General features: G+C 52.7%; 5 protein-coding genes and 1 pseudogene across 16 annotated transcripts; 2 read left to right on the top strand and 4 right to left on the bottom strand.

Moving 5' to 3' along the window:
* Positions 1-5,392: 5,392 nt before the first annotated feature.
* On the top strand, positions 5,393-8,257 carry LOC136319156 (RNA-binding protein 25 pseudogene; annotated as a pseudogene).
* A 6,234-nt stretch (positions 8,258-14,491) lies between these two features.
* Positions 14,492-17,375, bottom strand: ZBTB9 (zinc finger and BTB domain containing 9). 3 transcript variants are annotated; one of them, XM_066277632.1, is made up of 3 exons: positions 17,168-17,375; positions 16,512-16,990; positions 14,492-16,292 (listed from the first exon to the last, which is right to left on the bottom strand). In XM_066277632.1, exons 2-3 carry the CDS (start codon positions 16,896-16,898, stop codon positions 15,462-15,464), a joined length of 1,218 nt encoding a protein of 405 aa, XP_066133729.1. In that variant the 5' UTR covers positions 16,899-16,990; positions 17,168-17,375; the 3' UTR covers positions 14,492-15,461. The 3 variants fall into 3 exon arrangements, with proteins under 3 accessions (XP_066133729.1, XP_066133644.1, XP_066133561.1); XM_066277547.1 differs by having other exon boundaries at positions 14,492-16,990; positions 17,162-17,375; XM_066277464.1 differs by having other exon boundaries at positions 14,492-16,990.
* Positions 17,376-18,447: 1,072 nt separating this feature from the next.
* SYNGAP1 (synaptic Ras GTPase activating protein 1) lies at positions 18,448-50,948 on the bottom strand. Of its 6 annotated transcripts, XR_010731320.1 has the most exons (21): positions 50,882-50,948; positions 47,626-47,747; positions 45,339-45,444; positions 39,189-39,280; positions 38,490-38,611; positions 36,558-36,711; positions 36,247-36,345; positions 32,953-33,579; positions 32,692-32,836; positions 32,325-32,469; positions 30,648-30,884; positions 30,319-30,520; positions 29,937-30,115; positions 29,251-29,292; positions 27,837-28,902; positions 27,261-27,434; positions 25,563-25,774; positions 24,530-24,620; positions 23,635-23,714; positions 21,015-21,131; positions 20,263-20,373 (listed from the first exon to the last, which is right to left on the bottom strand). XR_010731320.1 is itself a non-coding variant. In XM_066276831.1 (19 exons), exons 1-19 carry the CDS (start codon positions 50,946-50,948, stop codon positions 20,227-20,229), a joined length of 4,029 nt encoding a protein of 1,342 aa, XP_066132928.1. In that variant the 3' UTR covers positions 18,448-20,226. The 6 variants fall into 6 exon arrangements, 3 of the variants coding, with proteins under 3 accessions (XP_066132928.1, XP_066132979.1, XP_066133061.1); XR_010731325.1 differs by lacking the exon at positions 23,635-23,714; XR_010731323.1 differs by lacking the exon at positions 21,015-21,131 and having other exon boundaries at positions 20,336-20,373.
* Positions 50,949-53,117: 2,169 nt separating this feature from the next.
* On the top strand, positions 53,118-54,666 carry CUTA (cutA divalent cation tolerance homolog). 3 transcript variants are annotated; one of them, XM_066277352.1, is made up of 6 exons: positions 53,118-53,194; positions 53,593-53,801; positions 53,978-54,037; positions 54,142-54,187; positions 54,310-54,359; positions 54,449-54,666. In XM_066277352.1, exons 2-6 carry the CDS (start codon positions 53,620-53,622, stop codon positions 54,573-54,575), a joined length of 465 nt encoding a protein of 154 aa, XP_066133449.1. In that variant the 5' UTR covers positions 53,118-53,194; positions 53,593-53,619; the 3' UTR covers positions 54,576-54,666. The 3 variants fall into 3 exon arrangements, with proteins under 3 accessions (XP_066133449.1, XP_066133365.1, XP_066133288.1); XM_066277268.1 differs by having other exon boundaries at positions 53,185-53,324; positions 53,465-53,801; XM_066277191.1 differs by having other exon boundaries at positions 53,186-53,324.
* Positions 54,667-54,767: 101 nt separating this feature from the next.
* Positions 54,768-60,377, bottom strand: PHF1 (PHD finger protein 1). Of its 2 annotated transcripts, XM_066276737.1 has the most exons (16): positions 60,182-60,377; positions 59,848-59,999; positions 58,930-59,103; positions 58,756-58,837; positions 58,549-58,644; positions 58,020-58,120; positions 57,775-57,923; positions 57,496-57,591; positions 57,246-57,314; positions 56,992-57,115; positions 56,592-56,659; positions 56,324-56,428; positions 56,018-56,204; positions 55,838-55,932; positions 55,501-55,578; positions 54,768-55,399 (listed from the first exon to the last, which is right to left on the bottom strand). In XM_066276737.1, the coding sequence occupies exons 1-16, from the start codon at positions 60,360-60,362 to the stop codon at positions 55,114-55,116; spliced, it is 2,043 nt and encodes a 680-aa protein (XP_066132834.1). In that variant the 5' UTR covers positions 60,363-60,377; the 3' UTR covers positions 54,768-55,113. The 2 variants fall into 2 exon arrangements, with proteins under 2 accessions (XP_066132834.1, XP_066132887.1); XM_066276790.1 differs by lacking the exon at positions 60,182-60,377 and having other exon boundaries at positions 55,501-55,581; positions 59,848-60,084.
* A 694-nt stretch (positions 60,378-61,071) lies between these two features.
* KIFC1 (kinesin family member C1) lies at positions 61,072-76,591 on the bottom strand. 2 transcript variants are annotated; one of them, XM_066276659.1, is made up of 11 exons: positions 76,437-76,591; positions 70,484-70,624; positions 70,263-70,362; positions 69,731-69,781; positions 69,567-69,617; positions 68,962-69,362; positions 66,496-67,275; positions 65,583-65,873; positions 65,420-65,493; positions 65,205-65,280; positions 61,072-61,260 (listed from the first exon to the last, which is right to left on the bottom strand). In XM_066276659.1, the coding sequence occupies exons 1-11, from the start codon at positions 76,446-76,448 to the stop codon at positions 61,216-61,218; spliced, it is 2,022 nt and encodes a 673-aa protein (XP_066132756.1). In that variant the 5' UTR covers positions 76,449-76,591; the 3' UTR covers positions 61,072-61,215. The 2 variants fall into 2 exon arrangements, with proteins under 2 accessions (XP_066132756.1, XP_066132784.1); XM_066276687.1 differs by having other exon boundaries at positions 70,484-70,621.
* Positions 76,592-119,173: the final 42,582 nt, after the last annotated feature.

Below are 119,173 nucleotides of genomic sequence, written 5' to 3'. Positions count from 1 at the left end.
CGGGTTCAGTCCTGGGGTCAGCGCACATAACAAGAGTCAACCAATGAATGCAAAAATAAGTGCAACAACAAATCAATGTTTCTCTCTCTCTCTCAAATCAATAAATACAAATTTAAAATAAAAATTCATTCCTGGTTGACTGCCTATCCCAAACAGGGCTCCAAAGAGACGATCCATGAGGCAGTTTTCTGTAAAATCAAAAGCACTGTGAAAGAGGGCAAGTTATCGTTTCTATTCCTTTTTTTTTTTTTTTTTGTATTTTTCTGAAGCTGGAAATGGGGAGGCAGTCAGACAGACTCCCGCATGCGCCTGACCGGGATCCACCCGGCATGCCCACCAGGGGGCGATGCTATGCCCATCTGGGGCGTCGCTCTGCCGCAATCAGAGCCATTCTAGCACCTGAGGCAAAGGCCACAGAGCCATCCTCAGCGCCCGGGCCAACTTTGCTCCAATGGAGCCTTGGCTGTAGAAGGGGAAGAGAGAGACAGAGAGGAAGGAGAGGGGGAGGGGTGGAGAAGCAGATGGGCGCTTCTCCTGTGTGCCCTGGCCGGGAATCGAACCCGGGACTCCTGCACGCCAGGCCGATGCTCTACCACTGAGCCAACCCGCCAGGGCCCTCTATCCCTATTTAATTGCACCTGTCCCCTCCACTCGAAGGTGCACCCTCTGCGGGTGGAGAACTCGTTTCATTTTGCCACCTCTGTCTGCCCAGCACGGAGCAGAGGCTCGGCCCCGCGGTGCTGCTCAAGCCCTCTGGGCGGGACGTCGTCACAGATCAGTCCGCATCTGTCTGAAAGAGGGCTCCAGCCAGGACGCCATCCTGGGTTCTGGCCTCAGTCTTTTCGTGCCCCACATTTTACCAGTTACTTGGACAGAGGAACGGATGACATACTTATCAAAGTTGCAGGTGGCAAAAAACTGGGACAGCCAAAGCGCTGGGTGACAGAATCAGTGTCCAAAAATAACTGAGCGGCGGCCATGGCATGGCGAGCGAAGCCAGATGAAGAGGAACGGATCTGCGCTCTGCCCCGCAGGGCGAAAACAACCTCATAAGGACAGGGCGGGGCAGGGGGTACATGTTTAACCGGACACACGGTGCGGGGGGAGGGGGGCTCGTGGTTTTCATTTGGAGCTGATAAATGAAGCAGCTGTGAAAACTCAACCCAGTGAACAACAGAGTCAGGTCAGGGTCCCTCTGCTGTGAGCAGGTCAAACGACGCAGCGTTGTCCCGACCTTTATCAAGGACTATCTCGACACATTTCAAACCTTCCAGGGGAGAACAATATGTTGAACTTGTCTGCGTCAAAACTGAGGATTTCTGTTCAGTAAAGGACACCATAAAGGTCCTGACTGGATGGATAACAGACTAGGAAAAGATGTATAAAATTAACACAGAATGAGTAGCTAGAGTATTCAAGAAATGCCTGTAAACCCAGAGAAAAGCAGGAAACCGGGAAGAGGGCACAGGAGGAGGATGCCTAGGCATCTCACGGAAGAGGGAACTTGAGCTGCTACCTGTGTAAGAAGGGAGGCTGGGATCACACTGATCAAAGGAAGGCCGCCTGACCGGCGGTGGCGCAGTGAAGAGACTATGGAGCTGGGAGGCTGAGGTTCCAGGCTCAAAACCCCGAAGTTGGCAGCTTGAGCTTGGGGTCACCAGCTTGAGTGTGGGGTCATCAAAATGATCCCATGATCACTGGCTCGAGCCCACAGTCGCTGGCTTGAGGCCAAGGTCGCTGGCTTGAGCAAGGGGTCACTGGTTCAGTTGGAGCCCCCCCATCAAGGCACGTATGAGAAACAATCAATGAACAACTAAAGTGATGCAACTACAACCTGATGCTTCTCATCTCCCTTCCTGTCTCCCTTCCTGTCTCTGTCGTTCTTTCTCTATCTCAGTAAAAGAAATGCAAATTAAAACAAGGGGCTTCTCTTCCTTGTGATAGCAGGAACACTCTCTCCAGCAACTGTTCTGCTGAAAACTATGAGATTAGTTTGGTAAATGTTGACAAAAGCCTCTGTAAAGAACTGACCGGAGCCCTGGCCAGATTGCTCAGTTGGTAGAGCATCTTCCTGATACACCAAGGTTGCAGGTTCAATCCCCAGTCATGGCACACATGAGAATTATCCAATGAATGCATAAATAGGTGGAACAACAAGTCAATGTTTTTCTCTCTCTCCCTTTCTCTCTCTCTTTCTAAAAATCAATAAATAGCCTGACCTGCAGTGGCGCAGTGGATAAAGCATCAATCTAGAACTCTGAGGTCACTGGTTCAAAACCCTGGACTTGCCTGGTCAAGGCACATATGGGAGTTGATGCTTCCTGCTCCTCCTCCCCTTCTCTCTCTCTAAAATGAATCAATAAAATCTTTTAAACTATAAAAATCAATCAATAAATTAAAAACAAACAGAAGATGGGACAACATCACTCTGTAGGGTCGCAGGAACAAGGATGGAGGAAAGAGGACCTCTGCCCACCAGAGAAGGGTGAGCTCCCCTTTCCACAGTCTCTTCACATGACTAGGTCTCTTCACAACCCAGGGCCTGCCCCAAGGGGAAGGCAAAGGGGAAGCCTACCACCAATAAGCAAGGATGAGGGTAAGCTAGAAGCGGACTGACCCACCGGCATTGCAGCCTGCTCCTGTCTGCCTGGGCGGCCCAGGCATTCCCAAGCCTTCCCTTGACTTTAGTAGCTTGGCACTGACACTGCTCCCCGCTCCGGGGAGAAGCCAACGCAACTCTCTGTGGAGGGAAGTACCTTCGTCCTGGGCTGGGCCTCGCGTACTGCTCACAAAAAGTAGGGGGGATTTCAAAATGAATATGAGGGGATTAAAAAGAGAAGCATTTGATTTTTTTAAATTAAACAAGAACATCAGAAAAGCTAACAACAAGTCAAAGAAAGTTGTCCAATTAGGCAAATGAGATGTAAATCTAACTTTTATCTCATTGGTGGAAACGCGCTGTACAAAAGGCTGAAAGTACTGGAGCATCTGCACGTTCCCTGATCCCCTCATTTTTGTGAGCAGGGTATTATTCCTATAATTTTTTTTTCAAATATAATGACCAATTAGGCTACCACCCACTGTCTAAGAAGCCTAATTTCAGTGGCTCCCGGACTCCAACTCTGACACTTGGGGGCAGGGATGGCACAGAGTGTGGCCATCAGCAGCATGTCCCAGCCCCCAGGGATCATGTGAGTAGGGGACAGTGCGGGTAAATGCAGAGTGCCACCAATATGCTGGAAATTTCTTCCTGGCAGTGCCAGTCAAGTTTTGTGATACTATTCTAAGTTTTCAAAAAACGTGCTTGAAGAAAGGCCACTTTTTCCAATTTGTGTAACAGTGCCCTGTGGCCTCGGGGCAACCCCACCTAAAGACTTCAGATATTGGAGCCATCTGATACAGATTATAAAATAAATAAGTTTATTATTTTATAGAATAAGAAATAGGTTGAATATTTCTGCAGGAAATAAGGAACTAGAAAAAGTGGTATGACAGATTTAATTTTTTTTATTTTAATTTTTTGGAGAGAGATGAGAAGCATCAACTCATAGTTGTGGCACTGTAGTTGTTCATAGATTGTTTCTCATACGTGCCTTCATGGGGGCCCATACTATTTTATTTATTTACTTATTTATTTTTTAACAGAGACAGAGAGAGGGACAGATAGGGACAGACAGGAAGGGAGAGAGATGAGAAGCGTCAATTCTTTGTTGCGGCACCTTAGTTGTTCACTGATTGCTTTCTCATATGTGCCTCGGTCGGGAGGCTACAGCAGACCGAGTGACCCCTTGCTCAAGCCAGCGACCTTGGGCTCAAGCTGGTGAGCCTTGCTCAAACCAGATGAGCTCACACACAAGCTGGCGACCTCGGGGCCTCGAACTTGGCTTCTCCACGTCAGAGTCTGATGCTTTATCCACTGCGCCACCGCCTGGTCGGGCTCATACCATATTTTAAATAGTGAATTGAATCTAACTTATTAAAACCAAGTCCCCTAACTCTAAATACTAGGTGTGATTTATGCTGATAATATTTAAAACAGTTGGCAATTTCTGAACAGCCCTGGTTGGTGGTCCCTGGAAGCTCATCCTCAGAAGTGCTTAGCAGCCCAGACCCTAACATTCTAGTGGGCACACCCTGGCGGCCTGCCTGCGTCTGCATAACGGACTGACTCCCGAAACGTGTTGCCGCCAATCAGCCTTAATGTTTCCAGTGTGTTGAGTAAGATTTCTTGTGCAGAGGCCACCTAGACGAGCTCCTCCTTCAGGGGTGGAATTTACGCTGCTTTGCGCGCTGCATTTGGAAGGCTCGGCTCAGATACATTTTTATTAGGCTCTGGGAACTCTAGGGGCTTCCTCTTAGTAAGCATCTTGTTAATTGCCCTTTTTTGTACACAAACAAAATCCCAAATCAGGAAAAGAAAATTAAAAACTAAAATTTCACTACTTAAAATGCAATATTTTATAGTTTTATGCATTCTTTTTCCTTTTTCATTAATTATTTAACACAATTTTATGATCCAAAGAGGTAACTGGCCTGAATAAGAACTGAAACTGGGCCCCAGCTGGCTGGTTCAGTGGTAGAGCGTCAGCCCTGCGTGCAGAAGTCCTGGGTTCAATTCCCGGCCAGGGCACACAGGAGAAGCGCCCATCTGCTTCTCCACCCCTCCACCTCTCCTTCCTCTCTGTCTCTCTCTTCCCCTCTAGCAGCCAAGGCTCCACTGGAGCAAAGTTGGCCCCGGGCGCTGAGGATGGCTCCATGGCCTCCACCTCAGGTGCTAGAATGGCTCCAGTTGTAACTGGGCAACGCCCCAGATGGGCAGGGCATCGCCCCCTGGTGGGCATGCCAGGTGGATCCCGTTGGGTGCATGCAGGAATCTGTCTGTCTGCCTCCCCGCTTCTCAATCAGAAAAATACAAAAACAAACAAACAAACAAAATCTGAAACTGGAAAAAAAAATACATATATAGTCCAAATTATGCTGTTCCCCCCCCCAATAATAGTTCTGAGGGACAACAGGGAGAATTTGAAAGAGCATGAACTTTACGGTCATTCAGACCTGCGTCTGAATTGGGGTCCCCCAATTAACTGTAAACTAATGACGCTGTTGCAGTTTTCCTGTGTGAAATGGGACTGTCACTTCCCTTGCAGTTGTTAGTACTATTTATTTTTATTCAGTGAGAGGAGGGGAGGCAGAGAGACAGGCTCCCGCATGTTCAGTCAGTGGTTGAGACCCCAGTTGTCTCATAAAAGTCATACATGTTTAAATTTTTTTTAAAAAAGGTGTTTGCGTTGCGGCCTGTGCAAGTAGTCGCTTCGGAACCAGTCTCCCCGTGAGCGGCGCGGAGAAACCTCGAAGCGGTGGATCCCTGTGGTAACCTGGAGCGCAGAGAGCCATGAAGACGGTTCCGTTTCCTCAGTGGCAGACTGCTGCAGTAAGAATGTCTTTCCCCTCCTCTGGGAATCCCAGCACTCCCTCCAGGGATCCCACCCCCACAGTTTCCTGGCTTTCCTCCACCTGTACCTCCAGGAACCCCAGTGATTCCTGTACCAATGAGCACTATGGCTCCTGCTCCAACTGTCTGAGTATCCACTGTGTCTATGGTTGGAAAGCATTTGGGAGCAAGAGAGGATCATCCAGGCTTAAAGGTGAAGGAAAATGATGAAAATTGTGGTCCCACTACTACAGTTTTTGTGGGCAACATTTCTGAGAAGACCTCAGACATGCTCATAAGACAGCTCCTTGCTAAGTGCGGCTTGGTTTTAAGCTGGAAGAGAGTACAAGGTGCATCTGGGAAACTTCAAGTCTTCGGATTCTGTGAGTATAAGGAGCCTGAATCTACCCTCCGTGCGCTAAGGTTATTGCATGACCTGCAGATTGGAGAGAAGAAGCTACTTGTTAGGGTTGATGCAAAGACAAAGGCACAGCTGGATGAATGGAAAGCAAAGAAGAAAGCTTCTAATGGGACTGCTAGGCCAGAAACTGTCACTAATGATGACAAAGAAGCCTTAGATGAAGAAACAAAAAGAAGAGATCAGATGATCAAAGGGGCCATTGAAGTTTTAATACGGGAATACTCCAGTGAGCTCAATGCCCCTTCACAGGAATCTGACTCTCACCCCAGGAAGAAGAAGAAGGAAAAGCAGGAGGACATTTTCCACAGATTTCCAGTGGCACCTCTGAGCCCTTATCCACTCATCACTAAGGAAAACATAAATGCTATAGAAATGGAAGAAGACAAAAGAGACCTGATATCTCGAGAGATCAGCAAATTCAGAGACACACACACAAGAAACTGGAAGAAGAGAAAGGCAAAAAAGAAAAAGAAAGACAGGAAATTGAGAAAGAACGGAGAGAAAGAGAGAGGGAGCGTGAAAGGGAACGAGAAAGGGAAAGAGAACGTGAACAAGAAAAAGAAAAGGAACGGGAGCGGGAACGAGAACGGGATAGGGATCGTGACCGGACAAAGGAGAGAGACCGAGACGGAGATCGAGACCGAGATCGCGGCCGTGATCGGGAAAGGAGTTCAGACCAGAATAAGAATCGGAGTCGGTCAAGAGAAAAGAGCCAAGATCGTGAAAGGGAATGGGAGCGGGAAAGAGAGAAAGACAAGAAGAGGGACCGAGAAGAGGATGAAGACGGTGCATATGAACGAAGAAAACTCCGAGGGAAAGAACCTGCTCATCAAGAGCGCCTTAAGAATTGGGAGATTAGAGAACGAAAGAAAACCCGGGAGTATGAGAAAGAGGCTGAAAGAGAAGAAGAAAGAAGGAGAGAAATGGCAAAGGAAGCTAAACGACTGAAAGAATTCTTAGAAGATTATGATGATGACAGAGATGATCCCAAATACTACAGAGGAAGTGCGCGTCAGAAAAGGTCACGTGACAGGAAGAAGGAGATGGAAGCAGATGAACGGGATAGGAAAAGACAGGAGGAGGAGCTAGAGGAAATCAGGCAGCGACTTCTGGCAGAAGGCATCCAGGTACAGATGCAGAGCTACAGAGGATGCAACTAGAGGCTGAGAGGCGCAGGCAGCCACAAATAAAACAAGAACCAGAATCGGAGGAAGAGGAAGAAGAAAAGCAAGAAAAAGAAGAAAAACGAGGCCCTGGCCGGTTGGCTCAGTGGTAGAGCGTCGGCCTGGCGTGCAGAGGTCCCAGGTTCGATTCCCGGCCAGGGCACACAGGAGAGGTGCCCATCTTTTTTGCTTCTCCACCCCTCCCCCTCTCCTTCCTCTCTGTCTCTCTCTTCCCCTCCCGCAGCCGAGGCTCCATTGGAGCAAAGGTGGCCCGGGCGCTGGGGATGGCTCCTTGGCCTCTGCCCCAGGCGCTAGAGTGGCTCTGGTCGTGGCAGAGCGACGCCCCGGAGGGGCAGAGCAACGCCCCCTGGTGGGCAGAGCGTCGCCCCTGGTGGGCGTGCCAGGTGGATCCCGGTCGGGCGCATGCGGGAGTCTGTCTGACTGTCTCTCCCTGTTTCTAGCTTCAGAAAACAAAAAAAAAAAGAAGAAAAAAAAAAGAAAAACGAGAGGAACCCGTAGACGAGGAGGAAGAGCCTGAGCAGAAGCCCTGTCTCAAACCAACCCTGAGACCTATCAGTTCCGCCCCATCTGTTTCCTCTGCCAGCGGCAACGCAACCCCCACCACTCCTGGCGGTGAGTCTCCCTGTGGTACCATTATTCCTCACGGAAACTCGCCAATCAACAGCAACCTGAAGAGCATAGGCCCAAAATAGGACTAAGTCTTAAATTGGAGGCTTCCAATAGTCCTGGGCAACCTAATTCTGTGAAGAGAAAGAAGCTCCCTGTAGATAGTGTCTTTAACAAATTTGAGGATGAAGACAGTGATGATGTACCCCGAAAAAGGAAACTAGTTCCCTTGGATTATGAAGATGATAAAAATGCTGCCAAAGGCACTGTAAACACCAAAGAAAAGCGCAAACACATTAAGAGTCTCACTGAGAAAATTCCTACAGCCAAACCTGAGCTCTTTGCCTATCCCCTGGATTGGTCTACTTGTGAATTCTATATTGATGGAACGACGAATTAGACCATGATTAATAAGAAAATTATAGAATACATAGGTGAAGAAGAAGCCACATTAGTCAATTTTGTTTGTTCTAAGTTTATGGCTCATAGTTCACCTCAGAGCATTTTAGATGATGTTGCTATGATACTTGATGAAGAAGCAGAAGTTTTTATTGTCAAATGTGGAGATTATTGTTATATGAAACAGAAGCCAAGAAAATTGGTCTTGTGAAGTAAAACTCTTTTTTTTTGTATTTTTCTGAAGCTGGAAACGGAGAGAGACAGTCAGACAGACTCCCATATGCACCCGACCGGGATCTACCTGGCATGCCCACCAGGGGCGACGCTCTGCCCACCAGGGGGTGATGCTCTGCCCCTCTGGGGCGTCGCTCTGCTGCAACCAGAGCCACTCTAGCACCTGGGGCCGAGGCCAAGGAGCCATCCCCAGCGCCCGGGCCATCTTTGCTCCAATGGAGTCTTGGCTGCGGGAGGGGAAGAGAGAGACAGAGAGGAAGGAGGGGGGGTGGAGAAGCAAATGGGCGCTTCTCCTATGTGCCCTGGCCAGGAATCGAACCCGGGCCAGGCCGACGCTCTACCGCTGAGTCAACCGGCCAGGGCTTGTACACAGACTATTTTATATAATCTTGTTCTGCTGATTTGTTCCTTGTAAATATTAAAATGACTCCCCAATTCTTTTGCAGAAAAAATTAGTTGAAAAAAATTTAAATAAAGAAACACACCAAAACTATGATCCAAAAAAAGAAAACTATGATACAAATAAGTTATAATTGGTTGTTCTAAAATTGTTCAAACTATAGGTTTCCCTCTATCCCTTTTTACCCATTGCAATTGATTTTAATTAAGTAATTTATTTTATTTTTAATTTTTGCATTTTTCTGAAGTGAAAAGTGGGGAGGCAGAGAGACAGACTCCCACATGCATCCAACTGGGATCCACCCAGCATGCCCAGTAAGGGGTGATGCTCTGCCCATGTGGGTGGGGCCTTTTCTCTGTTGCTCAGCAACTGAGCTCTTCTTAGGGCCTAAGGCAGAGGCCATGGAGCCATCCTCAGTGCGGGGAGGGGAGGGCAAATTCACTCCAATTGAGCCATGACTGCAGGAGAGGAAGAAAGAGAAAGAAAGAGTGAGAAAGGGGAGGGGTGGAGAAGCAGATGGGCACTTCACCTGTGTGCCCTGGCCAGGAATTGAACCCAGGACTTCTGCACGCCAGGCTGATGCTCTACCACTGAGCCAACCAGCAAGGACACCACCATTCTACTTTCTATCTCTGTGAAACATGACTACTCTTAGGTCCCTCCAATAAACAGAATCATAAAGCACTTGTCATAAAATACGTGTCTTTCTGTGGCTGGCTCCTTCCTCTTAGCATGATGTCTTCAAGATTCATTCCCGGAATAGCATGTGTCAGAATTTCTTTCCTTTTTAAAGGCTGAATAACACTCCACTGTGTGTGTGTCTCACACTTTGTCTATCCACTCATCTGTCACTGGACACTGCTGATGTCGTAATGTTTCTTATCAAATTTAACCTCAAATTACAAGGCAAATAAATAAAAATAAAATAAAATTACAAGACAAAAGAGTGCTTATATGTGAAACGTATATTGCAGCCAAATCACTAGAGTTGTCTAAATCGCAAGCAATGTCAAGCTGTTATGCACACTTCCTGTGCTATCCAAACTTAAAACAGCCTGACCTGTGGTGGCGCAGTGGATAAAGCGTCAACCTTTGGAATGCTGAGGTCCCAGGTTTGAAACCCTGGGCTTGCCTGGTCAAGGCTCATATGGGAGTTGATGCTTCCTGCTCCTCCTCCTCTCTCTCTCTCTCCCTCTCCCTCTCCCCTCTATCTCTAAAAACAATGAATAAAAATTAAAAATAGTTGTAAAAAGTATTTTTTAAAAAACCTTAAATCAGAAAGATCTCCATTCCCACACAAATTTGCAGCAGATAGATTTTTCGGAGCTCAAACGATAGTCCCAGCAGTGTATTTTGGACCTCGCTGCAAGTGCAAAAAACAATTTCTGTATTTAATTTAAGTTTGCAATTGAGGAGTTTCCACCTCGTCGTCAATTGGAGGTGATTAATCTACAAGTAATGACACGATAAAAGGCAAGTATCGAGAGAACATAACGGAGTTCTATAAACGCCTGTCAAGTGATGGATGTGCTCAATTGCAGTCACGTACTCCTGGGTGGATATCAGTATCTGGCAGTGTTATCTGTGTGAAGACATTTTCTAAGATGAAATATGTACACTCTCATTTACGGATCAGCATTAACAGATAAACATCTGCAATTAATTTGAGGACAGAGAACGCTAACTTTGCATCCCAATTAAGCGACAGACTTGTAGTACAAGAAAACTTTACTCAATTATCATATTTCAAATTCTGTCAAAAAATGTGTGATTTGCCTGACCAGGTGGTAGCACAGTGGATAGAGCACCGGACTGGGATGCAGAGGACCCAGGTTCAAAATACTGAGGTCTCTGGCTTGAGCGTGGGGTCACTTGGTCTGCTGTAGTCCCCTCCCCCCCCCCCAAGTCAAGGCACATATGAGAAATCAATCATTGAACAAGTAAGGTGCTGCAATGAAGAATTGATGCTTCTCATCTCTCTCCCTTCCTGTCTGCCCCTATCTGTCCCTCCCTCTGTCTCTTTCTGTCTCTGTCTCACACACACACACACACACACACACAGTATGATTTGTTTTCATTTTTATGTGCTTGTATAGTATCCTTGATGTTGCTCCTTGGCCTGCAAAGCCTCATGTTTACTATCCGGTCCCTTACAGAATAAGTTTGCCAACCCCTGGTCTAGAAGAGCCCTGGACAAGTACCTCAGGCTGCCCATTGGCTACTTCTAGTCACTCAAACTAAACTCACGTTCTTCTATTCCTGCCTTCCACTCGTGAAATGGCCACTAGTTCAACTGCTCAAGCCAAAACTAGAGGTCTTCCTTGATTTTTCCCTTTCCCACAATCTCTCTACAATAATCTGCTAGAATGTCCTGTGTCGGTCCTGCCTCCAAATACAAGAGCTTCAGTCCACTCGCATCTCTCCATATCCGCTTTCCCCGCATCTTTACGCCGCTGGGTCTAACTGGTCTCCCTGCTTCCAGTCAGACCCTTAATGACCTAACATTCACTCTGTACCTACAGGAATCTCCAAAACATTACTCCTCTACTTCCAACTCTATTGCCTTCCCATTGCATTTAGAATGAAAATGCAACTTCCTGACCACAGTCTGGAGGGCTTTGAATAGCCCCGCGCAGCCTACCTCTTCAGTCGCATCTGCAATGGACTTAATGTTTTTGTATCCCCCCCCCCCCCGCCACCCCCCCATTGATATGTTGAATTCCTACCCCCCATTGTGATGTAGGAGGAGGAGGTGAGGACTTTGGGAAATGATCTGGGTCATGACGGTGGAGTCCTCATGAATGGGCTTAGTGTCCTCACGAAAGGGACCCTGGGGGAGCTCCCTTTCTCTTTTGGCCACGTGAGGACACAGCCAGGAGCTGATGGTCTATGAGCCAGGAGGCAGGTCAGGGGAGCTCCCTTTCTCTTTTGGCCACGTGAGGACACAGCCAGGAGCTGATGGTCTATGAGCCAGGACGCAGGTCCTCAGGAGGCGGAATCGGCCAGTGCTTGATCTTGGGCTTCCCGGCTCCAGAACTGTGATAGAGATTTCTGTTGTTGAGAAAGCCAGTCTCTGGGGTTCTGTTACTGCAGCCCAGACAGGCTAAGACAACATCTCAGTGCTCTCCGGCCCCACCAGTCTCCTCGGCAGACGCACCGACCCCTTACTCTTTCCTGGCCTTTGCATCTGCTCAACACCTGACTGAAAACCGTCTTTCTTGCCCTGCTTTGCATCTCTGGGTCTGCTTTTCCTTTGGATACCGGATCACTATGCACAGTCCTTTTCTGTCACTCTTCCCCTTATTACTTGGTTTATTTCCCTTACAGCACTCTGGAATGGGGGCCAGCAATGTCCCCTTTTCTGTCACTCTTCCCCTCATTACCTGGTTTATTTCCCTTACAGCACTCTGGTATGGGGGCCAGCAATGTCCACCATGCCTCAAACACCACCAACAGTAGGTGACCAATCGTCCTCCTTAGGGCGGACAGTCCTTCTTTTGTAAGTTCCGTCCTCCCTCGAAAAGTGTCCTCCTACATGTCCTCCTTTTTGGTATTGGAAGACTAATCTGTAAATGTCCGTATTTGATCAATGCAGAGTCGATCCATTGCGTGTTATGTGACATATTTGTATCTGAATGAGTACTTTTTTCTTACAATTATTATTAAAAACTAATAGGCATGTAAGCATAGTGACAATATAAAATATTACAAATGTCTTTATTGTGCATTTATCATATTATAGTGTATTATTTTTGCAATAATAAAATGTTTCTTTTATTTACGATATTGTTTTCTTCTATTTATTTTTGTCTTCCTTTTCACTGTAAAAAAGTTGGTCACCTCACCACATGTAACAGGTGAGAGTGGAGAGCAGGGCAAATACTAACTGAATAAAGGAAACTCCAAGAAAGCCTTTGATTTGGGAAAATAAGAGCTTAGTAGTATAGAGCACATGGTGGAGGTCCTGAGGATCGAGGAGGTGTCTGGAGGAAGTGGCGTTGGAGCTGGTATCTAAGGAGTAGGATTTCTCTCTCCCAGGATGGCTATTTCCAGGGAGGGAATGGCTCCAGATAGAGAGGTGAGCATGTTAGGGTTAGGGCAGAGGCCCAGGGGAGACAGTCATGAGGGAGTCTGTTATCCCGGAACTTCAATTTCCCCTTAAGGACTCCATGCCCTCTTTGTTACTTAGACAGAACACCGAGCAAGGGGCTCTGGCCAGAGGGTGGACCTGAGGGCCAGAGCTCTCATCTAGGAAATTTCATCCTGAGTGACAGAAGAGATAAGAATGATCCGGTTATCATCCCAAAACATATGACTCGAAGAGCTTCCCAGGGGTTCCTGCTCCCCAGGTCTTGTCCCTCCTCCCTTCCGTTTCAGGAACCACCCCACACCCTCCTACGGACTCCCGGACTCCCGTTTCGGTAAGGCTAGCGACAGCCAGCTGCCGTTGTTTGCAAGGTGGGGACAGCCACCTACAAAGCGGGTACCCAAAGACCGGCCAGGGGGCGGGCCTGCTCTGGACCGCGGCCTGGAGCCTACTCCCTGCTCCCTTCCCCAGCGCGTCCCAGCCCTCAGGGTACCACGCACGGCCCCTTCAGAGGCTGGCAGGTATCAACCACGAGGACACATCTTTTAGCCCCTTCTGGGTGCCACACGTGGCATCTCTCAAGGAACACGCTTTGGGGAAGAGAATTTGTGGCTTCAAGTCCTGTTCACTATTTCCACATCAGTTCAGCCACCCACACCCACTTGGCTGCTCCGGCAGGTGGAGTCCTGGGAAACCTCTGCTGACCTACCACACATCTCACCTAAGCTCCCTTTGTGCTGCTCCCGCAGCCTGTACTGCCCGCTGGCGTGGACTCCTCACACTCCACTGTCAATTATTTGTCTAGTGTCAGCAGCCGCTGTGAACTCGAGGGCACAGTATACACCAGGGTCTGGCACAGTGCACTGCACGGCACGTGTGTAGAGCACACCAAACATTATACGTAACACATGAAGCCGGACAGCAGTATAGGTAAAGATCATGTGAGCCAAGCCCTTTAATAAAAAACCCGTTAGGAGATACACACCTGTCCACCAAAATAAAATAAAATAAACAACCGTTCAGACTCGGAACTTACCAGAGGTTCTTTAGTGGCAGGTCCAGGCCGAAAACCTAGCCCCCTGAAGTCCAAAGCCGTTTTCTCTGCGTCACTGTGAGACTATCCCATCCGCTCCCCGTCAGCACAGCCAGCTGCAGAACACACCAAGCCTTGGCAACCGTTTTCATGCTCTCCCCCCACATAAGTCAGTCTTGTCCACTGTCCGCTCTAGATTTCAGGGCAAAGCTTATTTGAAGAAATTAAGTAACCTGCGACAATGTCCCCATTCCAAAATCTGTCGTCCTGCTTCTCAACCAAGGGGCTGTCATGTGCAGGGGGAGAGACGGGGGGGGGGGTGTGGTCCCACTATGCAATTACTCTCTAGCCTTCAGCACTTGTTGTCTCAGCTCTGAAACCCTCTCACCAAAGCCACTCTCGTTCAGGCCCTGGCTGGATAGCTTGACTGGTTAGAGCTTCATCCCAAAGCACAGAGGTTGCCGGTTCAATCACTGGTCAGGGCACATGCAGGAACAGATCGATGTTCCTATCTCTCTCTCCTTCTCTCTCTAAAATCAATAAACTTTTTTTTTTAAGCCACTGGTTCAGAGCAGCAGTGCTACATTGAGAGCATTTTAGGTCAGTGGCCATGTCCTGAGTTCACTGGTCACATTGTAGTCACTGTGATCAATATATGTGATTAGTGAGGGTCAAAAGTAGACAAGAAGCATAGGCTATTGAGGGCATACTCTTTATTAAAGAGGGTTCTAGGACTTACACTCGGAATGCTCAGTTTGTTAGTGACCAACTACAACAGGGGTCGGGAACCTTTTTGGCTGAGAGAGCCATGAACGCCACATATTTTAAAATGTAATTCCGTGAGAGCCATACAACGACCCGTGTACGTTACACATTATCTAATAAAAATTTGGTGTTGTCCCGGAGGACAGCTGTGATTGGCTCCAGCCACCTGCAACCATGAACATGAGCAGTAGGAAATGGATTGTAATACATGAGAATGTTTTATATTTTTAATATTATTATTTTTTTTAATTAAAGATTTGTCTGTGAGCCAGATGCAGCCATCAAAAGAGCCACATCTGGCTTGCGAACCATAGGTTCCCGACCCCTGAACTACAATATAAAAATAAAGATGTTGGGAAAATATCTACTGGTGAGAAAGCAAGTTATGATCTGAGGGGGTCCTGGAAAGACATAACAAGGAATGTACATTAAAAAGTCCGCTCACATGTCAGCAATGAGGAGGAGAAGAAAAGCTTAGAGCTTAGTCTCTCAGTCATTAAACTCTGAAACATATCCCTAGATGGAGACCAGCTCCTTTCATTCCTTACGGAGACTGAATGAAACATTCATCATAGCTTTTTGCTCTAACTCTTCTCTCTTCAAATAACTTCTAATCTGAAACCTGGTTGCCTGTATCTATTATGCTCAAGTGACCAATTTACATAAGGCCTGTAAACGACTTTTCTGTAAAGTGACTGGTAGAAACCTGGAGCGAGATGAGAAATCTGAAGTTTCCATATCTGCCTGGTTGATGTCCACACCCAAGAACAAGAGGCCCATAATTTCTCTCTCCTCTTGGCATGGTTACATGATCCATGAGTGGGGTGCCGTGGCAGTGAGGGGTCAGTGTCCAGCAGCAGCAGTGGCTCTTTTCCTAGAAGTCAGTGTATGGCCTCAGCAGTCACTTGTAAGTCCAGTGAGCAGTGGCCCAGCCCTGGCCTTTGCACAGGTCCTGGTGGCGAAGGAAACAGGCGTGGACTCGGAACCGACGGCCACAGTGGGGACAGGCGTGCAGGGCACCTGCGTGGGTCTTCATATGCTCTGTCAGGTGGTGCTTCAGCTTGAAGCGCTTGTTGCAGATGCCGCAGCCAAAGGGCCGAAGGCTGAAGGTCAGCATAATGTGCCGGTCACGCTTTGGTTTCACCGCAAAGCGCTTCCCACACAAGCAGCCAAAGCATTTTCCATCAGCAGGGGGTGTCCCCCCTAGCTTCACAGGCCCGTGGACAGCCTGCCCTGCTCCCCCAGGCCCTCCACCCCCAGACAGGATTTCATTCCCATGGAGATCCACTGGCTTCCAGGACGGACCTCCGCCTCCTCCTCCTCCTCCTCCTCCTCCAGATGTTGCCCCTGCGCCTGATGGGGGCAAGAGCCCTAGCTCTCCATTCCCTTCGGTGTCCCCTCCGGGAAATGCCGTGCTCTCCTCCTTGACCCCGCCAGACTGAGTTCCACCTCCTGATATCTCCTCCTTCGGCTCAAAGGGTTCTTGCTTAACGTAGAAGACTTTGGAGGGCAGCGCAGAAGTAGTGGCTGGAGGGTCCAGGGGAGGAGCACTCCCAGACTCCGGAAGCCTACGGGAAGTGGCCGTTTTGGGCAGGGAGCGGGATCCGCGGGTGTGGGAAACCCCTGATACCCTTGCACGCTGAGGAGTCTGAGAGACTGCGGCCGACGCCTGGTCTTCATCATCGTAGTCTTCTTCCTCCTCCTCCTCCTCCTCTTCCTCCTCTACTTGGATCTGTAACACATCCCCCATATCACTCGCCTCCCCGCCAGCAGGGCTCTGCGTAGAAGCAGCAGACTGCGCAGGAGTCGGGAAAGGAGAAGAGCGAACACACCAACCTCCTGCTGAGGATGTGGTAGAAAGCAGCGTGTGATAAGGGGTCGCCCCTCGGGTTGAAATCCCACTACCTGAGGTCTCTAATTCTCTAAGAATCTCCGAGCACTGATCGACTACCTGCCACATCTGGAGGCCACTGGCCACAAGCAGGTGGGCCGGGAGTGCATCCAGAGGCAAGCGGAGGCGCCCCGAATAAATAAGCTGGAGCAGCCCCTCGAAGGCATCCGCTTCGATGACGCTGGGCAGGGTGAGACGCGGTGCATCGCCCAGAAGAAGTTTGTCGTGGAAGTAAGGCGAGGCGGCGGCCAACACGGCTTTGTGAGCCCGCAGCTCCCGGCCCTGCACCAGGAGGGACACATCACAGAACTTCCCCTCGAGCCTGTGACGGTTCAGGGCTTCCAGCAGCAAGGAGCTATGTTGGGGGAACTCGATCTGAATGGTCCGCGGGGTGGGGTTGCAGTTCGGAGGCGGGGGCACGGCAGGCAGAGGGGTCGCGGTCTCCATGGCCTCCTCCACCAGGAGGCCCCAGAGAGGATGGAGAACAGGAGACGAGATGCACGGGAGACCGCCCCCACCCCCCCCACGTCGGAGGAAGGCTGCGGAGAAAAAGAGAAAGGGGGTCACAGCAGCTCTGAATAAGGGGACCAAGTCGTCGCCTCCAACACCACCTGCCTCCCCCCTCCGCCCCGACACGCGGAAACTTGGCCGGCGGATCAGTCCTCAGTCCCGCGCACCCCCGACCCACCCACTCAGGAGAAACAACGCACACCAACCGAGGCTGTAACTTCCAGGGGCTGTGGAAGAAGATTAAGGCTGTAACTTCCTGGGCCGCGAGCCGCACTGCCCCGCCGGCCCAGGACTGCTCCCGCCGCCGACCGTCCCCCCTACGTCGCCCACCGGGTCCAGGTCCTAGGAAGGTGCGGCCGCCGCGTCGCCAGGACTCCCTCTGTAGCTACCGCGCCGCCCCGGGCGGAAGTCACCGCCTCCCTCCCCCAGACACCCGCGCCGGATGCGGTGGACGGGGCTAGGGAGAGCCAATTGGAGGCCTACATGCCTCGTGTTGATTGGCTGCGCGGGGGAGTGGGCGGTGCTGTGAGACAGTGCTGGCCTCCCGAGAGGACTGAGCGGGCGGAGGGGCGAGCACACGCGCCCCGGTGGGTGCTAAGAGACCGAGATTAACTGGGCGCCTAGCTGTGTGAGCTAGGCATTGTCCGTACCACCCTCAGTCCTACCCCCGCCTGGCGAGGTTAGGTGTTGCCATCCTGTTTTCTCCAGCTGGCATGTGGTGGGTCTAGGCCTGGAACCCAATTTGCTTAGGAATCGTGTTCTATTTCACATGGAAGCATTTAAACCTTATTTCTAGGTAACTTTTCTTTAGAAAAGTACGTATATAGGTAGATACTTGCGATCTTTTTTATCACATATGCTGTTCCTTGACCTCTTTATCCTTGGGGTTCAGTGGGGCAATGGGAGAGCTGGACTGGGTGTTTGTCAATGCAAACCTGTTAAAAAGCAGACAACAGGTCCAAAATGGAGTCACTTGTGCCAAGCCACGTTAAGGCTTACTTAACCTAATTGCAGTTTCACTCTCCCTGTAATGTAACCTTGACCCATCAACCTGGAATTCTCTGCAGTACTATTGCGGTAATCCACCTGCTAGACTCCTTTGGTGCCCCTTAGGAGGGTGACCTTGCCTAAAACAACGCATTCTTTGCTAATAATTCCCTTTTCTCACCCCTTGCCGCCTTCAAAATGTTTTCCTTTCCTGCAGCTGGGCTGAGCGCTCCTATTTGTTAGACGGGACGCTGCCCAATTCATGAATCAGTGAATAAAATCAATTAGATCTTTACATTTACTCAGTCCAATTTTTTTTTTTAACACCCTTGCTCTAAAACAGAATCGCCTGAGTGGGAATGATATTCTAGGGGGAAGACTATGGCAACACACAGGGATAAAGAGTTTCTCCTAGATTGTCAACCTCTTCTCAAAAAGCAGATGTCGTCGCCCTGCTGGTCCTTCCGCAGGTCCCAGCCTAGGAAAGTCAGCATGGTGATAAAAGAACAATGTCCGTTTATTAAACATGATTTTCCTGTTTCACCACACACTCCAGAAAAAAAGGAATTGGGGCTGGGAGTCGAGAAAAAAGGGACAGTGGTGGGGGACAGGAAAGGCAGGGAGTGGGGCTGGGTGGGGAAGGAGAACGAGAAAACAAAATAAAACGGGTAAGAAGAGTATCTCCTTACCCTTCCGGTGGTGGGCGGGGAGGGCAGCGTCAGGGGAGGGGCCAGGAAGCACTGTACACAGGGGTTGCCCCCAGCCCCCACACACACACCCCAGATATGTACAGTACAAACCCCAGATAATTACAACAGCCAAATAAGAGAGGAGGATAGGGGGTCCTGGGAGGGTCTGAGGTTGGGAAAGCAAGGAAAAGGGACAGGGATAAAATTTCACATATTTACAACTTTTATATAAGTATAAATTTGGCCCCGGCTGGGTGTATGTGGTTAGGGGTAGGGACTGAAAGGGAACTGTCCGTACAAAAGAAAGAAAGGTGGAGTCTGTGGAGAGTCTCAATACCAAACGCAAGAAAGGAGGAGGGGGCAAGGCTGGGGAGGGGACAGCAGTCCAGGAAGAGGGGGTTTCAAGGAGGCGCTTCTCCCCTCCCATGACCTATCCATCCCAAACCCCAACCATCCTACCTCCCTTATCCCGCCAGAGCTATATGTACAGAGAAACACGGAAAAATTGTCGAGCTGGCGGAAGAGAAGGAGGTAGAGGGAGGCTGGGGTGGGCGTGGGGGGGCAGGAGGGGGAGGATGTGAGTAGCCCAGCCCTGTCCTACCTCCCCCAGGGGACAGAGTCATGGAAAGGGACCCCAACACCCCTCTCCCACACAGGTCCCCCCACCCTAGGGGAGAGAGACATGGCTTTTCCTAGAGTAAGTTCCCCCCTCCCCCTGGGAGTAGAGACCAAGAAGAGAGGGACGGGCAAGGGGGGCTGTGTGTCACGGCAGGGCAGATCAATGAGTCCGTCCTCCCTAACACACCCCCTCCTAAACCTTGACCCCTCACCCTCACCTCAATTCCACCCCACCCAACACACTGGGGGAGGGGGGGGCATCAGTCCCCTCACCCCGCTCTGGGACCAGCCAAGAGCAGATCAGGTGTGGGAGGAAGGGGAGACGAGTCCCTTTCCCCCCTCGCCGCCCCCACCCTGCCCCGGTGGCCCCTCCACCCCATCTGGGTCCTGGGTGGGGAGGGAATCCATTTAAGAGTGGTAGGAGGAGAAGGAGTTTGTGCGTGCTGAGCCCCCCCAGACGCTCCTGAGAAATCAAGGGGTAATAGGGCCCCCTCACCTGGGGTCCCCTCCCCATAACAAGGGGGACAGGGGAGGCCAAAATGGGGCGGTGGAGGGGAGTTAGATTGTCAGCTCTGGTTACTGCTAAAAAAATCACCCTGAAGTTGAAAGTTTGGAGGTGCCACACCCCCAGGCTGGGGGCAAGGGCCTGTCCCCCAGTGCTCAGGGGAACGATGAGGCAGAGGATGGGGATAGCACCCCGGAGTGAAGGGGTCAGTGTGGGGGTAGGTCGTGTCCTGGGGCAAGGGTCCCTGGGGGTTCCAGGGGGCAGCACCCCAACAGGAAGGAAAAAGGGGCAGCTGAGGGTCCCCACTCTCCCTCCTGGAAACGGTGCAGAGGGGGTGGGGGGCTGGTGCCCCCAAGGAGGCGTTCAGGGAGGCAGTCCCGCTGTCCTTCGGCGATGTCCAGTTCTGGTGGTTGGTGCTGTTCCGGGGTGGGGTGCATGGGCAGGGAGGTCTGTGATGCTGGGTGGGCTAGTGGTCTGCGGTGTTTCGGAACTCGCCGTTCTCGGTGATCTGCAGCCGGGGTGGAGGGGGCGGGGCTGGGGGGGCCAGGCCGTTCCAAGGTGGGGCCAGTGTCACACGCGGGTTTGTTGGACCCAAGGGGGGAAGCTGCCTCTCCTGCAAGACACCAAAGAGGAGAGCGCGGACTTATTGAGACGCTTCGCAGGGCGCTGGCTGTCAGCCCCCTAGCAGCAGCCTCCCCCTAGCCAGCCCAGGCCTAAGCCACGCCCCATCCCACTCCCGGTTCGGATCCCAGCCCCTCCTGTTTGGTTTCTCACCTTCAGTAGAAGTTACATCTTCTGGGATCAGGGAGAAGAGAATCTTAGCCCAGAGAGTCACACCAAGACACCAGTTCCAAAGACGCAAGTCCCTACCTCCTCCCCGCCACCGCCCAAACCTAACCCTGTATGTCCCTCGGCCCAGCCCACCCTCCTCCTCTTGGAGCCCCTCCCAGCACACCCCCAGTCCCAGGTAGGAACTCCGTGTTGAGGGGACGCGGGGAGGCAGTACAGCAAAACCTCATTAATCCAAACCCCCCATGGATTTGGAATTTTTTTTCATAATTTGAATAAAAACTGGGCTTGAGTTTTCCTTTGTGAAAAAAAGGGTGTGCTAAGCAAATTAATAGTGGAAATGTGTACGTAGGAGGAAGATTTAACCTATACCAGAAAACAGACTTTTCAATCCTGTGTATTCATTCACGCATGCTCCCTGAGGGCCTTGAGCGGAAAAGCCTTGATTCATTGAGGTTTACTTACTGTATATATTTTGAAGACATGCATTTCATTAAATAGACACTGTCATTCAGATTGTCACTTATTCAGAGTGGCCATCTTCTCAAATATAACATTCCAAATTAGAGAGGTTTAACTGTACTGGGGGGAAAGGAAGGGGATTCAGGGAAGTGATGTGGGAGGGCTGCCTCTCTCGCTCCGGCTAACTAGACGTTCAGGGGGTCTGCTGCAGGGACACAGCGTACCCCAAACTCTGCCTCCACAGGAGGCAGAGAGGCTCGCTCCTTCCCACCCCGTGTCCCTCTTGGCCCCTCTCCCTGGGCTCCCACTGAACGCCCCTGCTCCTACTGTGTCACCCTGTTCCGGGCACAGCTCCTGGCCCCGCCCTCTGCTCTGGCTTCCTGCTCCGAGAGGAGCAGAGTACCTTCCGTACTCAACTTCCGGTCACTCAGGTGGCTTAAAATACAGGCACAAAATTAATTTTTAAATGAGCGACTGGGTTGTTAAGGGACCAATACCCTAAAAGCGGTTTAGCAAAAGCTTCAAAATTAGGTCTTGGGCCACAGGGAATTTAGGCTTGGCAACCTAGTTATGCCCGACCTTATCCCTACAGGACACGAAGACCATCCAGGTGGAAGCGCCCAGATGAGCTCGCCCTTCCAGATCCGCGAGCGCACCTCTCAGAAGGCGATCAAAACCCCAGCCACAAGCAGAGCTGCCTCCTAGGCCTGCTGAGCGTCTCCCATTTTTCATCCGGCAGCGAGAGAGAAGATGGCGTGGGGTAGGGGACCGTGAGTATGGTGGGAGCGGAGAGTCCCTTCCCTCTGTGTTTGCTGGTGACAGCACACAGGCCTGCCCACTACACCCCCACGGGCCCAGATTTAGAAAGCAGATAAATTAGGGTGCCATTATTCATTTTATAAAAGAATTCACTGCAGGAGTCCTTTAAATGGTGAGACCCCCCGGTGCCTCGTGGCATCTGTTTACAGATCACCAACTCCTCTGACAGACTCTGGGCAGGCAGAGTTAAAATGACAGTGTGCGGAGCCACTGCCCACTGCAGACTGATGTCACAGAAAATGAAGCATCTCAGCAATGATGTCTGTGGCTGACAGGTCTCCCTTCAGCTGCTCTTTAGGTAGGGCTGTGTCTGACGGGGCCATCGGGTGGTGGGACGGGAATGAGTGGCACGTGTGGCCCAGAGGTGTGAGCTCCCACAGGAAGGAGAGAGGTCATTAGCATGCTGCCCCGGGGTCTGCGCCTGGGAATCAGCGTGGCTGTGGCCCAGGGGTGTGAGCTCCCACAGGAAAGAGAGAGGTCATTAGCATGCTGCCCCGGGGTCTGCGCCTGGGAATCGGCGTGGCTGTGGCCCAGGGGTGTGAGCTCCCACAGGAAGAAGAGAGGTCATTAGCATGCTGCCCCGGGGTCTGCGCCTGGGAATCAGCGTGGCTGTGGCCCAGGGGTGTGAGCTCCCACAGGAAGAAGAGAGGTCATTAGCATGCTGCCCCGGGGTCTGCGCCTGGGAATCAGCGTGGCTGTGGCCCAGGGGTGTGAGCTCCCACAGGAAGAAGAGAGGTCATTAGCATGCTGCCCCGGGGTCTGCGCCTGGGAATCAGCATGGCTGTGGCCCAGGGGTGTGAGCTCCCACAGGAAAGAGAGGTCATTAGCATGCTGCCCCGGGGTCTGCGCCTGGGAATCGGAGTGGCTGTGGCCCAGAGGTGTGAGCTCCCACAGGAAAGAGAGAGGTCATTAGCATGCTGCCCCGGGGTCTGCGCCTGGGAATCGGCATGGCTGTGGCCCAGGGGTGTGAGCTCCCACAGGAAGGAGAGAGGTCATTAGCATGCTGCCCCGGTGTCTGCGCCTGGGAATCGGCGTGGCTGCGGAGCCCACGGTCTTCCCGAGGAAGGCGTGTCAGCCCGGGCCCAGCTAGCACACCGCACGGCCAGTCCACGTCCTAACATCTGTCATGGCTCCTCTCTTGCTCCTCCTCACTCCACCCACCCTGCCTGCGGCCCTGACATCTCAACAGCAGTCTTCCCAGGCTCCCGAGAGCCTCCCTAGTTAAGCTAACGGGTTCCTCCTGCTTCCACCTGGTGGGGCGGCACAGGACCCCGGGCACGCTCGACCTCACAGATGGAAGGAGAGAAGCGGGGAGAGGTGGAAGGAAGGGGGTAAAGAATAGAGGTTCAGGAAGGAAGACGAAACCCCAACCTACCTGCTGTGGTCAGAACAGCCCCTCTAGGCAGGGTCCCCACCCCATCACCACTGCCATCCCTTAACAACCCCCCCCAGCCCAACCCCCAAGAACACCAGTGAAATGGGGGATGACAGACGTACACTGGAGAGGGAGAGGGAGGAGGGGGGGGGAGGACCAGGGTCAGGAGGAGGCTGGGGGCATTGTGTTGGAAGGGCAGTGTGATCTGGGGATGCGCGGGGCCTGTCCGGGTGGACACCTGGCATTGGTAAGGGGCACCAAAACGATGGGAGGCAGACGAAATGCTCTCTCTCTGGGCAGTGCCGGGGGGGGGGTCTGTGCAGGATGTGTCAGCAGGGCGCAGGGTCACGGAGGTCTCTCAGGTGTGGAGGGCAGTAGTGAGGGGGAGAGGCTGTGGAGAGTCAGAGGGCAGCGGGCTTCACGACCAACCTGCAGTGGTCCGGAGTCACCTCCCCCTGTGTCCTCCGCCCGTGGTCAAAGCGGAACCAGGAGAATTACCTGATGAGGAGCTGCAGGGGGAGAGAGCGGGGTCACGGGGTCAGGAGCCTGGGAAGGGGGGAAGCCGGGCCATCAGAGCAAGAGGAGGGGTGTGGGTGGGAGTGTGGGGGCAGGGGGGCAGGAGTGGGGCCCGCAGAGCAGGCTGGTGACGAGCGAGGGAGCAGCAGGGAGGTGCAGAGCTGACAGGTGTGAGGACCAGAGCCAGTGCCAGGCTGGAGGAGGCTGGACCTAACTGCTGCAGGCGGGGCGCTTACAGAGAGGGGGCCATGACCTGAAGATTCAGGAGAACTTTGTGGGGGCTGCCCAGGAGTCAGGAAAACTGGGGAGCTAAGAGAACAGGGGACGGGAACCCCAAGTCCCCAGGGCGCCATCCAGAGCCTGGGGGAAGGAGAACTCAGCCGCCCGTGCTCTATTTCCATGAAAGGCGGCTCCTGGCCCTCCTGGGCTACGGAGAGCGGAGAGCGCAGAGGAAGCTAGCTCCCTGGCAGAGCAGGGGCCGGCACTGAGGGCAGGGCGCCAGGGCTGGGTGCAGCCAGTCGGGGATAGGGGGAAGGTTCTGGTAGGTCCTGTGGTGCGGAGGGGAGTGGGAGAGACGGTGGGAAGGCACAGGGTGGGGGCTGACACTGCCAGGGGTGACCAAGGCACAGACGACGGGATGAAGATGGGGTCGCAGAGGGGCTGCTGGCGGACAGACAGACGGACGGACAGAGGACAGCGGGAGAGACGGCGATGGGCCTGGCTGGGTGCCGGTGCCGTGAGTGCACAGAGGACCGTGGGATGGATGGGGATGGGACACGGAGAAGATAAATGACATTGTAATTTCCACCTGAGCGTCGAGCAGCCTCTTCTTGGGCTCTGGCAGCGGCTCAGCCATGGTGGGGTGGTCCCTGCGCAGCTCCTCCTCCACCAGCATCAGCCTGAAGGGACGGGCTTCAGTGGGGTTAGTGGCGGGCACCGACCTGCCCGCGAGCTCACCCCAGGGCACCTGCGCAGCTCTCCGGGAAAGCCTCTGCCTCCTCTCCCCGCCCTGTCCTCTGTCCGTGTTCACCTCTCTCATGGGGGCCCTCACAGAACGCTGCCGGCCAGACGCCCCCGGCCCTGCGTCCTCCCACTGGGGACAGTGCCCTTCCACGGATCCTCCATGCCTGAAGACCTGGCCTCTCTGTTCCCCACTCCACCTCCTGGGCGCCCTGCTGTGAGGGGGACCTACAACCGTTCCTGTCCCAGCATCTCCTGCCTCTGCAGCAATTTCAAGGTGATTGCTCATGAAGGGTGACAATCAAAGGAGTTTTCAAAGAAAGTTTCACATGAAGCCTTGTTCTTACTCAAAAACATTTAGAATGAATACAATGGAGCTGGCTCTAATGGGAGTGGGGCCGGAGGGTCCCACCCAGTTCTTAGGATAACTGAGGCCCTTGCTGGGACACGTCCTTCAGTGCCCAGAGCTCTGCAGAGCAGCTGAGAACATGCACAGACTTTGTAAAACACAGGGCATGCCTTTTCTAACGGAACAACCTTGGACGGCTGGATGGGATGGTCAGAGGCTGCACTGGCCAGGGACCCTGCCTAGATTCGAGCTGAGTATCATGGGCTGGGCTGAAAGTGACCAGAGGGGAGTCCCAACCTAGGCTGGGTCACTCAGACATATAGTGACGGTTGCAGAGTCACAGGCACCTTTGCAAGGACTTCAGAAGTGACTCTCTCAAGAGAAAAGTCGGGATGTGGCACAGGGACACCTATGGTGCTAAGCCAGAGGGGCCGCCCTCGGGGTGCCGGGGGAGTGGGAGTAGGGGCGGGAGCTCACTAGCTCTCTGCGACCTCAGGTCTGCCTGGCGGCCCCTCCCCGGGCCGCCCCTCACCTGCCAATGATGCTCTTGATCTGCGAATCCTTTTCTACCTGCTGCTGCCTTAGCCTCTTCTCGCTCTGCTCGAGCCGGGCCTGATACTGCATCAGGATTTTGCTGGTCTGCTCCTCCTGGGACAGGAGCCGCCGCTCGTACTCCTCCAGCTTCCGGTTGGACATGTGCAGCCGCTCCTTCAGCGAGTGGATCTCCTCCTCGTACTCCTTCACCTGCCCGCCGGGCACAGGACCCCGCGCCGTGAGGGGCGCCCTGTCCCCTGCCCCCCGCCCCCCGCCAACCTCCCCGCCCCCGCCCGCCTGCTGATCGCACCTCCGCATACACCCCCACTTTTCTGAAGGCCCTTCCAGGAGCCGAGGGTCCCCAAAATGGAGCGAGGTCACAGACTCCCACACCCTGAGAGGTACAGACAGGTCCTCACACGTACCCTCGGACCCATGAGGACCCACATGGGAAGCTATGCAGACTCACTGACACAACCTGAATGACTGTACCCAGGAATTAAAGCTAAGGTGACACCTCGGCCCCAACCCAGGCCGCAGAGCAGCCGGGGAGACCAGGAAGGAGAGGCGTTGGCTGGGGAGAGGGATGGGACAGGGCTCTGGGCTTCGGTGAGTCCGGGCCCAGAATGGACCGATGCCTCTCCGCGGGTGACCCCGGAACGCTGAGGCTGGAAGAGCTCGGGAGAGCCATTTCATCTAACCTGTGCCTCTCAAGTCCGGAGCTGTGCTATCTGATACAGCAGCTACCAGCCACGTGTGGCAGTTTAGAAATCAAATTAAACTAAACTGGTTCCCCAGTTGCACTGGCCACACATGGCCGCCAGCTATCGTATTGGACAGTGGAGATTACTGAACACTTCCCTCAATGCAGAAAGTTCTAGACAATACTAGTCTAGTGGCTTCCTCCACAAAGATTCTTCATCTGAACTAGAAAACGGAAAAGGTGATTGAGAGACTATTGTCCCTCTCGGACGAGCATACCCACATAACCAGCCCGCCGCAGAGGCCACGGGAGAGGAACTCCCCTGCGGGCTGGGCCTCGCTCTCCCGAGGCGTTTGCTGAACCAAGGCCCTCTGAATCAGTCCCCATATCACCACAGCTCCCCCAGGAAACCGCTCTCAGCGCCCCGGGCCGCACACAGCCTCATCCTGCAGCCGGCTCTTCATCTGTTCGGGCTCCTGACGCAACGGCGTTCCCCAGGGAACTTCCAGTTGAGCTGAGTGCCCCGAGCTCTCCTGTCTGCTTGCGGCCACCACCAGCTGCGAGTCTGCACGGTCTTGCCGCACACGGCTGATACGCACCACGCTGCCACGCCAACCCTGTCACCCATGCCCACAGGGCAGCGCCTGAGTCAGGCAGTCACCACTTGTAGTTACAACGCAACCCTGGGCCGTCCGTGGAGCCGGGGCTCGTGTTCCCCCAAGGAAGGACACGAAGGCAGGCCTAGCACGGGGCGAGCTTCTCCCCAGATAACCCGCGACGTGTGTGCCGCACAAAACAAAGCTGGGACTCAGTGGTCATGGGCTGGCAGTGTCTGGTGCCCCCACCCCCGACAGACTGACGGCTTCTCCAGGGAGGGGCCACGTGTTTCTCTCCTTCCCACCCTAACTACCTGACCCTGGCTGGTCTCCTGGGCCGGGACGCAAGGTCTTCCCTGCGGGGGAAGGGGTGGCTCAGGGGATCGGGCCGGCGTACCCTGTCCAGCCGGCTCTCGTCCATGGACTTCGAGTACTCCTTGAGCTTGTACTCTTCCCGCTCGATGTGGGCGCTCTCGATGTCGGCTGACAGGTGAGGCATATTGGACACCCAGGCCACTGTCCGCTCGGAGGCTGGCATCGTGGGGTTCAGTGTGGATGGCGTCTGAGAATGCTGGGGTCAGGCAAGGTGGGGGCAGACAGAGAGGGGAGAAGTGGGGGAAGGGAGGGTGGGAGGGGGAGGCAGGGCGCGTTTAGAGCAAATGTGCTGCCTCGGAGAGGGGAGTCCCAGTTCTGCTCCCTGGCCCTAGCTCTGACCACCGTGGGAGTGCCATTCAGGTCACCTATCGGGCCTCCCCTCTGAGTGTGAGCTCCATTCCACGAGGGCAGGGACTGCTGGCTGTCATTCACTGCCAGATCCACGGTGCCGTGTGTGGCCCGGGGCCCAGGGCGGGCGCTCTCCATGGCGTTTCAAGTGCAAGGAGGGAAGCGAGTCGGAACTGGAGGCCACGAGCTCTAATCTACCTGCACCTCCCACAGCCCTCTCCTCCTTCCCTCCCGCCTCCCCCCCACCTACCTGCTTGGTGATGGAGGGCTTGAGCCCCCCACCCCCTCCGCTGCCCCCGCTGCCCCCGACGCTGCCCTCCTTGCTGAGGCTCTGCTGTCGCGGGCGGGCAGGGCCGTAGCTGGGCTCTGGCGACTGCAGCAGGTTCCCGCTGGAGGGCCGGGGCTTCTGGGCGGCACTGACCGTCAGCTGCTGAGACTTGCCCCTCTGCAGCGGAGGCGGCTGGCCCCCACCACCCCCGCCGCTGCCCCCGCCGCTCCCACCACCAGGCCCCGCAGGGGCGGGCCTCTGGGGACCGATGGTGATCTGGGGGGGGGACAGCATGTGCTGCAGGTTGTCCTGGAGTGAGAGCTGCCGGCGGCTGAAGTCAGTCCCCGAGGGGCCAAACTCGTCACTATAGCTGTGACTGTGAAGGATGGAGGCGGCAGGGGGCTTGGGGACCCCTGAGGAGAGGTCCTCGCTCTTGCTATAGCCGTGGAATGGGGCGAAGGTGTCCCCGGGGGGCTCTCCACCTCGGTGGTGGTGATGGTGGTGATGGTGGTGATGGGAGGGGGGCGGGCCATGGCCACCACCCCCTCCGTGGCCCCCTGGGGGGCCCGGTCCATCGGCAGCCATGTGGAAGAGAGGGTTCTGGAAGGAGAGTGGGATGCGCAGTTGCTGGGCAGGGACACCGTCCGTGGTGACCCCCATCTGGCTGAGGCGCATGCCGGCCGCCGTGATGGAGGAGCCGCTGCCCTGGGAGAGGCGTCCGGCAGGCGCAGGCCGCAGCCCCAAGGCGGCTGTCAGGGAGGCCTGGCTCGAGTGCAGCAGGTCCCCGACGGCAGCCAGGTTGGACACGCTGCTGCTGTTGAGGCGGCCGGTGGGCCCATCGCCCTGCAGGTCCAGCATGGAGACACTCTTGTTGACGCTCAGCATCTTCTGCTCTGGCTCCGTGATGTCCGAGCTGCTGGTGCAGTAGGCTGGCGAGGACCGGGCCAGGGGCGGGCGGCTGACGTAGAACAGGTCTTTCCCCCCGCCAGGTGGCGGCGGGGGTGGCTTTTCCTTGGTTGGGGAGGGGAGGCGAGCCATGTCCATGGAGCTGTCGGGGGTGGGGGGAAGGGGCGCACAAGCAGGAGGTGAGGCCCAGCAGCTGGCTGTGGGGCCTGCTGTGGTCGGGCCCAGGCCTCGAGGTGAGCGAGCAGCGGGACCCGCGGGGAAGGGTTGCGGGAACGGCGGGAGGGGACACGGAGGACAGGACGGGCCCCTTCAGGGGGTGTGAGGCCTGGAGGAGGCGGATAGGGACAAGAGGGAGGATGAAGGGCAGGTCCAGGCGGATGTGGACGACATGAGGGCGCGTGGAGGACAGGAGAGGAGGGAGGCGAGGGCCCCTGGAGAGGGGCAGGGGAGCAGACAGGAGAGGAGGGCGGGGGGGGGGAGAGCCCCTCACCTGTTGAGGCCTCGCGCCATGAAGGACTGAAGGTCGATGGAGCTGGAGAGAGAGGTGGAAAGAGGGGCAAGCACAGACAGACAGAGGAGGAGGTGGGGCGCAGGCGTGGGCAGACGGGAGGAGAGGCACGGATGGTGGGATGGCAGTGGCGTCGTGGAGGGAGAGACACAGCAAGGGGATGGACAGGGCGGGCATCCAAACCATGAGCAGCTGCTGAGGCGAGCACTGCCCGCCCCCGGCACAGCTGCCCTGGCTCGGGGGCCCTGCCAGGGTCGGGGGCTGCTTCCCTAGCACGGGGTCACGGGGAGGTCTGTGCTGGGGGGCTGGGCGGTGCCGATTTCCAGCCAGCGCAGAGATATTCAGAATGTTTGCACAGCACACGGTTGACCCAACCTGTCCTGGCTGAACTGCAGCTGAGGGACAGGAGTGGGGGGGGGGACAAAGCCCACCAGAGCTGGCAGAGGGACCCCGGGGCTTACAGTGCGCTAGGGCCAGAGGAGCCGCTGCACTTTCCCGGGGCTTTAACGGGCTCCGCAGCCTAACCGCTGCCTGCGCCTGGCTCCTCACCACCTTCTCCTTCTCTGACCTGCCTCTCGGGCCTCAGGTGCTCACGGAGCCCAGGGCGGTGTGCCGGACACAGAGGTGCAGGTCTTGGGGCACGGGTGCAGGCGTCCCCAGGTGCTCACCTGTTGAGGTCCCGCATCATGTAGCCCTGCATCTCGGCCGAGGGGCCCCGCAGCACCACAGGCTGAGACCGGACTCGCTCGCTCTGGCGGCTTGGCTGCCTTTGGATATTGGGGTTCCTCAAAGCTGTGCTGATGTCATTGAGGAGCCGGGGAAGTGGGCCCAGCTTCAGAAGGGCTTCCTGGAAGAGTAAGGCTCTTACTTGGGGGGCTGAGGATCCGGCTCCCCAAGGGCCTCAGAGGGTGTGCGGGGAGGGCGTCTGAGCTGGGGGAGGGAGTGCTGACGCGTCTGGGAGCGGGGAGGGAGGCGTTCTGCCCAGGGTGGCCGCTCAGGCCATGGGAGCCTCCAGGCACACGCGGGCACGGGCAGAGGGCACGTGCTGACCTTGCTGAGCTGGGGCAGCACCTCCCAGAGCAGGGCGTGCAGTGTGGAGAGCTCGCGGCCCAGGTCGATGTAACCCTCGAAGCTGCTGCTGTTGGTCAGCGTGTCCAAGTTGGAGATCTCGTACAGGAACTGCTGCATGGAGCCCCACTCCAGCTCCAGGAACTCGTTCATGAAGCCCAGAAAGTCCTCCTTTGAGGTAAACCTGGCCAGAGCGTCCAGAGGGCCGAGGTCACACACACAAGGCCTTCCTGCCCACCCCCCATCTCAGGGTGGCTGGGAACTCCAGAGACCCTCGCGGCCCGCCCCCGGCCCAAGCCTGCCTCCCGTACTTGGAGAAGTTGGCCAGGTTCTGGATGACCTTGGCGATGAGGGTGAGGGTCCGTGAGGTCTGCTCGTCGGGGTACTCCTGCATGAGCCCGAAGAGACTGGGCGACATGATGGCCGGGCAGAGGAAGCGCAGGAAGAGGGAGGCGCTGATGAGCCTGTCGGCGATGTCCTCCCGGCCCCGCTCTGCGCAGCGCAGCCGCCACGACGCGAACACCTCCTTCAGCTCCCTCGGGAACACGCTGGGGGGGCAGGGCGGGGGGACAGAGAGAGAGAGAAAGAGAGAGAGAGACCAGGACTGAGCCCCGGAGACCCTCGGCTTCAGGGAGCACGCCGAGGGGGGTGGCGGGAGGCGAGGTGTGGAGTCGGGTGAGAGAGGCGGGCAGGGGGGCCCGCCGGAGGAAGACGGAGGCCGCGGGAAGAAGAGGGTGACGGCAGAGGGACGGACAGATCAGGCGAGAAACATGGAGGGGGAAGAGGTGAGGGCAGAGACACTTGGGAGAGACGGGGCTGTGTGAGAGAGACAGGAAAGGAGAAGAGAAAGACACCGGGGAGAGACAGAGATGGGAGAGAGGCGGAGGGTCACTCGAGGTACAGGGAGCTCGGACCCCCCTGCTCTTCTGAATTCCAGGGCAATGAGGCGTGATCCCCAGTCCCTGGGACAGCTCAGAGCTCACCGCCCCATCTCCCGTCCGCCTCGATGTCCCCGACACCTCACACCCTGACTCTGGTTAGAACAGAGCGCACCATCGCCCCACGCCTGCAACGGGCTCCCCTCCTGACTGCCCCGGCTCTGTCAAGGAGGCCACAGGTCTCCCGGAGTCACCCCGACTCCCCACGGACAAGCCCCCTCCTTTCCACTCGACCAACCACTGCTGGGGTCCTCTCCTCAAGAGGGTCCTTCCCACTGCCCTTCTCTGCTCTGCCTGCCAGCACCCGGGCCAGGACCCGGTGCCCCCGCCATACTGGTGAACAGGAGCCCCCAACTAGTCAGGACTTCGCTCTCCCTCCTCCGCTACCCCCCCACCTCAGGATCTATCCTCTCGGTCACGAGAGTTCTTGCCACCAGCGCCATTAACAGCATACCATGATCTACTAGCGAACTCAAACACCTCACCCTGGCAGCTGAGGCCGTCCAGATCCTAACCCTAACCCCCCTGTCCAGACATCTGTCCCACCACGCTCCATCGTGAGCCACATGCTCCCTTAAATCTGTCCTAACTGCTGTCTCCTGAAAACGCCTGAGCCTTCTCACCTTCCCCATGTGCCTTCCTCACAGCCTTCTCCTGCAACGTCTTCTCCCCCCACCATATCCACAGAGCAGAACCTGACCCAGTCTTCACAGCCCTGCCCTGGGGGCGCCTCCTCCAGGAAGCCCTCCCTGCTTTATCTCAAAGCTCTGCTGTCTCTGGCCTCATGTTACATGGGGGACCCTCACTTGGCACTGAAGACATCCTACACTGTCTCGTGGCTTTCACATGTCTAAGCTGTGCCCCCTCATTCTGACAGGACTCTTCTGAAGGTGGGGCCCAGACCTCACTCCTCTCTGCCTTTCCCAGCACCCAGCATAATGCTCTCCCCGTAACTGGTCCCCAAGTCCTCTATGAGGATGGACAGATGGATGGACAGATGAGCACATGACTGCCCCGAGCCCGGCCCCGACCCAGCGTCCGCAGTCTCACCAGTGGGAGTTGACCACCTTGCACAGGGCCAACTCACAGCACATGCGCAGGTTGGCCTGGTGCTCCGCCAGGCTGGACGCCGTGCACTTGATGGGGTCCACCTCGCAGTTCTCCTCAGACTCATACAGGGCGCGGATAAACTCCCCTGGAGGGGCACGACAGGGTGGTCACGCTCTCCAAGGACAGGGGCAGCAGCTTCGGGCTTGGGGGACTCTCAGAGCCGGGTGGCTGAATGCCGGTGTCCAGAAACTCAGGGGTCAGAAGCATCGAGCCTGAGGAAGGGTGGCCTCGGCTCTGGAGTGGCCGGGTTTAGGGCTGGGGGGACATCGGGTGGGTGTGGGGAGCAGGGACCTGAGGAGGGTCATACCAATGGCATCCTTGAGGTATTTCTGACCGATCAGTCTCATGTACTCCTCTATGGCTTTAGTGGCGAGCGTGTTCTCGCGGAATATGAGATGCTCCCGTTCCATGAACCGGTCCACCTCAGACATGGCCATGTCCGAAAGGAAGTCCTGGGCCCAGGGAGACGCACAGGTCAGCCTGGTGCGGCCCCAGCCCACGAAGACAGAAGGGGCCCTACCCTCCCTGCCGCCCTCCCTGGGTCCCCCTGCCCCAGGGCACAGCTCACCTTGGCCTTGCCCGTGCTCTGCAGGATGTGCACCAGGGCGCTGGCGACCTCCTCCTTGCCCTTGGCGCTCAGGGCGGGCTCCAGGACGGCGCACAGCATCCGGTAGTGGTTGGTGACGTACTCCGCGAACTCCTTGTACAGCTCCATGGGCAAGATGCTCATCGTCTGGTAGCGCGCCTTCAGCCGCACGGCGGGGCAGCCTCCTCTGCCCTTGCCCCCTGACCCGCCCCCCGAGCCCCCGCCCCCGCCCGAGCCCCCCAGGCCCCCGGAGCCCCCGCTGCCCGTCGGCAGGGTGACGGGGTACCACTGCTCCGTGAAGTGGCGCCCAGCCAGGGTGGCCACGGGCACAGTCACCAGGCCAACGTAGCCCGCCTTGTCCTTCTTGCGCTTTTTGTCCGAGTCCCGGTACAGGTGCAGCCGCAGGGCGCGGACAGCTGGCAGGTTGTTGAACTCGAAGTGCTCGCCCCAGAAGACGGTGTCCCCCGAGGCGGTGCGGGGCTTGGAGGTGGTGCGCGCGTACAGCATGTCGTCCAGGCAGAGCTCGCAGTAGTAGCGCTTCTTGGGCGGCAGCTCCCGGGCCTCTATGATCCACAGCTTCAACACGTTGTCCACCCGCCGGCTGTTGTCCTGGCGCGGGGCGGTGGGCACGACAGAGGACGAGGGACAGACAGAGAGACAGAGACACCAAGAGAGGAGACGCCGTGAGACAGTGAGACAGTCTCTGAGACAGCGCTGTAACGCGGGCCACCAGTGCTCACATGCAACCTGAGAATGTGACCCCGTTTGGAAACAGGGTCCCTGCACACATCACATTGAAGAGTGGCCCCACAGGACAGGAGTGGGCCCTAGGCCCCTTGGCTGGTGTCCCTGGGGAGAGGGCAATGGCGAAGCAGAGCCACGCAGAGGGCCACGGGAAGGCAGAGGGTGGCGGGACCCACGCACACGCCACTGGAGCCCTGGAGTGCCAGAGACCGCCGGTGGCGGGTTCTCTCTAGAGAGTTCCCGAGGGAGCCAGGCCCTGCCGGCACCTCGGCTTTGGACACTGAGCCTCCCGACCTGTGCAAGAACAGTTCTGCTGTTTGAGTCTGCGGCCCAGTCTGCGGTAATTTGTCACAGTGACCCTGGGACACTCATATAGGCGGCTCATCCATCAGACAATGCAATGTCAGTGCTGGGAAAAGTTTCACAAGCCAGAACCATCAACCAAAAACATTAAGGTAGTGTTTGAAGAGGAGAACGGGGGAGTCCTAAAAAGACAACCAGGAGTTAATGTGAAAAACATAAAAGAACTGCATCAATTACGGGATGGGTGCGCAGTGCAGCTAGTGTGGAAAGGGCCTGGGGATACTGCCGATCCCCCAGGTTGTGGGAGGCCGAGGTGACTCTTCACCGGGAAGCAGGGCTGGATGGCATCTAGCATCTTGGGTCTAGTTCTTTAAAAAGAACACTGAGCCTGACCTGTGGTGGCGCAGTGGATAAAGCATCAACCTGGAAATGCTGAGGTCACCGGTTCGAAACCCTGGGCTTGCCTGGTCAAGGCACATATGGGAGTTGATGCTTCCAGCTCCTCCCCCCTTCTCTCTCTCTGTCGCTCTCTCTCCCTTCTCTAAAAATGAATAAATAAAATTTAAAAAAAAAAGTTTCTTTAAAAAGAACACTGAGAGGCCCTGGCTGGTGGCTCAGTGGTAGAGTGTCAGCCCGGTGTGTGGACATCCCAGGGTCGATCCCTGGTCAGGGCACACAGAAGCTTCTCCTCCCCTCCCCCTCCCCTTCCTCCCTCTCCCTCTCCCTCTGTCTTCCCCTGCCACAGCCATGGTTCAATTGATTTGTTGGCCCAGGCGCTGAGGATGACTCCATGGAGCCTCTGCCTCAAGCACTAAAAATAGCTCAGTTGGGCCCCAGATAGGTGGAGCATCAGCCCTAGACAGGGTTCCCAGGTGGATCCCAGCAGGGGCACATACAGGAGTCTATCGCCCTTCCTCTCACTTAAAATTTAAAATAAATAAAATAAAATAAGTAAATAAAAAGGACACTGAGAAACAAGGGGTCCCGTGGAAGAGGGCCACCAGGACTGTGCACTCACTAGAAAATGGGATACAGAGAACAGCTGATGGAACCGAGAGCATTTCTCTCAGGAAATGTAAGGCTCGGGAAAAACAGACTCCAGCATTTGTGAGCCAGAGGAACCTCTGAGATCACGTAACCCAATTCCACTCCCTCCAGTTTCACGGAGGAGAAACCAAGGTCTAGGGCAGGGGTCGGAAACCTTTTGGCTGAGAGAGCCATGAACGCCACATATTTTAAAATGTAATTCCGTGAGAGCCATACAACGACCCCTGTACATTACACATTATCCAATAAAAATTTGGTGTTGTCCGGAGGACAGCTGTGATTGGCTCCAGCCACCTGCAACCATGAACATGAGCGGTAGGAAATGAATGGATTGTAATACATGAGAATGTTTTATATATATATATAAATAAAAATATATATATATTTTTTTTACAGGGACAGAGAGTCAGAGAGAGGGATAGACAAACAGGAATGGAAAGAGATGAGAAGCATCAATCATCAGTTTTTCGTTGCGACACCTTAGCTGTTCATTAGTTGTTCATTGATTGCTTTCTCATATGTGCCTTGACTGCGGGCCTTCAGCAGACCGAGTAACCCCTTGCTTGAGCCAGCGACCTTGGGTCCAAGCCGGTGAGCTTTTGCTCAAACCAGATGAGCCCTTGCTCAAGCTGGCGACCTCGGGGTCTCGAACCTGGGTCCTCCGCATCACAGTCCGACACTCTATCCACTGTGCCACCGCTTGGTCAGGCTGTTTTATATTTTTAATGTTATTATTTTTTTATTAAAGATTTGTCTGCGAGCCAGATGCAGCCATCAAAAGAGCCACCTCTGGCTCGCGAGCCACAGGTTCCCGGCCCCTACTCTAGAGACTCAGCTAAGTCACAGTGTGTGTGTCTCACAGAAACGCCGCGAACAGGAGCTCGGCAACCGCCTGTCAGGGGACTGGCGGACATTTCTGCTCGCAGGGGCAGGGACCGGAGGACTTCCGGAGGGCCACCAGCTCTGTAATCCAGCCTATGGCTTCTCCAGCAGGGAAACACATCATGAGGTAGAATGAAAAAGAAAAGAAATGAGGAACTCAGAGAAACGTGGGGGCCACCCCTGCCATCCGGGTCCCCTCCACTTCAGCTCCCTTTCCCCCCAAACCTCACCTCCCTGAGCTCGCCTTCCCCCTCGATCCCTGGGCCTGACCTTTGCCCTGTCCCCTCCGCTCCTCGCTACCTTGTTGGGTTTTACTGCCCGCTGCAGATTCTCGATCCATTTGTCCCTTTCAGCCGCAGAACGACAGGCAAAGCATTTTGTTCCTGATGACGTTGTCACCTAGAGAGGGGCGGGGCGTGGAGCGAAGAGGGGCCAAAGAGGGGAGCTGACTGCTAGGGGCTGGAGGCCCGCCACCACCTCTTCCTCCCCGGCCCTGAGGCTCCCGTCTCCTCAACACCCCCGCCCCCCCGGCTGCCTTCTCGAGGCCTCTCTGCCCTGACCCTCCGCCTCCCCTGCCCCCTCTGGGCCTCCCCAGCCCCTCGACCCAGTACCTCAAAACAGAACTCCTGGCCCAGAATGGAGCTGTGCACGGGCTTGATGATGGAATCCTCGTCCAGGTTGAGCTCCAGGGCCTCAGCTGCGCTGCTGGGACTCAGCAAGGACTCGTGTGAGTGCGACTCCTTGAAGCTCTGCATCAGCCGGGCCCTGGTGGCGGGGGCGGGACAGAGTCAGGGCCCCGCTGGCCTCAGGGCCGGGGCCTGCGTCCTCAGTCTGGCTCTACGATGGAAACTGGGGCAGGCGCCCCCTGAACCTGCCTCCTGCACAGACACAGGCACAGACAGACAGAAGCCAGCCTGCTCCCGGGGAGGGGCAGGAGGGGTGCAAGAGAGGCCACAGCCCTTTCAGGAACTCCCTCACCCCCGACAATTCCCACCTGGGCAGTTGGGAGAACTGGGGACACCGCCTAGGAATATCTCAACCCAGCAATGGACCTTGGCAAGGCAAAAAAGAACAGGTGGGCCGGGACACCTCTTGGGGGGACCTCCAGAACCCAGAGTTTCGGTGTAAGGGACGAAGGGAGGGAAAGACCAGCGGGTGAAGCGGCCTGGCACACCGCTGGTGCCGACAGCACTCAACAAGTCAAGGAACGAACGACCGAGGTCAGAGGACAAGCTTTTGCAGAATCTGCGGTAACGTGCTACAGCAGCCCAAGCTGACTAAGGGGGAGAAGCCCAGGAAACAGGAGGAAGCTGGGCAGAAAGGGGGAACGGAGGGACTGAAGATGGGGACTGGGGGGGAGGAGGTGCTAGGGCGGGAAGGAGAAGGGGGCAGGTAGGTGCAGACACAGTGGAGGGGGAAGGTGAGGGGGGTAACCGGGAGACAGACATGGCCACAGACACAGGGAGAAGAGGGGAGGAGACCGGGAGCACAGAGGAGAAGGGGGCCAGGGGAACTGGGGACAGGGAGCACTGGGGACAGGGGGAACTGGGGGCCGGGGGAACTGGGGACAGAGGGAACTGGGGGCCGGGGGAACTGGGGGCTGGGGAACTGGGGACAGGGAACTGGGGGCCAGGGCACAAAACCCCGGGGAGCAGGGGTGCAGGACAGCGAGCAGAGCGTGTGAAGACAGCAGGGGATGGATGGAGAGTAGCGAGCAGTAGGAAAGCGGGAGGGGAGCTGGAGTGGGAGCCTCCACGAGGCTATTTATAGCAGCCCCGTCATCTCGGGCTCCACTGCGTCAGCGCCACGCTCCCCCGGCCCCCCGCCCCCGCGGCCAGGAATACCATGCCCTCACCCCCCCCTGCCAGCCCCAAATCCAGCTCTAGTGACATGGGAGGGGGGCAGGGGAGGGTCTGACTCACCTATCCCAACCTCCCTACCTGCCTGATCTTGGGGGTGGCCAGACATGGGGGAAAGGAAAGACAAGGTTCTTCCTGGGGAGTGACTGGGGGAGCGGAAGCCCAGACAGAGACCCCAAGAAGCAGACATCAAACGCCCCTCAGTCCCAGCCTCGGTGACAGTATGCCCTGGACTTCTCCGAGGACTCCCTCCTCACACTCCCATCGCTGGATTAACCCGTCGGCCTGTCCACCTGCCGGCCTCCCCTTGGCTGTCCTGCTATCAGCCGCCCTCCCCTCATCCACCAGATCTGCCAGCACCGGCCCCATTCCACCCTGCTGCCCTTCCACACGCCCTTCCACCAGATCGCACCACTCCTCCCCTTCCCCGGACCCCTCCGGGGCTCTGTACAGCTCCTTCAGTCTGTCCTTCCTTCTGTCGGCCAGAGGAGTCCCTCAGCTTTACCTCCCTTCTCTTTCCCGCCTCTCTGCATGTTCCCTCCGTCCCTGATCCCGTAGCACCCCCCGGCCAAGCCGAGGCCTTCAACCTGGGTACTCGAATAACCCCACGTTCCTCCCATCTCACTGGAGAACCCCCCCCGCCCGGCACACAACCGATGTACCCCTCCCGCCCCAGCCCTGTACCGGTCATGGTCAGCACTTCGGAACCGAGGCAGGATCTGGCGGAAGCTGCTGGTCCGGTCAAGTTTGGGTTGTGACTTCGTGCGTTTGATGGAGCTTTTTAGCCTTCGGCTCAGGAAGCCTTGCTGGGGGGTGGCGGGAAACGGGGACAGGGAGGGTTGGGGCAGGGTCAGTTATCCCTACTCAGTCCTCAGCTGGTGCAGTGCCTGGCTGAAGGTGGGTGGAGGAAAAGGGAAGTCTCTAGAGGCGAGAGGAAAGGGGGTGAGAGCCCTGCCACCAGCTTGTCTTCCTTTGCTCCCTGGGTGCGAGCGCGCGCACACTCACACACTCACACTCACACACACACACACACACACTCACACACACACACTCACACTCACACACACACTCACACACACACTCACACTCACACACACACTCACACACACTCACACACACACTCACACACACACTCACTCACACACACACTCACACACACACACTCACACACACACTCACACACTCACACCCCAGCTTGGAGAAGGTGGGAGGGCTGGTCAGAGAAGCAGGGGCAGAGCCAAGAAGGGAAAAAGCAGAGAGGTAGGGAGTCTTTCTCTCCCCTCCTCCCACTCCTGTCCCCTTTCTCAGAATCCTGGGGATCCAGCTGAGGCTGGAGGGGAAGGGGGGCCCAGCTGAGCCACATCTGGTGGCACCTTCACTCACCGAGGGCCGGAAGGGCGCAGCGGGGGCGGCTTCCATGCTGTACTGCTTGCCCCCTGGGACGCTCTTCCTCCTCGAGCGACCCAAGTGGTATTCTGGAGGGAAGGCCAGGGCCAGAGGGGAGTCAGAGAGGGGTCGCGGCCACGCCGGGTCTCCAGCCCTGGCCCCGGCACGTGCACCCCCTCCCACTGCCCCTCACTCCAGCCTCACCTACCCCCCGGGAAGCAGCAGGAAGAGCAGCGGCGGCCCAGAGGCTGGCGGTGGGAAGGAGGGGGCAAGGACCCTGAGTCTGAGCCCCCCGAGGGGGACGGGGTGGGAGGCCCTAAGCCCATGACTGGGGCTGGCGGTCAGCACAGGGGCATGGCCCAGAGGGTCAGTCAAACCCAAGTGATAAAGGACATGGAAGACAGGTCCACAGAAAAATGGGTCCCTGGTGTCCACCCCCCCAGGAAGAGGCTAGCTGGGGGGGGAAGTGGGGTTAAGGTCATTGCCCATAAGCAAGCTCTCCTCTTTGCTCAGCTGGGCACATCTCCCACTGGCCCCCTGCCGCCTGGAACCCCCGTCTGCCTGGTCGGCATGAGCTGCCTCCCATGACCCCCTCCCTGGACTGGAGGGGAAAGTCCTGAAAGGCCTGTGAGGAGTGGCCAGGGAAGCCGCCTGAGAATTCAGGGACCGGCCAGGTAGGGGGAGGGGAGAAGGGGCCGGTTGCACGTGCACCGCAGTGGCAGGGACTCAGAGTGGGGGGAGGGGAAAAGAGAAGAATGCAGGGGAGTGGGGGAAATGGACAGTGGGGGTGGGGGACTCCCAAGTCAGGGTAGAGAGAGGAGACGGAGGCGAGGTGAATGCGGATGAAGCCTGGGACTGCCAGGAGTCCAGAGGAGTGGTAGCTAGGAGGAGGGAAGCTGAAGCCCTCTCTGCTGGCAGGGAGTTTGGGGGGGGGCAAGGGGCTAGAGGAGAATGGAAGTGGGGGATGCCGAGCGCCAGCTCCAGCTCCAGAATGGCTGCCCAGGCCTGGGCTCCCCCCTCAGCCCCACAGTCACCACTGCAGCCAATGGGGGGGCAGGTGCTGCATCAGGGGCGGGGCTACCATCTCCACAGCAACAAGAAGCTACAGCATGGAGGGGGCTGGACCGGAAGAGCTGCCAGTTAACACTCTCGATTCCAAAGCAAGGGAGGACCACACAGCTACATTCTCACTGCTTCCGGATTTGCAAATTGCCCTAGAATCAGTCCCCCAGGTTCCCTCTGCCTCAAAAAACCAAGTATTAGGAGGTCGGCACACACAAACGTGGATCCCATGACACAGAAGCCCTTGTGAGTCGCTCAGGAAGATGTGTATAAAGCACAGAAACACACACCAAGCTGTGGGGGGACGTATATATGACAACCACGATGCAAAACTAACCAGGGGTCTAGGTGCTTAGAGGGCATACAGACAACTGTGAGCACCGAGGTGCCGGGGATCCACAGCCAGACCCCGAGGCCCACACACCCCACTGGCACATGCTGAGACATGTGTGAGCACCACAACAGGGCAGGGCACACGTGGGCCCAGACACTCACATGGGAGCCGCTGGTGTGGACATGTGGCCCAAGTCCCTCCGGCAATCAGGCAGGTAGGCAGCACATTACAGCAACGGACATTTAACCCTGAGGCACACTCAGGACCGCGACACATGTCTGAGTACACCACGGTCCCGAACACGTCAAGGTATGCCTGAATCCCACAAGCACAAAAAGCCTTCATTCACAAGTAAAGCCCAGCTACATTCACTCTGTCTCAGAACAACTCCTTGCTCCCCCCAGCCCTCCCTGACTCCAACACAGGCATCAGCGATCGCTAGCAGGATAAAGCAAAAACCATCAGCAAACGTTCCGTTATCCTTCTGTTACCCACCCAGCAACGCATCCGAGGGCTCAGGATATCTTTGTCCTGGCCTGCGTGTCTCAGGTATGGCTGCCTCACTCCCATTCCAGGGACTCGAGCTCAGCCATTATGTGCAGATGCAAGCTCCTCTAACAAAGGTATGAAGTCTAACTTTAAATCCCCTAAAATTTTGCTTTGGAACTAAAGAACAGAAGGAGAACTAATTTGCTCATTGGTCCGCTTGGTTCTTAGAAGCAACATAACCTTACACATATTACAGAAAGTAAGAGCTGTGAGCTCACACATAAGTCACACGTACACAGAGGCTACACACACATATGCTTACAAAGACCCACCGCCACAAGGATGAGAACAGCAGAAACACACAGGAAAGGGCAGCAGAGGGATAGAAACCCAGGACCGCCTGTCCTTAGTGCTGCATGCGCTGCCATGTACAGAAAACACAGCTCACACCCATGCAGGCACACACAGCAAACCTGACCCTCACAGTGTGACCCTGGGTCTCCAGGCCCCACCCCTGCACCACATATACATGCATGCACACCGTGACGGCCACCTACACAGCCCCGTAACACAGGCATTGTGCGCACACCCACACATGTACACACCCTGTGTATACAGACACAATTGCTCTCTCTCTCACACACAGCAAGAGCTCGAACCCCCGCCTCTTCACCGTTGCTAATCTTGCCATCATCCACAGAATGGGCCCCTGCCTTGCAACCCCCTAATTCCTGAACCTTCCCTGTGGCCTTCCTTCCTTGTCACCCTCAGTGGGCAGCTCTTCTGGGGCGCCAGGGGAGGGCAGTTGGCAGAGCAGGGTAAGGAACAGAGTTAAACAGAGAACAGAGAAACAGGGAGCCACACTCCACACTGGGGAAAGAAACCTCTCAGTCCTGCTGTGGCAGCAGGCCTCGCCGTGAGCCAGCCTCCAGGCCCGCGTGGCCGCCCCTGATCCGACATGTAGGGTGCACCTGGGCGTCTCCTCTCTTTTCACTTCCTTCTCTCAGAGGTCACTTTTCCAAAAGGCCTGACTCCTCCCTTCCCCAACTCCCAGGCCCCTTCTCCCACCATCTCCACCCAGTTCCCCATCCTAAGCTCTCTTCTCTTTCTCTTTCAAATCTACTCAACTATCACCCACGTTCACAATCTTCAGCTACCCTTTCTCCGTCTCTTTTCTCCTTCCCAAGCCTCTTTCATTCCTCCTCTCCCTCTTTCTCCCCACTTTTCCTCTTTACCCCATACTTTCCCTCTTCAGCTTTTCTGTCCCCACTCCTTGACCAAGCAGGGGGCTCACACCGGACTAGCCCAAAGGTATTTCACGCACAGCAGGATTCCAGGAACACACACACACTCCTCCCTCCCCACTTGCACACCACCCAGATCCAGACACACCCTGGACACCCATGCTGGGACTGACACAGATACCCAGATCAGTGATGGAGCACACATGCAAAGACACACACCTGCCACCAGGGACACAGAAAACCCTGCTCATGCAGCCACACATCCCCACACACAGGAGGCTGACCGGAGGTGAGCCTCAGCCAGGGCCATGCTCAGGGTCAGAGGTGACATGTACCAGTATGGCCAAGGACTGCCCCACAGCCAGTGGCCACCCGGCAGCTCCCCAGGCAGGAACGGGCAGAGGCAGGACCCGACAGGACAGGGTGGCACCTGGCTGGATGCACATGTGTGCAAGCGTAACTGGGCCCCGTGTGCACATGGCACCGACACACAGAGGACACGAGTATGAGCACCAACACAAACCCGGACATAAGAGAGGCTGCCTCCACAGAGGGGCTCCAAGACCACCCCACGCGCTCGCGAGAGACCCTGAACCCCAAGAGGCCGGCCCCTGACCTCCCATCTGCCCCCCACCACGTCCACTGCCCCCTCTCCAGTTACCATAACTACCCCCACTCGGAAGATGCAGCGAGAACATGCGGAGGGAGCAGCTGCTGCCGCCGCCGCCACGGCGGCTTCCCACCCCCTCCCGAGCCCACGTACACGCGCGCCCCCGCACCCCCCCGCGCTCCGTGTCCGCGCGGCCCCGCCCTTACCTTGCACCGCCCCCCGGGGGGGTCGGGGGTCCCTGGTGGGGGAGGGGACCCGCCCCTGCACGGGGGAGGGGCGGGGAGCGGCGGGAGAGGGGGCGGTGCGGCCCGGCTCGCACCGCCCGGCTCGGTGGGGGCGGCGGCGGGGCCCGGGACGGCCGGGACGGCCGCGCGGTGACGGCCACGGGAACCGCTCCTTCCGCCGCCGCCGCTCCCGCCGCTGCCGCCGTTGCCCGGGCCCCGCCGCCGTTGCTAGGCGACCGCTGCTGCCGTGGCCGCCTCTGTCACGAGCCCCGTCGCCCGGAGACAGCGCGAGAGAGACGGGGGAGGGGGCGAGGGGACCCCCGAAACCAACCGGACCTCCCACCGTCCCCTCTGGAGCAGGACTCCCCCCAAACCGCGGAGGGAGCCAGGGGCGGCGCCCCACCAAGCAGAGGAGGAGCCCTGATTCCAGTGCCCCTCAAAGGTCCGGCGACCTCTCCTGGGCTCAGCATCCACAGCCCCAAGCACACACCTTCGCGGAGCAAGGTCCCCAGACCCCTATGTCCACTGCACCTCCTCCATGCCCTTTACACATTCCACTTTCCCCCCAAAACCCCAACGTTCCTCAGCTGCCAACTCTTTCCCTAAATCCTCTCCCCGAATATCTATGGCCCTGGGCCGCCTCCCAGCCCCTACTGAAACCCCGGCTCAGCAACCTCCACGTCATCCCCAACTCCAAATCCGCAGGGGCGCCTCCACGCGGCACACACCCAGCAGACCCACACCAGAGACCCCAGACCTTGAAGACTCAGGGTCAAGAGAAAGAAGGAGAATATGTGGGCAGAGGCACCAACCACCAGACATATGAAAAACACATTCCATGAGCACGTGACCATGCCGGCCTGGACACACAGGTGTTCACATGTGCACACAAACCTTTCCCAGACATGGACATGACACATAGATGTAACAGACATCACACATTCTCAGTACACACTCCTCCTCCTCCACCACCATCGCCACCTGGCTTTGCCTCCCAGAGATCTGCTACCCACACACACCGATGGTCAGAGGTTTCCATGACAATGACACACATCCCTGGCCATCTACCCGAGGTCCCAGAGCTGGCCCCAAGGGCACTGAGGCCTGGGCTTATCAGAAGAGGAAAGAAAGAAGCAAAGAAATTAGAGCTAGGCCACTGGCTGTAGAAAGAGAAACTGGAAGCCTAGATCCCTGGCGGGGGGGGCTGGTGAAGAGAGGAGTCACCAGCGGTTGGGCGGAAGGGACACAGAGGCCTGGACCCCAGGTCATGGAAGGGAAATACAGTGACGAGGGGGTTTCTGGGGGCTGAGGGCCTCTCTCTGCACCTTGGCTGCAAATCTGTTCTCTGCCTTCATCTCCCCTCACTGTTCCCATGGAAACCTTTTAAGCGAACTTCTCAGGAAGACAAAAATCTTTTTTTAAATGACTAAAGAGGGGGGTGGAGGGGGGGCAGAAAGAGGGAGCGAGGGGGAGAGACAGATGGAGAGAGAGAGTTGGAGAGACAGACTGAGCAGTAAGTAGCTCTACAGACAGACAGAATGGAGAAGAGATGGGGGTCTGACGGCATTCCACCCGAGCGGAGCAGAGCAGAGCAGAGAGGAGGAGGAAGCCAGAGGGGTGGGGGAAAGGAGAGATCGGGCGGAAAGGGAAAGGGGGTGACAGAATTGCACAAAATAGAAGCAGCTGATGAGAAGAGGGAAAAGGGGACAAGAGAAGAGGGGCGGGCTCACAGGCCAGAAGGTCTGAAAAAAAGATCAGGAACGTGGGGACCCGACAGTCGGGTGGGGAGCTGCGGGGTACAGCAGGAACTAGGTTATTCTCTCCCAGATCCCCGACCGAGGGCTGGGAGAGGCAGGGGCAGGCACACCGGGACAGGAAGCTAAAGATCTAAGGAGACTATTTTTACAAGCACCAGGAAAAGTCAAACTTTGCTGCTGGAAAGGAACAAGGGAACGCACGAGAGCAGAGACTGTCACCCCCAGCCTCAGCCCGTTCCAGATCCCGGAGGAAGGCGCCTTCTCCTCCCGGGCCCCTCCTCGCTAGAAGCGAGAGCGTCTCCGCCCCCTCCCAACCCCGGCCCCGCCCCCCGACATCCCCCCCCCCCCCCCCCCCCCGCCTTCCCGGTCCACCTTGAGCGCTCTCCCCGCGACTGTCCGAGGCCCCAGAGCTGCTCGGACGCCGTACCATGCTCGCCGTGGGGCCGTCCCTCCACCGGCACGGAGACTGTGCGTCTCAGCAGTTTGTTGCGGCTGGACTCGCTCCTCCGGTCCCGAATCAGAAGGGGGTGTATCTAAGGGGACGCAGGGTGTGTCAGAGCCCCCCCCCCCCCCCGCCCGTCTGGCCCACCCCGTTCCCTCCCCCACCAAGCAAGCTGAACCTCCCCTTCCCCTGGGCATTCCTACCACCGGCCCCTGACCCTCGACACTCATTTTAAGTGTCTCTGGGTGAGTCGGTTTCTCTTTCCTTCTGTCCCACTCGACTCTCTTCTCCGTCCACTTCTTTTGAAACACCCACCAGGGAACTCTCCCGAACCTACTGGGCTCTTCCCCAAACCCGTCGGAAATGGGCTCCTTTCCCCTCGACCTCCAGCTCCTCCATCCTCCCAGCGTTCTGCCCTGCCTCCCACCTCCGTCACCCCCTCGCCGCCCTTGGTGCCTGTCCTGGCACGTCTACTCGGGACCCACAGCTTGTCTCCCTCCCATGCCAGGCTTGTGGCCAGACTGGGACCCCACCTCCCCACCCTCCAGAAGGCCTGGCCACCTCCCCCCACTTTTGATCCCCTTCCTCGGCCGGCACCTCTACCTCTCACTTCCTGGAGCCTCTTCCCCATCTCCCCCTCTGACCCTCCAGCTGTGCAGGAACCACCGCTGCCCTGGCTCCGCCCGGGCCCAGCTCTACGGCCCATCCAGTTCCAGCCCCCTGTGGCCCGGCACCCAGTCCTTATTCCCGGTTCCGCCACCCCTCCTCGCACCCTTCCTCCTAGTCTCCTGGCCACTCCTGCTGCTTTTCAGCTTGCCGCCCACCAGACGTTCAGTCCCCTCGACTGTCCCCACCGTCATTCCTTTATTACCCCATCTGTTGTCCTCCCTCTTCATCCTCACAGGACAGTCCCCACTCTTCATTAGTTCTGGTTCCCCCAATCCATCCAACATAGCCCCAACCTTTGGCTGAGGCTGTGACCACCAGTGAGTCACTCACATGTCCCCCAAGCCTGAAAAGTTGGACGACCCAAACCACCCCTCCCTTTGAAGTCACCATCTTTCCCTAGACAATCTGACTTGGCTCCGTGGCCTGAATGCTCTCTACTCAGCCATTTCTCCACCCTCTCACGTGCCCCCACCAGATCCCTCAAATCCCTGGTGAACCCCAACTCCAATTATAACCACAACCTCCCCAACAGCTTTTGGGGCACATCTCTGACCACTGCTCTGGTCTTATAGGCTATACCATCACTCTGTAAAGCAGGTCCTCCAAATCCTCCACTCCCTGAATCACACCCTGGGCACGCACCCTTCATATTCGCATCCCCTTTCTGGGGAGGAAGCCAGGGCACCCGCCTTTCCTAATCGCATCTCTTCTGATGGACCCTCCACTGCTGACCCAGTGCCGGGTCTGAACCCACGCTCCCCTGCTCTCCTCTCACTCTGTGTGACCACTGCCTCGCACAAGAACCCTCTGTTCACTTCATGTCTTTCCTCCCGGCTGGTCTCCCGCCCATGTCACTCTTCCTGCTCTTTTAAACAACGTCTCCTGCTCGCAGCTTCCCTCATCTCCAGCCATCTCCTCCCTGCATCCTTCCTGATGTCCCTGGCAAAGCCTCCGCAGTGTCTCTTCGAACCTGATCTCAGGCAACTTCCCAGTCTTCACTGCTCTCCCTGCCAACATCCACTGACCTGCTGTCTCTCCCAGGACCCTCCAGCCCCCTCCCAGTTCCCCGAAGACCCCACTCTCCACTGCCTTTCCTCTGAGTGACTCAGTTCCCTGCCCTCCTGCCCCCTGTGATACGACGGGAAAGGGGAAAGGACTGGGAGTGGTCAGGGATAGGTCCTGCTCAGTGCAGGGGACACAGGAGTTCCCGGGGATCGCTTTGAAGGGGATCCTTCCAAAGCAATCCCCTTGTCTTCACCCTTTGGGAAAGTTTCTAAGTTTCTCTTTCCCATCCTAACTTACCCCACAGTATGGGCAGGTGGAAACAGGGGACACTCCCAAACCCACAGAACCACACCTCTGCCCCTCAACACTGCAGATGGCCCTCAAAGACCCCCCTTAGCCAAAGTGAGAGAATGCTTGCCCCTTTCCTTTCCTATCCCAACCCCGATATCAATGGCCACCCCCTTCCCACAGCCTGCAATGGTGCTTCTGTCTGCTTTCTCTGCTGCTCCTGCCCTATCACAAACAAGGGTGCTCCCCGTCTCTCCACGCCCTCCCATGCTGCCCAGCAGCGTCTCTCCCCGCCTCCCTCCCTGCTCACCTCGTCCTCATCCAGCATCAGAAGCTGGTTCCCCGAGATGATGCAGAACCGAGGGTTCCAACCAGGGCGATCATATGGGGAATGAACGTATTGGGTTCGGTGCATAGGGGGTCCCCGTACATCTGGGGGGATAGAGACACACAGAAATGGTAATGGAGGCTCTACGCATCTGGGGGGTACAGAGGACACTTGGAGACAGTGTCCACTAAGTAAATAAATAAAGGAAAGAGCCCACAAAGTGGGAGAAGAGGACCCCCACCTGCCTTGAGAAGGTCACAGATGGCAGTGAGACGCCTGGTAACTTTACCAGAAGTTAAGCCTCTCTATCTGGGGAAGCGAGGGACGGAATTCACATCACAGGGGTCTGTTGACTCAGGGGAAGAAACAGGAAGGGTGGCTCAGGGGTGGAGGATTATGACAGAGAGGATAAGGGTTTGGAGGCAGAAAAAAATAAAAAGGTAGAAGGCCACAAAACTGGCAAAGGAAGAACACACAGAGTCGGTGGCCCAGCTGCGTCTGGGAAGAGGGAGGGCACCCCAATACTGAAGAAGACAAGGACTCAGAAGGTGGCACCACCCATCTGCAAGAGAGGACACAGCTGTGGGCAAGAAAGATGGGAGTGTGGCGGAGGAGCACGTGGGCCCTAAGATTCTGGGGACTGAACATCTGGGTACAGAGAAAGCGAGGGCGCTTACCTGCTCAGTCAGAGTCAGAGACAGACGTGAGTGTGCCTTCTCTCCTGTCTCTCCCCTAGCCCCTGCTCCTCCCTCCTCTCCTAGCCCAGCCCTGTTCATCCTTTGGGAAAGTTCCGGTTCTGCAGCTGGTAGGGAGGGGATGGGTCTGATCAGCATCTGGCTGATCATCCCATGCTCATAGGTAAAAAATGCACTATCTCCCTCCCCCACCTAGTCTCCATAGACAGTATGGAAGCCGAGTCCAAGGGTTAGAGCCTTCCCAAGGCACAGTGAGGGGCGTGAGGAAGAAAGAGGGGAGAGGAGGAAAGAATAGAAGATCCAGGCCTGTGACATCAAGGAGGCCTCTAAAGACTGCAGCTGAAGATGGGGACAAAACTTCTAGCAAAGAACAGCAGACCAAGGGTGGCCTGTGCTTAGAGATGCCCCCAGGGCCACCCTGCCCCAGCTCTGCTGTTCTTCCCATCCCACCGTCCCTGCAAACTGCCTCTTCTTTAAACCCCAATGCTACACATCATCACAGGGACACAGAGGACAGGCCCTATGGAAGGAAGAGGGAAATCAAGTTGGTGACATCAAAGTCGGCTTAAGGTATCCAAGTGTGAGTTTAGAGGAAAAAACATCAAATTCTGTCACCTTTACCGGATCATCAATCATGGGTATACTGCAGGAAAAGAACTGGTCTTTCAGCTTCGTTCCAACTTAATACCCTGAGTAGGAGTTTTTGAAAAAACTAGCCCCTTTCTGTCTACAGGAATGTCATTTCAATTGACCCAAGCTGCAGAACAGTCAGAGAAGGACCCCCGGAATACAGCTACCTAGAAACCCCAGGTCTCTGAAGTTCTCATGATCTCAGTGCCATCTCGGAGATTCTACGAGGAATCCCCTCTAGATACAGGGATCACCAAGGACTGAGACGGAACACTGCAGGCAACATGCCCTCTGCACTCGGACTCTGAGGACCCCCAGAGGAGAAAGCTGTGGATACACATCATCATTTTGGGAGGGACTGGTTCAGGCTGCAGCCACAGGGAGGGAGGTTACACTTCAGGGGGTACCTGCTTCCTGGGAGCAGGGAAGGGCACAGGGAACTTAGCTTAGGAGCAACTCTGGAAACACACACACACACTGTCTGGACTTAAGTAATGATTCCAGGAGGCAGAGACAGAGGGACACAGCTGAGCACAGGGAAAGGCTTGCTAGGATGGGAAATCAGATGGGGGTCTCTTGTGGGCCCTGTTCCAACCATCACAACCTGTGTCTCTGTGCCCCAAATGTGCAACCCCCAGAGAGCAGAGGAGACAAGAACAGAGGAACGGGTGGTGAGAGCTGGAGTATTAGGGAAAATGGGTAGGCACAGACTTGTGGTGACAAGGTGAGGAATGGGGCAGGGAACAGAGGATGAGCTGGGGGGCAGATAACAAGGATGATCTAGAAGAGAAGGTAGAAATGGCGGTAAATCCCTAGTGACAAGGAAACATAGCAGAAGGGCCCAGCTGGACACGGCGCAGAGGAAACGAGGAGGACCTAACAGGAGTACTAGGTCGAGGGGATCAAGAAGGAGGGGGTGAAGAGGTGGGAGAGATAAGGAAGCTACCAGGAAGAAGAGAGGGGGAGAGAGAGAATGGACACCAGAGAAGGGACCGATATAGGGAAAGGACAGAAGGGGGACTCATATAAGGCACGGACACCATATGGGGGGAAAGATATAGGTGATGGACACCAGAGGAGGGAGGGGGAATGGAAATAAGGATTGGAGGTGGGGGAGGGGGTACAAGTGGTGAAGTGAATGGAGCAGATAAGACCCCAGGGGTTACATTATTCCGGTCCAGGGCCTTAATGGGGGTCAAAGTCTGGGCAGTCTAACCTGCCCCCTACTCCCACCACACAGTCTTACTTGTATTGCCCCCTTCCCCCCTCAACAAAGACACACATATTTGGCCCTCCCCCTACCCTGGTCTCTCCTCCCTATTCCCTCTCCTCTCTTCCCTCCATCTGGACCCTCCATTCCTCCCCACCCCACCCCCCACTGCCTCCCTCTCTCTCCATCTGGCCCCTTCTTCTCTCCCTCCGTCCTCCTCTCTTTTTCTACCCCATACCCTTCTCTGAGCACTGCCCCCCCATATCCTGACCCTCGTCTTGTTGGCTTCTCTTTGCACCTCTACATTTTCATTCCCCCTCCTAGCCCCATCCTCACTCTGCCCTTCTATTTCCTTCATATTTTCCTCATCTCTCAGCTCCCACCTCCAAATGAATTTCTGCAGCTCTTCCCCCAAGCCTAGCCTCCCTTCCACGCTTGCTGGCAATCTCTCTCCCCTTCGTTTTTCACCTCAGCCCTCTCCAAGGCCCGTTTCCTGGCTCCTCCGGCCCTGTCTACCCCTGGCCCCTGGCCCCTGGCCTCCAGTCCCTCCTTTCTCACTGCTCCTATCCCATCTTCCCAGTCCTCCTCTCTCCCTCCATTTCAGCCTCTCCCCTCCCTGGCCTCCGCTCTGCCCCCTCCTACGCCCTGCCCCTGCCCCTCCCCCCGCCCCCAACCGGCCCTCCCCCTCTCCTCACCACCTTACCTCTGAAGGGGGCATAGGACATCGCGGGGATGCTCCCCCGATGGATGGAGGCGCGAGACCTGCTCATCAGGCCTGGGGGGGGAGGGGGCGGGGGACGGGGGAGACAGAAGAGAGAAAGAGGGGGAGAGAGAGGGGGAGAAGGAGGAGGAGGTGGAGGAGGAGGAGGAGAGAGGAGGAGAGAGGTGCTGAGAGGAGCAGAGAGGAGGAGAGAGGAGGAGGAGGAGAAGAAGAGGAGCCAACGGCAGCAGCGGCAGCCCAGCCGGGAGAGAGAGAGGGGGGCGGGGGAAGTGAGCGAGAGAGGAGAGAGCAGGAGGAGGAGGAGAGAGAGACTCTGCAGCCCCCACCCCTACCCAGTGAGAACCAGATACGGAGACCCTCACTCAAAAACACGAGAGAGGACAGTTCTCAAGATGCAGACCCCAGACCCTGAGAGTGGGAGACCCCAGATTCAGAGAAATAGACCTTGATGCCTGGGTGTGTGTGTGTAGGGGGTACTCTGAGGCACAAATCCAAAATCTAGAGAAAAATGTACCTCATCCTCAGTTAAAAAAAAAAAAAAAGACCCCCCTGAGAGAGAGATCAAAGGTCAAAACCTGAGCAACCAGGCTCAAAAAGGTTCTACATAGCCACAGACATCTAGAGTCTTAGACTCTAGATCCAAATGGTAATTTCAGGAATCAAGACCTGAGACCCAGACTCAGAAAAAGACCCAGATTCAGAAAGAAGGTAGACCTCAAATTAGAAAACTCAGGCTCAGAGAGAGATCTCAGAGACCTCAGATTTAGATCTCAGAGAAAGGAATGTGCAGACTCACAGACAGATAACTCAGAGACGGAAAACTCCAGAACCTGGGGCTGGGGTGGGGGAGAGAAGGAGAAGGGAGGCAGGGAGAGAGGGAGAAAGCGAGAGAGAGAAGACATTCAGCTAGTCCAGAGATGGAGAACTCAGGAACCCCAAACTCATAAAGAAGAGTTTGAAAGACCTTGAAGAGTGATCACAGGCCCGGGAACACAAACCCCTAAAACAAAAACAAAAGGAAACCCAGTGCTGAGAAAGATCCCAATGCAAACAACTGAAAAGACCCCAAAGAGATGTATCTCAGAGACAAACTCCAAACCAGACAGATCTCGGAGAGACCCTCCCCCAACCTCAGAGACATAGGTGAGAGAAGTCTCTCATCAGCCTGGGCCAGGCCCAGTCTTGCCCACACAGCTGCCCAGAGACCCCAAACCCTGGGGGCAAGAGGAAGACTGGGTAGGGGGAGTGGCAAGAGGCTTTTCCTCTGCGTCTTCCTCCCACCTCTCTCTCCTTTCATTGGTCCCCTCTCTATTTTTGGGTCACAGGATGTGCTTGGGCCCCAGGGAGGCTATGTAGGGCATGTCCTGGCTCCTAGGGGAATGGGTTAAGGGAAGGAGACCCAAAGCTGCAAGGGAGATCAGTCCTGGAGAAGAGCAGAAAAGAGACAAAAGGACCATCCCTACTTCCTGGCGTCCTCTCCATATCCCCAAGCTGCAGCCTCCTTCTCTCCTCCCAGGTTCACAAGTCTGTCTCCAGCGTCGGGCTCTCAAGTTCACCAGGCCGAGGCGCCCGGAGCCCCATTCTCGTCATCCCCTCCCAAGGGTCTCCCTCTGTCCTCTTACAATGCGTTTGTCCTCCCTTGGCCACCCTCTGGCCTTGCCAAGCCTGCCTGATCACTCCCCCCACCCGGGGACAGCTGGCTTCGGATTACCATTGTTCACTCCCCAACCCAGGCATGTGTCAGTCCTAACCAAAAAGGCAGGGGGCGCTCCCTCCATCCCCCGAGGTTCGGCCTTCTCAGACCCTCCCACTCCTTTGGGCCTCGGAACAGTGTGGGGACCGAAGGGAAGCACACGCCGGGGATTAAGAATGATTCCCCACTCCACCACCTGACGCATCGAGTCTGCGGGGTCTCCAGCCCCGCTTTCCGAGCGCCAGCTCTTCGTCACGTGGCCGGCAGGGCGGGCCTGCCATTGGCTCCTTCGCGCCGCTCCTTGAGATACCGCCACCCAAAAGGAAAACCGGTCCCGTCACGTGACGGTGGAACGCCGCAGCGGCTCTCCTCCGCTTGCCATTGGCCGCTTCCGGTTTACACGGAAGTGGGCGGGTCGTTTCCGTACCCGGCTGCGGAGCCTTCTGTCCATTGGTCAGCTCCCCCTCCGTTCCGCCCCCACCAAGAGGCCAGGGCGAATCGAACCACGTGAGCGCCGGGATTGGCTGGTTCTGGAGTGGTGCAGGTCAGCTTGTACTGTCACGTGGTGCGCGTTGTTTTCTCGTCACGTGGCTGCCGCCCAGGTAAGAAGAGGCCGCTCTGCATGGGGTTTTGGGGTTCTCTCTTGGCGTTCTGTTTGATGTTCAGCCCTCCTCTGCCAGCACAGGCTGCATGAGGCGGGCGCGGGCCCCCGCAATCCTGCTCGGCGGAGGGGTGAGTGACCGGCCCCGACCCTTGCGGTCCTCGAAGCCCCAACCATACCACCTGCACCCAAAACCCCAGAAGTTGGCCCCTGAGGACGGAGTTAAAAAAAAACTGAGCCATTGCCTTATTTCTTCACGTTTCTCACCCAGCTTCAGGGACCCTTCCTTCAGGGTGCAGAAGAGGGAGGGCAGAGCCCGAGTGTCTATCCAGCGAAGGGCGTCCGGGGTGCAGCTGCTTGGGGTATTGGTGCCGAGACACCGCATCCACCTGCCCCCAGGCCGCTCTGCTCCTGTCGTTGCTTTGGATGCCGGCGCTACTGCCCGCGGCCTCCCGCCTCCTGTTGCTGCCCCGCGCCCTGCTGTCCATGGCGTCAGGAAGCCCGTCGGCCCAGCCCTCGCCGGCCTCTGCCTCCGCCTACGTGCCTGGTTCTGTCTCTGCAGCCTTCGTCACCTGCCCCAATGAGAAGGTCGCCAAGGAGATCGCTAGGTGGGGACCCCAGTGTGGAGAGGATGACCACGAAGGTAGAGCTGGGGGTGCTGGAGGAGCGAGCTTTCCTGCTGCTTCCCGCCCGGCCCGGCTTGGGAAACCCGTCTCCGGGCGGCTGTCCATGTGGACACCCGGGGCGTGGGGCGCTCTGAACGGGGCTCTCTCTTCCCCTCCAGGGCAGTGGTGGAGAAGCGCCTGGCGGCCTGCGTCAACCTCATCCCCCAGATTACATCCATGTGAGTCATGGGAGCCTGGGCTCGCTTCATTTTGGGGCTGACTGGCCCTCACTTTCCTTGAGGGGAAGCCTTGGCTCCTGCAGCTCTCTCCCTGACCTTTTCAGTTACGAGTGGAAAGGCAAGATCGAGGAGGACAGCGAGGTGCTGATGGTGAGAGCCATTTCCCCACCCACAAAACCTCAACCCTCTGACCCCCTGGACTCCCCTCCCTCACAAGATCCTGAAAACCAGTCCCATCCGTGGGTTTAACCATGTTTTTCTTCACCCCTTAGATGATTAAGACCCAAAGTTCCTTGGTTCCAGCTTTGACAGATTTTGTGCGGTGAGAACCAGGAGGTGGGGTGGGACTAGTCTGAGGCCAAGGGCCCCTTTGGGCAGTCTTCGAGTGACACCTTCCCCATCTTTCTGCAGCTCTGTGCATCCTTATGAAGTGGCCGAGGTGATCGCGTTGCCCGTGGAGCAGGGGAACTCCCCGTACCTGCGTTGGGTGCGCCAGGTTACAGAGTCTGTCTCCGACTCCAGCCCAGTCCTACCGTGACGAGCCCTGCTCTCGCTGCTCCCTTCACAGACTTCAACACCCTCTGATTTCCAGAGGGTGACTGGCCGCAAATAAACCCTGTCTTTGGTTCTTTCTGCCTTTTGTCTGTTCTTGTCACGACGTGAGTTTGGCTGGGAAGGCTGGCAGTGCTTCCGGTGCCCGTGTTCTCATCTCTCAGACCAACTCAACCGCTAGATTTGCTTATCTTTATTTCAGTCATACAGAGTCCGGGATCCTTGATCATCCCTCCCCTCCTCAGTCTCAGTCCCCAGGGGTTAAATAATTTTTAAAAATATTTTAAAAGCTGTAACAAAATAACATCAAAGGCAATAGGAAGAGGAATGGGAGAAAGGTCAGAAATCATGAAAGGAGTAGAGAAGAGAGAGCCTCTTTTCCACCCCCCACCTGGATTCCACCTGGACAGTAGGGAGAACTGGCCCCTACCTCTCCAGGTACATTGCCTCCGGAGGTGAGGTCAAAGGTCAGGGTATGAAAGTGCCGGTGTGGGTGAATGGGGAAGTGGGCAGAGGCAGGCTGTTTAGAAGATGCCCCCACCTCCCCACTCAACCAGGTACTGCACAGAACCATCAGGCCGTACTCTTCGAGCAAGGACCCGGACAGGGTCCCCTCGGGACAGATAGCCAACCCCGCCTCGGACACCTCCCCCAGTCCCAGGGGACAAACCACGGCACAGGGCTGAGGGTGCTGAGCGTCTGGGAAGACCTGGGGAAGGGGCTGGGACTGAGGAAGACGAGGCAGTCATTGAGTGGGGGCTACTTTTAGGGATGTCTGCGGGGAAACCAACGTGAAGTTCCAGGGGTGACCTAGGGCGAGAAGGCAGTTGTGAGTCCAGCCAGACACTGGTAATTAGTGAAGAAGTGACGAGACTGGCGACCTAAGAACAGGCGAAGGGGTGGAATCTCACCTGTCTGGGGGCTCGCCATCCCCAGAGGTCCCTGCGGTGCTGGCAGAGGGGTGGAAGGAAGCAAACATCCGGATGGGACTGCTGGGGATGGGGACGGAGAAAAGTCAGGACCTCAAGCCAGGGGGTTCTCCCCCTGAAATGGCAGAGCTCAGCCACGATCCCAGAGGAACCCCCATCCTGGGGACGAGGCATCGGCTCTAGAAATCTTTCTAGGACAAGAAGTGGGAAGCCCAGGGGGAGAGGGGAAAGGGTCCTGGGTGAAGAAGTCCAGAAGACGTAGACAATCAGAGCGGAGGTTCTAAGGGAGCGTGTCTGGTTAGAGGGGCGGAGCACTGACCTGGGCAGGCAGCGGGCATCTGTGGGCCGGAAGTTGTAGCCGCTGCTGCCCTGGTAACTCTGGTTAGGGCTGGGGGGTGGTGGAGACACTGAGGCCTAGAAGTAGGAGCAGAAGACAGAGCTAACCCTTGATTCCTTCTCACTCCAGCTCTTGCCCCCCTGGGGGTCCCCATCTCTGTACCTGAAGTGCCCTCTGCAGAGAGGCCTGCTCCCTCTGCTCCTGGGGCTCTGGCTGATGGCGCAGTGCTGGGGGAGGCCCCAGCTCCTCCATCTTCCCCTTCTGCCTCCTCAGGGACTCTGGCTCCGGCCTCCGGCGCTTCCCCAGGGGACGTGAGACCCCTCCCCCAGGGCCCTGCCCTGAAGGGAAGCTGTAAGAGGCCTCCTTATCCCCCCAGCCCCCTCCCGGACACCCCAAAGACCTCCCCATCTCCATATATATCTCCAGATTCACACCCTGAGGACCTCCCATCCCCCCTGGACCAGTGACCTGGTGGGTGATCCATCTCCAGTGGCGGACTCCACAGGAGGAGGGATCCGGGCATGGAGACCAAACAAGCATTTCCTCTTCTTAATCTCCCTCCCTGAAATGAAACTGGGGTGAGGAGAGAAATGACACAGTCAGTGCGATGGAAAAGGGCCCCTCTCCTGCTATTGCTCAATCCTCTGAAGAGATGGCCCTCCAGGTGGTGGCAGGACCCTCCTCCCAGGCGCCCATACCCACATCTCCATCTCCTCCTGAGCCTCCTTCAGCTTACCGGTCCTTGTGGCTGTTGAGTGCCGAGAGGAGCTTGGAGGAACGTTCTCCCTTGGGGGTGTCTGAAAGCTGGGGAAGGAGAGGGAACACGAGGTCAAAGAAGCAGTCATCCCCTCCTTCCCCATTTTCTTATTTTTTTTTATTTTTTATTTTTTTAAATTTATTCATTTTAGAGAGGAGAGGGAGAAACAGAGAGGAGAGACAGAGAGAGAGAAGGGGGGGGGGGGACAAGAAGCATCAACTCCCCATATGTGCCTTGACCAGGCAAGCCCAGGGTTTCGAACCGGCGACCTCAGCATTTCCAGGTCGACGCTTTATCCACTGCACCACCACAGGTCAGGCCTCCTTCCCCATTTTCATCACTACTTCAACCTGCCGTCCAAAGCTTCGCCACCCCTCACCTCCCCGAGGAGCAGGCTGTCCCAGTTCTCAGAGGTGAAGGGGAGGATCTCACGGTCAAAATCAAAGTATTTCTTCTTACAGCAGACGCTGAGATGGTAGAGCACGAGGTGGGCCACGTCCACCCTGGAGAAACAGGGAGCTGTCACAGCTGTGGGAGCATTACAAAAGGCAGGGGCATCCCAAGTGGGTAGCCAGGGCAGGCAGGGTGGAAAATGGGGTGCCGAGAGAGGAGTTACCAAGGAGTCAAGCTCACCAGCGAAGCTGGAGCCTCCGGACTTTCTCGGGTCCCCCCCGGCACACACAGCATTCAAACTCGTAGAACCTGGATGAGCGAGAAGGAGAAAGCACCCCTTACAAGGGACAGCTACGCCCGCCACGACGGCTCAGAGCAAGGCCGGGTGAACAGTGAGGAGCACTGCAGAGGGAGCCAGAGAGCGGATCTGAGAGGTGATGCGCAGGTGTGGGGGGACGGAGGGGCGGCAGGAGAGTCCGCCAGGTCTCACCTGTCCCCGTAGAGGAGGGGCTTGCTCAGACACTGGGTGCAGGCCTCGTGAAACCACTGCAGGCAGCTGCGGCATTGCAGCATCTTCAGGTTCCACCTGTGGGGACACACACAACCTGATCCCCAGAGCGCGGCCGAATGCCCTGAACCCTGCTCACCGCCCACTGCCACCCCCAGCACTCCCCCACCCTGACCTTTCTCCTCCGTGCCCTGGGATTTCCCGCACCACCACACCCACAGCGCACCTGTTCCTGAACCCCCCCCCCCCCCAGTTACTCACTCCCCAGGACCACCGCAGTAACAGTAGCTCTGCTGCCGGTTGCTCAGGTGCCCAGCGTCCCAGTCCAGCCCCTTTAGTCCGTATGGCAGAGAGAGCTTCATACCCAGCATGGCCCGGGCATAGGGGCCCTTCTTCAGTGCACCCCCCCTCTGTAGAGAGACCAGGCAGGCTGCCTCAGAGGGCTGGGCAGAGGAAAAGGCCAGGAGAGGTCGTGGGTAGAGGGTTCCAATGGAAGGAGCCTTTACCTTGGTGGCAATGGCAAAGACGCACTGGCGGCAGACCCAAGACATGCCGTCTCCCTCTCCCGGGGCTGGGGCCCTTGGAACGTGGCAGTCCTGGTGATAAGCTGAACAATGATACTGATATTAGAGCCCTTACTGAATTGTAAACCTGTGTGTACCAGGTACTGGGAGAGGAAGAGTCTTATCTACCTCATTGAATCATGGGCCACCGTCCTGTTTGGGGGAGGGTATTATCCTGATTTTACAGGTGAGGGAACTGCAGCTCCTAGAGATTAAGAGACTTGCCCAAGGTCATACGGTGAAGAAAGAGTATCTGAACCACCCCCTTCCTGCAAAGCTCACACATCCCCCTTCCATGCCTGTCTCTCCCTGATTTGGAAAGGGAGTGAGGGTACAGAGGACACTGGCCAGAGCAGTGGCTTTGGGACTCAGGCCAGAACAGGTGGCATAAGGACCAGTTCAGGTGGGGAGGGTCCGAGGCAGCCTGCAATGTCCAGAGCAAGCTGGACCATTCAGGGTCCTGTCCTCTCACCGTGGCGGCACTTCTCACAGCTGACCAAGCGGTTCCCAGGGACCACAGTCTCCGAGCGACAGACACAGCAGAGGAGTTCCTCCCCAGGGAGGGCAGCTACGAGGGAACACAGGGTTAGGGGGGGACCTGTCCTTAAGCCCCTCTCAGTCCCCAAGCCAGGTTTCTGTCTTCTGGGGGATGCAGACTCCCAGGCCTCTAGGGTCTCACCAGGGCTAATGTCTTTCCATAGAACCAGAAACTGGGAGTCATCCTCAAACTGGACCAGACACACCTCCCGAGCACTGTCCACCTGGAACGGGTGAGCACAGAGGGTGAAACAGGAATCAGGACGAGATCAGGGGGACCGCAGAAAGGTAACAGGTAAGAGGCCCAAGGTCTTACCTTCTTGACAGTCCCCAAGTATAGCAGCCCATCTGTCCATCTAGCCAGCACATCTTGACCCTCCCAAAGTCGGGGCCTGGGGCCTGACGTGGGAGCAGGGGATGCTGGGTCCCAGAGTGGGGGGGCACCAGAGCGGCTCAGCCGGGGGGGCTGTGCCATTGCATCCTGGGGGGCCTAGCCAGAAGTAAAATGGGAAGAGGTTATGAAAGCTGAGAAACGCTCCTTTTTTTCTCTGCCTGTTTCCATGTCAAGGACTCAAGCAGCTGCGCGCCCAGTCTCCAAATCCCTGAGACGCCTGGACAGGAAACCACTCAGCACCCCTCCTGAGCTTCCTGACTCCAACCAGCACTCCCAACGATGGTGACTGGGTTTCCTCCCGCTAACCAACCCCTCCCCCCCAACCTAGTTCTCTAGTCTCCCAGCTTCCGGAACTCCCCTGGGATGTTATATCCTGGCCTTGCGATCTGGACAGAAATGATGGCTGCAGGAGCAAAGGTTACTACTCCGTTCCTACTCTCACCTCCTTCTGCTGTTCAGAGGTCTCTTAATTGAGGTGCTGTTACCCGGAGATGTATTTGGGGACCTTTTTTGGAGGTGTTTTCCAGAGTAGAAACAGCTGCCTCCCCGGGCCCGCGTGTCTCATTCGAAACAATCATCCGGGTGCCAGGTTATGTCAGGTCACCCTCAAATTCGGGGCTCCCCGCTCTCGGGTTAGATAACTTCCCTGAGTGCCCCGGGAGGGGGGCGTGTCCCCGTCCCGGTCTCTACTCCCCAGGACCACGAGTCCAACTGGGGACTTGAGTCGGCCCAGCCCGACCCGACGCCGGGTCTGGGAGGCTCTCCCGCCCGCGCCCTGCGCGCCGACCCCCGGCTCCCTGCCGCCCCCCCTCCCACGAACGTCTCCCGCCGCCTCCTTACCAGTGACAGCTGGGGCCGCCGGGAGCCGGGCAGAGGCAGACGTGGGAGACCGAGGCGAACCCCCCACGCGGGGAGGGCCCGCCTGGGCGTCGGGGGGGCGTGCAGGCTGAGGCCGGGGGGTCCCCAGGCCCAGCCCCTTCGTCCCGGCGGCTCTGGGGCGTATGACGCAGCAGCCAAAGCAGCGGCAGCGGCAGGAGGAGGCGGCCGGGGGAAGGAGGGGAGGAGAGGGGAGGGACGAACCGGCTCAGGGGGAGGGTGGTGGGAGGGGAGCACCGGGGGGAAGGAGGAGCCGGGGGGCGTGGGGGCGGGCACCACCTCACCCCACCTCCCTCACCTCCACCAGGCCTGGAGGGCACCGAGCCCGCGGCGGCCGGACTGAGGTTGGGACGGACGGTCGGTCGGATCCGGCGGGAAGGAGAATCCCCTTGCCCCGAAGGGAGACTCGCTCTGGGGGCAGGAGGGAATCCCCCCTCCCGGCAGCCCGTCTCCGGACTGGCCCCAGCCCCGTGCCACATCCGTTAACTGCCCCCGCACCCTCCATGGTCACTCCAAGTCCCGCCCCCAGCCCGCGACCCCGCCCCCCATTCACCGTTCCTTTTGCCCCCGCCCCGACCTCTCCCCTCGCGTGCCCCGCCCTCCTCTCCCGCCTTTGCCCCGGCCCCACCCTCCCGGTGGCAAGTTGTTTTCCCCCGCGCTTCTGCGCACGCGCGACCCCTCCCGCGCGCGGCACCTGGGAGGACCGAGCCCCGCCTCGCCCGGGCGGCGGCTTGCGGCGGTGGCGTGAGGGCCTCGTGGGCGTGCGTCTGGTCCCGCGCTCCCTGGGCAGGGGTGCGGACCAGCGCGGCTGGCACCGAGGCAGTGACGCCATGGAGAGCCAGCCAATGGGCAGCGGGCAGAGCCAGCCCTGGCCGTTCGAACGGGAAGGCAGGGAAAGGGCGGGAGGGAAGAGCCAGCAGTTACTGGAAGGGTGAGCTCCCCCGCGTCCTTGGCCTCCGGTTCCCACCTTGACCGGGCTGGGGTTGAGGGCTGTGGCGAGGGAAACAGCCAGCGGGCACACCCCTACGACAGGGGCGGGTACAGGAGCTTAAAGGTCACGCAGGCTCTAGGTGAGGACCACGTGTCTGCGAGAGGAGGTTCCCCTGCAGCACACAAATGCTGGATAGAGTGGACAGAGCCCCAGTTCCCGTCTTGACAGATAACGAAAAATAACTCCTTTCTTGGGCAACTGCTAACAAAACCTTTATTTAAAAAAAAAAAAGCACAAAAAACTTTTCTTTATTTGATAGGCCCAGGTAACTGCACCCCACCACCACCACCCTATAAAGCATCTCCAGCCCCCTCCCACCCCTAGATGATCTGGATCTGTCTTCATTTCCTGTTGGCCTGGGCAGTACCAATAACACACTGGTTAACCTGTGGGCAGGGGGGTAGAGACAGACAGGATTAAAAAGTTTTCAGAGTAACCAAGAGGCCTGGTTTCCAAATATCGCCTCCCAGCCCCCACTAATAGGGCTGCCCTCAGAGACTGCCGAAGGAAGGGCTCTGAAGGCAGGTGCACGCTGATCTCAGCTAGGGTTGGTTCTCTTATGCCCCTAGGCATGCTAGGTCTGAAAAGGCCTGAGAGGGGATGGAGGCCTCGCACAGAAGCAGAGACAGAAGAAGCTTTCGGACCACAGTTTAGAGAGCCCAGAGCCCTCCCACCACTAATGTGGATTAAGTTGGACAGAACGATACTTATTAAGGGACCAAGGCTCCCTGCAAAGGAATGATTTCTAGTCTAGGGCAGGAAATGGACAAGATGACCCTGGAATAAAGACTCCTGGAGACTAGTCTAAAGGACACAGGAGCTAATTTGAAGGAGCACATACTGGACAAAGATGGAGCTATAGAAATGACAAAATTATAAAATTACCATTTTAACATTCCCTAATGAAATATCAGACATGGGTATTATTACTGCTTGATAAAATCACTAGGTGAAAAAGTTGATGGGGAGTTTTTTTATGGATACATCAGGCTGACAACATCCAAATGGAATGATCAATATTTGTGTCATTAAAAGTGAAATAACTAGGTATTAGGTGCCTCCTGACATGCTGCGATAGAAAGCATGCCACCCCATGTAAGTTTTCTTGCTAATAAATCTAAACCTGCCTGACCAGGCAGTGGCACAGTGGATAGTACATTGAACTGGGACGCAAAGGACCCAGGTTTGAAACCCCAAGGTTGCATGCTTGAGTGCAGGCTCATCCAACAAGTGCAGGGTCACTGGCTTGAGCGTGGGATCATAGACATGACCCCATGGTTGCTGGCTTGCGCCCAAAGATCACTGGCTTGAAGCCCAGGGTCACTAGCTTGAGCCCAAGGTTATTTGGCTTGAGCAAGGGGTCACTCACTCTGCTGGAGCCCCCCCCCCCCAGGTCAAGGTGCATGAGAAAGCAATCAATGAACAAGTAAGGTGCAACAACGAAGAGTTGATGCTTATCATCTCTCTCCCTGTCTGTCCCTATCTGTCACTCTCTCTGTCTCTCTTGCTTTACTAAAAAAGAAAAAGAAATCTAAACTTCATTTAAATCTAACAACAAAAATTATGGAGGAAAGAGGAAGCCCAACCAAAATCCAAAATCCAGTTATTCTATAGGACAAATGACCCTATTTCTTCAACAAATAAATGCCATCAAAGGGGATGGAGTTACTGTAGATTAAAAGATATTTAAGAGATAATTTCAACTAAATGATATAAATGGCCCTTGCTTTTTTTTTTTTTAAGTGAGAGGAGGGGAGATAGTGAGACTCCCGCATGTGCCCTGATGGGGATCCACCCAGCAACTTTGTCTTGGGCCAATGCTGGAATCAACAAGCTATTTTTAGCACCTGAGGCTGAGGCGTTGGGATGAACGGAACTATCCTTATTACCCACCCAGGCCAACACTCAAACTAATGAGCCACTGGCTACGGGAGGGGAGGAGGGAGAGAAGGGGAAGAGAAGCAAATGGTCGCTTTTCTTGTGTGCCCTGACCAGGAATCAAACCTGGGACGTCTATATGACGATAGTAGATCCACTAAGCCAACCAACCAGGATTTCGATCCTGATCAGAACAAGCCTAATGTATGAAAGACATTTCTGGGACAATCAGGTGACAGGTAATATAAACTGGGTATTAGAGGATATTAAAGAGTTCATGTTGTTTAGTGTTAATGATATTGATATAACTTTATCTGATATACCAGAAAGCAAGGGAAATCCTAATCAAAGCAGGTCAGGTTGGGGTGCTCCAGGCAGCTACTTCCAGACAGCAACAAAGGCTGAAAGTCCAAATGGAGCAGAAGGGTACACCTGATCAGAGACCCTAAATAAAGCCAGAACCCATTGCTGGGCTATAGCCTCAGGAAAATTAATAACCAGTGAAAAAAATGACCCTTAGAAGCAGACAGTAAGCAAGTTTCTGACTTAGTTCTGGAGAAGGGAACATGAGTCTCCAGGAGAATGCATGGCCGTGGCCACAGCTAAACCTCCTGGGGTTTGGAGTCTGAACTCACATTAACTAGGAATGGTCTGAAAAACCTCTTAAGTCTCTTTTGATCCAGCAATCCCATGTCAAGGAATCCTTCCCTATATAGTTAAGTAACTAAACAAGTAGAAAATGACAAGGTTTGTCAACATGCCTTGTTTGTAAAAGGGTGGAAACTACCCAAGTGACCAGTAGAGGGAACTGGTGGATAAACTTTGGTCCATCCACACCATGTAGTCCTGGGCTGATGTAAAAACAATGGAATGATCTGTGTGCTAGTGAGGAGTAATCTTGAGGCTGTCTTGTTAAATAACACAAGCCAGAATAATACATATATATATGAGGAAGAGAAAGGGAGAGAGAGAGATGTCTTTTATATGAGAAGGGGAGTAAGCACATGCCTGCTCCTTGCATTCGGAAAAGGAAACAGAGTAAGTCAAATGGTAAATGATAAAAGTGACAGGTGGGGAGAATAAGGTGGATAGGCTGGTGTGTAGTTTTCTATGCAGTTTTGACCTTTACTTTTCTTTTATTTTTTCCATTGAGCCACCAGGCCAGGGCTTTAACTACCTATTTTTAAAAACTTAAAAATGGATCCTGGCCGGTTGGTTCGGTGGTAGAGCGTCGGCCTGGCGTGCAGGAGTCCCGGGTTTGATTCCCAGCCAGGGCACACAGGAGAAGCGCCCATCTGCTTCTCCACCCCTCCCCCCCTCCTTCCTCTCTGTCTCTCCTCCCCTCCCGCAGCCAAGGCTCCATTGGAGCAAGGTTGGCCTGGGTGCTGAGGATGGCTCTGTGGCCTCTGCCTCAGGCGCTAGAATGGCTCTGGTTGCAACAGAGCAACACCCCAGATGGGCAGAGCATCGCCCCCTGGTGGGCGTGCCGGGTGGATCCCGGTTGGGCGTGTGCGGGAGTCTGTCTAACTGCCTCGCCGTTTCCAACTTCAGAAAAATACAAAAAAAAAAAAAATTTTTTTTTAAATAAAAATAAAAATCTAAAAATGGGCTTGGCTGGTTGGCTCAGTGGTGGAACGTCGGCCTGGCATGTGGAAGTCCCAGGTTCAATTCCTGGCCAAGGCACAGAGGACAAGTGCCCATCTGCTTTTCCACCCTTGCTCCTCTCCTTTCTCTGTCTCTCTCTTCCCCTCCCGCAGCCAAGGCTCCATTGAAGCAAAGGTGGCCTGGGGGCTGAGGACGGCTCCATGGCCTCTGCCTCAGGCACTAGAATGGCTCCTATTGCAGCATAGCCATGCCCCTTGGTGGGCATGCCGGGTGGATCCCGGTCAGGCGCATGCGGGAGTCTGTCTCTCTGCCTTCCCACTTCTCACTTCAGGAAAAAAAAACAAAAAAAACAACTTAAAAATGGCCCTGGCCTATTGGCTAAGTGGATAGAGCATTGGCCTGGCATATGGACATCCCAGGTTCAATTTCCAGTCAGGGCACACAGGAGAAGCAACCATCTGGTTCTCTGCCCCTCCCTCTTCCTATTCTCTCCCTCTTCCCCTCCTATACTCAGTGGTTCACTGGTTGGAGCATTGGCCAGGGTACTGAGGATAGCTTGGTTGGTTGGAGGGCGTCAGCCCCAGGCACTAAAAATAGCTTGGTTTATTTAAGCATCAGGGGGTACTGGATGGATCCTGGTCAGGGTGCATGCAGGAGTCTTACTATTTCCCTTCTTCTCACTTAAAAAACAACAACTTAAAAATCCCCCAAAACCAATAGTTAAAAATCAATTTAGGTGGGTCCATGCTGCTGATGTTTAGCTAGTATAAATCCTTTCGGGTTGGATGTGCCCCTGGTCACAGAAGGACAGAAAGGGTCCAGGGCCTGGGGTCGGTAGTAACTGCACCTTGGAGGCAAAGCGTAGGGAGTTGAGAGTCTCAGAGACGTTCTCTTCTAGCGGGGAAATGTTCACAAACATGAGCCTGTGGAAAGAACAGGGGACCAAACCCCAGCATTAATGTCCAGGTGGAGCCTGGACCACGTCTCCATTTCCCCTTACCACCCCTGACCCCAACATTACAGTGCCCCCATAAGATCCCTGCGCCTGTCCCTTTCACTCACATCTTGGCGCTCCCACCCAGAGAGTTCTGTAGCAGATAGGTGAGCTTGCTGTTCCGGTACGGCACATGGGACTCCTGGAAGGTGGATGCGGTCAGGTGATTCAGACTAGACAGCGTTCGGCGGGGTCAGCTCCACGCCCCCCCTGCCCCAGCCCTATGCCCACCTTGTTGCTCAAGGCCATGATGACCAGCCCCAGTGTGGACAGGCTACTGTTAATGGCCTGTGTCTCCCGAAGACGTTCCCGCTCCCCAGGACCAAGGGCTAAGCCAGGGTCTAGCCGTTCACTCCCAGCCAGGTCCACAAGGTTGAGGGGGGCCCCGCACTGCAGGCCCCGTCCAGCGTGCTCCCCAGAGATCTGCAGCTGGAACACGCTGTGGCTGCGTGACGACCGCTCGTTCTGGGCGGTGCGGGCCACAGCCCGGTTCTGGCGGGCCAGCTGGAGCAGAGCCTCCACCTGTGGAGGGGGAAGAGTGGGAGGCAAAGGCAGACGGGGCAATGTCAGGAACGGCGTGACAGCCAGCACCTGCCCTTGGGAAGCCTTCCTTCTAGCCAGTGAAGAGACAAGTAAAATGCACAACGTGTCTGAGAGTACTAAGGCGCAGAATAAAAAACAGAAAAATACGGAGTGGGTGAAGGCGAGGGTGAGTGGTGGGGGGCAGTTTTAGACAACACAGCCAGGTCCTAAAGCAGAGAGGGAGCAAGCCGTTCCAGAAGAGGGACGTTCAGGTGAAGGGACGAACAAGCACAGGGACGCTGACATGGGACAAGTGTGACTAGCGGAACAAGGAATGAGCCCGGAGGCCGACAGGGCTGGCGGGCAGTGAGCAAGCAGTAGCAGGCGAGGCCTGAGAAGCAGTGGGTAGGGGCCGACGACAGCCCGTCAGCAGGGGCCTCTCCGCCCTGACGGCCAGTGGCTGCGGCAGATCTGCCCCACAGCCCCCCCCCCAAGCTGAAAGTGACACTGCCCCTCACACCTCCCCTTCCCTTCTTCCTTTGTTCTCCCGCTCCCTCCTCCACCTCCTCCATCTGTCTCCCATCCACGCCTCCCTGTCCATCACAGCACCGTGGGCACTCACTTCTCGCTCACAGGAGACAGGAACATAGCGGGCATTGGTGACGGTGAGCTCCTCGCTCCCGGGCCCCGCCCGGTGGATCTCGCAGTCCCCGCCCTGGCCTTTCCGCGCCCTGGTGGCCAGAAGGTCTCGGACGGTCTCGTTGTAGATCTCCACGTAGCTTGCCACAAAGCTGTAGGTCCAACCCTGGCTACTCAGCTCCTGGGCCACAGAGAACAGGTGCCGCAGGGCCCGCGGGATCAGCCCTTCCACTTGGGGGTCTCCCCCTGGCCCGCCCTCCATTGTGAAGGTCTTGCCGCTTCCTGTCTGGCCATAGGCAAAGATGCACACTGGGTAGCCATCCAGAGCCGACTGGACAAGCATGGCAATCTCCTCAAACACTTCGTCCTGTCCGCTCCCTGGCGGGAAGACCCGGTCGAAGGAGAAGTCGTGGCGAGTGGGTGGAGCGGGCGCCCCACTCAGGGTCCCACGCCGCTCATCAGACCGAAGGAGGCTGAGGTGGGTGGGAGGATCCAAGGGCCCAGCGGGGCCGGAGGGAAACAGCAGAAAGCCAGGGGGCGGGGCGGGCTCCCCTGGGAGGACTGGGCGGACCCGGCAGAACACTCGGATGTTGCCTTTGAGCTCCTGGAGCTGGTTGTGCAGCCGCCGGCGTTCCATCTCCAGCCCATGGAGCTGCTCTCCCCGCTCGGCCAGTGTGACCGCCTGGGCGGCTGTCGCCTCGCGCAGGGACGCCACCTCCGCCTGGCTGCCGGTCAGAGCTGCTTCTGATGCCTGCAGCCTCCTCTGCCCAGAACAAAACAGACACAGAGGGTGAGGTCAACCGAGAATCGGGACAAACATGATAGGTGGGGCAGAGGTGGGGTGGCCCTGCCTTCAAGGACTTCACAGTCTGGCAAAGAAGAAGATACCAAATTTCTCCATGCTTACGACGCGCCCATGTAGAAAACGCACCTTAATTTTGGGGCCTGAAATTTGAAAACAATGTATTACCTAAAGTTATTATTTTTTTTTTTTTTGGTGGCAGGGACAGATAGACAGGAAGGGAGAGAGATGAGAAACACAATTCTTCATTGCGGCTCCTTAGTTGTTCATTGATTTCTCATATGTGCCTTGACCAGGGGGCTACAGCAGACCGACTGACCCCTTACTCAAGCAAGTGACCTTGGGCTCAAGCTGGTGAGCCTTGCTCAAACCAGATGAGCCCGCGCTTAAGCTGGTGACCTCAGGGTCTCGAACCTGGATCCTCCACATCCCAGTCTGACGCTCTATCCCTGCGCCACCGCCTGGTCAGCCAACCTCAAGTTATTGAACTCAAGTTTTATTCATCATAAAATTCATACAACTCCTCATTACTGTCAAAACTCCCATCCATTAGCTTGTCCTCCTCTGTGTCTGATGACAGATCACTGTCTTCAACAATGAGCACAAAAACAAGCGCGAAAAAGTGGGAAATGCAGGTAAAAAGCCCCACAACCACTGTATAAGACACACCATTTTTAAAACCCAAAAAGAGCTGTGTCTTACACATGGGGAAATACAGTAAGAAAATCGGAATCGTGGTATCAGAGTAGGGGGTGCGATGGGCTTATCCAGAGGGGGCCCAGGAAGATGGTGTCCAGGCGAACACCCAGACATACAGGAGCGAACAAGGGAAGGACGGAGCACAGAAAGAACATTCCAGAGAGGGAAGCGCATGCGCAAAATCCCGAAATGAGTCTTCTGAGACCACAAGTATTCAATGGAGTTGGTACTCACTCACCAAGGGGCTGAGTGGCCATAAGAAGAGGGAAAAAGAGCAAGTGCAAGCGCTTTTTAAAAATTGAACTTGTTGGGATGGCAATGGTTAATAAAATGATTTGGGTTCAGGCCCTGGCCGGTTTGCTCTATGGTAGAGCGTCGGCCTGGCGTGAAGGAGTCCCAGGTTCGATTCCCGGCCAGGGCACACAGGAGAAGCGCCCATCTGCTTCTCCACCCCTCCCCCTCTCCTTCCTCTCTGTCTCTCTCTTCCCCTCCCGCAGCCGAGGCTCCATTGGAGCAAAGTTGGCCCGGGCGCTGAGGATGGCTCTGTGGCCTCTGCCCCAGGCGCTAGAATGGCTCTGGTTGCGGCAGAGCGACGCCCCCTGGTGGGCGTGCTGGGTGGATCCCGGTAGGGCACATGCAGGAGTCTGTCTGACTGCCTCCCCATTTCCAACTTCAGAAAATACAAAAAAAAAAAAAATTATGTGGGTTCAGGTGCATAGTTCTGTAACACATACTCCGTATGTTGTGTGTTGAATGCATGGGGATTTTGGATCAGGAAATGGAATGAGAGGGTGATGGAGCGAGGAGACAGGTCAGAGGTCAGGGGAGCAGTGGAAACAGTTGGGGTGGGGTGGGTGGAGTGGGGGCTGAGGAAAGCTGGGACAGGGGGAGGGTGGGGAGGGACACCTGGGGGAAGGAGAAGCGGGGTCTGGGAAAAGCAGCCCTCACCTCCTGCTCCTCTAGCCGGGCGGCCAGCTGCCTGCGCTCCTCCTGCAGCCCCAGCTGCTCCTTCTGCAGCGCCTGCACCAGGCTCTCCTGCGTGCCCAGCCGCGCCTCCAGCTCCAGGACCCGTGCACTCAGGGTCCCCAGCTCCTGCTGCCCGTGCTCAGCCTGGGCCCGTACTCGGGCCAGCTCCCCCTCCAGTGTCCTGCGCTCTGCACCCAGGGCTGTGGCCTGCTGCTGAGCCTCCCGGAGCTGGGCCCGGAGCTGCTGGTTCTCCTGGTCCAAGGTCTGAGTCCTCTCACGGTAGCCTTTCAGCTCTGCTTTTAGGTCACACAGCTGACCCTTTAAGTCCCAGGCGGGGCGTTTGCCAGGTTTCTTCCCTTCTGGCTTGGGAGAAGCGGCTACTGCTGAGGTGGGCACAGAAGGGGCAAAGGTCGGGGAAGTCCCGGTCCTCCACCCCACCTCCCTCCGAGCAGCTAAGGGCCTCCACACCTGATGCTCTGTCTCCTCCTCCTCCAGACAGGGAGGAGACCAAACGGGTCCTTCCGCCTACTCACCACCGCCTCTGCCTTATCCCAGCCTCTCACCCAACACTTGTGTTTGTCACCTACTACCAGGCTTCTGGGCAGGAACAGCAGGGCCTGGCTTCCGATTCTTCAACACTAGAGCGTTGGGGAGATGATGTCAGGAATTCTAGCCCAGCGACCTTGCGCCTCCTCCTTCTCCCTCTCACGTACCCCACAACCCTCCTAATCCAGCTCAAAGGGCTACTCACCTGCGACAGCTGTGGAACACCGGGGTCCGGTCCTCTTGGGGACTTTGGGAGCTGCCAAGAAAGGCGGGAGGAAAAAGAGCCATCACTCTCAGGGAGGCATGCACCCCAGCTGCACCAGGGCAGAGGACTTGCTTTTACTGAGGATTAGAAATGAGGTAACTTCCCACTTCCCCTCCATCTGGCCTGGGACCAGACATGACTGAACCTGCCAGGAAACGAGCTGGACAGAGGGAAGCAGAAGGAACAGAGGACAGAACCAGATGAAAAGGATGCTTCATCTGTATCAAAGAAAGGTTGTAGAGCATGTTGTATTGCTTGACTATCCACAGAACATTGCTGGAAGGACACACGGTGGCCCCTGGGAAGGGAACTGGGTGGCTGCGGGACAGAGGTAGGAGGGAGACTTTTCAAAAGTGTAACTTTTGTGCCTTTGAAATAAGTGAAACTTACCACCTATTCAAAATAAGCTAACATTGAAAGAAAAGAAGAAATCAGTCCAGAACACTGCTCTCTGCCCATCCACAGAGCCCACCTGCGGTCCGGCCTTGCGTCTGGGACACGGTGGTGAGGACAGGTGCTTTGGAGTGGGACGGGGCAAATCTGGTCGCTGTGCCCAGGCCTCGTGTTCTTTTCTAGGGAAAGACAAGGAGGGGTCCACAGTCACCCTCCCTGATTAGTATACATACACGGTCTGTCTCCCTCCCTCTCTCATTCGCACACGCGCGCACATACAGCTTTCCAAACCCTGCTCACCTTCTCAGGCTCCAAGACATCCTCCATCTGGTCAGGCCCCCTCTTACACCTGCTCCCTGGGAGAGGCAGCCGGGAAGGGACCTTGACCAGAGGCGTCTTCAGCTCTATGTTCCCCTTCACTGCCAACAAGGGAGACCTCTGCTGGGAAAAGAGAGACACTTCAGACACCACCCTGGAGCACAAATGTCCAAAGAACTCCCCTTTTGGCCCCAGCCTAATTCCCAAAATCACCAGCAACAAGCATTCACTTTGTATCTCTTGTACCACAGATCCTGTGCCAGCCAAAAAGCACGGAGAAGTGGGAGAAAATGCATAAGTGGGAGCAACCTCTAAGGGAGAAGCAGGGCGGACACTGGACTTCAGGTCATCCTAAGGGTAGTACTTAAAAAAGCAAAAAGAAATAGATACTCCTTTTAGAAGGCAACTGGGCCCTGGCCGGTGACTCAGTGGACAGAGTGTTAGCCTGGCATATGGATGTCCCAGGTTCAATTCCCGCTCAGGGCGCACAGGAGAAGTGACCATCTGCTTCTCTCCACCTTCCCCCTTCTCTCACTCTTCCCTTCCCGCAGCCAGTGGCTCGACTGGTTCCAGCATGGCCCTGGCACTAAGGATAGCTCAGTGGGTAGATGCACTTCAGCTTCAAGCACTAAAATTAGCTCTGTACTCGAGCATCGGCCCTGATGGGGTTGCAGGTGGATTGGGGTGCATGCAGGAGTCTGTCATGTTATCTCCCCTCCTCTTACCTAAAAAAAGTAAAAGAAAAAGAAAAAGAAGGCAACTTAATCCTCACAGCAGCCCAGAAGAGGTGCTGTTATTAGCCTCATTTTGCAGAGAAAGGAAGGAAGGAAGGTATTAAGAGGTAAAAAAAAGCTTGTCTAAGGTCACCAGCCAGTAAAAGGCAGAGCCAGGGTGAGAATTCAGTCTGATCTGGAAGCCATATGTTTAACCATTAGACAACACTGCCTTGTCGGGCTTTGATGCTAAGCTAAGGAGGAGTTTAGGCTTTAGCTCTGCATACGTGTAAAGCTAGACAGTTTCTGATTGGGCATGCAAAAAAATGCCTTTCACATTAAATATACAATCATAAAGAACTAGAATGAGCTGTCAGCGGGCTGACTTGCATGGGAGGACTAGGAAGTGGCACGGCCAGTTTGGGGACCACACAAGCAGAAGTGCAGGTGGGGCGGCGGGAGAGAAGAGCTGCCTCTCGGCCTGACCGGCGGCGGCGACGCAGACAGCGTCAGCCTCGAAACCCGGTCACCAGCTTGAGTGTAGGATCATCAACATGATCCCGAGGTCACTGGCTCGAGCAAAAGGCCACTGCCTTGACTGGACCCACCCAGTCAAGACACATACGAGCCTGACCAGGCGGTGGCGCAGTGGATAGAGCATCAGACTGGGATGCCGAGGACCCAGGTTCAAGACCCCGAGGTCGCCAGCTTGGGCGCGGGCTCATCTGGTTTGAGCAAAAGCTCACCAGCTTGGACCCAAGGTCACTGGCTTGAGCAAGGGGTTACTCAGTCTGCTGAAGGCCCGCGGTCAAGGCACATATGCGAGAGCAATCAATGAACAACTAAGGTGTCACAATGCGCAACGAAAAACTAATGATTGATGCTTCTCATCTCTCCGTTCCTGTCTGTCTGTCCGTCTCTCTGACTCTCTCTCTGTCTCTGGTTAAAAAAAAAAAAAAAAAAAAAAAGACACATACGAGAAGTGGTCAGTAAACAACTGAAGTGACACAACTATGAGTTGATGCTCCTCATCTCTCTCTCCCTCTCCACTTCCTGTCTTGATCTCTCTCTCTCAAGAAGAGATGGATTCAGTGCCTAGGGAAGATGTCTATGCCACAGTTACCAACCACTGTGGTTTGACTGGAACTGAGGGTTTCTTAGGACACAGGAAACCTAGTGCCAACACCGGATCATTCCCAGGCAAACAGGGATAATCAGTCCCTCTACTCCTATCTCACTGGCAGAAAAGCACCGTATACAGGCAGGTCAGCCTCTGGTTTTCACTAGAGGTCCTTTACTTCCAAGGCCAGTCTCTCTGCCCTTCAGTTCACTCCGTTGGTTCAGTGTTTACTAAGTGACAGGAAATGCCAGGGCTCTGGAGCAACAGCTGTGGGCTGCGCCCTCGGGGTGCTCATGGACGGTGGGGAAGGGAAGCATTTAAAGAGATGATGAAAACGTTACTTAGTGCGCCTGGCCTGTGGTGGCGCAGTGGATAGGGTGCTGACCTGGAACTTTGGGGTCACCAGTCTCAAACCTAGGGCTTGGCTGGTCAAGGCACACATCAGAAGCAACTACTACAAGTTGATGCTTCCCACACCTCCCCTCCCCTCCCCTTTTCTCTCTCTCTCAAATCAATAAATAAAATCTTAACAAAATGGAAAATATGTTTAGGCAGTTCCTTGAGGATGAGGAGGTTGGCTTGATGCGTTTGAACCAAGAGCACTGCAGGCAAAAAGCAAGGAAGCCTGACCAGGTGGTGGCGCAGTGGACAGAGCGTCGGACTGGATGCTGAGGACCCAGGTTTGAGACCCCAAGGTCGCCAGCTTGAGCGCAAGCTCATCTGGTTTGAGCAAGGCACACCAGCTTGAGCCCAAAGTCGCTGGCTCGAGCAAGGGGTCACTCAGTTTGTGGTAGCCCCCTGGTCAAGGCACAAATGAGAAATCAATCAATGGACAACTAAGGTGCTGCAACAAAGAATTGATGTTTCTCAGTTCTCTCCCTTCCTGTGTGTCTGTCTCTACCTGTCCCTTCCTCTGACTCTCTTATCTCTGCCACACACACACACACACACACACACACACAAAGCAAGGAAAAATCATTCCGTAATCCACTGTTGTGTTCAGCTGAGCACTGGGAAGTGCAGAGGAGGCGGGTGGGGGGAGGGCTAGGGTTTGGGGGGTGAGAGCAGAGGCAGAAACGAAGACTGGCGGTCGGCCCATGGGAAAGAGCCCGTTGTTTTCTGCAGGCAAGAGGGTAGGTACCCTACTGACTTTTTTAGTCAGGAGAATAATATGACTAGATTTGTCCTGAAAAAGTGAACTATGAGTGAAGTGAAGAATGAACGGAAGTAGAAGATGAATGGTATCAGAGGCAGGAACTGCACCATTCCTTCATCCGTCCATTCAGCCAGGGCTTCTGCACTAAGATTTGCTGAAAGGCTGGCTCTGTGACAGATGTCGTTCTAGGTACTGGAGAGCCACGCACATCCAGGCTCTGCCTTCCCAGAGCTCACTGCAAAGGCAGCCCTTCCAGACTGGGGTGCCACCCAACAGAACTACCTCAGCTCTACAGAAGACATCTATGGTCTCAGCTCCCCAAGAACGTATACAGACCTTAACATTCCAGGCGCCTAAGAGCAGTTATTCATTAGGGACAGAGGATGTCTTAGGGCACTGGAGCTTAATCCTCAAGGAAATCAGTTGCGAGGGGCTGGTCTGAGTTTCAAGGCTAGGGTAGAACTCCCTCTGAGAGAAGGTCAAGGAGGGGCTGTGTTACATGAAACCAAGCACAGGCGTCCCCTGTCTTATCTGCTGGACCTACCTACTAAGACCCCCAGTGGATGCCTAAAACCTCAAACAGGACTGTATCCCTATGTATACGTTTCTCCCAATACATGCACACCTATGATAAGGTATAATTTAGAGATTAACAACCATACCTAATAGGACAGTTTTGACAATATACTGTAATAAAAGTTATATGAATGGCTTTAGAGTCATTACTAAATAAAATAAGATCGACTTGAACACAGGCACCACAGTACTGTGACAGTGGATCTGATAACTGAGAGGGCCACTCAGTGACGAACAGGTAGTGTATACAGGGTGGATATGCTGGACAAAGGGACAGTGTATGATACCGGCTGGATAGAACACATAGGCATGGACAGAATGGCATGCGACTTAAAACTGATGAATTGTTTATTCCTAGAATTTTCCATTTAGTATTTTTGGACTGCGATTGACTACATGTAACTGAAACCACAGAAAGCAAACAAAAACTGAGATAAAAGGGACCACTGAACTGACCTTACTAGGAGCTGCCTTGGGGGAGGGAGGGGGCAGGCAGTGAGGGAGATGGGAGTTCCCACTGACTGCAAGATACCTGCCCTGGTTCCATGAGTCAGGACCACAGGAGGGCGAGCTGGTTTGTTTCCTTTTGTTTTTTAATTAAACTTTTCATGTTAAAATCATTGTAGATTCACACACGTTGTAAGAAATAATACGGAGATCTAAGAGTCTCTGAAGGGCTAGGTTGGGAAGTTGAGCATTGGGAAAGTGACTCTGAGGCACATGTGATACAAACTGATACATTCAAGGATGTTCACAGAGCACCACTACAGAGAAACCTCTGAAACAACTGGATATCCTGGCTTAATTTTAGGTTTATTAGTGCTGTCTTTCCTTACATTAGATTTTAACACATTTGTTCTGTTCACAACAGTTCACTAGAGTGCCTAGTACAGTGTCTGCTACATGGTAGGACTCAATACAATACATTTGTAAAGGAATAATATCAGATGTCCATCGTTGGGGGAATACTTAAACTGTAATACATCCAGACCACTGGCTTCTACACAAATAAAAAGGGGGTAGAAAGGAGGTGGCATTTCCCCCCTCCCATCTGCAGAAATGTGCACAAGGAATGCTTATTTTACCTTCGTTTAATCAAATGTAGCACGAAAACCAAAATTTTCTTTAAAATTTCCAAGGTCAGGTCCTGGCCGGTTAGCTCAGCAGTAGAGCGTCGGCCTGGCGTGCAGAAGTCCCAGGTTCGATTCCCAGCCAGGGCACACAGGAGAAGTGCCCATTTGCTTCTCCACCCCTCCCCCTCTCCTTCCTCTCTGTCTCTCTCTTCCCCTCCCGCAGCTAAGGCTCCATTGGAACAAAGATGGCCCTGGCGCTGGGGATGGCTCCTTGGCCTCTGCCCCAGGCGCTAGAGTGGCTCTGGTCGCGGCAGAGCGACGCCCCGGAGGGGCATAGCATCACCCCCTGGTGGGCTGAGCGTTGCCCCTGGTGGGCGTGCCGGATGGATCCCGGTCGGGCGCATGCAGGAGTCTGTCTGACTGTCTCTCCCCGTTTCCAGCTTCAGAAAAATAAAAAAATAAAAAAAAATAAATTAAAAAAAAATTCCAAGGTCAAACGCTGATTTTTTTTATTTTTTTTTGTAATAACCTGTGCCCCTCAGGATCTACTAAAGACCTACAGCCCTGGAATTCGTGTGGGTTCACAAAATGTGTCCAAAGGTTTGTTTATTCAGGACAATTCCAAGAATAGAGTATTTCTTTTTCTCTCATCTATAAAGCTAGACACGATGACTACTAACTTTGCACAATCAGCATAAGCACTTAACGTATAAAAACAGATCCTCGTCCAACCCTTCCTATACCCACCCACTTCCCTGCTCCCAAGGCAACCTCCACATGTGCGTGAGGCCCCACCCCCTCACCTCCTCCCCACCTTCAGCCATCCTCCCTCCCCTCCTCTATGTCATCAACTTGCCTCTCTCTCCCGGATCACTCTAATCAGCATGCAACAACATATGCTATTATATCTTCTAACCTAGAAGAGTCTCTTGACTCCGCTTTCCCCGACAGCTACTCCCTTTCTTCTTTGTAGCCGTCTGCAACAAAATGCCTCAGAAGTGCTGCCTATATCGTATTCACTGCGTCCAATTGTCGCTCCTAAACCATCACAACCAGGCGTTCGTTCGGGGCGCACAGACCTTCGCCCTCCCAGCAGGAGGGGCCGAGGCCGGCCGGGAGCCGGGGGCTCGACAGCATGGGGGGCGGCTGGGCGTCGTCCCGCGTCGGGGACAGGAGACCCGCGCCGTGGGTAGGAGACTCGCGCCACGGGCAAAAGACCCGCGCCGGGGACAGGAGACCCGCGCCGGGGACAGGAGACCCGCACCAGGGACAGGAGACCCGCGCCGGCCCTACTCACCTGCGGCTCCATGTCCAGCTCCGTGCCACACGTGCCAGGCGGGACGCAATGGAAGAGGACAGGGCGCCGCGGCTCCCGGGACCCGCGTTCTCGCGCCCGCTCGTGACGCCGACGACCAGCGCTCCCGGCTCCCGCAGCCACCAACGCCGCGCCACACCCGCCACTTTTGAATTGCAACGGCTGCCACCCCACACTCACCTTGCTCCGCCCGCAGGAGCCAATCGTCGCCGTCGCCACACCCGAGGGCCAATCGCAGCGCCCTCCGCCTCCCGAGGCCACACCCGCCGGGTCGGCGCCTTCCCCCCCTCGCAGCTCGGCCGGCGGCCCGGAAGGCAAGCCGGCGAGTCGTCACACTTCCCGCCTCCCTCCGCCTGTCTGGTCCCCCCGCCTCCTCTTAGCAGCAGTCACGCTAGGCTCCCACTCGGCCCGGCCGCCGCCCGGGACGTCAGAAGGTGCCCGCGTTACGCCACGAGAACGTAACTGCAGCTGGGGGCGGGGCGCCGAAGGACCCGGGCCGCGCGTGCGCAGACGGGGACCCCTGCTGGGCGAGGGCGCGTCTGCCGCAGGGAGCGCACCGGGTGCCCCGGTCTGGGGATGCTTCTGTTTCGAGGTGTCCCCCCGCCGAGTTCAGCTGGCCCCGGCAGTGGGAGCTGGCGCCCTCTTGCGGATGCGAGAGTGGGCCACGTTGGCCCGTTCCCGGGTCACTTGGACGTTTCTTAGCAAATTTAAGGACATCGGGTGCAGCTTGACGCTCCGTGGAAGGCCAAAGTGGGGATGCGAGACTCAGGGGAGGAGGATTTTTTGCCTGCAGACGCCTCACCAGACCGCCGTTAACTGGTGCTGGAGGACGGGTTTAGGACTTCCAGAGCCTCAAACCCACCGAGTATTTACTGCTGACATTTATGGGGTCGTTTGTGTTTTTTCATACTCATCTGCCAGTGCATTATTATCTCCGTTCTAATAATCGCTAAATTCACCAAGCTCTTACTATGGGGTCCAGTGCTTTATCTGCAAGGTAGATGGAAGGTTTTAAAAGGTTAAATATGTCAGCCTAAAAATATCAAGCATTATTTGAGACTCCAAGAATTGCAATTCCTGAAGCAATGATTCAGGCAGAAACCCAAATAGTATCCCAATTACAGAGTGAAAGCAAGGCGTTTACAGGAGAAGAAAGGATTAATTACACCAAGAAGAAGAAGAAAATCCTGTTGGTGCTGACAAGCTGAGCTACTGGGCTATGCAGGATGGGTCACTGATTCTTTCCTCAGGTAGAAGGTCTGTAATCATCAGTCCTTGTGATGTCCGCTTTCTTGCTGACTTTGTAACTAATTATGCTTCAGCCCAGAGTTTCAAGGATCAAGATGAGTGATGCAGTTCCTCTGGAATGGTTGCTCCAGCTCCCTTTGTGTCCTTTCTCAGGTAATAAGCACAGGGCTAAGTGATTGGGATTGGGTCTATTAGGATAGACAGTGACCAGGGCAAGAAAAGGGGAGGGAGGAAAGGGGGTTTATCTCACACACGAAAGGAGGGAGTCAGCAGTCTTAAGGTCTGCCAAACAAAATCACCAGATGTTAAAGGGCCTTGAAAACCAATATCAAGGAAGGGAAGCCTTGAAACCCTATACGTTAGATCTGATAACAGGGAAACAAACCCTTGAAACTGAGAGTATATATAACTCCCAAGACCCCAACAGGCGGGGCTCTCAGGCTAGCTGAGCTGCCCGCTTGTGCCTTGTGCCGAGTGTAGAGCTTTGCTTAAGAAACTGTTGCAGCCTGACCTGTGGTGGCGCAGTGGATAAGGCGTCGACTTGGAATGCTGAGGTCGCGGGTTCAAAACCCTGCACTTGTCTGGTCAAGGCACATATGGGAGTTGATGCTTCCTGCTCCTCCCCCCCCCCTTACTCTCACTCTCTCTCCTGAAAGAAAGAAAGAAAGAAAGAAAGAAAGAAAGAAAGAAAGAAAGAAGAAAAAGAAAGAAAGAAAGAAAGAAAGAAAGAAAGAAAGAAAGAAAGAAAGAAAGAAAGAAAATGACAAGAACTGAGGAGGGAAAAGCCCCCTTGGTCTTGGGATTTCTCCAGTGACAGGTCTAGATCTTATTAGCTTTAAATACAAGCTGTACCTGTTATCTCAAGCTACCTGTAACAAAAACAACCTGTGACTAATTTGCAGAGTGGCTCTACTACATTTATTCATCTGAGTTTCCAACCAATCTGGGTGGTAAGCAAGGCAGGGATTTTATTTATGAGACTGAAAGGCAGGGGACTGGGTGCATAATTGGAGACTGACAGAACTGGAACTCAAGACCTCTGTCCTCTAGTTCAGGGCTTTAACTTGGATTCAGACCTGCTTGTGGAGGGGAGCTGGCTATGAGGGGACACTTGTAATGTCTGAAAACTCTGTCCTTATCCCCCAACCTCTGGTATTCTAGGAAACCTAAGAAAAGCAAGAGCTTGAAAATAAGAATGAGGCCCTGGCAGGTTGGCTCAGTGGTAGAGCATTGGCCTGACCTGTGGATATCCCTGGTTTGATTCCTGCTCAGGGCACATAGGAGAAGCACCCATCTGCTTCTCCACCCCTCTACTTCTCACTTCTCTCTCTCCCCCTACTGCAGCTATGGCTCAATTGGAGCGAGTTGGCCCTGGGTGCTGAGGATGGCTTCATGATCTCTGCCTCAGGCGCTAAGAAGAGCTCTGTTGCTGAGCAACGTTTCAGATGGTAGAGCATCGCCCCCTAGTGGGCTTGCCAGATGGATCCCATTAGAGGCACATGCAGGAGTCTGTCCCTCTGCCTCCCCTCCTCTCACTGAATAAAAGAAAAGAATGAGAAGAGGAGTGAAGGAGAAAATTGGAGAAGACCAACACTTAATGGACAGGTAAAGAGGAAGAACAGAGGAAGGAAGCCTGAGAAGAACTACATAGCAAAAGACAGTTATCCAGTTATCAAAGTTCAAGAACAAATGTTAGAAACATGAACCCTTTAGTACATTAAAGGGAAAATGTTTATTCATCTCATTATATGTAGAAAAATACTCAACATATTCAAAATCCATTAATATTAAAGAAAACAACCCATAACCTGGTAAAGGACATTTTCGAAAATCCTACAGCACACATCACTATAATGGTGAAATGTGGAAAGTATTCCTCTTCAAATGAATGAGTCAGCCTGACCAGGAGGTGGCGCAGTGCATAGACTGGGATGCAGAGGACCCAGGTTCAAAACCCTGAGGTTGCTGGCTTGAGCACGGGGTCACCTGGTCTGCTGTAGTCCCCCGATCAAGGCACGTATGAGAAAGCAATGAACAACTAAGGTGCTGCAGCGAAGAATTGATGCTTCTCATCTCTCTCCCTTCCTGTCTGCCTGTCCCTATCTGTTCCTCTCTCTGTCTCTGTGACACACAAAAGAATGAATGAGTCAAGAACACCAACTCAATAATCCTAGTGAATACAATAGTGGAAGTTTTAGCCAGTCCACTAAATGACAACAAAAATATTTAAGGATTGGAAAGAAACAAGAATGTTAGTGTTTGCAGATGAAATTGTTGTATATGTAACGACCCCAAAAGAAAATTCAGATAGAATTGATAAGTAAGTTTAGCAAGGCTGTTGGGTACAAACATGAATGTAGAGAAAAAAATCAATATACAGAATCTGCCCTGCTGGATAGCTCAGTTGACTTGCAGTGATTTTCAACCTTTGTTTCTCACGCACTCATAAACTAATTACTAAAGAAAAAGGGGCCCTGACCTCTTCTTCTTTAGTAACTAATTTATTTGTGTCATGAGATGAAAATGATTGTATTTATTCAGGGGCATTGACCTTAGTAGTTAGTGTGTGTTTGTGCCATGAAAAAAGAAAAAGGTTAAAAATCACTGACTTTTAGAGCATCATCCCAAAGGCACAGAGGTTGTCAGTTTGATCTTGGGACAGCACACATACAGGAATAGATTAATGTTCCTGACTCTCTCTCTCCCTCTCTCCCTTCCTCTCTCTCTAAAATAAATAATAATAGGGCCTGGCCAGTTTGCTCAGTGGTAGAGCGTCAGCCTGGCATGCGGGAGTCCCAGGTTCAATTCCCGGCCAGGGCACACAGGAGAAGTGCCCATCTGCTTCTCCACCCCTCCCCCTCTCCTTCCTCTCTGTCTCTTCCCCTCCCGCAGCCGAGGCTCCATTGGAGCAAAGATGGCCCCGGGCGCTGAGGATGGCTCTGTGGCCTCTGCCTCAGGCACTAGAATGGCTCTGGTTGCAACAGAGCAACGCCCCAGATGGGCAGAGCATCGCCCCCTGGTGGGCGTGCTGGGTGGATCCCGGTCGGGCGCATGCGGGAGTCTGTCTGACTACCTCCCCGTTTCCAACTTCAGAAAAATACAAAAAAAATAAAAATAAATAAAATAAATAATAATAAACATTAAAAATATACAGAATCTAAAAAAAAATTAAAAATACAGAATCTATTGCATTTCTGTCATCAGCACCCATCAGAAAGTATAACTTTTTAAAATATAGCACTTGGTTACATGAATATATATATATACATATATATATATATATCAAGCTGTATATTGATTTGTGTACTTTGCTATACTGCAATAAAAATTTTATTTTATTATTATTATTATTATTTTTTCTTTCTGAAGCTGGAAACGGGGAGAGACAGACAGACTCCCGCATGCACCCGACCGGGATCCACCCGGCACGCCCACCAGGGGCGACGCTCTGCCCACCAGGGGGCGATGCTCTGCCCCTCCGGGGCGTCGCTCTGCCGCGACCAGAGCCACTCTAGCGCCTGGGGCAGAGGCCAAGGAGCCATCCCCAGCGCCCGGGCCATCTTTGCTCCAATGGAGCCTTGGCTGCGGGAGGGGAAGAGAGAGACAGAGAGGAAGGAGAGGGGGAGGGGTGGAGAAGCAGATGGGCGCTTCTCCTATGTGCCCTGGCCAGGAATCGAACCTGGGTCCCCCGCATGCCAGGCCAACGCTCTACCGCTGAGCCAACCGGCCAGGGCAATAAAAATATATACCATTTGCAATAGCAACAAAATATAAAGTATAGTACCTAGTAATAAATTTAATAATAGAAATAGATGTGTAAGCTTTTTGTGGAGAAAATCATAGAGCTTTATTGCAACATTAAAGAACATCTAAATTAACAGAAAGATAGACTATGTACTTGCAGAGAGAGACTCGATGTTGTAGAGACGCATGTTCTCCGAAGCCTTGGCGTTGGGCTTAAAAAGGGTGACAGGATCCTTGATGTCCGGTCCTGCTAGAGTCTCTCCCATCTGCTAATCTCAGAAGCAGGCTGAGTAGGACAGACCTTGGTGGTCTTTCCCCTCAACCCAGAGACCCCTCCTACAAGTCAGGGAGGATTTCCTGCCTTAAGTATTTATGTATGTATGTATTTATTTATTTATTTATGTATTTATTTATTTTAGGTGAGAGGAGGGGAGATAGAGAGATGAACACCCACACGTGCCCTGACCAGGATCCACCCGGCAACCCCCATCTTGGGCCGATGCTCAAGTACATGTTATTTTTAGCACCTGAGGCTGATGCCTTCGACCAACAGTGCTATCCTCAGCGCCCAGGGCCGTGCTCAAACCCATCAAACTGTAGAAGAGGACTCTCACCAATGTAGACGGCAGTTAACTGCAGAGCGAGGGTTAAGTGGAGACGAGAGATCTTGGAGAGTGTTGGCCATGGAGAGACACTGGTCTGGTTACTCAGGTGCATGTGCACAGGATTACTGGAGGAATGTCTGCGAGAACCAGATGTCCTTTGTGGTTGATAAGCTCTGGGACAATGACTCTTCTCGTGTCCTTGTTCATGAAAAGAAACAGTAGACGTGCAGGGTTGGGGATGAAACGAATGGAAAAAAGGCTTGTGTAACTTTCTAGTTCTCTCTGCTGAGCTGTGGCTCTGTAACTCAATAAATATGCAGAGACGCAGTTTCTCGGGGCTGAATCCGCCTGAGAGTTTCAGCCCTCCACCCATTTACTTGCATCTGGTTGTCTTTTGCCTCGCGAGTCCAAACCGTAAAGAGATTTGTAACATCTGGCGCCCAATGTGGGGCATGATCCCATGAACAGGGGCTCGAAGAGGTCAGAGTCCGCAGTCTTGGGACCATCAGAGCGAAGGAGATATAGGAATGTTCTATGGTAAGCGAAACCTTCGGGAGGCAGAGTGATGGGGAATTCTCATGCCAATTCCTCATCCATAGAGACCCAGTACATGAAACTACTGCAAACATTATTAAAAGGGTCTGGTATAACTGTTAAAAATAAAAGTAAAGCCCTGGCCAGCTGGCTCAGCGGTAGAGCGTTGGCCTGGCGTGCGGGGAACCCAGGTTCGATTCCCGGCCAGGGCACATAGGAGAAGCACCCATTTGCTTCTCCACCTCCCCCTCCTTCCTCTCTGTCTCTCTCTTCCCCTCCCGCAGCCAAGGCTCCATTGGAACAAAGATGGCCCAGGCGCTGGGGATGGCTCCTTGGCCTGTGCCCCAGGCGCTAGAGTGGCTCTGGTCGCGGCAGAGCGACGCCCCAGAGGGGCAGAGCATCGCCCCTGGTGGGCGTGCCGGGTGGATCCCGGTCGGGCGCATGCGGGAGTCTGTCTGACTGTCTCTCCCCGTTTCCAGCTTCAGGAAAAAAAAAAAAAGTAAAAATATTAAGTTATTATTTGAAAATATAAAGAAGCATTGTTCCAAGAAAAAAGAATTAAAAAAAAAAAAAGGCAGCATTGTTACTGGTTTCAGCCACAAGGAAAGACTGCTTTAAGTTTAAAAACCTGGAATCAGGCCCTGACCGGTTGGCTCAGTGGTAGAGCGTTGGCCTGGCGTGCAGGAGTCCCGGGTTCGATTCCCGGCCAGGGCACACAGGAGAAGCACCCATCTGCTTCTCCACCCCTCTCCCTCTCCTTCCTCTCTATCTCTCTCTTCTCCTCCCACAGCCAAGGCTCCATTGGAGCAAAGATGGCCCGGGCGCTGGGGATGGCTCCTTGGCCTCTGCCCCAGGCGCTAGAATGGCTCTGGTTGCAACAGAGCGATGCCCCAGATGGGGAGAGCATCGCCCCCTGGTGGGCATGCTGGGTAGATCCCGGTCAGGCGCATGCGGGAGTCTGTCTGACTGCCTCCCCGCAGTCAGAAAAATACAAAAAAAAATACCCTGGAACCAAGCAATGAGAGCTTTACAGCGTGATCATCAACAAGGAGACACTATTCCTCTTTCTGTTTGGTCTCTTTGTCATTTCATTTCTTTGGCTTTGCAATCTTTGCAGTCTGATTCTGAATCCTCGTGGCCTCCAGCTTGTCAGGTAATGTCTGATGTTGATATAGGTTGAGCAGTAACGGTTAAAAGGAGAGAAGCTTGAAGTTTTACATCAATTAGTACAAACTCAATTAGAATTAGGACATACAGAGGAATCACAAAGTCCTTGGAATTCTCCAGTTTTTGTAATAAAGAAAAATTCTGGTAAATTGAGAATGCTAACTGACCTTCGTCAAATTAACTCGGTGATTCAACCTATGGGGCCGTTGTAGCCAGGCCTTCCTCAACAAAGCATGATTCCAGAGATATGGTCAATGATTATTATAGATTTAAAAAACTGGGGTGTTTTTTTTTGTTTGTTTTGTTTTTATTTTTTGTATTTTTCTGAAGCTGGAAACGGGGAGAGACAGTCAGACTCCCACATGCGTCCGACCGGGATCCACCCGGCACGCCCACCAGGGGCGACACTCTGCCCACCAGGGGGCGATGCTCTGCCCCTCTGGGGCGTCGCTCTGCCGCGACTAGAGCCACTCCAGCGCCTGGGGCAGAGGCCAAGGAGCCATCCCCAGCACCTGGGCCATCTTTGCTCCAATGGAGCCTTGGCTGCGGGAGGGGAAGAGAGAGACAGAGAGGAAGGAGAGGGGGAGGGGTGGAGAAGCAGATGGGCGCTTCTCCTGTGTGCCCTGGCTGGGAATCGAACCCAGGTCCCCCGCACGCCAGGCCGACGCTCCACCGCTGAGCCAACCAGCCAGGGCCTGGGATTTTTTTTTTTTTACAATTTCTTTATGTCCAAAAGATAGAGAAAAATTTGCTTTTACTATTCCATCATTAAAGAATATATCTCCTACAAAAAGATATCAATGGAAAGTGCTTCTACAAGGAATATGAAATAGCCCGACATTGTGTCAACATTATGTAAATCAACCTTTAGAAAAATTTGTCAGAAATATCCTCAATCTATAATAATCCATTATATGGATGATATACTGATAACTTGTAAAAATAATGATGAACTTTCAGTCATGTTTAAAGATGCTTCTGAAACCCTGAATCAGTATGGTTTAATTATAGCTGAAGACAAAATTCAAACATCTTGTCCTTTTACATATTTAGGAAATATAATTGAAAATCAAAGAATTATTCCTCAAAAGCTTAATTTACGGCCCTGGCTGGTTGGCTCGGTGGTAGAGCACCGGCCTGGCGTGCAGAAGTCCCAGGTTCGATTCCCGACCAGGGCACACAGGAGAGGCGCCCATTTGCTTCTCCACCCCTCCCCCTCTCCTTCCTCTCTGTCTCTCTCTTCCCCTCCCACAGCCAAGGCTCCATTGGAACAAAGATGGCCCAGGCGCTGGGGATGGCTCCTTGGCCTCTGCCCCAGGCGCTAGAGTGGTTCTGGTGGGGACAGAGCATCGCCCCCTGGTGGGTGTGCTGGGTGGATCCCGGTCGGGTGCATGCGGGAGTCTGTCTGACTGCCTCCCGGTTTCCAGCTTCAGAAAAAAAAAAAGCTTAATTTATGAACTGACTCTTTGAATACTTTAAATGACTTGCAAAAATTATTAGGTGCTACTAATTGGTTGAGACCCTCTCTAGGAATTTCTACTTATGTACTAACTAATTTATTTAATATTCTTCAAGGAGATACTGATTTAAACAGTCCCAGACAGTTAACAGAAATGACAAAACAAGAGTTATCACTTATTGAAAAAATTATGCATACTGCTTATTTAGATCGAATTAATACACATCAACCTATTCAATTAATTATTTTTCCCTCCGAACATTCTCCTGGCATCAGATGGCAAAAAAACAAGATATTAGAATGGCAATTTCTACCACACAAAACTCAAAAGAAATTATGTACTTATTTAGAGAAAATCTGTACTTTGATTACTAAAAGTAGACTTAGAATAAGACAACTAACTGGAAATGATTTGAATAAAATTATTGTGCCTTTGACATGTAATCAGATTTCAGACAATTGGAAGTTAAATATTGATTGGCAAATTTCATTGGCTGACTATTTTGGTACTGTAAACAATCAATATCCTACAAATAAAGAAAAATCAATTTTTAAAAAGAACACAATGGATTTTGCCGACTAAGGTATCAGCTCAGCCAATTCAAAAGACTTCTATTTTTATACTGACGCAAATAAATTAGGTATCGCTGGATATACTGGACCAGTGACAAAAGTAATAAAGACTCCATATACATCAGTTCAAAAGGCAGAGTTATCTGCTGTATTATTACTTCTTTTTTATTTTTATTTTTTTTATTTTTCTGAAGCTGGAAACAGGGAGGCAGTCAGACAGACTCCCGCATGCGCCCGACCGAGATCCACCCGGCACGCCCACCAGAGGGCGATGCTCTGCCCATCTGGGGTGTTGCTTTGTTGCAACCAGAGCCATTCTAGCGCCTGAGGCAGAGGCCATAGAGCCATCCTCAGCACCCGGGCCAACTTTGCTCCAATGGAGCCTTGGCTGCAGGAGGAGAAGAGAGAGACAGAGAGGAAGGAGAGGGGGAGGGGTGGAGAAGCAACTGGGCGCTTATCCTGTGTGCCCTGGCGGGGAATCAAACCTGGGACTCCTGAACGCCAGGCCGACACTCTACCACTGAGCCAACTGGCCAGGGCCTGTATTATTACTTCTTAATGATTTTTCTTGTCCTATTAAAATTGTTAATGATTCACAATATGTTGAACATACAGTTAAACTTATAGAAACTGTTTACATTTCAAGTGATAGTTCTGAATTACACAAATTGTTTCAAGAGTTACAACTTTTATTGTGGGAATGAAATTCACCTATCATAACTCATATTCGTTCTCATACAGCTTTACCAGGACCTACGTCTACTGCAAATAATAAAATTGATCAATTACTCATTGGATCAATGAAAATAGCTACTAAATTTCAGGCAGAGACTCATACAAATAAAAAAGTTTTAATGCAAAAATTTTAAATAACCAGGTAAGAAGCTCAAAATATTGTTAGAAACTGTCCTAGCCCTGGCCAGTTGGCTCAGTGGTAGAGTGTCGGCCTGGCGTGCAGAAGTCCTGGGTTCGATTCCCAGCCAGGGCACACAGGAGAAGCGCCCATCTGCTTCTCCACCCCTCCCCCTCTCCTTCCTCTCTGTCTCTCTCTTCCCCTCCTGCAGCCGAGGCTCCATTGGAGCAAAGATGGCCCGGGTGCTGGGGCCTCTGCCCCAGGCGCTAGAGTGGCTCTGGTCACAACAGAGCATCGCCCCCTGATGGGCAGAGCATCGCCCCCTGATGGGCAGAGCCTCGCCCCCTGGTGGGCGTGCCGGGTGGATCCCGGTCAGGCGCATGCGGGAGTCTGTCTGACTGTCTCTCCCCATTTCCAGCTTCAGAAAAATACAAAAAAAAAAAAGAAAGAAACTGTCCTCAGTGTAGTATTATAAATGCTCCCCATTACCAGGAGGAATGAATCCTAGAGGACAACTCAGTAATGACCTGTGGCAAATGGATGTTACTCATATTTCTTCCTTTGGAAAACTATCTCATGTACACTGTTTTATTGATACTTATTCTTCTTTTCGATGGGCCACACCTTTGCCTGGAGAAAAGGCTGATTGTGTCATTCAACATCTTATTGAAGCTTTTAATGTTATGGGCATTCCAAAAGCAATTAAAACTGACAATGGTCCTGCCTAATACTTCTGCTAAGTTTCAACAATTCTTAGCATTTTGAAATATTAAACATACTACTGGAATTCCACATATAATCCACAAGGACAAGTGATTATTGAGTGTAGTAATCGCACTTTAAAAAAATATGTTACTTAAAAAAAGGGTGGGAGAAGGAAGGAGATTATCTTCTAGACTTATGTTACATAAAGCTTTATTTACTTTAATTTTTTAAAATATAGGAGAAAATAACTTGCTGCAGATAGACATTGGACAAAAAATAACCGTTCTAAGATTAATCAACCTGTGCATTATAAAAATGAGTTGGATTGCCTGACCTGTGGTGGCGCAGTGGATAAAGCATCGACCTGGAAATGCTGAGGTCACCGGTTCGAAACCCTGGGCTTGCCTGGTCAAGGCACATATTGGAGTTGATGCTTCCAGCTCCTCCCCCCTTCTCTCTCTCTGTCTCTCCCTCTCCTCTCTCTGTCTCTCCCTCTCCTCTCTAAAATGAATTTTAAAAAAAGAAAAAAAAATGAGTTGGATCAATGGGTACCAGGTGTAGTGCAACATCGGGGAAGAGGGTTTGCTTGTGTCTTTGCAGAATCCAGTGAAGTCCTTTGGATCCCTGCTCACAGAATTAAACTAACAACACGAGTAAGAAAAATAGAATTCTTTCCATACCCGCCCACTGCCGAGATGGAAGAAATGAACTTCGGAAGAAGAACCTTAAAGGTGCCGCTGGCTGGTACTGAAAAGGCTAAAATACCAAGTTGGGGTCAACCTAAAAAGCTGACTTTTGAGGGTAAAAAAATGCTACAAGCTACTAGAAAAGAACAAAATGCTACTAATCTGTTTTTAGCAATGATTGCTTTGGAAACGATTCCAGTAAGTACAGCTGAAAATTTTAGTTATTGGGCATATGTCCCTAATCCTCCTTTAAGCAGAGCTATTCATTGGGCAGATAGTGCCATTCTTATTTTTGTTAATGATTCTAATTGGCGTCCAGGACCTTTTGATGATAGAGGTCCCTTAGCACATTAAGAAGAAGGAATGAGATTAGAAAATTATACCACAGGAGTTGAAGGAATAGGACATGAGCCACATTGTTTAAAAATAGAAGCTCAAGCTTGGCTCTCAATTGTAAAAAATAATAGTAAAGGAGAAGGAAAAAAGTTTGTATTTGTTACAAGGATACAGATTTTTTTTTTTTTTTTTTTTTTTTTTTTTTTTTTTTTACAGAGACAAAGTCAGAGAGAGGGATAGACAGACAGGAATGGAGAGAGATGAGAAGCATCAATCATCAGTTTTTCATTGCGACACCTTTGTTGTTCACTGATTGCTTTCTCATATGTGCCTTGACCGAGGGCCTTCAGCAGACCGAGTAGCCCCTTGCTCAAGCCACCGATCTTGGGTCCAAGCTGGTGAGCTTTTGCTCAAACCAGATGAGCCCGGGCTCAAGCTGGCAACCTTGGGGGTCTCAAACCTGGGTCCTCCGCATCCCAGTTCGACGCTCTATCCACTGTGCTACCGCCTGGTCAGGTACAAGGATATGGATTTAAAGGTAATACATTTGTACATGATCCGGAACCTCCACCTGATTTACGGCCCTGTCAAACTGCAATTGTTAATCAGCTAAGTGAACGGGTACATTGGGAAAATTGCAGAGGAGAAACTGCTCGGGTTTTACTTAATATTTCCTATGGAAACATCATAGATTGGAGCCCTCATGGTTCTGCCCGAGTTAAAGGGCAGGGTGCTGATCTAAGGTGGCATAAGAACAATGGTTCAATTACAGCTGATGGTCAAGGTAATCATCCTATCACATAACATGGAGGGGGGATGTCACCTCGAGCTCCTCATATAAAATTTGCCCTATACAATATCATTTGTGGAAAGTCACCACAGCACTTAAACATATGTCAGTGTGGAAAGGAGAGATTATCCTTCTAATCATACTATGTTAACCTTTAAAAAGAATGAGACACATTTCATATCTGCTTGTGTGAGATTGCCTTATATGTTTATTTTAGGTGAAACCAAATGGACAGCTGAAAATTATTCAATAACTTGCAATAAGTGTGTTTTTATACATGCATTAACTCTTCTTTTTTTAAAAAAAAATAGTCAAAGTCTATGCATTTTAAGAGCCCGAACAGGAGTCTGGATTCCAGTACAGATGCATCGGATGTGGCAGGATTCCCCTTCCATGATGCTGTTACAGCATCTTATTAAGTCTCTGAAGCGAACTGAGAGACTGGTTGGATTGATCATCGCCATCATTATGGGACAAATAGCTGTAACCACCGTGGCTGCTGTGTCTGGAGTTGCATTGCATCAAAACATACAGACTGTTGCCTGACCAGGTGGTGGCGCAGTGGATAGAGCGTCGGACTGGGATGCAGAAGGACCCAGGTTCGAGACCTCGAGGTCACCAGCTTGAGCGCGGGCTCATCTGGTTTGAGCAAAACTCACCAGCTTGGACTCAAGGTCGCTGGTTCCAGCAAGGGGTTACTCGGTCTGCTGAAGCCCCCCCGGTCAAGGCACATATGAGAAAGCAATCAATGAACAACTAAGGTGTCGCAATGCGCAATGAGAAACTAATGAATTATGCTTCTCATCTCTTTGTTCCTGTCTGTCTGTTCCTGTCTATCCCTCTCTCTGACTTTGTAAAAAAATAAATAAATAAATAAATAAAATAAAAAACATACAGACTGTGGACTTTGTACAAGAAAGGCATGAAGATTCTGAACAACTGTGGACTTCTCAACGATGTATAGATAGTAACATTAATGCTTAAGTTAATGATTTAGAACAAACTGTGATTATGCTAGGAGATCAAATTGTTAGCCTGCAAAGACAAATTAAGCTAAAATGTGATTGGAATGTAACTACCTTCTGTGTTACCCCTATTCCTTGGAATCATACTACTTATTTCCCTTGGGAGAATGTTAAAAAGCATTTGTTAAATCATGGAAACTTAACTACGGAAATTTTAGATTTACAAAAGCATATTGATGCTACTTTTAAGGATTAGTTGAAATTGATTAACGGAGAAAATTTACTAACTGCTATTTCTGATGAAATCAGTAACTTGTATCCTCTAAAACAATTTAGGATTTTTGGAGGAATTGTAGGAGGCATTGTACTCATCATTTGTTTTATATTTCTTTTATTATATATACTTAGAAGAAGAGACTACGGCATCAAGGCGAAATAGAGCAGCAATCTGCCATGTTATCTCTTATGCTACATAAAGGGCAAAGCAAAATAGCCTTTCCACAGCATTCAGCTCTAGAAATTAGAAAGGAAATGTGTAAGTTTTTTAATAGGTAGAAACATCAGCTGCTAAACTAAGCATTTCAGAAAGGACGTTGCTCCTCCCTCACTCTCATGGCTGTAAATAACTCTGTCTGGCCCCTAAGATGGCTGGCTAGTCAATGATGGGTAAGATTCCTGAAGGCAGGAACAACCTAGACAGGCACAGCTGAAGAGGGCCATCAGGAGAAGACTTAAGAACTAACTAAGGTGAGGCTCAAACCCTCACCCCGGAGAATGCAGGAGACTGCTGTCCTGAGGTAGTGGTCATCATCCACTGTCCAGGCCACCTAGAGAGGAGGACTCCGTGGAAACTCTAGGGAAACCAAGCAGCTGGTGATACTCCCAATAAGGTAGCCCTGAAACCAATAGTGTTTTTAGAAAATTTTAGTGACTTTACTAGAACCCTTGCTGCCTAAGGTTTTTTTTGCAACCAATTAGAAAAATATTTTGCCAGCGAGAAATGGATGACTAAAAATAAGTAGAAGTACGTAGAAAAGTCAGTGTAGACTAAAGAAAAAAGAAAAAAGGGGGATATGTAGGAGGCGACTCTGCCCCAATGTAGATGGCAGTTAACTGCAGAGCGAGGGTTAATAGGAGACAGGAGATCTTGGCGTGTGTTGGCCATGGGGAGACACTGGCCTGGGTTACTCAAGTGCATGTGCACAGGATTCCTGGAGGGATGTCTGCGGGAACCAGATGTCCTTTGTGATTGATAAGCTCTGGGACAATGACTCTTCTCGTGTCCTTGTTCATGAAAGAAACAGTAGACGTGCAGAGTTGGGGATGAAACGAATGGAAAAAAGGCTTGTGTAACTTTCTAGTTTTCTCTGCTGAGCTACGGCTTTTGGAACTCAATAAATATGCAGAGACGCAGTTTCTCGGGGCTGAATCCGCCTGAGAGTTTCAGCCCTCCGCCCAGTTACTTGCATCTGGTGTGTCTTTTGCCTCGCGAGTCCAAACCGTAAAGAAATTCGTAACATTGAGCCACTGGCTGCAGAACGGAGAAAGAGTAGGGGGAGGGGTGGAGAAGCAGATGGTTGCTTCTCCTGTGTGCCCTGATTGGAAATTGAATCTGGGACTTCCATATGCCAGGCCAACCCTCTATCCACTGAGGCCAGAGCCTCAATTAGAAAAACAAACAGATACAACATATTGAGTATATATGGTATGTTTTATGAATGTAAAATAAAAAGAACTGTCAATGTAAAAAGAAAAGGAATCAAAATGCGAAACTCTTCACTGTTTTCAAATGTCTGTAATATAGTTATCATACCTAGGTGTGAACATATCACTTTAAAAAATGTTTTCTTGAGGCCCTGGCTGGGTAACTCTCAGTCGATTAGAGTGTCCTCCTGATACGCCAAGGTTGTGGGGTCAATCCCTGGTCAGGGGACATGCAAGAATCAATCAATGGGCCCTGGCCGGTTTGCTCAGTGGTAGAGCATCGGCCTGGCGTGCAGGGGACCCGGGTTCGATTCCTGGCCAGGGCACATAGGAGAAGCGCCCATTTGCTTCTCCACCCCCCCTCCTACCTCTCTGTCTCTCTCTTCCCCTCCCGCAGCCAAGGCTCCATTGGAGCAAAGATGGCCCGGGCGCTGGGGATGGCTCCTTGGCCTCTGCTCCAGGCGCTAGAGTGGCTCTGGTCGTGGCAGAGCGATGCCCCAGAGGGGCAGAGCATTGCCCCCTGGTGGGCAGAGTGTCGCCCCTGGTGGGCGTGCCAGGTGGATCCCGGTCGGGCGCATGCGGGAGTCTGTCTGACACTGTCTCTCCCCGTTTCCAGCTTCAGAAAAGGAAAAAAAAAAAAAAAAAAAGAATCAATCAATGATACCATGAATGAGTGGAGCTACAAATTGGTATTTCTCTCTCTCTGTTTTTGGGGGGGGGGTTGAAATTTTTTTGTCAGAGATAGAAAGACAGACAGGGAGGGAGATGAGAAACATCAACTCTTTGTTGTGGCACCTTATTTGTTCATTGATTGCTTTCTCATATGTGCCTTACGGGGGGGGGGGATGGCTCCAGCCGAGCCAGTGACCCCTTGATCAAGCCAGCAACCATGGGGTCATGTCTATGATCCCACACTCAAGCTGGTGATCTTGGGCTTTCGAACCTGAGTCCTCAGCATCCCAGATCAATGCTCTATCCACTGCACCACCGCCTGCTCGGGCTTTCTCTCTCTATTTCTCCATCTCTCTCCCTTCCTCTCTCTCTAAAAATCAATAAAAAAATTTTTAATGTTTCCTTGAGACCAAGGAGTAAAGCCCCCTCTCAAATGATATCAATGAAGATGTTCTTGAGAACATTAGGTCAGATGGGAAGACAGGAAAATTCCTGCTTGTGTTGTTCTACCCAAAGACTAATGGAAATTCCTGGTCCGTTTGGTAATTATTTTCCCCAGTGACGTCTAGTTCTCAGAAAAATAAGAGAACTCCTGACTCCAACTTCAAACAGATGGCTGGAGTCCCGCTGGCCATCTATCCTTCCTCGGCCGTCCCTCCCAAGTTCCCGAAATACAGCGAATTGCACAGATTTGAAACAGGAGAGGAAGCAAGGTTGGGCTTGAGAACGCCCATTGGGCTGTAAGGCGCTCGGGGGCCCAGGCATCATTCATGCTTCAGCTCAGAATGGCTGCAGGAACGCCATGTCCAACCGCGTGCCTGCGTCGCCAACTTCTGCTCCTACAATGAAGGTCTGAGGGAAGGTCCTGGAATGCTCCTCCCAGTAGGAAGTTCCACGTTCCACCCTTGGAAATAACTGCTCAGCTCAGCGGGCTAGAGGTTGGGCCAGAAGAAAGCAATGCAGTTTTCTGTATTTGTAAGGTGACCAACTTCTTTACAGTGAAAGGGAGGAGAAAAATAAATTGAAGAAAACAATCCCGTAAATAAAAGAAACATTCTATTCATTGTAACAATAATACACTATAATATGATAAATGCATAGTAAAAACATTTTTAATATTCTATACTGTAATTGGGCTTACATGCCTATTATTTTTTTATTTTATTTTTTTTAGAGAGGAGAGAGAGAGGAGGGGGGAGGGAGGAGCAGGAAGCATCAACTCCCATATGTGCCTTGACCAGGCAAGCCCAAGGTTTTGAACCGGCAACCTCAGTGTTCCAGGTCGACGCTTTATTCCACTGCGACACCACAGGTCAGGCACCTATTAATTTTTAATAATAATTGTAAGAAAGAAGTATTCATTCAGATACAAATACGTCACATCACACACAATGGATCCACTGCATCAATCGAATACAGACATTTACAGGTTAGTCTTCCAACATCAAAAAGGAGGACATGTAGGAGGACACTTTTCGAGGGAGGACGGAACTTACAAAAGAAGGACTGTCCTCCCTAAAGGAGGACGATTGGTCACCTTAATATTTGACTGTCATTTCCTGATGAGTCACGGAAAGTGTTGCCCTAAGTAGAAAGGGGGTCTGTGCGCACACTCCCCCCCTCCCAGATCCCGGCCTCCAAACACAGAGTCTTCCATCTCGGCTCTCTAGACCCAGCTGGTTGCCAGGGAGGCAGCATGCGCCGCCACCACGCCCACCATCTGCGTGGATTGACCTCCCAGGAGACAGCCACTCCTTACGTAAGGTCCATCGCTGCTCCAAAAAGCAATGTCACAGATCCAGAGAAGATACGCCCTTTAAAGTAGGTTGAAGGAAACACCTTCCTTTCTTCGGTCACTGCTCCTCAGAAAAACTTAGGTAGGGAAAAACAGTGTTACTGCACTGAATAACCTCTCGCTCCGTTTTTAGGGAAGATGCAAATTAAATGTAAGAAACACGTCTTGCGAGGCCACTGTAGCGTGGAGCCAGGCACCAGTCAGACGTGCCGCACCGAGCTGATGCCGGACAGGCAGCAGGGGACAGCACAGGCGTGGCCCGGCGTTTTTTAAAGTTCTCTCCCAGTGAAGCTACAGTGAGATGAGCAGACAGAACAGCAGTGGCGACAACTAAGGGAGATCACGGATGTGACGCTTAGCGCAGCGCGTACAAGAGGACGCCTTACTGAGTCACAGCCGGGCACGGAAGGTCGGAGCCCGGCTCTCCAGGAGCCAGGAGTGGAGCAGGGCTGGGGCACAGAACAGTGTGGGAAGAGGAGGCTGGAGAGGTGGCGGGTGGTCTCAGGCGTCCTTCGCTGTGCGTCCCTGGCTGCAGGTGCTGCTCCACGAGCCCCACCGGTACCCGGGTAAGTCACCCACCTGCTCCAGGTCTCTGTACCTCAGGCCCGATTGTCCCGTGTAGGTGGCTCTGCCCACCTCCTCCTCGGACTCTCAAGATCCCAGTTCCGCAACCCAATAGATGCTCCGGCTCTTCTGCTGTCGTGGCCACCCTGTGCTCTCCCTAGCTGGTCTTCAGTCAAGCTGGTCAAGGGACGGACGGTCCTGGTATAAACGGGCCTGCTCTTCTCGGTCCAGCCTGCTGGGGGCAGTGTGCAAAGCGCAGGATGGTCACAGCCTCAAAACTGATCCCGCCTGACCTGTGGTGGCGCAGTGGGTAAAAGCGTTGACCTGGAATGCTGAGGTCGCTGGTTCAAAATCCCAGGCTCGCCTGGTCAAGGCACATATGGGAGTTGATGCTTCCTGCTCCTCCCTCCTTCTCTCTCTATCTGTATCTCTGTCTGTCTGTTTGTCTGTCTCTCTCTCTGTTTCCTCTCTCTAAAAAATAAATTTTAAAAAATCTAAAAAAAAACAAAACAACCAAAAAAAACCTGATCCCATTCTTTAGAATGCAACGGTTGTGTCCGAAAGAGCGCAAGAGAAGACAGTAAGTCCTCACTTAACGCTGTTGATAGAATCTCGGAACTGCTGCGAATGACATCTATGGAAACCAGTTATTCCCTTTCGGCTAACTGATATAAACACGAGATAAGTTCCCGCGGTATCTCATCAATGTCATCATGAACGCAATGATGTCATTCCAGGCCCTGCTGTGTATAGTTGAGAGAGGGTTGTTGTTGTTGTTTTTTTTATGTGTGTACATTATCAGATTCCAAAAAAATAAAAAATAAATTTAACCTGACCAGAAAAACAGATGGTCCCTTACATTTTCCTGCGAACTCTGGGTAAGACTTGTATTTGTGGCCATCGTCAACGAAGCTCTTCAGCACCACAGAGAAAGTCACAGGAGGCAGGCGCCCACGGGACGGTGTTAAGTCAGCAGGATTAGGGAACTGTGAAGCAAAGCGGCTAGGTTGTTTCAACCCAGACAGACTGCAAAGAGCCATGACATTGTAGACCACGACAGCATTGCTGTATCTATTCCCTTAGTTGGGAGGTACGGAATTATCCAGGGGCTGATCTTTCCTCTCATTAACCCAAATTGTCATCAGTGTATCACTGTGCTTCACCTGGGCTTGTGTATTTTGTAATATATTTAAAAATCAATCTGTTCATAGATTTGTTTACGCCCGGCACACGCGAGGTGCCACCTGGCCTCAACGTGTCCAAACAGAGCTATTCGCTTTCTCCCTGGCACCTGCTCCTCACCGGGTGCCCGTCTCCCACTTCCTTCTTCCACCTACCCTCTCTCCACCGCCGGGGCCAGACGTATAGCTAATCTACCTCCAGGTCCTGCAGATCCTACCTGCTAAGCATCTGTCCACGTCTCTGACCTCTCTGCCTCTCCACGACCGCCAGGAGACCCGGCCTCTCCCGTCTCGCACCTGGACTACTGCAGCAGTAACCTAACTGCCCCCTCAACGCCCCCCTCCCCGGCCTTCTGAAGACTCTTTCTCCGTTTCACACCAGCATGATATTTCAAAAATGCAAAGACCAGGCCCTGGCCGGTTGGCTCAGCGGTAGAGCATTGGCCTGGTGTGCGGGGGACCCAGGTTCGATTCCTGGCCAGGGCACACAAGAGAAGCGCCCATTTGCTTCTCCACCCTGCACCCCTCCTTCCTCTCTGTCTCTCTCTTCCCCGCCCGCAGCCAAGGCTCCATTGGAGCAAAGATGGCCCGGGCGCTGGGGATGGCTCCTTGGCCTCTGCCCCAGGCGCTAGAGTGGCTCTGGTCGCGGCAGAGCGACGCCCCGGAGGGGCAGAGCTTCGCCCCCTGGTGGGCGTGCCGGGTGGATCCCGGTCGGGCGCATGCGGGAGTCTGTCTGTCTCTCCCCGTTTCCAGCTACAGAAAAATACAAAAAAAAAAAAAAAAAAAAGTGCAAAGACCATCACTTGCCAGGATTAAGAAGCGTTGCTTCTCATTGCTGAAGACTCAAGTCTACACTTACCATGACATGAAAGAGAAAATGAAAACAACAGCTTTGCTCTGTGTTTGGGTCTGGGTGGGAAAACTTTTAGAATGTGATTCATTTAAAAAATATTAAAGAAATTGTTTTCCAGTGACTTGAAAGAGAGAGAGAGAGAGAGAGAGAAGGAGGGAGAAGCATCAACTCATTGTTCCACTTAGTTCCATTTAGTTGTGCATTCTTGATTGCTTCTTGCACATGCCCTGACCAGGGTCAGGGTGCTGGGAAGACGCTCTATCCACAGCGCAATCCAGCCAGGGTCTGGGATGAGTCTATTAACATCACAATCACAAATTGATATTTTTGTCTTTGAATATAGTGCCTCACTTATCTCAATTGATACCAGTTTTGATATCGATTTGAAATCACTAAATTTCACAGACACCTTTGCAACTTATTTAAACAATGTGTTGCAAGCATTTGGAACAACTGAGTCATATGAGAAGAGGTCTTTGCAAACTTATCAGCCCTAAGAGACCTCGAGTTTCTTCTCTCTGGACGCCAGACTCCCCAAAGCAGTAAGTGCAAAGTAAAAATGCATTCACTTTGGGAACAGTGCTTTGCTTTTTGAAGTTTCCCAGATCTAGTTAATGAGCCCTTTCCTAATTAAAAACGAACTTTCTTTCTTCAAAGAAAAAGTCACATATCTGATCTTATATTTTCTTAGGGGGAAAAAAAAGGCCCTACATATTTTTTTCTTTGACCACGGCTTACATGGTCCACTGTGCTGGCCCAGGCCCTCCCGGCCAGACTGCTCCAGGGCAAATCTGCCCTTATGCTAAAATCTGGCTACAGACATTTTTACTGATTCCTCAAAAGCGCTACATTCTCTCTCACATCCAAGCCTTCACATTTAAAGCTTAAAACAATTTTCCTTCTTCTCTTTCTCTCAAACGATTAAATACTTAAATAGAAAACTACATAATATAACCATAATGAGCCTCACAGAATGACTGCACCTTAATCAACACTAATCATTTGTCCTACTGTTTAAGATAAGTAACACAGTCCAGGCGCTGTCTGGTTGCTCAGCTGGTGAGAGCATCGTCCAGACATGTCAAGGTTGTGGGTTCCATCCCTGGTCAGGGCACATGCTAGAATCAACTAATGATCACACGAATAAGGAAAACAATGAAGAGATGTGTGTGTGTGTGTCTCCCTTTCTCTCTCTCTAAAAATCAATAAATAAAAACGTTTCTTTTAGTATATGTGCTGCCAAAGCAAGCACTAAAAATGTTTTTTTAATTGCAGACCCCATTGATGCCCTGCATCCTTCTTCTTTTTCTCCTTCTCTTTCTTCTTCTTCTTTTTTATTAAGTGAGAGGTAGGGAGGCAGAGTGACAGACTCTTACATGCACCCCAACTGAGATCCACCTGATGAGCCCAGTAGGAGTACTGGGCAATGCTCTGCCCATCTGGGGCTGCTGCTTCATTGCTCAGCAACTGAGCTATTTTTAGCACCTGAGGTGAGGCCACAGAGCCATCCTCAGCACCAGAGGCCAACTTGTTCAGCCATTGAACCATTCTGCAGGAAGGGAAGATAGAGAGAAAAAGGGGAGGGAGGGGAAAGAGTGGAGAAGCAGATAGGCGCGTCTCTTGTGTGCCCTGACTGGGAATCGAACTTGGGACTTCCACACACTGGGCTGATGCTCTACCACAGAGCCACTCTGCCAAGGTCTGCATCCTTCTTCTTAACACTGTTACCCCGGCCCCAGAGGTAAGCCCTGGCCTCAGTGTGATGATTATCATTCCCATAAATGGTTTTATTACTATCGCCATATCTTTGTGTATCTGTAAAAATACATAGCATTTTTAATGTGTTCAAACTGGACTTATTTATTAACTAACATATTGTAGTTTAGTTTGCTCTTCACATTCCATTTGTCTGCTGCCCCTGTCCTTTGCAAGTAATTCAAGACTTTTTTGGCCACACCCAACGGTTTTCATAGCTACAGATAGTTAAAAGAATTGAGCAAGATCTTGCTGTAGAAGTTTCAGTGCACATATTCAAATTTTGCATACTGTGTAAATTGTAAAATATCAGAAAGAAGAAACACAGGTTACTTTTTTTTTCATTTTGACAGAGACAGAGAGAGAGAGAGAGAGTCAGAAAGAGAAACAGATGGGGACAGACAGACAGGAAGGGAGAGAGATGAGAAGCATCAATTTTTCGCTGAGACACCTTAGTTGTTCATTGATTGCTTGCTCATACATGTCTTGACCAGGGGGCTAGAGTAGCGCAAGTGACCTCTTGCTCAAGCCGGTGACCTCGGGGTTTCGAACCTGGGTCCTCTGCATCCCAGTCTAACAATCTATCCACTGTTCCACCGCCTGGTCAAGTACAGGTTACTTTTTTTTTTTTAGATAACCTGATGAGTTCGTTTCAATAAATAACTAATAAATATGGTTTTGCCAAAGTCCAAACAGGTTATTCGTACAGTGTGTCTTTCTCTTGAATTGGTTGGGGACAGGAGAATCCCTCATTATATTTAAATAAATGATACAATTGCATGGTTTGAAATTTAAAAGATACAAAAGGATATATATGAAAAGTCCACCAGCAAGAGCTATTCATTTCTTCCAAACCGTTTATGTGGGAGGATACTCTAGGTGTCCTTCTGCAACTGGACATGTTCCAACAAGTTTTTTTAAAGTAGAGCCTGACCAGTGGTAGCACAGTGGGTAAAGTGTCGTCTTCGGATGCTGAGGTCCCAGGTCCGAAATCCTGAGGTTGCTGGCTTGAGCATGGGCTCACCAGCTTGAAGCACATGGTGACTGGCTTGAACCCAAGGTCACTGGCTTGAGCAAGGAGTCACTCGGTCTGCTATAGCCGCCCCCCCCCCCATCAGGGCATATATGGGAAAGCAATCAATGAACAACTAAGGTGCCACAACGATGACTTGATGCTTCTCATCTCTCTTCCTTCCTGTCTGTCTGTCTGTCCCTGTCTGTCCCTCTCTCTCTCTGTCTCTCACATAGATAAATAAATAAATAAATAAATAAATAGACAGTGATGGGGCAGAGATGTGTCAGCTCCAGGGACCCCATCATCACAGGAGGTGAGCCAGGGCTCTAGGGGTTTGATGAGAGGTGGCCCTAGGCATGTAGAGGCTCTGGGATGGTCATCATGCCACATGAGACCCAAGTGTCAGGAAGGGTCGTGGGGAGGACCCTGGATATTTTCTCATGGACAGACTGGGACTCGGACAAGACTAGATTTCTCTCTCTCTGTCTTTTTAAGTGAGAGGAGGGGAGATAGTAAACCAGACTCCTGCATACACCCCAACTGGGATCCACACAACAAACCCTGTCTGGGGCCAACGCTGGGACCAACCAAGGTATCCTCAGAGCTAGGGGCCGATGCTCGAACCAATCAAGCCACTGGCTGCAAGCGAGGAAGAGAGAGAGAGAGAGAGAAAGGGGAGAGGGAGGGGAAGAGAAGCAGGTGGTCGCTTTTTTTTTTCTTCTTTTTTTCTTTATTCATTTTTAAAGAGGAGAGAGAGAGGGAGAGAGAGAGAGAGACAGAGAGAGAGAAGGGAGGAGGAGCTGGAAGCATCAACTCCCATATGTGCCTTGACCAGGCAAGCCCAGGGTTTCGAACCGGCGACCTCAGCATTTCCAGGTCGATGCTTTATCCAGTGCGCCACCACAGGTCAGGTAGGTGGTCGCTTCTTATGTATGTGTGCTCCAACCGGGGATCATCCCAGGACATCTGCACGCTGGGCTGACGCTCTACCCACTGAGTAAACTGGCCAGGGCCTAGAATTTTTTTTTCTACTGCAGGCAGAGTCCCCAAAATATGTTTAAGGTTTTTTTTTTCTTTTGCACTGTGTGACCAATTTTTGTTCAAATCTGAGATTTTAGATAACACTTTTTTTTCTCTTTTTTAAATTTAATTAATTGTTTACATAGATTCTAGGGTCACCCAAATGCTTCCCCCCCTCCCCTGTTCCTTTCAACATCTCCCTTGTCCCCCTCCCCATAGCGCCCTCCCCCTTCCCTTCAGGTTTATCCCATCCTATCATCCCCTTTCCCTCTGTCCTCTTTTCCTCTGGTCCCTTTGATTCCTCCTCTGTCTCAATTCCATTCCTCAGTTCTCATTATTCCTTGGATTCCTCAAATGAGTGAGGTCATATGATATTTTTCTTTCTCTGCCTGGCTTACTTCACTCAACATAATAGTTTCCAGGTAACCTCCATATTGTTGCAAAAGGTAATATTTCCTTCTTTTTCATAGCCCCAAAGTATTCCATTGTGTATATGTACCACAGCGTGTTAATCCACTTGTCCACTGACGGACACTTGGGCTGTTTCCAGATCTTCACTATTGTGAACAATGCTGCCATAAACATGGGGGTGCATTTCTTTTTTTCAGTCGGTGATATGGTGTCCTTGGGATATATTCCTATAAGTGGGATGGCTGGGTCAAAGGGCAGTTCCATTTCTAATTTACCTCACACCAGTCAGAATGGCGCTCATCAATGAAACAACACAGGATAGGTGCTGGCGAGGATGTGGAGAAAAGGGGACCCTCCTGCACTGCTGGTGGGAATGCAGACTGGTGCAGCCACTGTGGAGAACAGTATGGAGATTCCTCAAAAAAATTAGATAACACTTTTGAAATCCCCAAATCTTCTCAAAACAGATGGCTCCGTGGCTTCTGGAGGCCCCTGCAGAAAGCTCCGTCCCTGTGGCCTCACCCCTGTGACGCATGCTCAGTGCGTATCGTGTTTCCTCGGCATCTGCACGTCAGCACCAGGAAGTGACGTAGACGGAGGTACCAGGAATGCCCTCGCTGCTAAGACGCGATATCCCTGGTATCCCGGCTTATCTGTGTCTTGTGTCTTTGGCTAGCATCCGTTCACCCCTTGCACTTTAATACTCTGAATACAATGGCAAAGAGATCTTTCTCCTGGTGTGAGGATCATCAGCTTTGATCTTAGACGGTGCTCTGTTCATTCATTCAGCATGCCCTGCCTGAATACCCCTGGAAGACCGTGGCTGGGTCAGTTCCTGTGTTACAGTAATATAATGTTATAGTAATTAAATAGGTAAAAATATAGAAAACTATGGAAGATACACAGAAATAAATTAGGATATAATATTAAAGGCCATTAAGGCAAGTGAATAAGACTGTGCCGTGTGGATAGGAATTAACCTAGCGGGCGCAGATAGGGTAGGGAGGCTCTGCCTTTCATGCAGGGCCCAGGTAGTGCGTGCGTGACATTATATATAGAAAAGAAGTGGCTTGGCCCTGGCCAGTTGGCTCAGTGGTAGAGCATTGGCCTGGCGTGCAGGAGTCCCGGGTTCGATTCCCGGGCAGGGCACACAGGAGAAGCGCCCATCTGCTTCTCCCCCTCTCCTTCCTCTCTGTCTCTCTCTTCCCCTCCCGCAGCCAAGGCTCCATTGGAGCAAAGTTGGCCCGGGCGCTGAGAATGGCTCTGTGGCCTCTGCCTCAGGCGCTAGAGTGGCTCTGATTGCAGCAGAGCAACGCCCGAAGATGGGCAGAGCATCGCCCCCTGGTGGGCATGCTGGGTGGATCCCAGTCAGGTGCATGCGAGAGTCTGTCTGACTGCCTCCCTGTTTCCAGGTTCGGAAAAATACAAAAAAAAAAAGAAGTGGCTTGATGTCATAACTCTGTAAGTTAACATAAATAAGAAGCTTCCCTAGGAACACCTTAAAAGTGGCTTGATGTGACATTTTGGTAGATTAACATAAAAAGGGCTCCCTGAGAGGAACTCCCAAAAAGGTGGTTTGACGTGATAATCCTGTAGATTGACACCTGCTAGAAGGCGTTGGCCAGAGAAGGTACTAAAGCTGAGGGCTCCCTCTGCTGCTGTAGTCGCCCGACTCCAACGTGAACGTGGACTGTCTCCACACCACTCTGAGCTCTGACCAAAGACAGACAAAAAGAGCACACCGACAGGGCCCCCTTAAGCTGTACCCAGGCAGGCCAAAAGGATTTATGAGTACAAATTATTATTATTATTATTATTATTATTATTTATTTATTTTTTTTACAGGGACAGAGAGAGAGTCAGAGAGAGGGATAGATAGGGACAGACAGGAACGGAGAGAGATGAGAAGCATCAATCATCAGTTTTTTGTTGCGACACCTTAGTTGTTCATTGATTGCTTTCTCATATGTGCCTTGACCGCGGGCCTTCAGCAGACCAAGTAACCCCTTGCTCAAGCCAATGACCTTGGGTCCAAGCTGGTGAGCTTTGCTCAAACCAGGATGAGCCCGCGCTCAAGCTGGCAACCTCAGGGTCTCGAACCTGGGTCTTCTGCATCCTAGTTCAATGCTCTATCCACTGTGCCACTGCCTGGTCAGGCATAAGTACAAATATTGATCGACTTACAACATGTACAATTTATGACCATTCGACTTTAGGACCACAATCCCTAGCCACGACTGCTCCACATCTGGCAGTGCAAGCGTTGCCCAGCTGGGCGTACGACAGTGCGGACCAGCTTTCGGCAGCACTACCATCTCCGTGTGCACCATTTCAACTGTTATCCCAGACTCGGTACAGCAATTTGTGTTTTGTGTCTTGGATATTTTTCATCAAACCCCTCCCAAGATGTCTACCAAGAGGAAATTGTCTTTGCAAATATTAAACCAGTTGTACTGGTAATGTAGTGTTTTACTTGACGAATGTAAAAATAAGAAACAAAATGGTGTAGAGATGATACAAATGGCATAAAATGAACAAAGAAAATTATGAAATTATGATATATAACAATAATGAAAGACTGACCTGTGGTGGCGCAGTGGATAAAGCGTCAACCTGGAAATGCCGAGGTCGTCGGTTCCAAACCCTGGGCTTGCCTGGTCAAGGCACATATGGGAGTTGATGCTTCCAGCTCCTCCCCCCTTCTCTCTCTCTGTCTCTCCTCTCTCTCTCTCTCTCTCTCTCTCTCTTCCTCTCCTCTCTAAAATGAATAAATAAAAATTTTTTTTTTAAATCTCATGGTACAGAAAATTAAAAAAAAAAAAAAGATTTTTATAACATCATTTCATAGTACTGTATATATAGCCTACTCAACTTACGACCAAATCGTGTTTCGACCGGTCTGTTGGAACCAGTTGTGGTCATAAGTCGAGCACTAGCTATAATAAACTGCCTGTGTGATTCTTGCAACTCATTTTTGTGTCGGTCGTGTCTTTCCTCCGTTGGCAGTTGGTGTCAGTACTCATAAGTAGCATCCTCATAGCCGCCTCAAGAGTAGTCTGGAAGAGGCTGCCAGCCCTGCTGATTAGCAGAGTGTCTCACTGCACGAGGAAGTCTAATCAGGGACACCTGATCGACCTAGAGCTCGGGCTCTACTGGACAGCCTGGTACTTACCGAGAGAGCATGTGACCTAGAAATTTTTTTTTTTTAAATTCAGTGAGAGGGCGGGAGGCAGAGACAGACTCCTGCATGTACCCCAACAGGGATCCACCCAGCAAGCCCACTAGGGGGCGATGTTTCATTGCTCGGCAACCATGTTCTTCTTAGCACCTGAGGCAGAGGCTATGGAGCCATCCTTGGCGCCCAGGGTCAACTCGCTCCAATTGAGCCATGGTTGTGGGAGAGAAAGAGAAAGAGAGAGAGAGAAAAAAAAGCGAAAGGGGGAGAATTGGAGAAGCAGATGGGACACTTCTGTGTGCCCTGACCAGAAATCGAACCCAGGACAATCACACGCTGGGCTGACGCTCTACCACTGAGCCAACCGGCTAGGGCTCAGAAATCTTGATCTACAGAGTAGACTTGAAGACACAGCTAAGGCCCACTATCTGCTAAATTTCTTTCCCATTGTTTCAAAGGAGAATAAGGGGAAGGTGGGGGGAGGTGCTTGAGAGGGTTATTTTTAAATCATGGAGCTTCACTAAATTGTTCAGTGGGGTCACCCTCATGTGACACGTAGTGTAAACCTTGACAGATTTTCTTCTTTGTCATGGCAATCCCGGACTCAAACTTTGATTGAAGAGGCAGTTGCTGCAGAGATGGTTATCTTAAATCAGTGGTTCTCAACCTGTGGGTCGACCCACAGGTTGAGAACAGCTGTCTTAAATAAACACAGGACTAGATAAAAGGGCCAGACCACTTTCCCCTCCCAGACTCTTTTGTTTTTAGAGATTGCTAATATCAAAACAAACCGAGACTAAAATTGAAAATTCCCTGAGCAGAAAAAAACTAGCTTCATCATACAAACAAAGCTTACAATAGCTTATTTTGTAAAACTCACTGGATCCAGGTCATGTCTTGGTTATGCCTCTGGAAATCATCAGTAAAACTTCCTCGTTTCCCAAGGTTGACATAAGGTATCCACTGACCATATTCCACATCACTGAAGACAAGTCTAACGTTATGAGCAATCACTGTGAGGAACGAACCCGGCTGAAGCTGCTTTGTAACAGTCCCCACTTGAGCTCCTCCGTGGTTTGGTTTGAATGCTCCCTGATTGCAAACTGTCTTTTTGATGTGTGCACAGTAGTTTTTACTAATTGCTACTTAAGTGATTCATTATTTTTACTTCTGTTATTTCTGAACTTTTGATAGGATTTTGGGTGATTTTGATAACTGACCCTTTGGGCCATGTTGGGCAGATAAAATACATCATACTCACTTTGTTAAAGATGGCGGCTCCTGGCCTTACATTTGGCGTAGTCTGTGGCAGGATTCGATACAGATGGGCAAGGAGCCACCACCACCTTTGAGCGGTGGAATAGAGGACTGGCTGCTGTTATGGTTCCCCATGGCTGTTCTTTTGGGGGCCATAGGCTGGCTGGCTTTTACAGCCATGCGTGAGGAAACCAAGAGCTCTGTGGAAGAAGCTGCCTGGGACCTGCAAACTGAGCAGTGGAAGGAGCTGGAGCAAACGTGGGAGAAAGAGATGCTGACCCTGGAGCTGGAGGAAGCACTGGAGGAGGAGGTCGACCAGGTTTGCAAGATTCGCCTGGAAATGGAGCAGCCGCTGGAGAAGGAATCACAGGTTCGTGAGTTGCAGATTTCCCTGGACGTTGTGGAGAGCCAGCAGCAGCAGGAAGCCGGGGCTGAGACCAGAGCTGGGGCTGCAAGGTCTGCGGAGCAGAAGGCGGCAGTGGCCGGGGACTCGAGCCCAGCAGCGGGAGCTGGTGTTTTCAGTTCCTCTTTGGAGCATGAGGAGTATCGGCCTGGAGTTGCGATCCGCAGTCTCCAGAAGATGAGAGCCCAGCTGGAAGGAGCATCTACTATGGCCCCGGTAGGTCTGCAATTTTGGGACATAGGGGTGGACGCAATCATGCTCTCCGGAGCAGAGATGGAAGTGCTGACTGTCATTGCCACGGTGCTCCTCCTTGGAACAGTGTAGGACCTGCCAGGATGGCAGGAATGAGGGGCGTGGCTGAGGCCCCCTGTGCGTGGACTGATTTCCTGGACTACGACCAGAGTGGGCACTGGCTCCTTTGTTGGATGGACTTACGGATTTTGGACAATGTGAAAATGATGGGGGTGGGGGGCGGCTTTGCTGGAAGCTCTCCCCTGCCCCGGGAAGTTTTTCCCATGGCTAGAAAGAAGACCAAGGACATTTTGCGCTTTGGGCAAAGTGCTCAGAGACTGGTGAAGTGTACCTTTTTAATTGTTGAAATTGTATGATTTGTCATGTTGTTGTAATTTGTGTAATGTGCCTAATTTCCTTGCACAGGGATGCCAGTGATGTAGATTATGGGTAGTAAAGTGAGCATAGGGGTGGATTGTTGGGCAGATAAAATATATTATGCTCACTTTTTTAAAGATGGTGCTGCCCACATGGAAGCCATAGCCCAGGTGATATATTTTTTTTTATTATAAATAAATTTTTATTTTAATGGGGTGATATCAATAAATCAGGGTACATATATTCAAAGAAAACATGTCCAGGTTATCTTGTCATTCAATTCTGTTGCATACCCATCACCCAAAGTCAGATTGTCCTCCGTCACCTTCTATCTAGTTTTCTTTGTGCCCCTCCCCCCACCCCCCTCCCTCTCCCTCCTTCCCTCCCCCCCCCGCCCCCCCCAACCACCACACTCTTGTCCATGTTTCTTAGTCTCGTTTTTATGTCCCACCAATGTATGGAATCCTGCAGTTCTTGTTTTTTTCTGATTTACTTATTTCATTCCGTATAATGTTATCAAGATCCCACCATTTTGTTGTAAGTGATCCGATGTCCTCATTTCTTATGGCTGAATAGTATACCATGGTGTATATGTGCCACATCTTCTTTATCCAGTCTTATATATATATTTTTTACAATGATTAAAGCCTTTAAGCAAACTCTTGGCCAATACAGCAAGAATCCATAAAAGAGTAGTGTCCTTAACATGTTCACCAAGTCCAAGTTGGCCCCAACACCATGCCATATCCCTGAAAAATGCAACCCAACCCCAGTTCAGTCTGTTAGGAGCTGTCACAAGGAGCAGGAGTCCAGGAAAAGTCCACATCCAGGAAAAGTTCACATGGCACTGAAATTGTTGTCACAATTCTATACTTTGCAGCTCACGTCCAAGTCCCAATGACCGCTGCTTCTAGCTGGTAATGATTCAGGTAGACTGGAAAAGCCATCTGCAGCATGTGTGGAAATGGAGCTTCTGTTCTCCTCTGCCTGGAGAGATGAGACCAGGTTGCTTTTCCCTGGAGCTCTGCGACTGTGGCTTGGTAAAGAGAACCTTGGGATACACTAAGCTGGGTGGCAAAAGTACATTCATAATAGAAGTTGGCAAAAGGGGGAAAGAGAGCTCTAAATTAGGAGTAGGTCCCAGCCTGAAATATGAGTGGGGCATTGAGGTAGGAAGAATAAAGGAAACACTATATATTAAACAAAGCAGCAGAAAAGAGAACTTTCAACACCCACAACAGAGATCTTCGAGGGAAGAATAAAAACCCTGACTATTCAGGCAACACATAGTTAAGTGGCCCTTGTGCAAATGAGATCACCCAGGTGATATTAATGTGTGTTGGGGGCAGGCTGTGGGCAGCCAGGATCCTTGTAGCCTGGGGCTTGGTTTTAGGACTAAGCCTTTCCCACCCTTTTTGATGTGGGGTGGTGCAATCCCATCATATATTGGATTAAAGGTTTTGATTTCTGAACTATAAAGTGGGGCAGACTGGGAGCTTGCTCTCTCTGTTCCTGAGATTAGCATTAGAGAGGAGAGCAGGCCTGACCTGTGGTGGCGCAGTGGATAAAGCGTTGACCTGGAAATGCTGAGGTCGCCAGTTCGAAACCCTGGGCTTGCCTGGTCAAGGCACATATGGGAGTTGATGCTTCCAGCTCCTACCCCCCCACCCCTTTCTCTGTCTCTCCTCTCTGTCTCTCCCTCTCCTCTCTAAAAATGAATAAAAAAAAAAATAGAGAGGAGAGCAGAGAAAGGCCACATGGAGGAGGCCAGGAAAAGCAGCCAAGATGGTAGAGTGCTGAGGGAGAAGCCAGTTAGTGCAGAGTTTGTGCAGAGAGAAGGAGATGGGAACAGAGCTGAATGAGACTGGTGAGCTAGAAACCTTTGATTCTAGGAAACTCGGATAAGTCAGTAGCTGTGTGAGCACTGAATGTGAGTGGGTTTTGGAGCCCAGTGTGTGTATTTCTTGCCCGCCAGGTGCCAGCTAGGATTAAAGGTAATGGCCCACCAGTTCTTGGCTCCGTTGTTTCATTATTGTCTGTCTGAATCTAATGCGAACCTGCATGTGAAGGGCCACGGTGGCGGCTCCTGGCCTTACAGGCCACTTGCTTTTCCTTCTCCGACACTTTAAATCCCCACTCTTAGGCTTTTAAATTCACCCATGAAGAGTGAGCCCCGAACCCTAGGCTTCCACTTTTGACCCCAGGAAAAGCAGAACCCTAGGCCACGCATGTGCTCTCTCTCTCTCTCCCTCTCTCTCTCTCTCTCTCTCTTTCTCTCCCCATGACTTCCCTGTGTGGCCCTAGGAGTACTATGTAATTTTCATGCCCTGTAAATAAAAAAACCTTTATTTCCTGATGGTTATTGCTAAAGGGCGTCTGACAGTCATAATAAGAACCACAAAGACCAGCCCAACCACCACTTTGAGGATTAGTAGGCTGAAACCAGCACGTGGCATGACATCTGTCCCTGCATGAAACTCAGGGAAACTCCAGGACTAGTCTTGCATCTGAGGCCCTGCCTCTTCTCTGAGTTGGATGGCTACGGGGCCAGACCACAGCCATGCTGGTACGGGCACACCTCGGAGATATGGCAGGTTTGGTTCCAGACCACCACAATAAAGTATATATACCTGAACATACTGTCAACAAATTTGACCTAATTGACATTTACAGAACATTTTCCCCAACAACAGAAGATTGACATTCTTTTCAAGAATACATGGAGCATTCATCATGAGAGATCATATTTCTGGGCCCTAAAACAAGCTGCAACAGCTTGACTTGTGGTAGCGCAGTGGATAAAGTAACTAGCACAATAAAGCAAGCTACATAAATGGTTTTTTGTTTTTGTTTTTCGTTTTTCCAGGCATATATAAGCTATGTTTATACCATACTGAAGTCTATTAATTGTGCCAAGAGCATTATGTCTAAAAAAAAATGTGCATATTATAATTTCAAAATAATTGCTAAAAAAAGAAATGCTCACCATCATCTTAGCCTGCAACAAGTCATAACCTTTTTGCTGGTGGAGGTCTTGCCTCAGTGGTGATGGCTGTGGCCAATCAGGATGGTGGGTGACTGTGGCAATTTCTTAAAATAAGCCAACAGTGAAGTTTGCCACATTGACTCTTTCTTTTATGAATGATTTCTCTGTAGCATGTGATGCTGTTTGATAGTATTTTTTTTCTTTTTTAAAAATTTTATTTATTCATTTTAGAGAGGAGATAGAGAGACAAAAAGGGAGAGAGAGAGGAGAGAGAGGCAGAGAAAGAGAAGGTGGGGAGGAGCTGGAAGCATCAACTCCCATATGTGCCTTGACCAGGCAAGCCCAGGGTTTCGAACTGGGGACCTCAGCATTTCCAGGTCGACGCTTTATCCACTGTGCCATCACAGGTCAGGCGATAGTATTTTTTTTCTAAAGTGAGAAGTGGGGAGGCAGAGAGACAGATTCCCGCATGCGCCGGGATCCACCCGGCATGCCCACCAGGGGGCGATGCTCTGCCCATCTGGGACGTTGCTCTGTTACAGCCAGAGCCATTCTACCACCTGAGGGAGAAGCCATGGAGCCATCCTCAGTGCCCAGGGCCAACTTTGCTTCAATGAAACCATAGCTATGGGAGGGGAAGAGAGAGATACAGAGAAAGGAGAGAGGGGGAAGGGTGGAGAAGCAGATGGGGGCTTCTCCTGTGTGTCCTGACCGGGAATCAAACATGGGACATCTATACGCTGGTTGATGCTCTACTGCTGAGCAAACTAGCCAGAGCCTTGACAGCATTTTACCACAGTGCACCTATCCAAATTGGAGTCAAGGCCCTGGCTGGGTAGCTCAGTTGGTTAAGAGCATCATCCTGATATGCCAAGGTTGTAGGTTTGATCCCCGTTCAGGGAACATACATGAATCAATAAATGAATTCATAAATAAGAGGAACAACAAAGAGATGTCTCTCCCTTTCTCTCTCTCTCTCTCTTCCTTTCTCTTTCAAATCAATTAATAAATAAAAAATTTTAATTGGAGTCAATCCTCTCAAATCCTGCTTCTGCTTTATCAACTAAGTTTATGTAACATTCTATATCCGTTGCTGTCATTTCAACATCTTTACTAGGCATAATCTGATTGGTGGTGGCACAGTGAATACAGTGTTGACCTGGGATGCTGAGGTCCCCAGTTTGAAACCTGAGGTTACCAGCTTGAGCGCAGGGTTGCTGGCTTGAGCCCAAAGGTTACTGGCTGGAAGCCCAACAATGCTGGTTTGAGTCCAAGGTCACTGGCCTGAGCAACGGGTCGCTGGCTCGGTTTGACTCCCCAGTTCAGGCATGTACAAGAAGCAATCAATGAACAACTAAAGTGAAGTGAAAGCAAGTTGATGCTTCTCACTTTCTCTCTCTTATCTCTCTCTCTTTCTGTGTGTCTGTCTCTCTAGAGACAATAAATAATTTTTTAAAAACACTGTTTTTTGCTCATCCAGGGAAACAGCTCCTCGTTCATTGAAGTTTTCTCACGAGGCTGTGGCAGCCCAGTCCTGCCTTCGGGCTCCACTTCCCGCTCCAGTTCTCTCGCTGTTTCCCCCACCGCTGCAGTTCCTTCCTCCGCGGAAGTCTTGAACCCCCTCAAAGTCATCCATGAGGGTTGAAGTCAACTTCTTCCAAACTCCTGTTCATGTTGATATTTTGACCTCTTCCCATGACTCACAACATTCTTAATGGCAACTACAATGGCAATTATATCTTCCAGTAGGTTTTCAATTCAGTTTGCCCTGATCCATCAGCAGAGTCACTCTCTGTGACAGCTGGCGACCTTGAGGTTTGAACCTGGGACCTCAGTGTGCCAGGCTGATGCTCTCTTCACTCCACCACCACTGGTCAGGCAATAAATAAAATCTTTAATATATATATATATATATATATAGAGAGAGAGAGAGAGAGAAAAAGCAGTCAATGAACAACTAAGGTGCTGTAACTGAGTTGATGCTTCTCATATCTCTCTCTTCCTGTCTGTCCCTGTCTCTCTCTCTTGCTAAATATATATATATACATATATATAATATATACACTTATAGAACTAAAAGATGAAATAAGTAAATCTGCAATTATCATTTAGAGACTCAATACTCCTGTTTCAATAATTGATAGAACAAGTGTACAGAAAATCAGCAAAGATATATATACCTGAACATACTGTCAACAAATTTGACCTAATTGACATTTACAGAACATTTTCCCCAACAACAGAAGGTTGACATTCTTTTCAAGAATACACCTGGCCGGTTGGCTCAGCGGTAGAGCGTCGGCCTGGCGTGAGGGGGACCCGGGTTCGGTTCCTGGCCAGGGCACATAGGAGAAGCGCCCATCTGCTTCTCCACCCCTCCCCCCCTCCTTCCTCTCTGTCTCTCTCTTCCCCTCCCGCAGCCAAGGCTCCATTGGAGCAGAGATGGCCCGGGCGCTGGGGATGGTTCCTTGGCCTCTGCCCCAGGCGCTGGAGTGGCTCTGGTCGTGGCAGAGCGACGCCCCGGAGGGGCAGAGCATTGCCCCCTGGTGGGCAGAGCATCGCCCCCTGGTGGGCAAAGCTTCACCCCTGGTGGGCGTGCCGGGTGGATCCCAGTCGGGCGCATGCGGGAGTCTGTCTGGCTGTATCTCCCCATTTCCAGCTTCAGAAAAATACAAAAAAAATAAAAATTAAAATAAAAATTAAAAAAAAAAAGAATACATGGAGCATTCATCATGAGAGATCATATTTCTGGGCCCTAAAACAAGCTGCAACAGTTTGACTTGTGGTAGCGCAGTGGATAAAGCGTCAACCTGGAATGCTAAGGTCACCGGTTCGAAACCCTAGGCTTTCCTGGTCAAGGCACATATGGGAGTTGATGCTCCTGCTCCTCTCCCCTTCTTTCTCTCTCTCTCTCTCCCCCCTCTCTATAAAATGAATAAATAAAGTCTTAAAATTTAAAAAAAAGAACCGTGGGGGGGAGGAGGAGGGGGAGGGGGAGAGAGGGGGGAGAGGAGAAGAGAGGAGAGGAGGAGGGGGAAGGGGAGGGGGGAAGGGGAGGGGGAGGGGAAGGGGGAGGGGGAGGGGGGAAGGGGAGGGGGGAGGGGGAAGGGGGGAGGGGGAGGGGGAGGGGGAGGGGGGAGGGGGAGGGGGAAGGAGGAAGGGGGAGGGGGAGGGGGGAGGGGGAGGGGGGAGGGGGGAGGGGGGAGGGGGAGGGGAGGGGGAGGGGGAGGGGGGAGGGGGGAGGGGGGAGGGGAGAAAACCAGATAGAAGGTGAAGGAAGACAATTTGACTTTGGGAGATGGGTATGCAACATAATCAAATGTCAAAATAACCTAGAGATGTTTTCTCTGAACATATGTACCCTGATTTATCAATATCACCCAATTAAAATTTAAAAAATGCAACAAATTTAAAGTAATTAAAATTCTCAAAAGTGTGTTCTCTGACCACAACTAAATTAAATTAGAAATCAATAACAGAACGATATCTGAAAAATCTCCCAAATATTTGCAAATTAAACAACACATTTCTAAATAACCCATGGTTCAAATAGGAAGTCACAAGGAAAATTAGAAAATATTTTGAATTGAATAAAAATGAAAACACCACATATCAACATTTGTGGGACACAGCCCAGGCTTTGCTTAAATGGAAAGTTCAACATTAAATGAGAAGTTTTAAAACAGTAGTAACCTAATCTTCCATTTTAAGACATCGGAATACCAGGGTCTGGAGCAGCTGCCGCCCAGCCCCCAGACTGCCCGGCACTGCGCAGAAGGGGCCCCGGCCGTGGTCCCAGTCCAGACAGGCCCATCTTGGCGGCTCAGAGACCCGTAGAAGGTGTGGAGACTTTCAAGGAATGGGCTGCTGGCCAGAACAAACAGCAGGGCATCACCAAGAACACGGCCAAGCTGGGCCGGGAGACGGAGGAGCCAGCTGCACCAGGACGGGTGACCCTGGAGGTGGGCAAAGCGACCAGCAGGGCCGCAGAGCAAGGGACTGACGCAGAAGGACCTGGCGACCCAAATCAGCCAAAAGCAGCAGGTCATCGCAGATTATGATGGGCCATTCCTAATAACCAGATTCTAGGCAAAAATGAGAGAGCCATCGGCCTCAAGTTCCCGAGGAAGGGCACTGGGGTGGCCGAGGAAGAAAGGGCCAAGGACACAATGAACACAAAGCCTCAAAATCAGTGCCTTCCGGCTGACCTCATCTGGCTGGCTGCCCTTGACCATCAGCGCCAGGTGGGCCTCCTCACGTGGCCAGCAGAAGACCCAGAGTCAGCCCTGCCCCGGAACCCTCCACCTGGACCTGCTGTCAAACAAAACTTTGCAAAGTGTTTGCTTCTCCTGATGGTTTTCTTCCCCTCCCTACCTCCCTCTCAAATTGAGGTGCAGAATGCCACCTTCCCCTCCCAAGGTGCAGGGCAGATGTGGGTGTGGCTGCTGGGAGCTGAGTGGGAGCCCCTTATAGGGGCTGGTGCGGGCTGGGGTGGCCCAATCCTGCCCAGGAGAGGGATGATGCCGCCTCTAGTCTGGCTGTCAAAGACACTAACAAACGTTTGCTGTCCTTCAAAAAAAAAAAAAAAAAAAAAAAAGCAGCAGCCCTGGCCGGTTGGCTCAATGGTAGAGCGTTGGCCGAGTGTGTGGCTGTCACCAGTGTGACTCCTGATCAGGGCACATAGGAGAAGCGCCCGTCTGCTTCTCCACCCCTCCACCCCTCTCTCTCTCTTCCCCTCCCTCAGCCAAGGCTCCATTGGAGCAAAGTTGGCCCTGAGTGCTGAGAATGGCTCCTTGGCCTCTGACTCAGGTGCTAGAATAGTCCCAGCTGGGCAGAGCACCACCTCATAGAGGACTTGCTGGGGGGATCCCGGTCGGGCATATGCAGCAGTCTGTCTCTTGGCCTCCCTGCTGTTCTCTCTCTCTCTTTTAGATTTTATTTATTCATTTTTTTTTTTAGAGAGAGAGAGAGAAGGGGGAGGAGCAGGAAGCATCAACTCCCATATGTGCCTTGACCAGACAAGCCCAGGCAGGGTTTTGAACCGGTGACCTCAGCATTCCAGGTTGACACTTTATCCACTGTGCCACCACAGGTCAGACCCCTGCTTCTCTCTTAAGAAAATAAAGAAAGAAGAAAAAGAAAAAGGAGAAGAAGAAGAAGAAGAAGAAGAAGAAGAAGAAGAAGAAGAAGAAGGAGGAGGAGGAGGAGGAGGAGGAGGAAGAAGAGGAAGAAGAGGAAGAAAAGAAAAGAAAAATCAGAAAAAATTTAAATCCAAAGCAAACAAGGAAGGAAGATTAGCAAAAATCAGTGAAATTGAGAGCAGAAAAACAATAGAGAAAAATCAATGAAACCAAGGGCTGGTTCTTTAAAATCAATAAACCTGTGGACCCAGCAAGAAACATTCTGCCTCAGGGCTTTCCACTAGCTGTTCCCTTGGCTTGAAATGCTTTGATGGGTTCATTTTTTCTACTTCAAGTCACCTCCTGGGGCTCTTTCCAGACCACTCTAATCAGCAACTCAATGTCCTCCCACTCTCTGTCCCTCTGTTCCATATCACCCGCTGCAAGCTGGCACGTTTTACTTCTGAAGCAGTGCATTGAGTCTGTGGACCTGTAGATCGCGATGAGATCACAGCCCCCCTCCTTGTGACCTGCCCGGGGCTAGTTCTTCCACCATCCTGCATGTGCTCAGGAAGGCTGCTCAGCTTCCTCTGCTCAAACTCTGGTATGCAAAGTTTTCTGGTCTTAGTTTTAAATTTAGTGTCTTCTCTCAGCCCTAAGACAGGTTTGACAAGGATAGTTGGAGAACGGGCAGTGTGGGCGTGCTCCTCGGAGATACCCAGCTCTCTCCAGTGTGTGTGTGTGTGTGTGTGTGTGTGTGTGTGTGTGTGTGTGTGTGACAGAGAGAGAGAGAGAGAGAGAGAGAGACAGATAGACAGACAGACAGACAGGAAGGGAGGGAGATGAAAAGCATCAATTCTTCATTGCAGTTCTTTAGTTGTTCATTGATTGCTTTCTCATATGTGCCTTGACCGGGGAGCTACAGCAAACCGAGTGACCCCTTGCTCAAGCCAGTGACCTTGGGCTCAAGCAGCGACCATGGGGTTTGAAACCTAGGTCCTCTGTGTCCCAGTTTGAAGCTCTGTCCACTGAGTTACTTCCTGGTCAGGCTAATTATTAAAAGGTGTGGTTCCACTGTTTTCTTTTTTTTCTCTTCTCCCTCCCTCCCTCTCTTTCTTTCTTTCTTTCTTTCTTTCTTTCTTTCTTTCTTTCTTTCTTTCTTTCTTTCTTTCTTTTCTTTCTTTCGAGACAGACAGGAAGGGAGAGAGATGAGAAGCATCACCCATAGTTTCTTCACTTTAGATATTCATTGATTGCTTCTCATATGTGCCTTGACCAGGCAGAGGTCGAGCCAGTGACCCTTTGCTCAAGCCATCAACCTTTGGGCTCAAGTTGGCCACCATGGATAGCTCAATCTACTGGCCTCTTTGTTTAATCAATTTAACACAACTAATGAAAGATTGTGTTAGAGTTAAATTAGCCCCTGTAAAACTCATATTCGCCTCATGCAAAACATTTTCTAAAGATAGAGTTAATTTGCTTGCTATTCTCTCTCCTAACAGCTGCCTGGCCTTCACTTTGAAATGTAGCAAAGCTTGCATTAGGGAGGAACCTGACCATTAGGGGAGACTTAAATCACAATAGCTGTTTGTGCAGACAGGCTCACAGACTCAGGCCCCCAACTGTTATGGAGAGACTGACCTCTTGGCCATCTTCAGGATTTACCAAGGACACCAAGTCTGTGCTACATCAAAGAACTTGTGTCTCTGCGGCAGAATTCCCCTCATTAAGTCAGTAACCGAGGTCACAAACACCCCGATATGCTAATCTAGGCTTGTCCAGGTGCACGAACACCCAAGCCAGCAAATTCCCTGTATCTAACGCCCCCTCTCGCAGTTTGGGGCTGACACGTGTTGGTCTCAGCTCACTTGTGTGCTTGCATCCAGGCGTTTATAAAATAAAATTTCCTTTCGGAACACACCAGCCTCGTATTTTCAGTTCATCATGAGCTTTCTGACTTCCATTCTGGTGTCGAGACCCCGGAGGTGTTTGTGCCAGAGACAAGGCAGGGTCCAACCCCAACCCCCGGAGGGCTGAGGCATCACTAGCCCAGGAGCAGTGAGCAGCGGCAGCCCCTCTCAGGCTAACGCCAGGACCCCAGGATCCTACCTCCCCTTCCCCGGGGAGTTGAGAGACTAGTTCCCCCACCCACCCTCTGGTCGAACCTCTTGAACCCACCAGGACCTAATAGATTGGTTTCAACCCTGATACAGGATTTTTTTTCTTGTAATGTGAACCCCTGTGGCAGCAGAAAACAATGATATAAGTTAGTTTTTTTGTTACAGAAAAATTATAAAAGAAGGTTTTTTATTTTTTTGTGACAGAGTCAGACAGAGGGACAGACAGACAGGAAGGGAGAGAGATGATGTAAAGCCAGTAGCCACGGCCACCATCACAGCTGCCTGGCCCATGCAGGTTCGCATTAGATTCTGATAGACGGTAATGAAACAATGGAGCCAAGAACTGGTGGGCCATCATTTTTAATTCTAGCTTGCACCCGGCGGGCAAGTAAAAACACACACTGGGCTCCAAAACCCACTCATTCAGTGCTCACAAAGCTACTGACTTATCCGAGTTTCCTAGAATCAAAGGTTTCTAGCTCAACAGCCTTATTCACCTCTCTTCCCCATCTCCTCTCTGCACAAACTCTGCATAAACTGGCTTCTTCTTCAACACTCCGCCATCTTGGCTGCTTCTTCTGGCCTCCTCCACATGGCCTCTCTCTGCTCTCTCCTCTAATGCTAATCTCAGGAACTGAGAGAGCAAGCTCCCAGTCTGCCCCACTTTATAGTATAGAAATCAAAACCTTTAATCCAATATACAAAATAGGGAAGTCTCTAATACAAAGTCACTTATCTGAGGCATGATGGGATTGCACCACCCCACATCAAAAAGGGTGGGAAAGGCTTAGTCCTAAAACCAAGCCCCAGGCTACAAGGATCCTGCCTGTCCACAGCCCGCCCCCAACACACATTAATATCACTTGGGCGATGGGCATCCACGTGGGCAGTGCCATCTTTAACAAAGTGAGCATAATATATTTTATCTGCCCAACAGATGAGAAGCACCAATTATTCATTGCGGCACCTTAGTTGTTCATTGATTCATTTCTCATATGTGCCTTGACTGGGGGGCTACAGCAGACCGAGTAACCCCTTGCTTAAGACAGCGACCTTGGGCTCAAGCTGGTGAGCCTTGCTCAAACCAGATGATCCCGTGCTCAAGCTGGCGACCTCGGGGTTTTGAACCTGGGTCCTCCACGTCCCAGTCTGATGCTCTATCCACTGCACCACCCCCTGGTCAGGCATAAAAGAAGTTTTTGTTTTTTTTTTCATTTTTCTGAAGCTGGAAACAGGGAGAGACAGTCAGACAGACTCCCGCATGCGCCCGACCGGGATCCACCCGGCACGCCCACCATGGGGCGACGCTCTGCCCACCAGGGGGCGATGCTCTGCCCATCCTGGGCGTCGCCATGTTGCGACCAGAGCCACTCTAGCGCCTGAGGCAGAGGCCACAGAGCCATCCCCAGCGCCCGGGCCATCTTTGCTCCAATGGAGCCTTGGCTGCAGGAGGGGAAGAGAGAGACAGAGAGGAAAGCGCAGCGGAGGGGTGGAGAAGCAAATGGGTGCTTCTCCTGTGTGCCCTGGCCGGGAATCGAACCTGGGTCCTCCGCACGCTAGGCCGACGCTCTACCGCTGAGCCAACCGGCCAGGGCTAAAAGAAGTTTTTGTTACAAATATTCTAAACAAAATTGTGCCATGCTTTATACCATTTGGGGTCAACAAAATCTATCCAAGGAAACAGGCCTTCTTATTAAGGTCAAAATGTTTTTTTTTTTTAATTTATTCATTTTTAGAGAGACAGGAGAGAGAGAGAGAATGGGGGAGGAGCAGGAAGCACCAACTCCCATATGTGTGTTGACCAGGCAAGCCCAGGGTTTTGAACCAGAGATCTCAGCGTTCCAGGTTGATGCTTTATCCACTGCACCACCACAGGTCAGGCCAGGTCAAAATGAATTTTAGATAAGAGACCTTAAAGGCTCCAGTTATGAAGTTCACTACTGCACACACCACTCCTTCTGCTGCCCACTGACCACCACGTCTTCTCCCAGGGACCCCAGAGCCTCCACAGGGCTTCAGTTTCCCCCACAGACCTTCAGGCCATTGCCTAGGGAACAGGAGCCAGGAAAAGCCTCCAACCTTCACTCTAAGACAATCTCTTTTTTTTTATGTACCTTGACCGCGGGCCTTCAGCAGACCAAGTAACCCCTTGCTCGAGCCAGTGACGTTGGGCTCAAGCTGTAAGACAATCTCTTGGAGAACATTTCCCACTAGCGACTCTCAGACCAGGAGCCCCCATGGAAAAATCTCACTCTTCCCTATTATTGCCTGAACAGGTAAGTCCTAATCATACACTCTTGCCCTGCTAACCTATCACGGTCTTTCTTCTCCTCCACTTCCTCCTCCATCTCTCCCTCCTCCTCCTCCTCCTCCTCCTCCTCCTCCTCCTCCTCCTCCTCCTCCTCCTCTTCTTC

This window comes from Saccopteryx bilineata, chromosome 1 (assembly GCF_036850765.1).
Source record: "Saccopteryx bilineata isolate mSacBil1 chromosome 1, mSacBil1_pri_phased_curated, whole genome shotgun sequence".
Taxonomy (NCBI): Eukaryota; Metazoa; Chordata; class Mammalia; order Chiroptera; family Emballonuridae; genus Saccopteryx; species Saccopteryx bilineata.
Note: the sequence above shows the minus strand (reverse complement) of the source record. Positions and strands in the feature narration are given on the sequence as shown.

Coding starts and splice junctions, on each gene's coding strand:
- CUTA (XM_066277191.1), top strand. CDS start 53,283: ATGAGGCGGGCGCGGGCCCCCGCAATCCTGCTCGGCGGAGGG. Junction 53,802..53,977: donor GTCGCCAAGGAGATCGCTAG/GTGGGGACCCCA, acceptor CTTCCCCTCCAG/GGCAGTGGTGGAGAAGCGCC. Junction 54,038..54,141: donor ATCCCCCAGATTACATCCAT/GTGAGTCATGGG, acceptor TGACCTTTTCAG/TTACGAGTGGAAAGGCAAGA.
- SYNGAP1 (XM_066276831.1), bottom strand. CDS start 50,948: ATGAGCAGGTCTCGCGCCTCCATCCATCGGGGGAGCATCCCCGCGATG. Junction 47,748..50,881: donor GTCCTATGCCCCCTTCAGAG/GTAAGGTGGTGA, acceptor CTATCCCCCCAG/ATGTACGGGGACCCCCTATG. Junction 45,445..47,625: donor TGATGCTGGATGAGGACGAG/GTGAGCAGGGAG, acceptor GCGTCCCCTTAG/ATACACCCCCTTCTGATTCG.
- ZBTB9 (XM_066277547.1), bottom strand. CDS start 16,898: ATGGAGACCGCGACCCCTCTGCCTGCCGTGCCCCCGCCTCCGAACTGC.
- PHF1 (XM_066276737.1), bottom strand. CDS start 60,362: ATGTGGCACGGGGCTGGGGCCAGTCCGGAGACGGGCTGCCGGGAGGGG. Junction 57,924..58,019: donor TCTTTGCCATTGCCACCAAG/GTAAAGGCTCCT, acceptor GTCTCTCTACAG/AGGGGGGGTGCACTGAAGAA. Junction 57,315..57,495: donor CCCCTCCTCTACGGGGACAG/GTGAGACCTGGC, acceptor TCGCTCATCCAG/GTTCTACGAGTTTGAATGCT.
- KIFC1 (XM_066276659.1), bottom strand. Junction 69,618..69,730: donor GTGTTCCACAGCTGTCGCAG/GTGAGTAGCCCT, acceptor CCAACGCTCTAG/TGTTGAAGAATCGGAAGCCA. Junction 61,261..65,204: donor CCCTACGCTTTGCCTCCAAG/GTGCAGTTACTA, acceptor CCCTGCCCACAG/GTTAACCAGTGTGTTATTGG.